This window comes from Tasmannia lanceolata, unplaced genomic scaffold (genome assembly GCF_043159265.1).
Source record: "Tasmannia lanceolata isolate RefF3 unplaced genomic scaffold, GAP_Taslan_0.1 ptg000007l, whole genome shotgun sequence".
NCBI lineage: Eukaryota > Viridiplantae > Streptophyta > Magnoliopsida > Canellales > Winteraceae > Tasmannia > Tasmannia lanceolata.
This window is the reverse complement of record NW_027518684.1, coordinates 19,695,556-19,839,734: the sequence shown is the minus strand read 5'-3', so window position 1 is coordinate 19,839,734 and position 144,179 is coordinate 19,695,556. Positions and strand designations below refer to the sequence as shown.

The window sequence follows — 144,179 nt, the reverse complement described above, 5'->3', positions numbered from 1 at the left end:
ACAATAACTTTTTTAATGTCCGGGTTCTTACAGTAAACCCCCTTTCTCTTTATTATATACTAGTGGGACCAATCGTGCGCGAATGCACAATGCAGAGAGAAAAGTAGAGTAGAAAAGACAGGCTAAAAAATTAGTTTAGGATAACGGTAGTTATCATCAAGAGTAGCATTATAGAAAAATTAAATAAACAAAGATGCATTAATGTGATGCCAAAATAAAAGGGATTTGTTCATCGTAGAAAGCATTTCACAGATTTGTTGCATATGCCATCAACAACCTCGTTAATTAATACAAAATCAGCTGAAAAGTGAGTCTCTGTGGCTGCTTTCAAATGCAACAGACCATCCGCGAAAACTGCCCAACCAGCTTCACTAACGAAATCCATGGCAGCACGCTAGGTAAATTGATAATCAGGCCTGCAGTAACCTTACAACTACACTTCACTACTATAAAAAACTGCCCAACCAGCTTCACTAACGAAATCCAAAAATATGGAAATGGAAATCAAGAACCCCCAACATCAAATCCACACTCATACCTCTTGTGAACTCTCCAACCTATTAGATGCCTGTGAAAACCCCTCGAAGCCCTAAAATTATGAAAATCTGAAATGAAATATATCAGAACAGTAGGGATATTTTACAACAAAAAGTGATTGTGTGTGATAGTAAATAAAGATTTTTAGGAGATTATTAGTGGGAATAAGTTGCTTGAATAAGGCAAGACAGGCTTCTTGTGGTGTGTATTCGGTCATGATGGAAAGAATAGTGTAAGGCATCCCTGCATCCCTGTTGGAAACTATGGACCTCCCAAAGTCTTGAATTTTGCACTATAGTGTAATAATCATGGTAAAAAAAAACAGGGAAGAGTAGCATAACCCTTGGAAAAATCATATAAGCCACAGTAAAAGGCAAATAAAACAAAACAAAACAGTAAAAGGCAAATAAAACAAAACAAAAAAAACACATGAAGAATTCAACATTCCCAATAAGTAGGCACATAAGCATTTGAACATAAAATCCAAAATCGAGAATTATAAATGGCAATAACACAAACAAATTTTATTTATAAAGCAAACTATTCCACAATAGAAGCACCTGTTTACTGCTTCCTAAATTGAAAGAGACTTGCCATATTTGGGAGTTATCGAGTCCCGATTGAAAGAGCCTTTAATTATGCAATAATTAGCCACGTAGACTCAAGGAGGAAGGGGAGGGCTGCCACATCAGCGGTGAACAGTAAACTGAATTGCACTCGGTTGAATAACAAACCCATGACCATTAATACAAACATCTTGTCTTTTTAGCATAACTAGCTACCAATCATGGAGATTCCAATAATCTGAGGCATATTGAAGCCGTGATTCCAAACCCATAATTCCAATTTGGCCGAGTCTTTTGTTTTTTGATGAGGAAGTGTGTGTGGAAAGGCTTTATATGCCGAGGGCTTTGGAAGATGGGGCGTCGAGGAATAGACGGTTTTTAATTTGAAAGGAATCCATTAACATCATGTGGATGATATTCATTAATATTTCAAACGTTTTTTAGCAATTTTAGGAGTAGTTATCGCGAGAAATGTCAAGTATATGGGTGGTCTAATCTATCTATACTATCTATATAAAGCTGGATGTGGTACGCTGAGGGTGTGCCACGTGGCACCCCCTGCAAACCGCATTCAGCCCATTTTTTTTAACACAAAAAACCCAAACCGTTGTGGCTATTCAACAACGTCACATCTTTTTTTCATTTTTCAAAAAGTATCATGTGGTACGCTGAGGGTGTGCCACGTGGCACCCCTCTCCAAACCACATTCAGCCCTTTTTTTTTAACGTATAAAACCCAAACCGTTGGGGCTATTCGACAACGTCACATCTTTTTTTCATTTTTCAAAAAGGGTGTGGCTTTTCAGAAACATTTTATAACTTCTCTGTTGTGGCTATTCTCACTTCTACAGAAAAACCCTAACCCTAACGGTTCCTCTGGAGAAAAACGCTAACCCTATTCTAACGGTTACCCAACTCTGCCTCCGACTTTCTTTCCGTTTCAGGTACGAGAACCCCCTCCTCCTTTTTATTTGGTAAAAAAAACATTTAAGTAGCATTTTTCAAAGGAATGAAGAAATTTATCCTGAAAATTGGGTTTTTTGAACACAGAGAATGACTAAACCTTATCAATCACGTTGAGAACAGATTTGGGTTTGTAACAGAAACCTAAATTTTTACCTGAGAATAGACATAATTAAAGCAGCATAACCTATCTTTACACATCGACATCCCCTCGATTCCTCCCACTAAATTCTCAACATCTACAAAACCCAAATCAAAATTTCACAAAAACCCACCTCAGAAAACTGATATTCCTTCACAAATTCTACGAAACTAAACAGAACCCAACATAAGAAACAACACAAAACCCAGCAAATAGATAAATTTCCAATCTGGGTTTTTCAGAATTTGTCTTACCGATCCTTCAATCTTCTCTTCTTTGTTTTCTTCCACTTATAATAGATAATAGAGAGAGAGAGAGCTTCGTCTTCAAGTGTAATGCAAGAGAAAGTAAAACAAAAGAAAGAAAAAGCAGGAGTTAAACCTTTCTGCTAAAATATGATAAAATAAAGAGGAATCACCAATGTTATGTTTTTTCCGACTTTGTAACCGTTTTGGGTTGGTCTTTGAAGTGCAGTGAAAAGAGACTTGCTCCCATTGAATTCGAGTCTGTACTTATTTTTAAAAGGGTTTATATTGGCACTACCATGTTTTAATAATTGTATTAACTTATATTGTCTTTGATCATTGAAGCATGTATCAAAAGTTTTCAAAAAAACTCTAGGAAGCGAATTTATCCTTGAGAAACAAACAATCAGCATGTGCCATGTTGTTGCGTCTTATTCTTTTATTTCCTTTTTTATTTTTAAATTAAAATTCAGACATAGAAATGAAAACTGAAAAAAATGGAGGGTGGTTATCCATGGCCAGATGGTGAGCAAGGATTTCAACAAGGGTCCGTAGCTCGGCCATAGTCTCGGTTTCACTAGAAGGACCCTTTTAAAATTACAACAAACCATGTAGAACCAATAAGATTTTAAGGACCCTTTTAACAATACAAAAAACCATGTACAACCAATAAAATTTTGTCATTATGCCATAAAAAATGGGAATCATCTATCAATTAACCAAAAGCATGTCAAAAAAATTCCCTGCTTTTTAAAGTTTCATCCCTATCTGACCTTAGATTTTTTTGTTTAGAATATGTTTTCCATGGAAAAATTTCCTTAATTTGTGTGTCCCTAGATACAAACAGTCCATCCTTATGGTCGTAGACCTATGTACATTCTAGAAACCCTATAAATTAATCTAATTAATTGCAATGAAATTCAATTTAAAATTTTTAATTAATATATTTAAAATATTCATTTCATATGTTATTGAGCATTTTATATACCATGGATTGTCATGTTCATATCTTGCAACATGGATTTTTTTTCTCACTAATCTTTAATGGAAAGATCTGTCTCTACTTATTGATTACCCATATCAACTTTTGATTTTTTTAACCAGATTTAATCTGGATATAATGAGTGAGTAGTTTTGTTGATTTTATTGCTGCCTCGATATCATTTCTAAAAATGCTTCGCAAGGAAGCATTTGAACAGAGTAAGTAGTTTTGTTCATTTTTGCCAATGTGGTGCCTCATGGATTATTGAAAACCCCCCTACGTTGCGGCTATTCGCATTGAAACGCCTTATTTTCTTAAAAGTCCATTTGTGACTTCTCATAAATACCTCCCAAAAGATATGACTTTTTACACATACCTCCTCACCCCAAACGATTTAAATACAATTCAGCGCTGCATTTTTTTTTTAAACGTCCTTCCCATATCTGCTTCTTCTCATTTCTTCTGATCTGAATCTAGCATTAATATCAGACACATGTACGCTTTTATCGTGCTACGTTTTTTTTTAATGACTAAATCGAGTATAAGATTCAAACTCGAGTCTTTTTCACGACACAAACTCTCAATTTTAGCCCATGGGACGATCACAACCATACATTTTTTTTTAAATATTAATCTCTCCATCCTACACAAGGCCCCGGTCTATTAACAATTCTTCTGAAGTAAGCTTTCCCACAAACCCCTAAAAAAAAAAAAAAAACAACCCTGGATTCCTCACAACGACAATCACCCATCATAAAAAAGAAACTTAAAATTTTTTTTCATTGCCAATTCCCCAATCTTAACCTATAAAATTCTAAAACTTCCTTATAATATATAGATACCATATATTTCCAAAGCCCCAAATCAGGTACGTCACTAATGAGATAACAATTTTAGGATCTTTAGAAAATTGGGCCAGATTCGACGAATCTTCAACTTAAATTCATTACATACACTTTGATAATTTAAAAAACTCAATTACTATAAAAAATTAAATAAAACCAAAATTCTCATAATAATGAAGCTGACCACTGTTCACGTTATAAAGGGAGCAAATGATTACTGCAGATTCTGTGAAAATATCAAATCCCTTTTCCAAATCTCAGAAATGATCCTTGATAACAGAGAAATGACACCCTGTTATTTGAATTATATTTTAACCTTAATCAAAGAATATTTTCGTAATCTGAATGTATGTTTATGTTCTCTCTTTTGGCGTGCAGGGATCGTTGGAATCCGGGTTGATTGTGGCACTCACAACGTTGTGTATTCGTCATACCATATTCTGGTTTGTTCATCATCATCTTTCACTTGCATAAACAATCGTTATTGTTTCTACTGTGAATTTTTTCCTATACAATATTGTGAATTAGAATGCAAAGATTTATAATAGATTTTTTATTTATAATTTCTTTTTAAAAATTAACTAACATCATGAAGTAGCATGTTTAATTTGTTGTTGCAGATAAAATGGAAAGAAAATTTTATACAATCTCTTTCAAAGATTTGTTAAATGATATATTACAAATCAAAAGATTACCACCAGCAATTTATACATTTGAACAAAGTGCAGAAACATGATATTATCGAGCTTTTGTTGGTATAACTAACACACTTGAAAAAGATTCGATAGTGACATTAATTGGAAACCCTTTCAAGATTAAGAGTGACGCGGAGGAATATGTCGCAAACCTTGGAATTGGACACATAAAGTTAATTATGAAGAACTACAACTATTAAAATTCAATTATGAGCTTCTCGAACATATGTATGAAGAATTATTAAAAGACTACAAACACCTGAAGAAATAGCTCAACAAGGGTGCTTCATCATCTTCTAATCGTAGTGACAATTAGTTTTATAATTTATTGATTTTGTAATATCGTAATAGAGCACAGTAGTGAAGTTTGTTTATAAGTTAGTTGATTGTAATGAACAAATTCAATTGTTGATTAATGCATATCTACTCGCTTTAGTTTTTTATCCAAATATTAAATCTTTAGTATTCCTTTTAAACTGAACATCAACAACTTATAATTTTATCATCAAATTTTTACAACCCAAAAAACAAATAAATACAATATGATAATTTAAAAAAAAAGCTTATTATATTTATTGGCTAAAATAGAAAAATAAGAATATTCATTTTATGTTGATGTCACCATTCCATTTAAAAAAATTAAATGAGATATGTCATAAATGAAATCTTTGCTTAAATTTTTTTAGCCCGTTGATTTTATTACCCCATTGTCTTGAACTTTTTTTTATTTAAAGAACTTTTATAAGAGTTTGGTATTTACTATTATCGTATGGTTGTGCTATTTTACTTTGTGTTTTATCCATCTGGGTTTTAGATGGACTTTAACCCAGATGGACTTTCTTTGCATTCAATTTCTTCTTCCTGGACAATCGATATTATTTACCCCATTTTTCCATCCTTATCTGCTGGCACAACTCAGCCATCTTTTCACCCACATCCATCTAGGTTTTAGATGCTCTCTGCAATCAATTTATTTCTGCACACTCAGCCATTTTTTTACAATATTGCTTTGGATTTTTTTACAATACTGCTAAAAGAGTGATAGATGAAATAAAATTTAATTACTTTTTTCTCATTAGGCATTATATTTGTAATGAATTAATTCTTCAATTGTATTTACATATCATATCGAAGTTGAAAAAAAATTAACTAAGATTATTTTGGTTCTCTAAAAAAAAAAATTTGTTGCATATTTCATGTATATTTTTTATCTGCCGTATTGTCTTCTATACTTTAAAATTTTGAATCAATTTTTCCTTATTACGTAAGATAATTAAATTTAATATTTTCTTTCAATTTAACTACAACAATCAAGATTTAATAAAAAATTACTAAGAATTTTTAGCTCTAAAAAAAATTAAATCATATTTCGTGTTTAATATTTTAATGTAAAAAATCATCCGTTTTGATGAAACATTATTTTTTATGCAATATAAGATTCATTTTTTACTATAGACTTAAGTTACATATGATTAGAAATTTGTTTGAACTTTATAATTCCTACTTACTTAATATAGAATAATCAGATATTTTAAAATTAGATGATACAATTTTGTTCATTTGTTAGATTTCATTAATCGACTTCTTTAGTTTTTTATTATTTTTAATAGATTGAGAATGACGATGGATAGAATGGAAAGATGTAGAGCTGCACGAATGCATCGAAGATTAATTATTAATGCACGGAGAATAAGAGGCGGCACTAGGAATGTTGAAATTCATTCTACACAAAACATTGCACACGCAAATACTAGAACGAACAATTTAATAAATATTGTGTCACACTCTGTTGTCAATGCGGATGGTAGTATCCAAACATCAACAATTGTTCATAGAATGAATATAATTACCAACGATGGATATATTCTTCAACCACCATGTGTTAATACTAGAGGTAAGATACTAAATTATTAAGTTTCAATTTGGAAAACAGGTGTCGATAAAAAAACTTTGGATTAATTTTTATGCTATTAAGTAGATTATGTAACGGTTAGAGCTAGCAAAAACAAAAGACGCAAAAGATGTCCCAATAGTCCAGAATTAAGCTTAGGTTCATGCTCTAGAGGGCTTCAAGTTGGACGGATGCGGGAAAGAAGCATAATAAATGAAGGTAATAGTTATAGTACCTAAATTTCTCTATATCTTATGCTAATATATAATGACAATACTAGGCAAGAGTGATTGTTAGGGTACATAAGAAATAGTTACAAATTTTCATTTCATATATTTTAAGTAGAAAACCAAAGCACTTATGAAGATGGAGATATATTGATGGAGGATGAAAATACAAACTTTGTTGAAGAAGTCGACCAAAGTAAGAGTTCTGTGTATGATTAGGTAGAAATTTATTTTAAAAATAAATTAAAAAAACCCTATAACTTAGAGAGTTTGACTATTTATTGACGTAGGAAAATTCTACAAGGCATGGAACTTTGGAAGTCCAGGTTATGTGTGTCCACACTGTATGGCAATACTATGGTACGAGAAACGAGTTCATAAATGTAACAGGACAACAAATCCAAAATTCTCAATTTGTTGCAACCAAGGAATGGTTGACTTACCTGTTATGCACCAGCCTCCTGAATTTCTGGCAGAGCTTTTGAATAATAACAAAGAAAATCGTGCTGCAAAATTTTGAGACAACATAAGAAGTTACAATTCTATATTTGCATTTACATTGATGGGCGGTAACATTGATAAATGTATCAACAATGGAAGGGGTCGATATGTGTTTCGAAAAAATGGATAAAACCATCATCTAATTGGATTGTTGTTACCGGAGACAGGAAAAAAACCTAAATTTGCTCAGCTCTATATATATGACATGGAGAACAAGGTTTCCAATAGAACAAGAGCAATTAGTAAGGACAATAGGTATGGCATCTTAGATGCTACAATTGTTGAAGGATTGTTAAATATGTTCAATACTTACAATCAACTTACAAAGGTTTTTCGTATGGCAAGAGACCGTTTTAAGGAATCCGACTTACATGATGTTCATATAAGGCTTATTGGGAATCGTGGCAGAGATGCAAAACAATATAATATGCCAAATACTTCTGAAGTAGCTACACTAATTGTTGGCGACTTGTGTAAGACAAATGTTGAAAGAGATGTTATAGTAGAGCATATAGGTGATGGCCTGCAGCGTATCAGTGATTTGAATCCAAGTTTTATGGCAATGCAGTACCCAATCTGTTTCCTTATGGAGAAGATGGCTACCATCTAGGAATACCATATAAATGTAACGAGGGAAGAAGGCAAACGAAGAGACATTGTGTGACTATGAGAGAATATTATGCATACATAATTCAATAAAGAGAAAATGAGAGCCAAACAATTATTCGTGGTGGGCGTCTATTCCAACAATTTTAGTCGATGCTTATACAGCTACTGAAGAGGAACGATTGTGCTGGATCCACAATAACCAACCACAATTAAGAGCAGAACTGTATAAAGGTTTACAAGATGCAGTCGTGAGAGGTGACACGACTCCAGCTTCAGTAGGAAGAAGAATTGTTTTGCCATCATCATTTACAGGAGGCCCAAGATATATGGTACAGAATTATCAAGATGCAATGGCTATTTGTAGATGGGCGGGAAATCCTGATCTATTTATAACATTCACAGCAAATCCAAAGTGGCCTGAAATTCAGAAGTTTGTTGATTAAATTCCTGGACAAAAACCAAATGATAGACCGACATTGAATGCAGAGTTTTCAAGATTAAACTCGATCAATTAATGAGAGATCTTATAAAATTACAACATTTTGGAAGAGTCATAGCAGGTATTTATTTATAAGTTTATTGCAATTTTTTTAAACAAAATTTTACAGATAATAACAAAATATATTAGATACTTTTTCAACTTCCAGCTGTCTACACTATTGAGTTCCAGAAAAGAGAACTGCCACACGCGCATCAATCAGATAAGTATCCAACACCATCTGAAATTGACAAGATCATATCAGTAGATATACCAGATGAGACAAGTGATTATACCGCATATGCAGCAGTAGCAGAATTTATGATGCATGGACCATGTGGAGCAGCAAACAGCAAAGCACCTTGTATGATCGGGGGAAATTATTGTAGAAAAAAATTCCTGAAATTTTTTTACAATGACACAACACTATTTGAAGATGGGCTTTCAGTTTACAGAAGAAGGGATAATGATCGATTTGTTCAAAAGGGAGATATCAAACTAGACAACAGATACATAGTACCACACAATGTTGATTTGATTATAAAATATCAAGCTCACATAAATGTTGAGTGGTGCAACAGGTCAAGAGCGATAAAATAACTTTTCAAGTACATCAATAAAGGACCTGACAGGACAACAATTATAGTTGAAGAGGACATTTCAAGCAATCGTGGAAATGATAATATAGAAATTAAAAAAATTGATGAAATAAAAAGTTATCTAGACTGTCGTTATGTCTTAGCATGTGAAGCTTGCTGGAGAATATTTCAATTTGATATTCAACATCGAACGCCTGCAGTTGAAAGGATGGTGTTTCACCTTCCTGATGAGCAATGCATTACTTTTAGAGATTCTGAACCCATCAACCAGGTTCTAAACAAGGAAGATGTTGAAACAACAATGTTCACTCAATGGATACATACAAATAGTGTTGGGGAAGATGCTCGAAATCTGACCTTTGCTGAATTCCCCACAAAATTTGTATGGAATAAAAAGACAAGATGTGGCAACAAAGGAAAAAAGGGAAATGCATATTGAGGATAGTTTATGCACATCCGAGTTTTGGAGAAAGGTTCTATTTGAGGATGTTCTATTTAAAGTACAAGCATGCTAGTTGCAGTCATAAAGTACAGGTTACATTCCTATAGCACAATGGGAAGCTATAGGAATGTAATAATGCCCCCAACTAAACCATAATAGTTAGAGGCCATATCAAAATGAATATAATGGATAACATGCTCATGTTTTTAACATCTTGTCTTTCAACTATGATAATTGAGTTGTCAAGTTGTAAATGAAATTACAATTACCATGGTGAAACCTTGACGAACAACAAACACTCAATACATCAATTTTAAAGCTACTGCCAAATGGAAATGCAAGAGCATGTGGTTTTCTTTTCTCGACAATAAGAAAACAACAACATTAACCATAACAATCCTTATAAACAATAGAAAAAATAATAGATTAGTTTTGTTATTTGAACCTTCTTGTTGCATATCTCGGGCCACCGTTTGCGCTTTTTCTGTTGATATTTTCTTCATTCCATTTTCTTCTCCTCTTTTTTTTTTTTTTATGGAGATTCCGACTCTATTCTCCCACTGATTTCAGCATCGACTGGGGCTTTTTTTTAAAAAGGCTTACAAGCGATGCCAATTTCACAGCCACAAGCTTCTTTGGGGTCTCTTGAAGCGCTTCAGAAATCAGGTTTTGTGAAGCGCTTCTCCGACCACATTACTACCGGAAAACTTAGCTCCCAATGTTGTGACGGAGAAGCCTTTCGTCAATATTAGAGAAGATGTGTTGGAGGGCATTTTTGGGATTTGAAAAATTATTAAGTAAGCCGGTTGTAAAACTGGGTAGAGGCGGTAGCGAGGGTGTTCCCGTGAATGGAGAGGGGCAGATATATCAGCTCCCTTTTTAAATTGTCCATTGTTTTTTAATTTATTCCTCGGCCATTTGCTTTGCATATCATAATTATGTTTTTTTCAACCTAAATTATTTAACTCTCAATCTGTTCGTCGCGGTTGGTCCCACTAGGATCTAATCTAATATAATAAAGAAGAAGGGGGTTTACTGTTCACCGCTGATGTGGCAGCCCTCCCCTTCCTATCTTGAATCTACATGGTGCAAAGATTATCCATCGTGGCAATTTTTTTCTTATTGAACCTTGAAAAACGCTATTAATACGCTATTACAATTTACGTGTCATCAAAATTTCGTACGGGGTTTTTTTCAAAGAGTATTCCAAAACTCCTAATTCTGAAATTTCTCCTTTCCTTTCACTCCTTGTTTCCAAACGAAACAACCTTTAACTTCCTTATTAACGTAGACCTCTCCAAACCGAAATATCTCCTCCCGTTTCATGCCTCTTTGTTTCCTAACAAGACAACCTTTGCCTTCTTTTTCCATACACATATTCATTTTTCAAAATACCTCTCCAAACCGATAGATTTGTGAAGGTTTATGCACATCCATTTTACCTCCATAAATCATAGGGTTGGGATGATCCTATGAAGCTGATTTTTTGTGGACACCCAATCTATATGAGGGCCAATCAAATGAATGGTTTGAATCACCCAAACAATATGCCCTCCACTGTATTTTAAGGTAGTGTATAGATAACTTGTCTACACATGTGTGTAGAAACCGTTTTCTCTCTCTCTCTCTCTCTCTCTCTCTCTCTCTCTCTCTCTCTCTCTATATATATATATATATATATATATATATATATATATATATATATATATATATATATATATATATATATATTCACTGTATTTTAAGGTAGTGTATAGATAACTTGTCTACACGTGTGTAGAAACCGTTCTCTCTCTCTCTCTCTCTCTCTATATATATATATATATATATATATATATATATATATATATATATATATATATATATATATATATATATATATATATGAGGAATAAGAGTGTGCGCTCGACCGCACCAAGCTTAGGTGCGGTCGAGGGCCAAAAACTCATGTGGGCCCACATTATTAGGATGGCCCAAAGCATTCATTTGCAAGACCCCATCATAGATAGGGTGTGTACAAAAAATCAGCTCCATAGGATCATCCTAACCCATCCAAAAGTGGAGGGCAAAATAGACAGACACCGTTTGCCACAAATCTGCCCATTTTTTCCCTCCACTTTTGGATGGGTTAGGATGATCCGATGGAGCTGATTTTTTGAACACACCCTATCTATGATGGGGCCTTGCAAATGAATGGTTTTGATCACCACAAAAAATGTGGGACCCATATGTTTGGGCCCTCGACCACATATAACCTTATATGCGGTCGACCGCACACTCCTTTTTCTCTATATATATGAGGAAAGTGTTTCTAGTCCGGCCGACTAGAGATCATTCTCTAGTCTGCCACCCAAAAACACATGGGTCCCACATATTTGGGTGATGCAAAGCATTCATTTGATGGGCCCTGACATAGAGACGGTGTCCACAAGAAATTAGCTTCATAGGATCATCCCAACCCTATGATTTGTGGAGCTTAAAATGGACGGCTATAAACCGCCACAAATCTGTCCATTTTTTAACTCCACAAATCGAAGGGTTAAGAAGATCCTATGAAGCTGAATTTTTGTGGACATCCTATCTATGATGAGGCCTATCAAATGAATGCTTTAGATCACCACAAAATATGTGGGACCCATGTGTTTTTGGGTGGCGGACTAGAGAATGATCTCTAGTCGGCCGGACTAGAAACACTTCTCTCTCTCTCTCTCTCTCTCTCTCTATATATATATATATATATATATATATATAGAGAGAGAGAGAGAGAGAGAGAGAGAAAGAGAAGTGTAGCCACACATACGTGTAGTTGACTTAGCTACACCTAAGCCTTAAAATACAGTGTGCCCCACATTGTTTCGGTGATGCAAACCATTCATTTGATGGGCCTTCACATAGATAGGGAGTGCCCAAAAAATCAGCTCCACTCATTTGACTGCTTTTTCCTTCCAAATCTTATTGTATTAGAAGATAACTTCATCTTTTATTTCCCTTTAATGTAGGTAGCTTGTGCTATTTGCCACGAACAGTGGCATGTTGATCATGCTCTTCCAATACCATAGGAGCCTCATGTTGGAGGAGGTGGTGGCGCTGCCATGGGTCAACTGGCAGACCCTGATCATGGAGGAAATGGTGGTGCAGCCGAGGCTCACTCATTTTCGACTCTGTTTTATATATGTGTTGGTGCGCTTGAGCGCACCAATCAAATGGTGCGCTTGAATGCACCAATCACATGGGTCCCACAATTTCTGTGAGGATCCAAACCATTCATTTGCAAGGCTCTATCATAGATAGGGTGTGTACCAAAAATCAGCTCCATTGAATCATCCTAACCCTTCCAAAAGTGGAGGGAAAAAATGGGCAGATTAGTGGTCTGTCCATTTTGACCTCCACAAATGGATGGGTTAGGATGATCCTATGGAGCTGAATTTTTCTACACACCCTATCTATGTAAGGACCTTTCAAATGAATTTTTGGATCATCCTAACAATGTGGGCCACATGGGTTTGAGAGCGCTCAACCGCCCCATAAGGATGGTGCACTCAAGCTCACAATCCTTTCCCCTCTCTCTCTCTCTCTCTCTCTCTCTCTCTCTCTATATATATATATATATATATATATATATATATATATATATATATATATATATATATATAGTTTACTGCTTTTTACTCTTGATGGATGGGTGGATTTATCTGTTTTATTACATGAAACATATGTATATAGTTTACTACTTATTACTCTTGATGTATGGATGGATGGATTGTTGTAACTTAAAGTGGTTTAATGGCTCATGTCCATTATTTCCTGACAGTTACAAATTCTCCATTTATTTCTTAACAGTTGCAAATTCTCCATTCATTTCCTAACAGTTACAAATTCCAACTGTTTTTTGGTAAAAAAAGACATGCCCATTCGCTTTCTATAAATAGCAAACGAATTTCTCATCTACGACACAGTTTTCTTCTGCAGAAAGAGTTATTCTTTGAAAGAAAATTATCTTTTGATCATCCTTTTGATATCAAATCAAATTTTTCCAAGTGTTTTCTCCGAGTGTGTTGATCCAAGTAAATTTTGATCGCGTCCAAGTTTGATAGTGCTAATCAAGCCTGGTTGGAAGTGTTGTATCTTGGGAAACATTGCTCACTATTTGCAAAGCACCATAGGCAGGAACAAATCGCTATAAGGAGATTCGATAAACTGTACCTCACTTCCTTATTTGATTTCTTTCAAGTTTGTTACTTTGTTTATATACACAGTACTCTTACTCTTTTGTTCCGAGTTGTGGAACAAGTTTCAGCTTCATTAATCATACTTATATCTCACTAACAATTCTTCTATACATTCCAATTCTATTATTGGTTTACAACAAATAGTATGATTACAACATTCTTAAAGCGATTTGTTCTAATTGTTTGTTGGGTTTATAGGAGAATTGAAATGGCGGGAATCTTTGATGACTTGCCCGATATCCAGAACTTGAACGTCGGAGAGGACATTGCAAATGATGGAAGTGTTCCAGTTGTGAATACGACCAACAACAATGGAGCGCCTAGTAACAATGCAACTAATGCTGCGGGTCTTCGTACCGAGACCACAAATGGTGGCGCGGGTTCAAGCCGCACAACTTTTGAACCCGGAATTGGTTTTACCAATACAGGCTTTATGCCTTTTGGTTCTGCCGTTGGAGGTATGGTTCCACAAACCATTCCTCGTGTGGTGATGCCAAATCCACCAAATGAGAAGCCAAAAAAATTTACTGGCATTGGGTTCAAACAGTGGCAACAGAAAATGTACTTCTATCTGACCACTCTGAACCTTGTGAAGTTTTTATCGGAGGTGTGCCCGATATTGTCTCCTAATGAGCATGATGTCACAACGCTTGCAGCGTTGGAGGCTTGGAAACATGGTGATTTCCTTTGCCGTAACTACATTCTCAATTGTTTAGCTAACAATTTATGTGTTGTTTATAGCTGTTTGAAACAGCCAAGAAATTGTGGGAGTTCTAGGAGAAGAAATACAAAATCGAGGATGCTGGCACAAAGAAGCATATCGTTGCCAAATTCTGGACTTCAAGATGGTTGATTCAAAATCAGTCATTAGTCAAGTTCAAGATTTGCAAATCATTTTGCATGACATCCATGCTAAGAAAATGACTTTGAGTGAGTCATTTCAAGTGGCGGTTGTGATTGAGAAGCTGCCACCTGCTTGTTTAGACTTCAAGAATTACTTGAAGCACAAGCGCAAGGAGATGAATCTAGAAGATCTCATTCTTCGGTTGAGAATCGAAGAAGACAACAGGAGGGCAACAAACCCTTATAAAGAACCAAAGGTAAACATTGTTGAATCTTCCAAACCCAAAAATGATGGGAAGAGAAAGAGGCTTGACCAAGAGAAAGGCAAACAAAAGGAACAGAAGAAGAAGTTCCAAGGCAATTGTTACGTCTACAACAAGCCTGGCCACCGGGCTAAAGGTTGCAAAAAGCGCCCGAAGCAAGGCAAGGACAAAGAAGCCAAACAAGCAAATATGACTGAGCAAGAAGATGATGAGAAGTTTGCTGCTATGGTGATGTCAGAAGTATGCTTGGTGTCTAACACCAAAGACTGGTTTGTCGATACCGGTGCCACAAATCACATTTGTGTAGATAAACACTTGTTCTCATTCTATGAAGAGGCTAAAGAAGGAGAGAAGCTTTACATGGCGAACTCTGCTTCAGCAAACATTGTTGGAAAGGGAAGAGTGGTCCTGAAGTTTACTTCTGGAAAGGAGCTTATCTTGAAGAATGTGTTGCATGTTCTAGAAATAAAGAAGAATCTAATTTCTGGCCCCATACTTGTCAAGAAGGGGTTCAAAATTGTATTTGAATCTGACAAATTTGTACTCTCTAAGGGGGGGATGCACATGGGTAAGGGGTACTTATGTGATTTGTTCAAAGCCAATGTGGCTGTTATTGATGTAAAGAACAAGTTTATGTACCCAAATTCTATTATCAATATAAAAAAATTCAATTTACATGGTTGTATCTCCTTTTCTATGGCATGGTAGATTGGGACATGTAAATTATGGAACTATGAAAAAGATAGCCAACTTAGGGCTAATTCCAAGTTTTGATTTGAATGCCGGATACAAGTGTGAGACTTGTGTTGAAGCTAAGTTTGCTAATAAACCTTTCAACTCAATTGAAGGAAATCTGAACCTCTACAACTAATCCATAGTGATCTATGTGATTTAAAGTTTGTACAAAGTAGAGGTGGAAAGAAGTACTCCATCACGTTTGTAGATGATTGTACTCGATTTTGCTACGTTTATTTATTAACTAGCAAAGATGAGCCTTTAAGCACGTTTATCAAGTATAGAGATGAGGTTGAGGCTCAACTTCATAAAAAGATCAAGGTGCTTAGGTCTGATAGAGGAGGAGAATATGAGTCTTCCGAATTTGAGAAAGTATGTACAAATTTGAGAATAATTCACCAAACTACTGCACCATACACTCCGCAACAAAATGGTGTTGCTGAACGGAAGAACCGAACATTAAAAGAGATGGTCAATGCCATGCTTATAAGTTCAAGTTTACCTCAGAACTTGTGGGGGGGAAGCGGTACTAACTGCAAATTGTATTCTTAATAGAGTGCTCACAGGAAGACAGGTAAAATTCCATATGAGTTATGGAAAGGTAGGACTCCATCCCTTAACTTTTTAAAAGTGTGGGGGTGTCTTGCAAAAGTAGCAGTCCCTCCTCCAAAACAGATTCGTCTGGGTCCTAAGACTGTTGATTGTATTTTCATCGGCTATGCTCAAAATAGCAGTGCTTACAGATTTTTTGTTCACAAATCTGAAATAAGCAATATCCATGTTAATACAATCATGGAAACAAGAGGTGCTGAATTCTTTGAGGATATATATCCTGCAAAGAGAGATCAAGGTCAACATTCTCAGAAAAGATCAAGAGAATCTAATTCTGAGAATGAGAAAGTCGAGGCAAATGAGCCCAAACTTCGAAGGAGCAAGAGATCAAGAACTGAAAAGTCCTTTGGTCCTGAATTTCTAACAGACATGTTGGAAAGTGAACCTCAAACATTTAAAGAGGCTATGTCAACTCTAGATGCTCCTTTATGGAAAGAAGCTGTAGACAGCGAAATAGATTCTATCCTAAGTAATCATACTTGGGAATTGGTTGATCTTCCCCCGGGAATAAACCAATTTGTTGTAAATGGATCTTCAGGAGAAAGCGTAAAGCTGATGGTTCTATTGATAAGTACAAAGCAAGGCTAGTAGCCAAAGGGTTTAGACAAAAAGAAGGTCTAGACTACTTTGATACTTATTCACAGGTAACAAGAATAACATCAGTGGGGATGTTAATTGCTATAGCTTCGCTATACAATTTGCAGATACGTCAAATGGATGTAAAAACTGCATTCTTGAATGGTGATCTTGACGAGGAGATATATATGGAACAACCTGAAGGTTTCAAAGTCAAGGGACAAGAACACAGAGTGTGTAAATTTGTCAAATCATTGTATGGACTTAAACAAGCTCTTAAACAATGGCATGAGAAATTTGACCGAGTCATGATACAAAATGACTAGAGAATTAATGAGTGTGACAAATGTGTATACATTAAATCCAATTCGGATGGTTGTGTACTCATTTGTCTATATGTCGATGACATGTTGAATCTTGTTAATAACTTGAAGGTTATTGAACAAATCAAGAAAATCCTCGAAAGAACTTCGAGATGAAAGATTTAGGTGTTGCTGATGTTATACTTGGCATAAAAATTATAAGGAATTTTGATGGCCTAAGTTTAACACAATCTCATTACATTGAAAAGGTAATTGAGAGGTTTAAAAGGTTTGGCATTAAATATGCGAATAATCCTCTTCTTCCATACCTAACTCTAAGAAAGAATACTGGAAACAGTATTAAGCAACTGGAGTACTCTCAAGTAATTGGTAGCATCATGTACATCATGAATTGCACTAGACCAGATATTGCGTATTCAGTTGGTAAACTGAGTAGATACACAAGTAATCCTGGTTATGATCATTGGAATGCTTTGTTAAGAGTGTTGGGTTATCTTAAAAGAACTAAAGATTATGTCTGCAATATAGCAGATATCCGACTGTTCTGGAAGGCTATAGTGATGCCAATTGGATTTCGGATTCTGATGAATAGAAATCGACTAGCGGATATGTATTCACGCTAGGTGGAGCTGCGGTTTCGTGGAAATCCTCTAAACAAACTTTGATAGCGCGCTCAACGATGGAATCTGAATTCATCACCTTAGACAAAGCTGGGGAAGAAGCAAAGTGGCTTCGACACTTTCTGGAGGATATTCCATTATGGCCAAAACCTATGCCTGCAACTTGCATACACTGTGACAATCAAGCAGCAATTGCAAGGGCATAGAATGTAATATACAATGGTAAGTCTAGACATATTCGTCGTAGACACAATACCGTGAGGCAGTTGCTCTCGAATGGTATAATTTTCATAGACTTTGTGAAGTCCAAGGAAAATATTGCGGATTCGTTGACAAAAGGTTTGTCGAGAGAGCAAGTGAACTGCACATCGAGGGGAATGGGGCTAAAAGCCTTAACCCAATAAAGAGATTCCAGGGTGGAAACCTAACCTAGTTATCAGAGATCCCGAGGACTAGGTTCTATAGGAAAACGTAAATTTTGGAAACTCTAATGTGAGCACTGTTTCTTATTCCTATGATGCACCAGTGCTACCTACAACGTTTTAAGGATGCACAAAGCGTTTAATGATTCATATATCTTGGAAAACTAATATTTTGGTACACCAAGTGAGGTATAGAATGATACCTTTGATAGGAATGCACCTATATGCGTGGAGCTGGCTGACTCAATGAAATTCTTTAAAGGCAAGAATTTCTAAAGCACGCATGAATCCCGAGAGGTTCAGGGCCGAAATAATGAACACAATCGAGAACCAATCTTGGATTGGAGGGGCTCTGTGTGAGGTCTCTTGTCTGGACTTATACAAACAACTAGCGATTCAAGGCATAGTCCATCGACTAGTTAAGTAAGTCCGATAGGCTATCACTAAAGAAGGTTCAAAGCGAAAGCTACCTATCTTGATGCAGTGTCCTTCCAAAGACACACTCAGAATTCCTCAAGTCAAAATGTTTTATCTTGTTGATCCATTAAATGTGAGGGATTGTTGTAACTTAAAGTGGTTTAATGGCTCATGTCCATTATTTCCTGACAGTTACAAATTCTCAAATTTTGACTTTTGTAACTTAAAGTGGTTTAATGGCTCATGTCCATTATTTCCTGACAGTTACAAATTCTTCATTTATTTCTTGACAGTTACAAATTCTCCATTCATTTCCTAACAGTTACAAATTCCAATAGTTTTTTGGTGAAAAGACATGTCCCTTCGTTTTCTATAAATAGCAAACGAATTTCTCATCCACGACACAGTTTTTCTTCTGCAGAAAGAGTTATTCTCTGAAAGAAAATTATCTTTTGATCATCCTTTTGATATCAAATCAAATTTTTTCAAGTGTTTTCTCCGAGTGTGTTGATCCAAGTAAATTTCGATCGCGTCTAAGTTTGATAGTGCTAATCAAGCCTGGTTGGAAGTGTTGTATCTTGGGAAGCATTGTTCATTATCTGCAAAGCATCATAGGCAGGAACAAATCGCTTTAATGAGATTCGGTAAACTGTACCTCACTTCCTTATTTGATTTCTTTCAAGTTTGTTACTTTATTTATATACACAATACTCTTACTCTTTTGTTCCGGGTTGTGAAACAAGTTTCAGCTTTATTAATCAGACTTATATCTCACTAACAATTCTTCTATACATTCCAATTCTATTATTGGTTTACAACAAATAGTGTGATTACAACATGGATTTCTTTGTTTTATGACATGAAACATATATATAGTTTACTGCTTTTTACTCTTGATTTATGGATGGGTGGATTTCATTTTATATGCCTGACCATGACTGCTCAGATTCTTACTCTTCATGGATGGATGGATGGTTGGATGTCCCTTCATTTCATTTTATATGCCCAACCATGATTGCTCATAAATTCTTGGACAGCTTCCTTGATAGCCAGATTTGGCACCAGTTGGTGTGGCTAACCTGTTGTTACTGGGTCAAACTTGCCCTCTCGTATGTGATTCCACTTGGAGCGATGACAGGATTCTGAAATCTTGTTTCTTATAACATTAGAAATCCAAATTTCTCTACTATTTCATCTCTTTTTGACATAAATACCAAGAAAAAACCCATATATTTTTCGGCGAAACCCTAGTTTCTGAAATCTTGTTTCTTGAATCCCTGGAAATTCCAATTTCTTTGCCTTTTCCTCTCCTTTTGCCAGAATCATCAAAAAACCTGATTTTCTTGCGGTATTCGATGACAAGAACTGTAATCCGCTCAATTTTCAAGAAATCCATACCTAAATCCTCTCTAAGAAAGAAAGAGGGCTCAAATTATATCATAGACTGTTAGGTACCTTACCAACATGCCAAAAGCTGCGAATCTAATGGAATGCGTTAGGCTCAAGCAATTTAGTGCTGGATGGGCAAGATTCTCATCCCTACCAAGTGGCATACTCAATAAGCAAGTTCTTCCATTTCCTTAGTATTCCTCATTACCCTGCTCCTTTGCTCTCTTTTTTTCTTCTTTTGAATGGTCTCATTACCCTGTTCCTGAACCTCCCTCTCTATAGTATCTATGACATTTTAGGGTTCCAAAATCAGTTTGCCTTCATCATAAGGGGGGGAATGGACTCGATGGGCCTACAGGACTGCAACCACAAGCAAACCAAGTTTCACACTTCAAAATGGCGTTCAACCATATGTTGATCTGCATACTTCTGTTTGATTTTGTGGGAGCCGGATGTTGTCCTTCAATGCCTACATCATATTTTGATTTTTCTGCACAAAATCCTTGGCTCTTGGTACTATGCTATCCCCAAATAGCAAATCGATGAAGTGAGGTGCTTCATTCATATCCGTATAAGGCCATGAAAGGAGACAAGTGGTACACTCTCCTATCATGTTGCCGAATCCACAGGTACAACCACCCAAGAAATAATGACCCAAGAGAAAAGCTCCACACAAGAGCAAGGCTAGGGATAATCTCCCTCCCTCCCTCATGCAACTTCAAGATAAACCCCAAATTAAATTCCCAAACTTCCTCACTTACTACACTTAAAATCTATTTATTCCTTTGAGGAAAACACAAATACTCCTACAAGTAGCAAGAAGGATGCCCCACTATTCTAACCCACATTTGATGGACCACAAATTAAATAGGTTGTGTCCTAAAGATCATTACTAGTGGCAGCTCGCCAGATAGTAATTTCGGATTCAGGAATAATTCGGGGAGACAAATATTCAAAAAATTTGCGAATATATTTGGAAAAGAAAGGGAAATGTTAAAAAAAAAAAAAAAAAAAAAAAAAAAAAAAAAAACCTGATTATCTGGTTATACCTCCAGTGTATCCACAGCTAGAATTGCCCATAGGTTGCAACATGAATGCACCTTCCAAGTCGAGCACACTAATCAATGAATTTTTCAGCCATCAAGGTCAGGTCAAGTTCTTAACCCTTCTCGGCAGGGCTTCCGCACTAATCTTCACTGCGAAAAGTGAAGAAAAAAAAATTCACTTGTAACCCAGCATTTTTCCTCTTTAAAGCATCAACTTTCCCTTGTAACCACCGTGAGTGCACTGTCGTGGCATCAAGTCCATGACGCGGACAGTGAGATCATAGTTAGCAAAACTCAATTTTAAACAAAAAAAACATTTTTTTATTGGTGTGCCGTTTAAAACTTTAACAACAAATAAAACTCCATTTTTTTAGGCAAATATTTTAAACAAGTTTTTTTTTCGGCGAACTTTAAAATTTTACCCCTACAATATTTTGTAAATGACAAAATTCTAAAGTCATTTACTTGTGTTTCCGTTTATTTACGTTTTTTGAACCAATGCCATATTAAACTCGAATTTTTGCTGTCCCTTTTTGTTTTTACATAAGCACGTTTTGCTAACTATGGCCCACACCCGCATTTTATAATGGGCATCAGCATTGCCTCGGTCTTCAGACAAAGTATGAGTATTTACACAAAAAACATCAGACCCGGTAGAATGCGACAACTTGCATTGTAATCTTATTACAACCTTCTCTTCTAGGAAGCTCTCCAAAGACAGATCTTCTTGCTAGATTTTTCAAGAGCTGGAAAGCAAGCTACCCATAAATCGAGGAGTTGAGGGATTCCACCTGGGGCTGTTCACTATACGGTTAAAACCGAAATAACTGACCGAACCGAATTCAGTCAGTTATTTCGGTTCGGTTAAATGGTAATTCGGTTCGGTTTCGGTTTCTATTTCTAATAAATTTCCGTTTTCGGCTTCGGTGTCGGTTTTTTTTAAAACAACTCTGTTAGAACTGAAAAACCGAATGGAGAGCATATGCTATTTTGTATTTTTGTTTGTCCTCATCTGTTCCCTGCCTATGGTCATTTCTTTTTAACTACGAGGGGTGGTCTGGGTAGAAAATGGGGGGGTAACATTTAGCTCTTATTTGTTCGACTTCAGGGCTTGGATTTCGGGATTTATTCAAAACTTTTTGGGAAATTGGGGCTAGGTCAAAATGGGGTGTCTACACGGAGGTGTGCCCGATATTGTCTCCTAATGAGCATGATGTCACAACGCTTGCAGCGTTGGAGGCTTGGAAACATGATGATTTCCTTTGCCGTAACTACATTCTCAATTGTTTAGCTAACAATTTATGTGCTGTTTATAGCAGTTTTGAAACAGCCAAGCAATTGTGGGAGTCCTTGGAGAAGAAATACAAAACCGAGGATGCTGGCACAAAGAAGCATATCGTTGCCAAATTTCTGGACTTCAAGATGGTTGATTCAAAATCAGTCATTAGTCAAGTTCAAGATTTGCAAATCATTTTGCATGACCTCCATGCTAAGAAAATGACTTTGAGTGAGTCATTTCAAGTGGCGGTTGTGATTGAGAAGCTGCCACCTGCTTGGTTAGACTTCAAGAATTACTTGAAGCACAAGCGCAAGGAGATGAATCTAGAAGATCTCATTCTTCGGTTGAGAATCGAAGAAGACAACAGGAGGGCAACAAACCCATATAAAGAACCAAAGGTAAACATTGTTGAATCTTCCAAACCCAAAAATGATGGGAAGAGGAAGAGGCTTGACCAAGAGAAAGGCAAACAAAAGGAACAGAAGAAGAAGTTCCAAGGCAATTGTTACGTCTACAACAAGCCTAGCCACCGGGCTAAAGGTTGCAAAAAGCGCCCGAAGCAAGGCAAGGACAAAGAAGCCAAACAAGCAAATATGACTGAGCAAGAAGATGATGAGAAGTTTGCTGCTATGGTGATGTCAGAAGTATGCTTGGTGTCTAACACCAAAGACTGGTTTGTCGATACCGGTGCCACAAATCACATTTGTGTAGATAAACACTTGTTCTCATTCTAAGAAGAGGCTAAAGAAGGAGAGAAGCTTTACATGGCGAACTCTGTTTCAGCAAACATTGTTGGAAAGGGAAGCGTGGTCCTAAAGTTTACTTCTGGAAAGGAGCTTATCTTGAAGAATGTGTTGCATGTTCCAGAAATAAAGAAGAATCTAATTTCTAGCCCCATACTTGTCAAGAAGGGGTTCAAAATTGTATTTGAATCTGACAAATTTGTACTCTCTAAGGGAGGATGCACATGGGTAAGGGGTACTTATGTGGTGATTTGTTCAAAGCCAATGTAGCTGTTATTGATGTAAAGAACAAGTTTATGTACCCAAATTCTATTATGAATAAAGAAAAAAAATTCAATTTACATGGTTGTATCTCCTTTTCTATGGCATGGTAGTTTGGGACATGTAAATTATGGAACTATGAAAAAGATAGCCAACTTAGGGCTAATTCCAAGATTTGATTTGAATGCCGGATACAATTGTGAGACTTGTGTTGAAGCTAAGTTTGCTAATAAACCTTTCAACTCAATTGAAGGAAATCTGAACCTCTACAACTAATCCATAGTGATCTATGTGATTTACAGTTTGTGCAAAGTAGAGGTGGAAAGAAGTACTTCATCACGTTTGTAGATGATTGTACTCGATTTTGCTACGTTTATTTGTTAACTAGCAAAGATGAGGCTTTAAGCACATTTATCAAGTATAGAAATGAGGTTGAGGCTCAACTTCATAAAAAGATCAAGGTGCTTAGGTCTGATAGAGGAGGAGAATATGAGTCTTCCGAATTTGAGAAAGTATGTACAAATTTGGGAATAATTCACCAAACTACTGCACCATACACTCTGCAACAAAATGGTGTTGCTGAACGGAAGAACCGAACATTAAAAGAGATGGTCAATGACATGCTTATAAGTTCAGGTTTACCTCAGAACTTGTGGGGGGGAAGCAGTACTAACTGCAAACTGTATTCTTAATAGAGTGCCCACAGGAAGACAGGTAAAATTCCATATGAGTTATGGAAAGGTAGGGCTCCATCCCTTAACTTTTTAAAAGTGTGGGGGTGTCTTGCAAAAGTAGCAGTCCCTCCTCCAAAACAGATTCGTCTGGGTCCTAAGACTGTTTATTGTATTTTCATCGGCTATGCTCAAAATAGCAGTGCTTACAGATTTTTTGTTCACAAATCTGAAATAAGCAATATCCATGTTAATACAATCATGGAAACAAGAGGTGCTGAATTCTTTGAGGATATATATCCTGCAAAGAGAGATCAAGGTCAACATTCTCAGAAAAGATCAAGAGAATCTAATTCTGAGAATGAGAAAGTCGAGGCAAATGAGCCCAACTTCGAAGGAGCAAGAGATCAAGAACTGAAAAGTCCTTTGGTCCTGAATTTCTAACAGACATGTTGGAAAGTGAACCTCAAACATTTAAAGAGGCTATGTCAACTCCAGATGCTCCTTTATGGAAAGAAGCTGTAGACAGCGAAATAGATTCTATCCTAAGTAATCATACTTGGGAATTGGTTAATCTTCCCTCGGGAATAAACCAATTGGTTGTAAATGGATCTTCATGAGAAAGCGTAAAGCTGATGGTTCCATTGATAAGTACAAAGCAAGGCTAGTAGCCAAAGGGTTTAGACAAAAAGAAGGTCTAGACTACTTTGATACTTATTCACAGGTAACAAGAATAACATCAGTGGGGATGTTAATTGCTATAGCTTCGCTATACAATTTGCAGATACATCAAATGGATGTAAAAACTGCATTCTTGAATAGTGATCTTGACGAGGAGATATATATGGAACAACCTGAAGGTTTCAAAGTCAAAGGACAATAACACAAAGTGTGCAAACTTGTCAAATCATTGTATGGACTTAAACAATCTCTTAAACAATGGCATGAGAAATTTGACCGAGTCATGATACAAAATGACTATAGAATTAATGAGTGTGACAAATGTGTATACATTAAATCCAATTCGGATGGTTGTGTACTCATTTATCTATATGTTGATGACATGTTGATTCTTGTTAATAACTTGAAGGTTATTGAACAAACCAAGAAAATCCTCGAAAGAACTTCGAGATGAAAGATTTAGGTGTTGCTGATGTTATACTTGTCATAAAAATTATAAAGAATTTTGATGGCCTAAGTTTAACACAATCTCATTACATTGAAAAGGTAATTGAGAGGTTTAAAAGGTTTGGCATAAAATATGCGAATAATCCTCTTCTTCCATACCTAACTTTGAGAAAGAATACTGGAAACAGTATTAAGCAGCTGGAGTACTCAACTAATTGGTAGCATCATGTACATTATGAATTGCACTAGACCAGATATTGCGTATTCAGTTGGTAAACTGAGTAGATACACAAGTAATCCTGGTCATGATCATTGGAATGCTTTGTTGAGAGTGTTGGGTTATCTTAAAAGAACTAAAGACTATGTTCTGCAATATAGTAGATATTCGACTGTTCTGGAAGGCAATAGTGATGCCAATTGGATTTCGGATTCTGATGAATCGAAATCGACTAGCGGATATGTATTCACGCTAGGTGGAGCTGCGGTTTCGTGGAAATCCTCTAAACAAACTTTGATAGCGCGCTCAACGATGGAATCTGAATTCATCACCTTAGACAAAGCTGGTGAAGAAGGATATTCTATTATGGCCAAAACCTATGCCTGCAACTTGCATACACTGTGACAATCAAACAGCAATTGCAAGGGCACAGAATGTAATATACAACGGTAAGTCTAGACATATTCGTCGTAGACACAATACCGTGAGGCAGTTGCTCTCTAATGGTATAATTTTCATAGACTTTGTGAAGTCTAAGGAAAATATCGTGGATCCGTTGACAAAAGGTTTGTCGAGAGAGCAAGTGAATTGCACATCGAGGGGAATGGGGTTAAAAGCCTTAACCCAATAAAGAGATTCCAAGGTGGAAACTTAACCTAGTTATCGGAGATCCCGTGGACTAGGTTCAATAGGAAAACGTAAATTTTGGAAACTCTAATGTGAGCACTGTTTCCTATTCCTATGATGCACCAGTGCTACCTACAGCATTTTAAGGATACGCAAAGCGTTTAATGATTCATATATCTTGGAAAACTAATATTTTGGTACACCAAGTGAGGTATAGTAGGATACCTTTAATAGGAATGCACCTATATGCGTGGAGCTGGCTGACTCAATGAAATTCTTTAAAGGCAAGAATTTCTAAAGCACGCATGAATCCCGAGAGGTTTAGGGCCGAAATAATGAACACAACCGAGAACCAATCTTGGATTGGAGGGGCTCTGTGTGAGGTCTCATGTCTGGGCTTATACAAACAACCAGCGATTCAAGGCATAGTCCATCGACTAGTTAAGTAAGTCCGATAGGCTATCACTAAAGAAGGTTCAAAGCCAAAGCTACCTATCTTGATGTAGTGTCCATGCAAAGACACACTCAGAATTCCTCAAGTCAAAATGTTTTATCTTGTTGATCCATTAAATGTGGGGGATTGTTGTAACTTAAAGTGGTTTAATGGCTCATGTCCATTATTTCCTGACAGTTACAAATTCTCCATTTCTTTCTTAACAGTTACAAATTCTCCTGCAAACGAATTTCTCATCCACGACACAATTTTTCTTCTGCAGAAAGAGTTATTCTCTGAAAGAAAATTATCTTTTGATCATCCTTTTGATATAAAATCAAATTTTTTCAAGTGTTTTCTCCGAGTGTGTTGATCCAAATAAATTTCGATTGCGTCCAAGTTTGATAGTGCTAATCAAGCCTGGTTGGAAGTGTTGTATCTTGGGAAGCATTGTTCATTATCTGCAAAGCACCACAGGCAGGAACAAATCGCTTTAAGGAGATTCGGTAAACTGTACCTCACTTCCTTATTTGATTTCTTTCAAGTTTGTTACTTTATTTATATACACAGTACTCTTACTCTTTTGTTCCGGGTTGTGAAACAAGTTTCAGCTTTATTAATCAGACTTATATCTCACTGACAATTCTTCTATACATTCCAATTCTATTATTGGTTTACAACAAATAGTGTGATTACAACATGGATTTCTTTGTTTTTTGACATGAAACATATGTATAGTTTACTGCTTTTTACTCTTAATTTATGGATGGGTGGATTTCATTTTATATGTCCCACCATGATTGCTCAGATTCCTTGATAGCCAGATTTGGCACCAGTTGGTGTGGCTAACCTGTTGTTACTGGGTCAAACTTGCCCTCTCGTATGTGATTCCACTTGGAGCGATGACAGGATTCTGAAATCTTGTTTCTTATAACATTAGAAATCCAAACTTCTCTACTATTTCATCTCTTTTTGACATAAATACCAAGAAAAACCCATATATTTTTCTGCGACACCCTAGTTTCTGAAATCTTGTTTCTTGAATCCCTGGAAATTCCAATTTCTTTTCCTTTTCCTCTCCTTTTGCTAGAATCATCAAGAAAACCCGATTTTCTTGCGGTATTCAATGACAAGAACTGTAATCCGCTGAATTTTCAAGAAATCCATACCCTAAATCCTCTCTAAGAAAGAAAGAGGGCTCAAATTATATCATAGAATGTTAGGTACCTTACCAACATGCCAAAAGCTGCGAATCTAATGGAATGCGTTAGGCTCAAGCAATTTAGTGCTGGATGGGCAAGATTCTCATCCCTACCAAGTGGCATACTCAATAAGCAAGTTCTTCCATTTCCTTAGTATTCCTCATTACCCTGCTCCTTTGCTCTCTTTTTTTTTTCTTTTGAATGGTCTCATTACCCTGTTCCTGAACCTCCCTCTCTATAGTATCTATGACATTTTAGGGTTCCAAAATCAGTTTGCCTTCATCATAAGGGGGGGAATGGACTCGATGGGCCTACAGGACTGCAACCACAAGCAAACCAAGTTTCACACTTCAAAATGGCGTTCAACCATATGTTGATCTGCATACTTCTGTTTGATTTTGTGGGAGCCGGATGTTGTCCTTCAATGCCTACATCATATTTTGATTTTTCTGCACAAAATCCTTGGCTCTTGGTACTATGCTATCCCCAAATAGCAAATCGATGAAGTGAGGTGCTTCATTCATATCCGTATAAGGCCATGAAAGGAGACAAGTGGTACACTCTCCTATCATGTTGCCGAATCCACAGGTACAACCACCCAAGAAATAATGACCCAAGAGAAAAGCTCCACACAAGAGCAAGGCTAGGGATAATCTCCCTCCATCCCTCATGCAACTTCAAGATAACCCCAAATTAAATTCCCAAACTTCCTCACTTACTACACTTAAAAACTATTTATTCCTTTGAGGAAAACACAAATACTCCTAACAAAAATACTCCTACAAGTAGCAAGAAGGATGCCCCACTATTCTAGCCCACATTTGATGGACCACAAATTAAGGGAAATGATATTTACGCCCCTTTTGATCACCGGGGACACCCATTGCCGGTGTTCTTTGCAATCAAAGCCACTGGATTTTTCTGACATCAAGTACATAAGCCCTCTTTTTCTCATTGATACATTGACGCGGGTGTCCCTGGTGATCAAAAGGGCGTAAATATCACTTCCCCAAATTAAATAGGTTGTGTCCTAAAAATAATTACTAGTGGCAGCTCGCCAGATAGTAATTTCGGATTCAGGAATAATTTGGGGAGACAAATATTCAAAAAATTTGGGAATATATTTGGAAGAGAAAGGGAAATATTAAAAAAAAAAAAAAAAAAAAAAAACAAACCGATTATCTAGTTATACCTCCAGTGTATCCACAGCTAGAATTGCCCATAGGTTGCAACATGAATGCACCTTCCAAATCGAGCGCACTAATCAATGAATTTTTCAGCCATCAATGTCAGGTCAAGTTCTTAACCCTTCTCGGCAGGGCTTCCGCACTAATCTTCACTGCGAAAAGTGAAGAAAAAAAAAATTCACTTGTAACCCAGCATTTTTCCTCTTTAAAGCATCAACTTTCCCTTGTAACCACCGTGAGTGCACTGTCGTGGCATCAGGTCCATGACGCGGACAGTCAGATCATAGTTAGCAAAACTCAATTTTAAACAAAAAAAACATTTTTTTATTGGTGTGCCGTTTAAAACTTTAACAACAAATAAAACTCCATTTTTTTAGGCAAACATTTTAAACAAGTTTTTTTTTTTTTTGGCAAACTTTAAAATTTTACCCCTACAATATTTTGTAAATGACAAAATTCTAAAGTCAATTTACTTGTGTTTCCGTTTATTTCACTACGTTTTTTGAACCAATGGCGTATTAAACTCGAATTTTTGCCGTTTTTTTTTACGGAATCACGTTTTGCTAACTATGGCCCACACCCGCATTTTATAATGGGCATCAGCATTGCCTCAGTCTTCAGACAAGGTATGAGTATTTACACAAAAAACATCAGACCCGGTAGAATGCGACAACTTGCATTGTAATCTAATTACAACCTTCTCTTCTAGGAAGCTCTCCAAAGACATATCTTCTTGCTAGATTTTTCAAGAGCCGGAAAGCAAGCTACCCATAAATCGAGGAGTTGAGGGATTCCACCTAGGGCTGTTCACTATACGGTTAAAACCAAAATAACTGACCGAACCGAATTCAGTCAGTTATTTCGGTTCGGTTAAATGGTAATTCGGTTCGGTTTCGGTTTCTAATAAATTTCCGTTTTCGGCTTCGGTGTCGGTTTTTTTTAAAACAACTCTGCTAGAACTGAAAAACCGAATGGAGAGCATATGCTGTTTTGTATTTTTGTTTGTCCTCATCTGTTCCCTGCCTATGGTCATTTGTTTTTTAGTGAATTAAAAAATGCATCAATCATCATTGCCTTCTAACAGCTTTTGACTACTTTTAACCAAAACCACATGGTTTCCTCAAAACCATGGGCTGGTTTTTATTAAAACCATGGCTTGTCATTTTCAAGTTCGTATGAAAGGGGATGGAAACATCAGCTTTTCTAGTTTTCTTTGGGCATTTGCTTTCTAGGGTTTTGAGGTTTTCCACTTTTATTTCCGCCCTTGAGCTTGAGAAGAGAACAGCGCTTTCGTAGTTCCGTCCGACGACTCCGACTCTCCTCACGGGATCACCGATCTCCTCCTCCTTCTCCGGCGTGATCTCCTCCATGGCTCCACCTCCTCTTCTCCGGCGGGATCTCCTCCTCCTTCTCCGGCGTGATCTCCTCCATGGCTCAACCTCCTCTTCTCCGGCGGGATCTCCTCCTCCTCTTCTCCGGCTCCCAGTAGTAGGACTCCGAAAACCCTCTCCTCCTTCTGCAGTTCTCCTCTTCTTTTTTTACAGATTTAATCGATTTTACAGATTTAATGACGAAATGCATTTCGGTTATAGCCGAAGTAACCGAACAACCGAATTCTTATTTCGGTTTCGGTTCGGTTGGTGTATATTTCGGTTACGGTTACCTTTTTTAGATAACCGAAATTATTTTGTTCGGTTATAACCGAATGCACAGCCCTAAATTTCCACCAAAGGGGGCTTTACCCGGGGATGGGAGTCCTTCATATGAGGATTCACCTCTGAAACTCCACAGAGTCAGAATAAAGAGAAAAAGAGTTCGACAGGAAAATCGTTTTCTTAGGGTCCGATAAAGACAAAGGATATGTCAGTGACCTAGCATGACAAAGCACTCTCCCAAGGGCATGGAATGTCTCATCATTTTTCAGTCTGATAGATACATAATGCATCAAATAAGTCCATAATTTAAAAAACAACTGACCTGATATTAAAAAAAAACTATCATTTGAGCACATGAAAAAATCTTCTTGCCTCAAGGAGCGCTCTCCTCATCCCTGTTGCTTAACTGTGGCGTGTATTGACTTGTAGATGATGGGGAGTACCCTGGCGCAGTTGGCGAGTAGCCAGCACTTGGACTGACAGGAAGAAATGGTCAGTTAGTTTATTGCTGATTAAGAAGAAAACTTTGGACACTAATAAATGAAAGAAATAGAGATGACCCAAACCTGTACTGTGGAGAAGTCGGGCTGTAATCTAGGCTCGCCCCAGAATTAAATGGGCTGTAAAAGAAAAAGGTCAATCGCTGATATCAGGATCTGTCTCCACATGCAATATCCCATTCAACTTACATAGTTATACCAACTTTTGCAATACAATCACAGTAATGTTAAGTGGACATGCCATCAAAAATTAAAAGATAAAACAAAAAGGGATTCAAGCGCACAAGTTGGAATCCTTTTCAGCAATCACTTTTCAACAACTCCTCAAGTCAATCCACGAATCGCGACTCCATATGTGTCTTTCTCCTCTGCGTTAGAGAGAGAAAGAGGAGAGAGATAGACACATAGGGGTAGATTTAAGGTTAATAGAAATTTGACCAGGTTAATCATTTACCAACCTGAGTCAACTCCTCATTACCTTGGCCGAATTCTAGTTCATTTCCTCATTTCCAAAAACTGTTTACAATATCAATTCTGAAGTGGCATGAATTTTAAAGGTAATAGGGAATCATTTTTGAAGAAGTAACAGATCAAGCCCACTCATCACTTGTTTCAACATGTATTCCACTCGTATGATTTTCTGATGTAGGTCTTTGAAGGAGAAAGAATACCAAGAGACAAACAAATAAACTCAAACCTTGCAGATATGAAGTTAACCCATAAAAGCTATTTGCATATCCATAACATACTGAAAACATTACAGCTGTGGTGGCGAAATCAACTACGTAGACCAAATCCAAATCTGCAAATTACTCATGATATTAAATTACGTAGAAATCCTAGTAAGCAAACAAGGGGCCCACACGTGAATCAAATACAATTTACTATGACATTCATAAATACGTGCTGGCATACCATATGCACAAACCGCATGCAAACATGCGCATAAACAACCACAAGGGCACAATCACTCAAAAAGATGGCAAATAACAGCTTACAAGCGACATAGCAAAGGCTCAGCTTATAATAGCTAAAAAAAATTACCTGCCGGGACTGTATGTGGGACTTGGAGGAGAATATGATGGAGATGTTGGTGAATAGGATGGTGAAGTTGGGCTACAACATATAAGTAAATAGAGGTTAGCAAAGTATATAGCACTGACAAAAATCAGACCCACAACCGTGGCAAAGTTTAAATGTCATAACTATGCCTGCAGCTTGCCCACAGGAAAAAGAGCTGACTCAAACAAACCAACTAGGCATAGTCAAGCAGAAATAAAGAAACAAAAGCATGGGGAAAAAAGAACAGACGAGGTTAAGTCATAGAGAGACAAGAAAAAAAAAAAAAGTGGTTGACGAGTTGGTAATGTTTGAGCCAGCTCAACTCGTACTTAGAGTGGTGATAAAACCAAGTTGAGCAAGTCCTGGATATGCAACCGACTTTTAAACTTTTACCCACCATTTGCCGAACTTTACCTGTAATTAGGAGATGTTTGACCGCAAGGACTGAATGATGACAGTCTGGGACTGCTGGGACTATATTTTGCCGAAGGATGATTGTAACTCGGAGATGTCGGGCTGTAGCTGGGAGATGTCGGGCTGTAGCTTGGAGATGTCGGGCTATAGCCAGGAAAAGTTGGGCTATATGCAGGTGATGTAAGGCCATATGAAGGAGAAGTTGGGCTGTAGGAAGGCGACGTTGGGCTGTAAGAAGGTGAAGTAGGACTGTAAGAAGGTGAAGTGGGACTGTATGCAGGAGATGTAGGACTATATATTGGAGAAGTAGGGCTGTAGCTTGGAGAAGTAGGGCTGTAACTGGGAGAGGTGGGACTGTAACTAGGAGAAGTTGGGCTGTAACTCGGTGATGTTGGAGTATAGCTGGGTGAAGTGGGGGAGTAAGATGGACTTGTAGGAGAATATGCAGGACTAGTTGGACTATAGCTGGGAGAGCTGGGGCTGTATGTGGGGGAAGTAGGGCTGTAACCTGGTGATGTAGGACTGTATCCTGGAGAGGTAGGGCTATAACCAGGAGATGTGGGACTATATCCAGGGGAGGATGGACTATAACCGGGAGATGATGGGCTGTATCCTGGCGATGAAGTAGGAGAGAAGGCAACCCCAGCAACATAAGGAGAAAACTGAGCATCCGTAATAGGTGAAGACCTTGGGCTAAGCAAATAATTTGGTGACATGATTCCATCATGATATGGTGTTCCTGAGATGGGTGAGCAAGAAGGTGTCATGCCAAAATCCAAGCCTTCCATGTAACTAGGAAGCTGGAGTTCAATTGCTTGCTGCAACATCTGATCATTCAAATATAAGGAACAGGCCCCTGTGCCAATGGATGCAAGCTGACCAAGCATAATATTTTCAGTAACACCGTTAAGCTCATCAGCTTCACCGAACAAAGCAGCGTCCAGAAGAATGTCCACAGTTTCCTCGAATGAGCATCTCATCATAGGCCCCGTGTCGTTACGATTAATACCATGACGGGTAATGGCCATTAAGTGACCACGGTACGTCATAGTATCACATAGAATAGCCAAGTGCCTATAATTCACATAAGATCCATCAAAAGATATAACCGCCCGCAACTCATCCAGCAGAGCCCGACGTACGGCTTCAATTCCAAGAACTTCAATCACTTCAATCAAGTGGTTGCTAGTTGTTCTCGTTGCATCAACATCTTCCTGACAAATAACAGCCAATAGATTTACACCTTCTGTGTCCAGCAGCCACTCTGTTACTTGTTTAAATCCTTCATTTTCTTCAAACCTGTCTATTTTTAAGGATTTAATGAACACTTTATTGATATCAGGAATGCCTCGAAGGGCCATTTCTGTCAACATGTTGCTCTCAATCTTTTTGAGAAAGACGTCATCTTCTGAAGATTCTTCACCTTGCAATTCCGCCTTAGGAGCCACATCATTCATAATACGTATACGAAGAATTAGTTTATCGGCATTGTCATCAGTGACTATACAAGTCAAATCATCATCAAACTCGTGGTTAATTTTCTCAGCAATGTCTGCCATGGTCAACCTCTTGTCCACCATCATTTCCCGATTTAACTCTATGCGAAGCAACCAAGGTGAAATTCTTTCGTGGTCAACCTCTTCATCTGGCATTTCATAATAAGACTGAACAAAATCAGCATCCTCTTCAATAATGGTGCTCATTGGATCTGGATCATACCATACTTCTGTTGCCTGTGTTACACTACGCAAAGTAGTGTATTCCAAAGCACATTGAACATTCTTGGCACTTTCTTTGGTCTTGTTGGCGTAAGGCTTAAGGTACACAGAAAGTGAAGGTGTTTTAATTTTCTTAGCAACATTTATAATTTCCCTCAACCTGGGAACACCTAACGTAACATTCTTGGCACTCACACCAGCATAGTGAAAGGTATTAAGGGTCATCTGAGTAGCCGGCTCACCTATGGACTGCGCAGCCACACAGCCAATCATTTCACCTGGTGCTACTAACGATTGTAAAAAGCGGGATTCTATCTCACCAATAACCCATTCAAATGCTTCACGAGTAAGCCTGTATTCCTTCAGCACACGCTTGCTGGCAAATGTGCTGCGAAGCAGGATGTTGAAGAAGAGGGTGGCATTTTTCTGAGCTTCCATGCTAATTGGATCATCGCCAGGAACGACTTTCAACCTTTCCTGAAGCTTATCAACTGCTTCAACAATCTCCATTGGATGCATGCCAGATGGCCTTCTCAAGTCAACCTTAAATGTCTTTTGAGCATTCGAGATAAGTCTCTTGAGATTCACAGGCATAGGCCAGGAATTGGCGTATGTAGTAGCAATCTCCGTACCAAGCTGATATCGATCTGCTTCTAGTTTCTGAACTTCGGCATCAAACACATTCCGAAATTCCCTGATGGTTTTCAAATCCTCGACATGCTCAGGTAACATATAACTTGGATTCCAGTTATCATTGTCAATCTCATACCTGAAAACGTTATAGAACTCTGCTTTTTTCATTTTCAAGCAGTCCAACTTCTGTGATTCAATCCGAACAGCATCCATGCCGTCTTCTCCATACAGAAATTGAATAACATCACCTAAAGAGTTCCTAACAGTACCATCATACTTGACCATAATGTCCTCCATAGCCTTCACAAGACGCCTCTGAATATAACCTGTTTCAGAAGTTTTCACAGCAGTATCAATCAGACCTTCCCTACCACCCATAGCATGGAAGAAAAATTCCTGAGGAGTTAGCCCACTCAGATATGAGTTCTGCACGAAACCACGACTTTCGGGCCCATAGTCATCTTTGATGAAATGAGGTAATGTCCGATCAGTGAACCCATAAGGAATTCGTTTACCCTCTACGTTTTGCTGTCCCACACAAGCAGTCATCTGTGAAATGTTGATAAAAGTTCCTTTGGATCCTGCTGTAACCATGGCCTTCAAATTGTTACTCTCCGATAAGCTATTTTGTGCACTAGCACCAGCATCATCACGAGCCTTATTCAACACCTGTGAGGGAGAGACTGTGTTAGGAAACCCAAGACGAAGTGTCTAAATTCAAGTAAGCCACTGAAAGATTATGCACCTTATTCACCCTGTCCTCGAATGACTCCAACATAGTTCGCCCAGGTTCTGCCTCTAACGTCTTTTCTTGGGCAGCCTTGATAAGTTCTCTCACTTTGTTCTTTGCCCCATCTATTGTTTCACTAATTTTATCCATTGTTGCAACATCAGCAATTGTGTCCCCAATTCCAATACTAAAACCATTCTGTAAAAGCCAATAGTTAACTAGCCACTGTGTATGTCCCAAGAACTTCCGTGCTGCATCAGGGCCAACCTCTTCCCTGCAAACCAAGATAAACATTTCAGCAATAGGAGAGATCACATCCAAATAGGTTACATTATATATATATATATATATATATAGAGAGAGAGAGAGAGAGAGAGAGAGAGGAAAACGTTGGTGCACTTAAACTCACCATTTTTTTGGTGCGCTTAAGTGGTTATAACGCCTCCCATTGGTTCTTGTATGTGGGACCCAAACATTTAAACGAATGGGAGCCGTTATAACCACTTAAGTGCACCAAAAAAATGGTGCGCTCAACACTTCTCTCATAATATATATATATATATATATATATATATATATATATATATATATATATATATATATGAGGAATCTCATATAAGCTTATCTAAGCAGAGCTCACAAACATGGGAGGGGGGAGGAGAGGGCAATGTTTGGATGATCCAAAGCATTCATTTGATAGGCCCTCATATAGATAGAGTGTGCCCAAAATATCAGCTCCATGGGATCATCACAAGCCTATGATTTGTGGAGTTAAAAATGGACGTGTATAAACCTTCACAAATTTGTCCATATTTTGCCTCCACAGTATAAAAATGGACGAGTATAAACCTTCACAAATTTGTCCATATTTTGCCTTCGTAGTTTGAAGGGTTAGGATGATCCCATGGAGCTGATATGTTGGGCCCACCCTATCTATATGGGGGCCTATCAAATGAATGCTTTGGATCATCCAAATAATGTGCCCCCCCCCAAAAAAAAAAAGTTTGCGAGCTCTGCTCAGATAAGCTTATCTGAGCAGCTGCTCACAAACCATTTCCTATATATATATATATAATCTTGAGAAAACAAAGTATCTACAGGTAGCATACCAGATAACATGAATAAGACTTCCAGTAGATGTTCCAAGGGTCTTCTTGCATAGAGTGCCCGAAAGAAGCTCCCCTCTCTCTATTCTAACTTGGGTATCTCCCGGAGTAATAAATCCAGTTTCAGAATCTAAGTGCCACGAAGATAATCTTATCAGATTAATCTGCTTCGGAATAATGAGATTAAAAACTTGTTTTCCTGTCCAAAGGGGTCTAGGCTTCAAAATAGCAGGAGCAGGTATTTTCCCATCAAAATCCTCCCACCACATCAAGATGTTCATAAAGACATCCTGCCACAATCCGAAAAAATTAATTACAAAGAATTAAGCTAATGAGTCATACCATGAAGCATTGAGAGAGGGTAATTGAGCATGGACTAAAAAAAGAGACTAAGGTGTCAAAGAATAAGTTTGGATTCATGCCCGGACGATCGATTATGGAAGCTATCTTCTTGATTAGGCGGTTAATGGAGAGATTTAGAGAAAATAAAAAGGACCTTCATATGGTTTTCAGTGATTTGGAGAAAACGTATGATAGCGTTCCCAGGAGTGTTATGTGGTGGGTCCTTGAAAGGAAAAAAGTGCCTAATAAATATGTTGATGCGATTAAGGATATGTACGGTGGAGCAGTAATTAGTGTCGGAACTACGGATGGCATGTCTAGTGAGTTTCCAATTACAATAGGATTGCACCAAGTATCAGCTCTAAGCCCTTATCTTTTTACGCTAGTTGTGGATGAACTTATGGAGGGTATCCAGGATGAGGTCACATGTTGTATGTTATTTGCAAATGACATAGTATTAATTGACGAAACCAAAGCAGGAGTTAATGCTACCTTAGAGTTATGGAGAACTAGTTTGGAATCCAAAGGTTTTAGGCTGAGTATGACTAAGACAGGCTATATGGAGTGCAACTTTAGCAATGTAAGGAGGTGGGGGCGAGGATGTAGTAAAAATGACTGGACAGGAGGTACCAAAAAGGATATCTTTCACTATCTTGGTTCAATTCTACATAAGGAAAGATTGAAGAGGATGTTAACCACATAACAAGAGCAGGTTGGTTGAAGTGAAAACATGCCTCAGGAGTTCTGTGTGACCGTAAAATACTTATCAAGTTGAAGGGAAAGTTTATACGACAGTTGTGAGGCCAGCCATGCTGTACGGCTCAGAATGTTGGTCCACCAAGAAGCAGTATGTGCATAAGATGAGTGTAGCGGAGATGCGAGCGTTTAGATGGATGTGCGGCCACACAAGGTTAGAAAGAATTAAAAATGAAGACATCGTAGAAAGGTGGGGGTGGCACCAATTGAGGAGAAGATGAGAGAGCACCGCTTAAGATGGTTTGGGCATATCCAATGTAGGCCTTTGGATGCTCCAGTGAGAAAAAGTGACTCGAAGAAAAGAAATTTCACTTCCAGTATGGTAATGACTCCACTGATTGAGTTCTCTCTTACAAAGAGTAGTCGAACCCTTATCCCTTGTAGGCAGGATCATCCCATCCTGTCATCTAGAGTGAGGGAATCCGTGACCCAAGACCATGTTTTTATCTAGAAATTGGAGGAGAGCTGCATATTCATGGCCCGATGCAAGAGCAGGCCCTCCCAGATTCAATCTCGCCTGATCAGAGTACTACACGACAATCAGAGGTTCCTGTAGAAGCTATATTTCAGAGAATAGGGGAATCGCTTTTGAGTTCATCCAAAAAGCAAATACCGTGCCCCTATAACCCATATAGTCATGATATAGGGGACTATACAAATCGGGTCAATGGCAAGTTACCACTGCTGGAGTTGTAGGCTTGCAGCCCCCACGATCTGTCAGAAGAAGGTACGAACAATTTCAATTTGGTTTTGGGTAATGCGAATTTTTCCTCTTATGTTGATGTGCAGGTTACAGCATTAGGCAACAAAGATTCTATTAGTCCGTTTGGCAATCTGATAAATGAAGACCCTGGTCCATATTCTAGTATTCTTGCACTGAGATCCTATGTTGTTACATCTGATGAGGAGCAATTGATTCGGGATAATAATTATGACTTTATCAGTAATGATATTCCTATCTTTGAGATTGAGTATTCCAATTTATTGAGGGCGAAGGATAGGGAGGAGGTTATAGATAGGTCAGTCAATCATACAGTTGGGATAAGCCAAAAACTTGGAGTGATATATCATGGATCGATGGAGGAGTTTTGTGATATAATCAGATGTTCTGAGATTAGGGATTATGAAGGGAATAATAATATTAGGCGGTGTTCTTCTGACACTTCTAAGAAAAAACTGAGGGAGGTTGCTAGATTAAAATCTGAAGTGAATTACGGTGAGCCTCCTGTTGATGTGGAGGCATTGAACTCTTTATCCAATAGGAAAAAGAGTGCGAGGAAGGGGAGGAAATCTGTCAAATTTGTTTCCCTACGAAGATGCTATCCTGGAATGTAAATGGATTGGGGTCTTTAGCTAAAAGGGCTCAAGTAAAAGGGTTAGTCAAGAAAATTAAACTGGAGCTCATTTGGATTCAAGAGACAAAGTTAGGGGTAATTGATAGGAATGTTATTAATAGTCTTGGCGTTAGCTCGGAATGGGGTTTTTCTTTTGTTGGAGCTATTGAGGCCTCTGGTGGTATCTTAATAGCTTTGGATGAATCTAGTTGGGTTTTGTCGGAGGAATGGAAGGGTAGATTTTCAATTTCTATTGTTCTCCGGAGGGTTGTGGATGCAGCTCTGGTGTTGTTCTCTTGTGCTTATGGTCCCTCTCTATGGGCTGATAAGGGATTGTTATGGGGGCTTGGGAGAATTGAATAGAGTTAGGGATAGATGGGCCTACCCTTGGTGTATTGGGGGGGATTTCAATGAAATTAGATATATAGGCGAAAGATTTGGATGGCGGAGATCTAACCAGAATATGGTCGCTTTCGCCGACTTCATCTCAAACCATGATTTAATTGATTTACCCATGACTGGTGGAAGGTTTACTTGGAACAGAGGAGATAGTCATAGTAGGATTGATCGATTCCTCATTTGTCCTAGTTGGATGAATTTGGCTCCTGAGGTTTACCAAAAGGCCCTTATTCATTCGGTCTCCGATCATTGTCCGCTATTTTTGGATCCAAGATTGGAATCCTGGGGACCACCTCCTTTTAGGTTCGAGATTGCGTCGATTCAGCTACCCCATATGGAGAAAAGATTGGGGGAGTGGTGGGAATTTGTTCAGTTTGCTGGGCCTGCAGATGTGGTTATAGGGCAAAAACTTAGACATGTAAAGAAAAATTGAAGGAATGGGTAGCGAAGAGGAGATTAGTTGATTCGAGTAGAAGGTATGGTTGGAGAGTAGAATTGAGGAGCTAGCCACTTTGGAGGAAATCGGATTAGGGAATGTCAACTCAAGGGCGGAATTGGGGAGAGTGAAAGAAGAACATAGTGGTTTGTTGCTTCATGAGGAAATTACTCGGAGATAAAAATCAAGAGTGAGGTGGTTAAAGGAAGGGGATAAGAATTCGGCTTATTTTCACTCATTGGCTAGTGCCAGAAGGCGGAAAAACAGGATTGAGTCTTTGGAGGGTAACAAAATTAAAGTGTCAGGGAAGGATGAGGTTACCAATGTGATCTTAAACTTCTATACATCTTTGTATTCATCTGAGGGCATTACTAGACCACTTTCCGAGGATTTGTTATTTAGTGAGTTGAGCATGAATGAAAGAATTGGATTGGAGAAACCTTTTGAGGAAGAGGAGATTGAAAAAGGAGTTTTCTCTATTTGTAGGGATAAGGCCCCTGGACACGACGGTTTCTGCGTAGCTTTTTTTCAATCTTGTTGGGTGTATGTTAAAGGGGATATCTTGAGATTTTTTGAAGAATTCTACAATGGATTGAATCTGGACAAAGGCACTGGGGCAACTTTTATCACCCTTATTCCGAAAGTCGTTGGTGCATCTAAAATATCTGAGTACCGTCCTATAAGCCTTGTGGGATGCTTGTACAAGGTGCTGGCAAATATTTTAGCGGATCGGCTGACGGTGGTTCTTTCATCTATTATATCTGATTGTGAAAGTGCTTTTGTTGCCAAGAGGCAGATTTTAGATTTTTCTTTGGTTGCTAACGAGGCAATTGACTCATATATTAGGTTTGGCATGGGAAGTATTGTGCGCAAGCTGGACATGAAAAAGGCTTATGATAGGATGGAATGTGATTGTTTGGATTATCTGCTTGGCAGAATGGGGTTTGGTGGCAGATGGAGAGGCTGGATGAGGGTTTGTGTTTCTTCTGCATGGTTCTCGATTCTGATTAATGGGTCCCCAAAAGGTTTCTTTAAGTCATCTTATGGTATTAGGCAGGGAGATCCATTATCCCCTTTTTTGTTTCTCATTGTGGCTAAGACTCCTAGTAGGTTGATAACCAAAGGAACTGGGATGGGTTTATTTAATGATTTCAGAACAGGTAATGAGATGGTGGAGGTGTCTCATCTTCAATTCGCTGATGATACTCTCCTCTTTTATGAACCGGATAGGTCTAAAGTGTGGAACTTGAATCTTCCCTACGATGTTATGAGCATATTACTGGACAGAGAACAATTTCCACAAGTCTAAATTGTATGCTCTAAACATTCCGCAGGAAAAGGCTCTTGTGTTGGCAAAAGTTCTGAGATGTCAGCTAGATTATTTGCCATCTTCGTATCTGGGTCTCCTGTTGGGGGTAAGTAGACCTAATAGACTTTTGTGGGAACCTATTGTTGAAAGAATTGAAAAGAGGTTGGACACATGGAAAAGGAATCTTGTCTCTAGAGGGGGAAGGCTTGTGTTGGTCAAGGCAGTGTTGGCCAATATCCCTATTTATTTTCTGTCCTTGTTTAAGTGTCCAATTAGTGTTGTATTGAGAATTGAACAAATACAACGAAGATTCTAATGGGAAGGAAATGATGTGAAAAAAGGTATCACTTTAGTTAGCTAGGAAAAAGTGAGCTTACCCATTAAGAAAAGTGGTTTGGGTATTAGAAGAATCAGGGAATTTAATCATGCTTTACTGAGTAAATGGTTATGGAGGTTTGGAGAAGAACACTCTCAAATGTGGGTTAAAGTTATTAACAGTAAATATGGTTGTCTGTCGGGGTTGTGGGCATCTGACAATCGCTTGAAGAACAAAGGATTGTCTGTTTGGAGCGACATTTTGAAAATGTCTCATTCCTTTAATTTGAACATTAGGTTCAGAGTCTACTCGAGGGATAGGATTAAATTTTGGAGTGATGTATGGTGTGCGGAGAAGCCACTCTTGGAATTGTTCCCGGATCTTTTATAGAGCAGCTTCTGATAAAGAGGCTTTTGTTTGTGATTGTTTTGACCGCATTAGGGGTGTTCTTGTATGGTCCCCGATCTTCAGGAGGAATTGCTTTGATAGGGAGTTAGAGTCGGTACCCCGTTTTCTTGAGCTTCTTGATGGGTGTCAGATTAAGAGGAATGGTGTGGATAAAAGAATATGGACTGCAGAATCATCAGGTAACTTCTGTGTCAAATCTTTCTATTTTATCTTGGTGCCTGGTGGTGTATCCTCTATCTCAGCCAAGGTATGGAATTTTCATTGCCCGCCCGGAGTTTGTATCTTCGGTTGGGCAGTATGTCGTGATCGGATTCAAACGATTAACTTTCTACGAAAGCATGGTATGTTGCTCATTGACCATTGCCCCCTATGCTTGAATGATGGGGAATCCGTGGGTCATCTTTTCATGCATTGCTTCTTCACTCGTCAACTATGGAGTTTCATATTTTCGACGTTTGGTATAGCTTGGGTCTTTCCATCATCTATTCCGAATTTGGTAGGATCAATGGGATTTTGTGCCTTGGAGAAAGAAAGGAAAAATATTATGGAATATTTGTTTGCTTGCGATGTGGTGGGTGATTTGGAAAGAGAGAAACTCTAGAGTTTTTGAGGGGATAGCCAAATCTCCGTATTGGCTTTACATAAAGATTATTGCACTATCAATATCTTGGGCGAGATGCCATTCGTCTTTCCGTTTTGTATCAGCCTTTGACCAATGGGAGGGGTGGAGGGAAGTTTGTTTTAGTAGGGATTATAGGCCTTGGATTGCTCAACGGTGGGAGCCTCCTCCTTGTGGAATGCTTAAAATGAATTTTGATGGTTCGAGTCTTGGAAATCAGGGACCGGCCGGGGTTGGAGGTGTGTTTCGTAATGATTTTGGTGGAGTTGTATGGGCATATTTTGGCCCTCTGGGGATATGTGATGCTTCAGAGGCCGAAGTGAAGGCGGCTTATCAAGGTATCAAAAGGATTGATAGAGAGAGCATGGATAAAACTATTGTGGACGGTGATTCACTCAATGTGATTCGGTGGTTAATTAGGGCGATGTTGCCTCCATGGAGATTCTTTTCTATTTTTTAAGAAATAGAAGATTTAATCTCGGGTTCGAGTATTGTGTTTAATCATGTGCGTAGGTCCGCTAATGGGGAGGCGGATGGTTTGGCTAGGGGTGGAGTTAGTCGTTCGGAGTTGGAGTGGTTTGATTTTCTCCCTCCATGAGTATTATTTTGTAAGTTTTCTTTCTTTTTCTTGATTCCTGTATATTCGGGTGTGGTCCATCTTGGTCCCCCCTTTTCTTTTTATGATATATTTTTGCCATTTCAGAAAAAAAGGAGTAAGGGGCGGACCGAAAACAACTTGGGTAGAAACCATGAGGAAAGACTTAGATGGCTAGGAACATAAGAGAGAACATGACCTTGGATAGGAGAGAATGGAAGAAAATGATCCACGTGACAAACCCAACTAGTGTCAGGATTAGACTTAGTCAATTTGAGCCGGGTAGACTCTTTCACCTTCTTCATGAAAATTTTCTAAAGGATTCATTAGCCGACCCCAACTAGTATGGACAAAGGCTTAGTTGAGTCGAGTTGAGTTGAGAGGTCCTCCTAGAATGAAACACCGCATCAAAAAAGCAGGATATGAAAAACACAATTGAAATAAGACTGTTTGTTGCTTTCACCTTCTCTATGAAGGTATCTCTTTGGGAAATCTTCCGGCATCCTAAGAGTGTATCCTGGACAATGCCCATAACAGGGCGATTAGATTGAGGAGAAACTATGCATTTCGGCACCATCATCAGCTCTAAGACTTCAGCCCTAGTTTCAAACGACTGAGGAACATGCATGTTCATTTCATCTCCATCAAAATCAGCATTATAAGGAGAAGTAACAGACAAATTCAAGCGAAAAGTTGAGTAAGGCATAATTTTGATTCTATGTCCCATGATAGACATTTTATGAAGACTAGGTTGCCGATTAAAAAGAACATAGTCACCATCATTCAAGTGCCTCTCCACCTGCACGCAAAATTGAATAAATAAAGACAAGGTGGAAGATTCAAGACTGAATGAAGAACCATGACTTCTAAGATGGGAGGAACCTGCCTTATATCCTAGCTCCAGATGATGATCACTACTTTTCTTCAAGTACCGGAGATCAAGCCTCTGCCCATCTTCCCTTATAATGTACTTGGCACCTGTTTTACCAGGGGGAGGATGAGGCCCATATTCTACCAACTCCTTCAACCTGAAAAATACAAATTATTTTATTTTAAAATAGGAGTATGTGTTTAGTGTCTAGCAGTATAAGAAAAGGAAGAACAACCACATTTAGAAGATAACTAGATAAGCAGATATGACACCTCTCAATGTTATATGGTGTCACAGTCTCCGGGTATGTTAAGTTTAAAGCAATACTCCATGGTACTCCCAGTTCATCAATGTTAATTGTTGGGTCTGGTGTGATTACAGTCCGTGCAGAAAAATCCACACGTTTTCCCATCAGATTACCTCTAATCCGACCTTCTTTAGCCTTAAGCCTACTGCATATAGATTTGATAGGCCGCCCTGAACGTTGTGTAGCCTGAACAGTAAAGCAGTAATCACTTGATCAAATTTGTTATCAATAACTAATTAATGTATAAGATGCATACCCTCGGCTGACCCGGCAGTTCATTATCAAAATATGTAGCAATGTGAAACTGCAATAATTGAGCAAATTCTGATATGATGTGGGCAGGAGCTCCATTTCTCTCCTGCCTTCTGAGATTCTCGTTGTGTCTAATAATCATTGCCAATTGATGAGTTAAATCATCCTGCTCCAGTAAAGAATACACACATGATCAATATATTGCAAGTCAAAATTAAATAAATACCCTTTCAAATGCCATGATTTTATAAATTAAGTAAATCAAACTCGCATAATAGTGGAAGTAGCTTGCCTCACTCCTAGAAGATGTATCCATCATCACAGAAGGTCTCACGGGGGGAGGAGGAATTGGCAAGACTTGTAAAATCATCCAATCTGGACGGGCATACTTTGGGTCCAACCCTAACAACTGGCAGTCCTCATCACTTATCCTCTTCAGAATACTAAGAACCTGGAACGCAAGCAAAAAACCATATAATGAAAAAGATTATATTTTTTTTACAAGGAATTTTAAAAAGCATGAAGAAGCATGAGATGAAGAACAAGAAGCATGTTGCATGGGGGTTACCCTATCCGCAGAAATCTGTTGCTTCCTTTCTACAGGTTCAGGAAGCTGTTCTTGGTCATCATTTTTCTTCTTCGTAGCCTTGTATTCAGCAATTATTTTCATACCTTCAACAGTTAATTTTGGTTGTTGGGCACCACAACCCCCTCTAGGCTTCTTTAATGGTTCTTCGGAATCTTGACCTTGCACATCCATTTCATCACCATCATCGCATTTTGTTTTGTTTTTGCATGCATCCAAGACCCTTCTTAGTCTATGCTTTGGATTTCTAACTTTCAAAGCTTGCTTGAATTTGTGGTCCTCCTGTAAGAAGTCATAATAGATCAGAATTTCAATAGGGCAATGATATCAGCATAACCATGTTTCTATAATTGTAAAACCCACCTTGTCGTTTATTATTTAAAGAGCTGTCAAGGGATATTAAAGTTCCCTAAATAGATCTTACAAACCAATTAAAAAGGAAAAGACAAGCAGTGTTTGTGTAATTATTAAAGAATGGTTGTGCTGATATCGTTTCCCTTTCAACATTAGTAGTAGCCAATATTAGCAGCCAAGTCAGATACTCAGCTCAACTCAACAAAACCTTTGTCCCAAACTAGTTGGGGTCGGCTAAATGAAGCCCTTAGAAAAATTTCATGAAGTAGGTGAAAGAAAAATGTCCAAACAAGATAAAACTTTCCTCCTTACATTAGCAGCCAAATCAGATAAACAAACAAAAAAAAGATAAAAAAAAACAAATGCTCATATAAGCGGAGAGGGAGTTTAGCACAGGAGAGAACATGTATTATTAGTTATTCAGTGGTGCAAGCAAGCGTCAAAGTTAATTATCGTTAACAAATATAACCAGCCAGCATTTCCAATTTGATAACAGCAGATAAAAGAAATCATTTCTGATAATTTCAAAATTCCAAAACCATTGCATGAAAAATAATCCCAATGATTTCCCATAAGAAAGGGGCATGCTAAGCCATACAACAACAAAAAACACACTTAAGCCTGGATTTAAATAATACAAATCATCGTTTTTCAAATGGTGGGAAAACTTTATTAAGAAAATGAGGCACGACCAAGCCAGTCAATACAAATGGCTCCTTCGCTCCCTAACCTATCCGCCTCATTGATGGCTGATCTTCTTACGTGGTGGAAGGATATAGATGCTCCTATCAACCGATTTTGTATCTCATCGAACCAATTAGCAAATCTCCATGGGATGGGAAGATTCTTCGGTAGCCATTTGACGACATTTAGGGAATCTTCATCAATTATCAAACAATCCATGAATTCCGCTCCATGCTCATGAAGCCCTGGTGAATCGCATAGGTAGAATCCGCTATACCAAGTGGACCTAAGAAGGCCCATAGGGTCGCTCCACATGCTCATCTCTTAGGAGGCCTGAGGCCTCCTATACCCACCAGCCTTAGATTGCTCATACCTGTCGACCCTAGATCGCTCATACTGGATCCATCAAAATCCGCTCCATGCTCATCTCTTAGAAGGCCTCCTATACCCACCAATCTTGGATTGCTCATACCCGCCCGCCGGCCCTAGATTGCTCATACTGGATCCATCAAAATCGAGCTTCTTTCAAACCGGTTCCGGAGGATCCCACCAAGGCGAAGGGGGTCGCCATCTGCTAGCTACTCAAGCAACCTCTTTCCAACCGTGCCACTGGTAAGGTGCTGAGACGAACCTAAAGCTTGGGATAAACCCAGGTTATGGACAGGGCTATTACCTTCCTGAATACAGAGTGAGCTCTCTTGACAAACTTCTTGAGTACCCTCGTGTTTTGCTCCTTCTATAGAACCTAAATTGTAGCTATGAGCACTACCTTCCAGAGAATCTTGCCTTTTTTTCCTCCAAGGTACAAAGAACCAACATTCAAGAAGGTCATAGAGCCTTGAGGAAAACACCCACGCTATACCAAATTTGTCAAGCATCATACTGCATACCTCTCTGCATGGTTTTAAATTTTGGCCGGAAAAAAAACGAAACGGACGAAATGTTTCGCTTTTGGCCAAGGCCGAAACGAAATTTACATGAAATCGTTTTTACAAAATTTCTCCAGCGATGGGTCAGCCTCACGTGGCTCTACCACAATATCTGCCTCGACTGTGGAAGTGCCAAGCTCGCTATCTAGATGTTCAGCAGTAAGCCTTGAGGAAATCTTGGAATCATCAAGCTCATCAACATCCAGCCTCATCAACAATATCATCAGACGAACCACTGAAAATACACGTGTCTAGCTCTAAGACAATGGCCTCTTGTAGACCACTAGCATCATCTGTGTCTGGCATGCCATGGGAATAGTTCATATTGGTCGCGGCATCTTCCTCCCCTTCTTGAGATGTAGCCTCATCATCAGGGGAAGGAGGCGTAGGCTGAGCATGAATTCCTGACAGTCGTGGCCTCCCTGGAAGCCTTAAGCCCAAGATGCTTGTTAATGTGATTCAAGGTTGTTTTCATATCAGCTATCATGTTTGAGTACTAATCCAAAGTAGCTTGAGTGCATTGTTCCCATGCTCCGTGTGGCTGAACTTGTCCTTGCCTCTGATGATATTAATAATAAGCCTTTCGAGCATAGACTTTCGCGAACTCATCACGGACATCTTGCCATCGACTAAAACAAGGCATGCCTAAGTCACTACGCTCTCTCAAGAAGTATCTCTATTTCACCTCGACATCTTTGCACATTGTATCATTGACTCGACTAGTGGTCATTTGATGATGATCATAATCATAGTACTTATGGTATGCATCAAGAGCCTTGATCCAAATCAGACACGCAGCATTGTAATCCCCATATTGATATTAGTAATCATTGTAAGCATATAAATGTGGAACATGTGGTGCAATAAATATCGATCCTCGTACCATCAAAATAAAGAATTGCTGATGGAGCCATTGTAGGGTGAATCAACATCGCATGGCTCAATATGGAATCTATGGAAATTAGCCGTCAGATCTGTTCATGGTGTCGAAAGGAACATGATCCCTTTCACGGATCTCAGATCGGATTTTCGGATGGCTCGGATCAACATTCAGACCAAAACGGACGAACAATGAAATTTGCTCGAAATAGTACTCGTGCTCGCTCTTGGCCGTTGAAAGTGGGTTGGATAGACTCTTCGAGTCGTCACGAAAAACTTTCGTGTTGACGGCAAGGTCAAATTTTGAGCGGAAACGGCCCGTGTGAGGAGAGAGAACCTAGGATGGAAAGAGGAGAGAGAAAGATCTGTAGAGAGAGAGAGAGTAGGAAACTAGAGAGAGAGAGAGAGAATTAATCACTCTTTATAGGGGAGGGAGAGATCTGATGCAAAGAAAGGAGAGTGAGATGAGCGAGACTGTAGAGAAAGAGAGATGTAAGATATGTGATGTGATAAGAAAGATGTAGAGAAACACTATGTGAGAGAAGGTTGAGAAAGAGAGATGTGAGATATGTGATTTCATTTTTATTTTTTTGAATGATAGTCATTATATTACTGAAAGGACCGAAATGGTCAAAATACAACGGAGAGAAACAACCGAAATATAATTGAGAAACAACAAGGAAAAAAATATGAACTCAAGGGCGCAGATGGTCAAACAAAGTTAGCTCAATACTATTCACTCTCTGTCTAGCTAGACCATCTGCCACTTGATTAGCCGAACTACAAACATGATTCAAGGCTAGACAAGAAAAGCCTTCCCATTCAAGCACCTCATCAAAAAGGCTATCAAATCTCCATGGATGAGAGTAGATGTGAGATATGTGACGTGATAAGAAAGGGTAGAGAAAGACTATGTGGGAGATATGATGTGACAAGAGAGAGGGTGGGGGGAGAGAAAACCCAAACTGGACACACATCACAAGTAAAACCCGAACTAACTATTTTTAGTATAGACTTACTATTTTTAGTAAGCGCGGACTTACTACTTTTAGTAAGCGCGGACTTACTATTTACAATGAGCACGAACTTACTATTTATAGTAAACGCAGACTTACTATTCATAGTAAGCGCGAAATTATTTATGGCAAATCCGAACAGAAACACTAGGACACCGAAAACCCTGACAAAAGCGTATTTGCGCGAAGATTAAACCTAACAAGGGAATGAAAAACGGCGTTGGGAACAAAGATGGAAATGGTAGGGAGAAAGTATGGTCGGTGTCTAAAATCGAAATGGAGGGAGAGAGAGAGGGGGGGAGAGAGAGAGAGAAGAAAACAAGGAGAAAGGAGAGAGGAGAGAAAAAATTTAGGGAGAAAGAGAATCACCAGGGATCTTTTGCTTTGATACGAAACTGATGTGGCCCGAGGGATGAGAAGTAGCAGAAAGAGGGGAAAAGAGAAGGGGAAGAGAAGAAAAATAGAAGAAGGGAAGGGGGAAGAGATTAGAAGAAAGAAGAGAGAAGATGAAAAATTAGATGAGAGAAATAGAGGAAATAGGCTCGCAAAGACAAAAAGGATTGGATACGGGAAACCTATGGGATTTTTAACATCAATTAATATAACCATTTTCTTTTTACCAATTTTTTTTAGAGAAGATGAAAAATTAGATGGGAGAAATAGAGGAAATAGGCTCGCAAAGACAAAAAGGATTGGATCCGGGAAACCTATGGGATTTTTAACGTCAAATAATATAACCATTTTCTTTTTACTAATTTTTTTTCCTTCTTGATAATATATTTTAGCTCAACATGAATATATCAAAAAGATGATACATTCCACATAAATCACGAGGAAAACATAAATTTTAACATAAGCAATCCCACAATCGGTGCAGTTGACCCACTCGATGCCCCCAAAGTTTTAATGAATGCTCATCTAAGTAATGATCCATCCAAACACACTTCTTTTAATTGCATTTACACTCTCCACTATACCTAAAAAAATTTGTAGTTGCATTTCTTCCAAACAGCCAAAAGAGTAGAAATTAATCTCAATTACGGAAGAATTTATCCCCTTTTTAAAAGTAGAGAAAAGGTAAAGAATCTACTAATAAACACATTCAGCAAGGCTAGATGTCTCAGCAAAGATAGATATGTCTCATGTATGATCAAAAAATTCAAAATTTGCTCAAATATACTTTGTTTTTAATTGGGAATTGTTGAAAAATGGGCTACGTCGAATTCCAATGTTTAAATTCGGTTACCATACACTACCCCAAAATTCATCAAAAATCTTTATATCTAATCGTTGTAAATTTCATTTCGGTTGCTATTTCATTTTGGCGACCAGAACATAACGTTTCGGAAATTCCGGTCATTTCGTTCTGATTTCGTTCGAAACTTTTCGTTCATAACTTTTCATTCCGATTTCATTCAAAACTTTTCACTCCTCTAGGAAGAGGGAAATTTTTTTAATAGTTAAAAATAAGAAAAAATTCAAAGAAATTCAAAATTTGTTTGAAAAATATGACAAACAATTAAATGACCCAAATATGTAAAACATCCAACATTCAATTAAATGAAAATCACTATCAACTGAATTGCCTGTGATGACCAGACCAAATTATGAGATTTTTTTACCGGACTTTCGGGATTTAACAATGTTTGGACTTGATAGAATTTTTGAATTATTAAAATTGGAAAAATACCCCATCATTTAGAAGTTGGGATTTTGACCCGGCCCGATTTTTTCGAATTTAGTACTACAACCAGAAAGTTGACCTTCTATCCCTTTAGAATTGGGTTTTAAAACTATTTTTAATGAATCCAAATGGGAGGTATTCTCTTATTTACATGTAAATCTTAAGTAATGGACATTAAAAATAGTAAATTCATAGTAAGAAACGGAATAATGCCCCATTTCGTTCCGGTTTTCAGTTGAAACTGAAAAGTTTCGCCCATTTCGAGCGAAATGAAACGAAATTTACAACTAAGATCTCTGCATTTCCAAACGCACAATTCAAGAGAGTATCGGTAAATTACCTCGTCCGCGAGGATTTTCGAGCAATTGAAGCAGACACAGCGCATGATACTGAGTACGGTCTTGAGAAACCCAATGTGGAACATGGGCTTGGCAAGCTCAAGATGCCCAAAATGGCCAGGGCACTCAGCCATGTTAGCGATACACGTTTCGCACTTCATTTTACGGTCGATCGTCCCGAGCCGAGGATCGCTGAGACCGCCGGGCTTCGGCTTCCCCCTCTCCATCGTCTCGCTGTGCTCGATCTGCACTACCGACATTTGCCTCTGCGAAAATTTGCAAAAAAAAAAGAAGCTAAAGATCAAAACCCTCAACAGAAACAGCAAAAAACCCTAGGAATCTGTAATGAGGAGAAATTGGAAACACTACAGACACCCTCCAGACACTCTCCGTAAAATATTGCAAAATAGAACAGAGCCAAAGATCAAAACCCTCAACATAAACAGCAAAAAAAAAACCCAGAAATCCATAGTGAGGAGAAATTGGTTACACTGCAGACATTTGCCTCTGCGAAATTTGCAAAAAGAACAGAACCGACGATCAAAACCCTCGACATAAACAGCAAAAAAACCAAGAAATCAGTAGCGACAAGAAATTGGAGACACTGAAACATTTACCTCTGCAAAAATTTACAAAAAGAACAGAGGTAAAGATCAAAACACTAGACAGAAACAGCAAAAAAACAGTAATGATGAGAAATTGGAGACACTGCAGACATTTTTCAAAAAGAAGAGAGCTAAAGATCAAAACCCTAAACAGAAACAGCAAAAAAAAACCCTACAAACCAAGAAATCAGGAGCGACAAGAAACAGACATTTGAATCTGCAAAAAAAATTCAAAAAGAAGAGAGCTAAAGATCAAAACCCCTACAAACCCGTAACGAGATGAAATTGGAGACACTGCAGACATTTGCCTCTGCGAAATTTTTCAAAAAGAAGAGAGCTAAAGATCAAAACCCTAGACAGAAACAGCAAAAAAAACCCTACAAACAGTAACCAGGAGAAATTGGAGACACTACAGACATTTGCCTCTGTGAAAATTTGCAAAAAGAAGAGAACTAAATATCAAAACCCTAGACAGAAACAGCAAAAAACCCTAGAAATCCGTAACTCGGAGAAATCGGAGACACTACAGACATTTGCCTAATTTGCAAAAAAAAAAAGAGCTAAAGACCAAAACCCTCAACAGAAACAGCAAAAAAAACCCTGAAATTCCGTAAGAAGGAGAAATAGGAGACACTACAGACATTTGCCTCTGAAAATTTGCAAAAGGAACAGAACTAAAGATCAAAACCCTCAACAGAAATAGCAAACAAAAAAAAAACAAGAAACAGGAAAAAAAACCCTGGAAATCAGTAACGTGGAGGAATTGGAGATACTACAGACATTTGGCTCTGCGAAAAATTGCAAAAGGAAGAGAGTCCAAGATCAAAACCCTGAAGCAAAAAGCCGGAGAAACTGGAGACACTACGAACATTTGCCTCACTAAAGATCAAAACCCTAGACAGAAACAGCAAAACACCCGAAGAAATCCATATAACCCTAGACAGAAACAGAAAAAAACACTAGAAATCCGTTAACGAGGAGAACTTGGAGACGCTACAGAAATTTGCCTCTGCAAAAAAGAAGAGAGGAAAAGATCAAAACCCTAGACAGCAAGAAAAACCTAGAAAACCCCAGAGAGGAAAAAAACGAAGAGGATTACAATCTCATCGGGGCTGAGGATGCCGAACTGGACTACTTTCACTTTGGCGACCTCAGCCGGAGAGTAGGGGAATCTCATATCCATGGAGAACGATCTTCTTCAGAGATTTCTGACCTCAAACTAGGAGGATTAGGGTTAGGTTTTTTCCGAAGAGAAGGGGAATCTCATATCCATGGCGTTTCTGACCTGAAACCTCGTTTTTTTTAGAGAGAGAGAGAGAGAGGAGGAGGAGGAAAACCAACTGGGATAAGCTAACATACGCCGGATGCGTACATAATATAATTAGCAAAACGGGCAGGGTATTGGTTAAAGGGTGCACTGGGAACGTGTTTTTACACACGTTTTTAGAATGTTTTTGGATTTTTATAAACCATACCTTTTGGAGAATGTTTTTCGATTATTTATAATAAGTATGACATCCGACAGTTGGCAATTTTTATAAACCATTCGAGATTTCTTAGGTAGCAAAAAGTTGTTGTCTCCATCCACGATGTGACTAGTTTGACATGTGATAGACTGGCCCTTCTGCAATGGACCCCACCAAATCCCTTCCTAAAGTAGTAAAGTGTCTCTCCAATCTCCAACAATAAAGACAACATTACTCAGAATCACTCCCTTTCTACCCTATACGATTCTCACCTCTTTTTTGGTAAAACATATATAGATAGTAGGATTGGAAGTCACAGGTCCCAATTCATCTTAACAGCTACCCAATTTATCTTAACAGCTCATTTTTTAATTGCAACAATCGAAGGTCAACAAGCCACTCCCTATATTTTAAGGGATTTGCTACGTTCCGTTGCAAAAGGCAATTCGCATATGCTCTGTTTCGATGCCGGTAATTCGTTGGGAGATCTATATCTCAGCGGTCAAAGGGGAGATTAAAGGGGAGATCTAAAGCAGATTAGTCAACGGGGAGATTAAGGGTGGAAGAAAGAAACATTGTTTGGTTTGTCTTGCAAATATTGGGGGGGTTTGGGATAAGGGCAAAAAGATCTCCCCAAGATCTTCTCCACAAATTTCTTTGATTTGAAGAAATTTGGAGAGAAGATCTCGAGCGCGCCACATCACCCGACCGTGGCCCGACAGTGCTAGTGGTCAAAGACCTTAAAAGGCAACCAAACAATCTCAAGAAGATCTCAAGAAGATGCTCTCCCCTCAATCTCCTTAAAAATAGCCAACCAAACATAGCAATATGGTCTGTTGCGTGTCAGACCGGCCACCTCGTGAATGGAGACAACAGCTTTTGTCTCCATTCACGAGGTGGGTGGTCTGACATGCAACGGACCAGCCAGCCTCGAAATGCTTTTTGCGACGGACACTAGCAATTCCCATATTTTAATCAATGTTAGTGTCTCCCCTTTTGGGATCTTGAGGTCTCAAAGGATCCACTTATGTCCAGTTCCAGCATGTACGTCGCGGCTCAGAGTGGCGCTGATCGATTAGCAAGGTATGAGCGTGAATTGGGCATCTCTTGAGATATAAATGATTTCCTCCAGCCGTGATCTGTTTTTTTTCTTTGACATCGTTCTTGTTTCTATAATGGTTTGTATTTCTGCCCTATATCTTTTAGTTCTAGGGGTTTGTTTCTCCTTTAATACGATCTTATTATTCAGATCCGCTGTTGGTCGCAGTGCTTTTCGGATCATACCAGGATCATCCTATCCTTTCCGACTCTGGGTATTTTCAAATCTGGTCAGGTTGGGTTCGTGTTGACCAGGGCAATAGACTAGAAGAAAATAACAACAAGGGAAAAATACAGATAGGCCTCTCCAACTATATGACATTTTCACTTCTAACCCTATAGTGATAATGAATGGTATTTTTGGAAATACCCCTCAACAATGACAAAAATGAACTAAAATATGATGGGTATTTTTGTACATTTGTGATAGTGACAGAAATAAACTAAAAAATGAAGGGTATTTTCATACATCGGTGCCCTCCATTTGGATCTACGACACTCCATCAGATTTTGTGATAGCATAGCCTTGTCCACGCAGAATTTTCAAATCGGGTTAGGTTGAGTTCGTGTTTACCAGGGCAATAGACCACGAGAAAATAAAAATAATTGAAAAATACAGATAGACCTCTCCAACTATATGACATTTTCACTTCTAACCATTTGCAAAGGGAAAAATACAAATAGACCTCTCTAACTATATAGTTTTGAAGTCACCAACCGCACCCCTTGAACTTTATGACACATTTAAGTAGACCTCCTCCGTTGACGGTCCGTCACTTTAACCTAACGGAATGACTCTAACTAACCTGGGTTAATATCGTGAGGACAGAAATACCCTCCTCACTGGTTTTAAGCCATTTGCAAAGGGATTAGGGTTACGCTATTTCCTTCCAAGCTTGTTTCTTCCTAGTTGAAAGTTCCTCCTCCTCAATGGCATCAAGAGGCTCTTCTTCAAGACATCCCCCACCACAGACAACGAAACCCCACTCCATGGCTACATCAAACCCCACATTTCAAGGAAAAAAGATTGATAAGACATAAAAGCCCTAAAATATTAGGGTTTATATGCAAAGCATGATAATGATGAAAGTGAAGACAAATAGTACCCCTACGTCGAGGGTTTGTGCTTATAAATAAATGAGGGTTTAAATCAAACCCTGATTTTCAATTTTCAAGTATGAAAACCCTAATTTATAGTTGGAGAAGACGAAGGCGTTATAGTCATTTCCTGCTCTCCACTTCGTCACGTTAAAAAAACCCAACGAAACCTTGGGGTGTCCCCAATGTTTTGTTGGTGACTTCGAAACTATATAGGGTTAGAAGTGAAAATGTCAAACAGTTGAGGGGTTCTATCTGTATGTTTACCTAAAAACAAAAAACAAAACAACAATACCCTTAAGATTTTGAAAATCACAGCATTGATATCCCACCTTCCTAGATAAAATCCCCCTTCTAGTTTACAACTGGTACAACTACTCCAAACTGGTCTCTCTCTCTAACATGAACAGTTGATGGACCCAACAATTAATTTGTTTAAATCTTTGAGCAAGGTAGGCTCCACCCAGTTTTTAGAATGTTTTTGGATTTTTATAAACCATACCTTTTGGAGAATGTTTTTGGATTTTTTATAATAAGTATGACATGCGACAGTTGGCAATTTTTATAAACCATTCGAGACTTCCTAGGTAGCAAAAAATTGTTGTCTCCATCCACGATGTGACTAGTTTGACATGTGATAGACTGGCCGCGAAATGCCTTTTGCAATGGACCCCACCAAATCCCTTCCTAAAGTCTCTCTCCATCAATAAAGACAACATTACTCAGAATCACTGTCTTTCTACCCTATACGATTCTCACCTCTTTTTTGGTAACTCTATCTCACTCTCTTTTAATTGAAAATCATTTGCATACGATGATCCAAGCCCTCCAATATATAGATGAACGCATATGATGGAAACATATATATATATATATATATATATGAGAGAACGGTTCCTACACATATGTGTAGATAAGTTATCTACACACTAGCTTAAAATACAGTGGGGGCCACATTATTTGGGTGATCCAAACCATTCATTTTTAAGGCCCTCACATAGATAGGGTGTCCACAAAAAATCAGATTCATAGGATCATCCTAACCATTCGAACTGTGGAGGCAAAAAATGGACTAATTTGTGAAGGTTTAAAGACATCCATTTTACCTCCACAAATCGTAGGGTTGGGATGATCCTATGGATCTGATTTTTTGTAGACACCCTATCTATGTGAGGGCCTTTAAAATGGATGGCACACTCATTTGTCGGGCCATAATCTAAATAGGTTGTGCCCCAAAAATCATTTTCATAGGATGATCCAGAACCCTATAGAGGAACTGCACATTAAGAAAACCTCTATAGAAGAGTCGTAACAAGGAAATGCAATGACATGGTGTGTGCGCGAAAAAAAAAAGTAACCATTATTATTAGTTGAAAGTTGTCTACAACTAAAAGCAAGGTGGGGAGCAGACCATAATAGGTTTTAGTCTCACGGACAACCTGTTATGGTGAATGCTCCCGTGAAGTCCAATGTTTTTTCTAGAAGTACAGTGGGGCCAACTTGAAAGGGTTCTCCAAGGTGTTGATTTGTTGGGCCGCAATGTAAATTGGCTGTGCCCTATTAAATCATCTCCATAGGATGACACTAAGCCTCCAATCTGTATGGGTTTCACGTGCTCACACTGTACTTTTGGAAAAATTACTAGTCATCATGCGCATATAACATATAATTTATCCGGACATCCCATCTCAGTGTACAGTCAACCACAAAAACAAGCGAGGGAGCGTGTTGAAGCCATGGTTTTAAATTTCGGTTCGGTACCGGTTTTGGACCCCACCGAAATTGAAATTTCGACCGCAATCTGCAGAAACAATAAAAACATTATTTTACTCGATACCAAATTTTGGTCAAAATTTCGATAAAATATTAAATTAATTTTTTAAAAACAGGTTTTTGGGTGAAATTTCAGAATTTCGGACGAAATAAAATACATTTTTGGGTATGTGACATTTCGGTGTCAGCCCCGACCGAAACCCGAAATTTCGGATTTTGGTCGAAATTTAAACCATGGTTGAAGTATAGATGATAATTTCTTTTTATCTGTAAGCTGGGGTTAGACGGGCTCCTACCAGTGTATTAGTTAAAGAAAAATGATACAATAGAAAAGAGGAAAGAGAAAATGATACAATAGACGGGCCCCAACCAGGGTCATGATACCCTTGAAAACAAATTCAAAACAACCAATAGAAAAGAGGAAAGAGAATACACGAGCTGATTTTATGCCCTTTAGGGAGGCATGTGATCTCTAGAGCCGGTTCCGCACTCACGTGAATTTAAGCCCCAATGATCCAGGAGGTTTTATCATCTTTTGGCTAAACTTCCTTACTCTCTGGCTCTTCCTCAACTTCTGAACCATTGGGGATTATGTTTTTCTTTGATCATGGACGAATTCTATTTTCTTTTGTCAAGGTCATCAATAAATGGTTTTGGACTCACAATAGGTTGGCATAATCTTCAATTACAAAGCCTTAGATATGAGTCCAAATCATGAAAGAATTGGCCTTAAATATGGAGAGCAAAGTGCATGGGTTCAAAACTCCTTGATATTAAAAATTCACATGTAATGGCGGCCAACCCAAAAGATAAGGGTCACATGTACCACGTGTAGGCAAACCCTAAAAAGAGGGGCCACACGTAAGGGGCAGTGTTCAAGACTAAATATCGCCATCTCCAATAGCTTAAGCTTTTGGAGTAATTGGTTGTTCACATACTCTTTAAGGGGCAGCGTTTTGATTCTGGAGCACCGGGTTGGTGAACGTTAAATCTGCCGGTCCTCTATTTCTCCTTCCGTCGCCGACCGCTACATTGGAGTTCAGCAATGGGCTTCTCACCGAGGCGAGGGACGGACGAGGTTTCTCCGGCTCCTTGAATTCCATCCCTCGAGAGATTCGTCCTCTTGTTCAATGATGGAGGAATCGTGAACGTCGGTGATCATGGGAATCACGTCTACCACCGGATTCCCTGATTGTGGCGGCAATCGTCTCAACAATTCTTGGAGGACACTGATGATGTCTCCAAACTGCCGGGTGAGTTGATTGAACATATCCATGGTCACCGGAGCTTCATCGGCCACCGGGAGTTGATCTCCCTCCGTCGGCGATGGTAACGGGTTGGAGGTAGTGGCAGGGTTGACGTGGCTCCTCGTCACTACCCTCTCGCCTTGCTGAGGCCGTGATGTGATTTTGAAGTTGCCATGGTCCCACGGCTGATGCCAATCTGATGATGCCGAAATCTTGTTTTAGGATCAACAATTGGTAGAGCTCTAATATATGATCAACCTGCGCTCATAGAGAAAGTGTTAGGGGTCCCGGAGTTGTGGCTCCGGGAGACCACTCCGACGCCCAAGTCAAAAATCGGCACAATAGGAGAACAAAGCTAGAGGTTGAAGACGAATTGTAATTCTTAATAGAAATTCTAGAATGCCTACCTTCGAGCATGTGGGTCTTATTTATAGAGGAGTCCAAAATTGTTTGGGGAACTTACCCCAATAGGAGTCTTTCCTTATTGGGAGGTTTCGTTGGGAAATGAGTACCAAGTTTCCTTAAAGGACTCAGTTTCTTTCTTGGGCGAGAGATATTGTTGGAGAGTTTCCGTCCCTGAGTGGGACTTTCCTTTGAAGCTGCTTTCCATCTTGAAGACGTTACTATTCCAGAGATATGGGGGAATCCTCATGGGATTCTAATTCCTAGAGGATATATTCATTTCCCGAATACAGAGGGGGAATCGTGTTGGCTTCTCTTAGCATTGTCCCCAACTGTTACGAATTCCAACTCATGTTGGGTTCTCTAACTCTTAGGCCTCTCGAGTTACCGTCTTACCTTTGATGCTCACATTGATGGCAAAGGTTCTAGAGAAGGAGCCCATTGAGTTCTATCCAAGATAGAATGCACCATATTAGCATAAGTGTCCACATACAAAACCCAACTCTGACAAAAATCGTACGGATTCAATGATCATTTATCAATAGTAGTGATTGATCACAAGGATAGGCCATTGGACTGAAGCACACCATAACTGCTTGACCTTTTCTCTAGTCCACCTTGTACCAGATTCAATACAGGGTAGTGGGTGCATCATTACAAGGTAGTGAGTGATATGCCAATGTAAGCTTCGGGACCAAAAAGCCCAAACCATGCAAGAACTGGCTATATATAAAAGTGACGATGGGGGGGGGGGGGGGCGGGGGGTGGGTGTGGATCATTCCAAGAAAACAAAAATGCAAATTAATATTCAATCAATAGAAAAAAAATCATCGAAAAAAAAAAGAAAAAATCATACCTTGATGCTGTCAACAGAGGGAGAAGCAGACAGCGAGGGAGGAGAGAGCGAACCTTCTGGCCGACAGAGATTCCTTTAAAGAACCATAGATCATTTTATGATCCAAAAACACTATATTTATCATTGAGAGATTCCTTTAAAGAGCCTAAGATCATTTTATGATCCAAAAACCTTATATTTATCATTGATAAAATGAAGGTTTTGCCGTCATAGTGCTCAATTAGATCTTCTGAATCAGTGAGACAGCACTGTATTAATGGGGTGCAACTCGGGCGGGTTCAACCCTGGAAAAACTCGGGTGGGTTGAGTTCAAGTCGGGTTCGGGTTGGGTTTTCTCAACCAGGGTTCAGTTCGGGTTGGCAAAAAGGGGAACTCAGGTCGGGTCGGGTTGAACCTCGTTGGGTTGGACCTCAGGTCGGGTCGGGTTGGGTTCGGGTTGGCCACAACCCCAACCCGACCCGCCCGAGTTGCACCCCTTACTATTATAATGGTCACTGAAAGAGGAGTGGCGAACTCAAGATTCTCTGAGACAGAAGCACTTGAATTGCTTCTCTTTACGGTGAATGCAATGCATTTCACAGGTACACAAGTGAAAATTCGGAAGAGCTATTTGAAATCCTATGAAACACTTGATTTATTATCTCAAAGGATCAATGAATTGGGATTTTCATATTGGGGCAAGTCATTTCAGGGCAAGCGGATCGTATAGGATGGGCTTTAAGAGAATGATTCAAAGTTCTTGCATGTCCTACCCAAGTACCCATATTCTGCCTCACTAAATGAACAGTGTATCACAAAATATCATATTTTTATCCCACAATATTCATTACCGTGATAAAGTGGGAGATAAACAGGACGAAACTCATAAGAAAAGGTGATTACAATTCATTTGTATATATGAACTGGAAATAAATATTTAAAAATTTAGGAGAATAAAATCTCCCACTTTTCACTTGTTGCCTTCCAATTTTAGTGTTTTTTTTTTTTTTTTTGAAAGTTTAATCCACACCATTTGGGAATCAAACCATTGCTTGGTCTATATTGTGTAATGGGTTGTCTTGGAATTCATTTTGAATGAACGATGAATTTTCCAGATTTTTTCTAAAGTAAAAAATTGTCTGTGTTTTCAAGGAAACCCATTTCTAGTCTAAAACTCATTTCTACATAACCCCTTCTAGTCTAAAACTCATTTCTACAGATTTTTTTCCAAAGTAAAAAATTGTCTGTGTTTTCAAGGAAAATAGCAACCATACTAGACCTTGGAATTCATTTTTCCATTTTTTTTGTTTTGTGTTTTGCTGTGGACTTCCCATTCATCCATATGCTCCACCCTGCACATGTATTATCACATTTAAGCTGATCTTAATTTTGCCCATTTGGTGGTCCATCATAGAGGTCCTAGAGATTACACCATTTCCAGTAAGAATATTTCAAGTTAATCTCATATATGTAAATTAAGGCCTCCTTGAAGCCATTAACTGCATCATTTCCAAAACTACTATATCCGTTATTTACAAGTGATCATGTTTAACATAAAAAAACCATTTGCATATAAAATTATCTGATAAGAAATCTCAGAGGTATCCAAAGAGACCCTTAACGTTGTTATTCTATTAAACGTGAAGAGATGGAATTTATGGAATGAAGCTGTTTGGAATAAGAAACAAAAACAGGAGAAAAAACCAACTCCATATCTCAGATCATACCCAAACCACCTTAAGACAAATTCCATAAATTAAAGGCAGAAAAAAAAGTAAAGGATATTCTTCTTACCAAACATTTGGTGTAACCCAAATATCTCTAAACTCGAATGGAATACAAAACTTAGGGAAGAAAACCAACTGAATTAAAAGGGATACTCTGCTTACCAAAGATTTGGTGTAATCCAAATGCCGGTAACCCCGTATGGAAGGCAAAATTTCGATGAGTGATGATCGCTTGGATTATATGGCTTGATACTCCTGTTCTCCAAACTGAAAATACAGTGATCAACACTAAAACGTGCAGGACAATTCTTGTCACTAAATCAGATGCAGTTCCCTTCAAACCCCAGGTCAGTAGCCCTCACTGATTGGGCAAATCCAAAGCCCATAAAGAACATATGATCTCCCAAGCTTTCTACAAACACCCAATGAGAAACACTTGAATCTAGCTTGAAAACTTGGAAAACAGTTGTTCGAGAACAATTGGGCTGATTATAAAATCTTAAAACCATCAACAGCTCCCCACATGATTCTACCAAATGGTGCGTATAAATATGTCCAGTTTCTACAGGTGGAAGGACATTTCGAGTTTTAGGAATGGGGCTTAAAGTGCAATACTTGAGTTCCCCTCTACGGCTTATGGCATACAACAGTCCCTTGTGAAATATGGCATCCTCAAAATATTCTTGTTCTCCAAAGGGAGTCCATGTTTTATCTCCAGGTCTACAGAAAATCAAGTTATTACTATTAGTAATGACAACAACTACACAATCAGTGATCGCTGTGTTACAATCTGAAGTAGGAGCCGACGATAGAATAGCCTTCCAAATGAAGAATCGTTCGCCTTGCAAATTTCAAGTGGGTCTTCTTCGTTTGTGAGATGGAATGCAAATCCGGGATGGAAGTTGGATTTGTGCTCCTGTCAATGGATTTAAGAGGAAGTTATTTTCCGTCCCATCCAGCATTATCATCCAGCCCATAAAAGATCCAAAACAAAATACCCCACAAGTCACTGGTAAGTTTAACTTGTAAACTCTTCCCGCAGAAAGACTGTAGAAACTCCGTGTCTTGTTAAATTGATGGTCGGTGAGCATTATCCATGGAAGTTGAGGGGCAGGTGGATGGCGTTTCTCTCTCGAAAACGATCTCCATGAGATGCAGACAGCGCCGAATCGGATGTAATCAGCTAGACCCAGACATTTTAAGATAAGCTCCATGATATCCTTTGGAATTTTAGACCACCTATTATCTTTTGTATCCATGATTTTCCTTTCTTTTGTCTGTAATAAGAAAAACTTTATTTTTGTCTGTGTGGGCTTGTGGCTCATTTATTGTTGTATAGAGGTTCCACCTCTATAAAAGGACCATAAACCTCAATGAAGAGCATCCCACTTTGAGTTATAGTTTCTTTCTTTTGGAGAAGAGTCTCATTTTATCTTGTTCTCTTAAGAAGAAGAAGAGGTGCATAGGTTTTCTTAATGAAAACTTATCATTCTCTTTGTGTTCTTTTCATTCCTGTAGTATGCAGGTTACCTCTTGTTTTGATGCAAGTTTAACCATTCAAGCAGCCCCTTCTCTGTTTCGCCATTATACCTCCGCCTCAACACCATCTCCAAGTTAGCACAAACTGCCACCCTTACTATCCTCCATCTTCTCCCTCTTGAAAATTCCTACCAAAGCCTTTAGTTCCTTCTCCCTTTTCCAAGCCAAATCTAACTACTACCCTTCTCACTACATCCTTGTACCGAGCCCTCACCAAACCCAAACCCAAGCCCAACCCTTTCCTTCTCCCTTTTCCAAGCCAAATCTAACTACTACCCTTCTCACTACATCCTTGTACCGAGCCCTCACCAAACCCAAACCCAAGCCCAACCCTTTCCAATACCTCCTTAAACCACCATTTATTCCCCCCTACTTAAACCGTCATCCTAGTCTCACCAATACCACCACCTTCAATCCTAGCCTGCCACCCATCAGTTGCCCAATGACTACTACACGCGTTTTTGCCAAGCTCTGGGCAGATTGTCGATATTCTTACCAAGCCTCTCAGTTCCAAGCAATCTCTCTTTTTACGTAACAAACTGACACTGACCTGCTGTTCAGTTTGTGGGGGACGTTAAAGATAGCAACACATCATAAATTGGCGAGATTCTCTAATCTCCAATTGCCATTCTTGTGTAATTAACAATTAGCATTGTTACTTTATTTGGCCATTTGCCTAAATCAGTATTTTCTCTCTCTAGGCCAATTTTTCATCCAACATTCACACACACAAATCTTACATAATAAATAGCCTACAGACAAAAAGAGATGTTTTCAAATTTTCACACATACAAGTCTTACCTAACTTCCTTTTTTTTTTTGAAAATTAACAGTGAAGTTTATTAAAATAATAAAAGGGACAAGGTGTCCCAGTACATCAGTAAAAGGGGGAAAAACCGATATAGGCCTATTCGGGGCCTATAGATCTATACAAATTACATTTGTTCCCGTTTGAAGAACCCCTTCTTTTGCCAAAACGTCCGCCGAACAATTTGCAGTTCTTCTACGATGGACTAATTGTGGACGAATGCTCCGAGCAAGGTCGCGTATCTCATCAAGAATATACTGCAATCTCCATGGCCCACCTCCTTGATTGCCTGCCCAAGCTATCACATTTGACGAATCACCTTCCACAATTAATGGACCTAAATTGTGACAGGTGTACCACTAGAGACCAAACAGCAACCCCCTAGCCTCGGCTTCATTTCCGTCACATGTTCCTGCAGATCCGGAGTAGGACATTATCGTTCTACTAGATGAATCTCGAATCAAACCTCCAAAACCGGCTGGTCCAGGGTTGCCTAGTGAGCTTCCATCAAAATTAAGCTTTAACCACCCCTCTTCCGGAGCCACCCATGCTGGAGTAATAGCCACCCAAGGTCTTCTTTCCTTTATAATCACCTTCCAGTTTCTCAACGCCATCCCAGTGGAGTATGGAATTTTACCTTTCGCCTTCGCCCAGGATATGAGTGACAAATTTTTTTCCAGAGCTAATTGCTTCGACTGCCTGCTTTTTTCCAAGAAAATTCTACTGTTCCGTTCCTTCCAGATGTACCAGATAATTGCAAAAGGTAGGGGGCTCCACAAGGCTTCGTCTAAACAATCGTAAAATGCCACTCGCCAATTTAGAATGATTTCGGATATTTGTCCCTGCATTACCCATTGAACTCCGAACGATCTAAACATTATATTCCATATTCTGCTTGCATACGAGCAATGGATGAAGAGTGATTCACAGTTTCCTCCACAGCCCCGCATAATGTACATTTACTTGTAAGATGAAGGCTACGCTGTTTCAATCGATCATCAGTATTTATGCAATTATGCGATACTGTCCAAGCAAACGCCGATACTGTCCAAACAAACGCCAAAGTCTTACCTAACTTTGGTTGTTCACATTGGATCTACTTTCTTTATTTCCATCTTTCACACTTGAACACTTCATGTTCACTGCTGGAAAGATGCCTTATTTCCCACCCGGATGGGTTGCTTGGGTGGGAAGGCAAAACAAAAATGACAAGTTTTGTTTTTTTGGATTTTGCAAAATCTAAGTGGTAAACCTTTGTATAAAAGAGAATGGGTTTTTGGGAGTGAGTTTTTTTTCAAGGGGTGTGTCGGCTGCCTCTTGAAATTTTGGGATAAGCGAAATTTTGATCGAAATAAACTACCATTTCGAGTATAGTGCATTTCGATTTCGGTCTCAACCGAAACCCAAAATTTCAGATTTCGGCTGAAATTTAAAACCTTGCTTGTAATCAGGCAACGGACAAAATCTTTGGGAACGTAGGCCAAGTCACAAAGTCACTTAAGGGTCCTAGGCCCAAATCATAGGTGGCGACTCTACATCATTCACCATCAGACCTCAGTTCGTGTGGGTATATGTAGTGCAATTTAATTTCTGATCTTCGGATTAGAAAATGGATTACACTACAGAATAAAAAAGAAAGAAAAGACATGCCAAAAACACACTTAAAGAAGAAAGAGTGAAAAAAACCCATGTAGTGGGGCCGGTCCCACAACTATGGATGACATGAGAAGATGGATGGTCAAGGCATCTATGTCAAATATCCATGGAGACACATTCTCCGAGCAAAGAGTAGCCGTTGGATTTATTAGAAGACTAAAGTGGTGGAAGGCAATGGAGACCTCCATTAGCCGTGCCTTGAGTAGGACAACGACAATCCCCATTTATCAATTGTTGTTAACGCACGTCGGGATGGAATTCAAAAAATACGTCATTATCACAACTTGGCTGACAAACATAAATGAGATTTTGGGAGATATAGGGAACATATAAGAGATTTGACAATTGAAGATTTTTAGTCAGGGTATGTAAGATAGAAGAGCCAACATGAGAGAGAAACCTTGGTAATTTCCAATATGAAGCTTATTGGAGCCGTGATACTTGGACGGAGAATGAAGGTTGGAGAATTCGGAAGTTAGGTGGTTGGTTGATCCAGTGTCAGTGAATCAAGTTGGGTCGCATGTAGATGATTGACCGACATACATTGCTGCAAATGGGTGTCGTGATTTAGGCAGAGCGTGCAGAGCAGAGTTTGTGTAACGATAGCAGGTTAGGTCTGCATGACCCAGGCGACTACGTAACTGGCATTTAATGTGATTTGGTGAATAAGCAGGTCGTGGAGGGGATCCAGCATGATTGTATGATGGACCCCTACCATGAAATTTGAGTCGCTTATTATTGCGCTTGTATTGTGAGGTAGATGACGATGAGCCCTAAGAGGCAAAGTTGACTTCTGGTGGATTCGTGTCAGCGATAGAGAGGGACCGCATTTCAAACCGGACATCATGACTATACAGTAAACCATAAAGATCATCAATAGGAATATATCTGAACAACTAAGAACAATGGTAACAACGTTCTTGTAATCTGGTCGCAAACCGACTAGAATGCTCATAGCCACATCAGATTCAAGAGTCAGATGGCCAGATAAGGCAAGTTGATCAACTAGCATCTTAGCATGTTAAAGGTAGTCTGTCATAAACTTAGTTTCTTTCCGCTGGTTCGTCCATTGATGACGAAGAGGCATGAGTCGAACTCTAGACGACGAAGCATACATCTACTCCAAGACAAGCCACACCGCACGAGGTGTCTAGACCAGCAACGTGCACAAGGAGCCCAGTGGAGAGCAAGGAGATGAGCCAGCTCAGAATGAGCTGATCTTGTCGGCGTCACACTTAAAAGCAGGGATTCACGATTAGCGGATCCTCAGATTTTTGATGTGACAGATACATGGGAGGAGGTGCTGCCTCACCCGAGACGAAGCTAAGGAGATAGTGGGCACAGAGCAATGGAAGGAACTGTGATATTCATAATAGATAATTTGGTTCATCAAGCTTGCTGGAAAGAACATAGTGGACATTGCCAAACAATTGAAGAGATGAGCATCAAGCGTGGATGAAGTCATCGTGGAAGGAAAATCAGCCATGGAAGAACAATCATGGCTTGTAGAAAGCTTGGGAGATCATACATGGAAGAGCAAAATAAGCTTTCCTTATGTTAATACTTTCTTTGTTAGGTAAGCAAGAGATATTAAGTAGAAAATGTAAAACAACACGAGCTAGAAGAAGAACGGCCCTCATTGAAAGAAGTATGAGAAAAAATTGCAAAGGAAAGGCCAGCCATACATGGAACCCAAGAAAAAATAAATTACAATGTAACCAGCTAGAACCAGATGTCTTAAGATGAGCTCCATGATATCCTTCGAAATTTTAGATCACGTATTATCTGCTATATCTATGATTTTCCTTTCTTTTTTCTGTAGTTTTTGGGTGAAAATTGGTCTAGAGAGAAAGCTAAAACTGATTCAAAAAACCCATTACAGTAAGAATGAAAACAACTGAAGATTAATGATTTCATGTTTGAGAGATCAAACCCTAACCACCTTCCGCTTTTCATTGTGTTTGCAAAGTATGAAGAAAAATAGCACGCTAAGAGCTAGATGAAGAAGAGAGATCATCACCAATACAGGCCAATAGAAGGAAACCTAAGAAAGAAATTACCTCGGTTTCTTTTCTCCTCTCTGCTTCTCCCCTTCTATTGTTAAGTCTCCCTAATTATCTTGTTTTTTTATTTTTATTTGCCCTTTCTGTTTCCTTAGCTTCATGCCAAATCGCCCAAGGCAACTAGGGAAAGGCAAGTATGGTAGGAGAAGTGTATCTGAGCTATATCTCAGAAAACACTATCTCCTCCCATCGTTTTTTTTTTTTTTTTTTTTGAGTTCTCCTTTCCCTAGTTGTTTGACTCATCCAACTAGGGCTGCAACTCGAGCCGGGTTTTACCCGACCCGCATCAACCTGACCCGAAAATAGCTTGGGTTGGGTTCAGGTTTCATGGGTTTCGGGTCGAGCCGGGTTGAGCATTCAAAAGCCCGCATGAATCTCGGGTCGAGCCGGGTTTGAAGGGGCCCAACCCGACCCGACCCGACCCGAGTTACATAAGTTATAGTATGTACATTTTTTTCTATTGTTAGTTAAAAGTTAAAAGTGAAAACACACGCACCCACTGTTATTGTATGTGAGTGTAATTTCTGCTTCTATGAGTTGAGTTGATTCAAGTGTTTGATTCAGCATTGTTTGATTGTAATTACAACATTGTTTGATTACAACATTGTTTGATTCAAGTGTAATGTGAGTGTAATTACATCATTGTTTGATTCAAGTGTAATGTGAGTGTAATTTCTGCTTCTATGAGCTGAGTTGCCTTGCCAAACAAGAATTTTCCTTAAAAATTTGCTTCAACATGAAAAAACCCGACCCGACCCGACCCAAGATATTTCTTGGGTAGGGTTGGGTTCTCCAAAACCCGACCCGCCCGACCCAAGTTGCAACCCTACATCCAACCCATTCATTCTATGGGTTTATGACTACGATTATGTTTTGTGGTTATGGTTAGGATTATTGGTTATGGTTAAGGTGATGATTTGTGGAGTTTTAAAATGGATGGACAAAAAATGAGCTTCTGTAAATCAAATGGTTAGGATTAGGGCTGCAACTCGGGTCGGGCAAGTCGGGTTTTGGAGAACCCAACCCTACCCGAGAAATATCTCAGGTCGGGCCGGGTTTTTTTTCGGAAAATCCACGATTCCCAAACTCGGCCCTACCCATGATAAATCTCGGGTCAGGTCGGGTTTTTTCACGTTGACGCAATTTTTTAAGGAAAACTCTTGTTTGGCAAGGCAACTCAATTCATAGAAGCATAAATTACACTCACATTACACTTGAATCAAACAATGATGTAATTACACTCACATTACACTTGAATCAAACAATGCTGTAATCAAACAATGTTGTAATTACAATCAAACACTTGAATCAACTCAACTCATAAAAGCAGAAATTACACTCACATACTATAACAGTGGGTGCGTGGGTTTTCACTTTTAACTTTTAACTAACAATAGAAAAAAAAGTACGTACTATAACTTATGTAACTCGGGTCGGGTCGGGTCGGGCCGGGCCCCTTCAAACCCGGCTCGACCCGAAACCCATGAAACCTGAACCCAACCCAGGCTATTTTCGGGTCGGGTCAATGCAGGTCGGGTAAAACCCGGCTCGAGTTGCAGCCCTAGTTAGGATTATGGTATGGAGATGGTTTATTAGGAACATGTTATCCATGTGAGGTGCTATAGAATGAATGGGTTGGATGAGTCAAACAACATGGAGATTGTGTATTCTGAGCTATAGATCAGCCGCCCTCTTTTTGAAAAACAAGTTTTTATATGGAGGTGTGAAATTGAAGTTTAGTATTTTTTAAAAAGTACAGTGGGGCCCACTGTTATAGGATGACCCAAACCACTCATTTGTTGGGCCACATCGTTAATAGGTTATACCCCATAGATCATTTCCATAGGATGATCTTAACCCTCAGAACATCTATAGATCACAGGATTAGGATCATCCCATGGAGATTATGGCGTATAGGCCATTTACATTGTGACCCAACAAATGAACAGTTTGGATCATCCTATGTAGTGGGCCACATTCTTCCTTTTGAAAGATAATGGACTTCCACGCACAAACACACTGTAAACCTCACCCAAAAGAAAAGAAAAAAAAAAACCTTGAACTTGCCTACCAAAAACAACCCTTTGGCTTAGGATTCATATGGTTGAAAGAGAAAAAAAACCTTTAGCTTGTGGAACCCTAAACAGCTTAGCATATTGATCAAGGGACTAGCATCATTGAACCAAGACGGGCAATGACTAGCTAGAGACACCTCATTTTGCCCTGAAGCAGAAGCGGGGCCAATGCCGACGGGTGTTGATGATGGGTGAAAGTGTATGATTTTGAAATACGAAATTTTGAAATACCCGGAGTTTTTAAAATCCTAGGGGCCGTTTGGATGCAGACTCAAAATCCAAGAAATGATGTCAGGACAGTATAGAGCAGCTTGCTCATGAACCCTCTTTTATATTTCAAACTAGAACCTGGATTCTAAAATCGACATATCCAAACAGCCCCCTAGAAATTCCTAGCTAGAAACCCTAAAAACCATTGAAGCCACTAGAAAATTGTAGAAACCTTGCAAAGCTTGAAGGCAGGATCCATCTGACCGATCAGACCAATCTGTCACATAATGACTGATTAGTCAAGAAAATTGACGGTTTGGATGTCTTTCTCCTTTTATGCATCCTTTGATGAAACTTATTTTTAGTTATTATCTATAATCCCAACACCCAACTGGTTTGGGACAAAGGCTTAGTTGAGTTGAGTTGAGAATCCCAACACCCAACTTTCAATCTCAACCATTGATCTTAGCCAAAAGAGATTTTTTAGCCTAGCACTCACTCAAACCAAAGTTTTTATTTTGATTTATGGGAGCTTAGGGATGCCTCCATATCAATTGATTTACCTTCTCTTAAAACACGTGGTTCCCTTCAATCAATGAAGGTTACGTGGTTAAACAAAAGAATTGGTAAACATACAGCTAGAATATAGCTTATATGAGCTATATTCTAGCTTGTAATTAGTATTTGCTATAGCCTGTAATTAGTAGTTATTTTCAGTTTAAGGAAGCATTTCAAATATAGCTATATGAGCTCGAGCTCAGAAACTGTTTTCCTTTCAAATATTAATTATATATATATATATATATATATAGGTGAAATTATATGGTGCCCAGGCGTGAAGTCGAGTGCATGAGGTACGACAGAAGTACCCCCTTGATATTTGATCCAAGGGCAGCCTCTTAAAAAGTGGGCTCCTGTTGGATCAAATATCAAAATGCTTTAAATAGGGGAAATGTTAGGTTGATCCTAACCCTCCGATCTATAGAGGGTTAGGATCAACTCTCTAACATCCAGATCGGATGGTTAGGATCAACCTATGGAAATGATTTTTGGGGCACAACCTATTTAGAATGTGGCCCAACTAACGGACGGTTTGGATCATCCTAAGGTGCGGGTCATAACGTACTTTTAATAAAGTGAGGCGTGCCCTCATCAAAATATAGTAGTACTCATAACATTTCCAATCTCAATTTCTCAAGAACCAGATCGGTCTTGGCGATGCATTTTCGTTGCACATGTATTCCCTCATGTAAGCGGATCTTAATTGCCCATTTGGTGGCCCCACATAGAGGTCCCAAAGATTACAACATTTCCAATCAGATTATTTGAAGTTAATCTTATTTAGAAATGTAAACTAAGGCCTCTTTGAAGCCATAACTGAAATTACCGAGGTATCCAAAGAGGCACTTAATTGGGTTTTCCATTAAACGTGAAGAGATGGAGCTTATGGATTGAAGGTGTGTGGAATAATAAACAAAAGCAGAAGAAAACCAACTGAATCCATATCTCAGATCATACCCAAACCACCTTAAGACAAATCCCATTATAAAATTGAAAGGCAGAAAAACAGAAAAGGGATATGCTACAAAACTTAGAGAAGAAAACCAACTGAAGTCATATCTTAGATTATACCCAAACCACCTTAAAACAAAGCCCGTCATTCAAAGGCAGAAAAACAGAAAAGGGATATTCCACTTACCAAAGATTTGGTGTGATCCAAACGACTGAAAACTCGAATGGAAGACAAAACTTAGATGAGTGATGATGGCTTAGATGATATCGCACGATACTCTTGTTCTCCAAACAGAAAATACAGTGATCAAGACAGCCACATACAGCACCCTCCTTGTCACTAAAAAAAATGCAGTTCCCTACAAACCCCAAGACAGAAGCCCTCAATGATTTGGCCCATTTAAAGCCCATAATCAGCATATGATCTCCCAAGCTTTCTACAGACACCCAATGAGAAACACTTGAATCTAGCTTGAAAACTTGGAAACCAGTTGTTCGACGATTACAAGCACTGGCATGATTATAAAATCTTGAAACCATCAACAGCTCCCCACATGATTCTACCAAATGGAGTGAAAGAATATGTTCGTTTTCTACAGGTGGAAGGACATTTCGAGTTTTAAGAATGGGGCTTAAAGTGCATTCCTTCAGTTCTCCACTAAGGCTTATGGCATACAATAGTCCCTTATGAATTATGACATCCGCAAAACCATCTTCTTCTTCATCAGGAAAAAAAGTCCATGTTTCATCTCCAGGTCTACAGAAAACCATGTTATCACCATGGGCAATGGCAACAACTACCCAATCGATGATCTCTGTGTTACAATCTGAAATAGGGGCCGACGATAGAATAGCCTTACGAATGTAGAATGGTTCACGTTTCAAAGTTTTAGTGGGAAGTTGGATTTGGGATCTTGAAAATGGATTTAAGAGGAAGGTCCTTTTCAAATCATCTGTCATTATCATCCAACCCATAAAAGATCCACACCAAGAGACCCCATAAGCCTCTGGTAAGTTTAACTTGTAAACTCTTCCCTCAGAAAGACTGTAGAAACTCCGAGTCTTCCTAAAATCATGTTCAGAAAGCATTATCCATGGAAGTTCAGGCACAGGTGGATAGCGTTTCTCTCTCATGAACGATCTCCATGAGACACAGACAGCGCCGGATCGGATGTAATCAGCTAGACCCAGACGTTTTAAGATAAGCTCCATGATATCCTTTGGAATGTTAGACCACCTATTGTCTTCTATATCCATGATTTTCCTTTCTTCCGTCCGTAATCCTTGGGTGAAAATTGGCCTACAAAGAAAGTAAAGACTGATTCAGAATACCCATTACAGTATGAAAAAAATGAAATTAAAGAATACACAGTTTATGCTTTAGAGACCAGACTCTAATCATTTTCCTTATTTTGCTAATTCTTTTGTTTTGTTAGATAATCAAGAGATACTAAGCAGAAAATGTAAAACGATAAGAGCAAGAAGAAGAACGAACCTCACCAAAAGAAATAGAATAAAAAATTGCAAAGGACAGGCGAGCCATACGAGAGAACCCACGAAAAAAATTACAGATTGAATATAGTGCCGAATGAGATGTAACCAGCTAGAACCAGAAGTCTTGAGATGAGCTCCATGATGTCCTTGGAAATTTTAGATCACCTACTATATGCTATATCCATTATTTTCCTTTCCTTTTAATCTTATATGTAATCTTTGGGTGAAAATTAGTATAGTGTTACGTGCCTTGATGGGGTGGAATAAATTAGTTAGATTTTGTAAGTTTTTTGGAATTTGCTTTCTTAGTCCTTTGGTATGGGCAGGATTCTTAGAGATAAGGGTTAGAGTTAGAGTTTCTAGATTAGCTTGGCATGAGTTTTAGTGGAATTTGCCAAGTGGGATTTGCATTTCGTATAAATAACATGTAAGTGACTACTTACATGTTATTTATACGAGATGGAAAGTTTAGGAAGAGAGCCAGAGAGCAAGAAAGTTTAGCCAGAAGTAGGGACTTAAATTCAAAATTCCAATGAGTATGGGGATTGTCGCTAGAGATCATGTGTGTTCTCTCTTCTCCTGCTTGTTTTGAGTTTCAACATCAAGGGAATTTTGTCTTTGGTTGTTCTGCCCCTTCCTTGGCTAATTTTCTAAAGATTGGGGAGTGGTCTAGTTTCTTTTATTTTATCATCTTTATTTAATTAATATACTGGCAGGGGTCTCAAAAAAAAAACTTGTAAGCAGTCTTTTTTTCTTCTTCTTCAAATCAATGAAGAATTTCAAACTCGAAACTGTGTTTTTTCACACAGAGGAGGGCTGAGCTTTCCCTCAATGTGGGTCTAGAGGCTGATCTTCCCTTTCAGAAAATCAATCACATTGCAAACCAATTTTGGGTCCGTAATATATAGAAAGAAAGCTAAATAATGATTCATAAAATCCATTACAGTAAGAAAAAAGAAAATTAAAGACTAAACATTTTATGTTTGAGAGATCAAACCCAACCATCTTCTTTTTTCATTGCGTTTGCTAATCAAGAATCAAAATGAAAGAAAAATAATAATACAACAAGAGCTAAATGAAAAAAGAGAGATCCTCACCAAGCCAGGGTTTGATAGAAAGGAAAATAAAATGCTAATTTCTTTCTGGGTTTGATTTGGTTATAATCCAAATATCAATAAACAGACGATCACAATCCATCAAAGAAAAGAAATTCCAAGGGGGATGGGGATAAAATTACCTCTGTTTCTTGTTCTCCTCTCTGTTTCTCTTCTTCTATTGTTATGTTTTTTCTTTGCCCGTCTGCCTTAGATAAAGGGAAATGATATATTCTTTCCCCTTTTGTTACATCAGACAGACCCTCTAGTGTAAAAGAGTATTCATAAATAGACTCGAGGGGGCTGTATCGAGCAAGTAAAGGGGGAAGAATATATGACTTTAAATTTTAATATTCAAATTTGAGTTCTAACGTCTGCCAAAAAAGAAAGTTTTATATGTATGGCGGGTGGGCCTGAAGTATAGTATTTTTCAAAAAGTACAATGGGGCTCACTGCATAGGATGATCCAAACCGTTCATTTGTTGGGCATAACGATCCTAACCCTCAGAACCTCTATAGATCCAAGGGTTAAGATCATCCTCCACTCTACTACGGTTATGGTATTCTGGCATAATCTTAAATGACATGGCCTTATATTTGAGTCCAAACCATGAAAGAATTGGCCTTGTGGACTTAGAACCAAGTGCACAGGTTCAAAACTCCTTGATATTAAAAATTCACTTGTAACGGCCAAGCAAAAAATAAGGGCCACATGTGTCACATGTAGGGCAATCCTAAAAAGAGGGGCAACACGTAAGGGAGAGTGTTAAAGACTAAATAATTTTTTTTGAAAAGGAGTTAAAGACTAAATAATGCCATCTCCAATAGCTTAAACTTTTGGAAGTAATTGGTTGTTCACATATTCCTTTAAGCTTAGGTGACCAAAAAGCCCAAACCATGAAAGAATTGGCTATCTATAAATGGGACGATGAAAAATAAAATAAAATAATCATTGCAAAAATTCCAAAATATTGAATCCGCAAAATAGAAAAGAATCACACCAGAGAGAGAGAGAGAGAGGTGTCCATATCAACTCCCAATAGTAATCCTCTTGGTTTAGAAAAGAAAGTAGAAGGATGTGATTTAGCTTACATTAGCAATTAGTCCCTAAAATTTGAAATGTGAAATGAATCTCATCACTGTAGGGGTCAGATTAAGATGGGAGGTGGGGCCCACCAAAATTAAGCACCAGAAGAAGACCCATCTGCTGCAGTATAATGTTGGGCCATGATGGAGGGCTTGCCTTTCTTCTCTACATTTTTTCAAGGGAAAAATGCATTTACACCCCTTCTAGTTTCTGACACACACGCTTCTACCCTTGTGGTTCTAAACATGACAACTACATCCCCTGTGGTTTCATTGGGTTTTTTTAACTGAACTAGACGGCGAGGTGGAAATGATCAAAATGCCCTCGTCTTCCCCAACTGAAAATTAGGGTTTTCAGACTTGAAAACTAAAAATTAGGGTTTGATTCAGACCCTTGTATATTTATCAACATAAACCCTCGATTTCGGAGTTTTATTTGTCTTCATCCACACCATTATCATGATTTGCATGTAAACCCTAATATTTTAGGGCTTTTTTTTTTGTTTTTATCAATGTTTTTCTTGATGTGTGAGTTTGATGTAGCCATGGGGTAGTGTTTTATCGTCTGTAGTGGAAGTGACGGTGGTGGCTGGAGATGGTGACGGCGGTGGTCGGAGAAGGCGACGGTAGTGGTGGCCGAAGGTGGCGACGGTGGCGGTGGCCGGAGGTGTGACGGTGGTAGTTGGAAATGGCATAACCATAATCCCTTTTCAAATGACGGTATATATGTCCTAAAAATATTAACCATGGTTAGTTTCAGTCTTTCCGTCAGGTTAAACTGGACCATTGACGGAGGGGGTGTACTTGTCACGTTTTGAAACCTCAAGGGTGTACTTGTCACGTTTAGAACCACAAGGATAGAAGTGTATGTGACAGAACTAGAAGGGGTGTAAATGTAATTTTCCCTTTTTTCAAACAAAAAAGTTCTCTAAGAGGAACGCTGTCTTCTTCACTGGGTTACAACAAATTCAGAGGATCGAGGATAAGTTTGTCTCTATATAACTATATTCCTAGTTGAAAAACTTCCGGTCTTTGTTTGAGTATGATCTTGATCTGAAGTCATTTTGCTCTCTTATTGTGCTTTCGTACTTCTTCTAAGACTGTTCTGTACCTTTGATCTGTCTTCCCATTCTGGTTTATTTTGTTATTGTTCTGAAATGGTTCAATCCTTGTTATTTTTCAGAAGAATGCTTCAACTAGTAGGAAGTAATGGAAAAACAGAGCCTCTATTACCATACAAAATTACAAGGACAACACAGCCAAGAAACCCATGTTATGAGATAGAGATCATACCCAACCAGCTCAATATATATTACTATTCAAAAACGTCTCCAAAGTCTACAAACAAACGAATTATTACAGAGTGAGAAGAGGTGGTCCTCCTAGAAAATTAAACATTTATTCAGTAGCTGCACAAACATGGTGCTTAAGAGACTCCCAACAGCTTCTTTATTTTCGAGGCCTTCTTCAGTTATGTAGATTTTTCTTTTCTTTTTTATTTAATCTTTTTGTGCATATGAGATCTCCTTCTCCTAATAACTCCATCATTTTTCTCCTCATTCCTTCTCCCAAGATCTCCATTCCCTATTTTATTTTTTTTATTTTTTCTGATTTTAGGTTTTCCGTTCGCTTCATTTGATTCTTTGTTTGCACAGGCCTGCAACTAGTGAACAAATAAAGGCACAATGCTAAAAGGAAAGATTTTCCAATCTCTCTTACTGCTTTTGTTGCTTGATTGCCATATGGGGAGAGAGTGGGGAACATGTGCTGCAATTGTTCTAAGATAAGACAAAGTCCCCAGTTTATATTCCCCCTCACGCCACGTAGGGGGGGGGGGGGGGGGGGGGGGGGGCGGCGCAGGGCGCCGCAAAAGAAGGTTAATGTTAGTTTGTGCAGTAAAAAGAGGAATTGCGTGTAACCGCTGGGCTTGGTAGAAATACTGGCAATATGCTCAGAGTTTGACAAAAAACGCTTGTGTAGAAGTCATGGGCAACCAGTTCGCAAACAAAATGAAAATCAATCTCGATATGTTTGGTTCGTACATGAAAGATAGGGGTAGTGGTAGGGGTGCAACTCGGGTCTGGTTGAGTTTTCCTGGCCCGGATTGAGTTCGTGTTGGGTTCATGTTGAGGGTTTGGGCAATCCGACCCAAGTGAAACCCGTCATTTTTATCAATTTTGTTTTTCTAAGCTTAAAAACTCAGGTTGGGTCGGGGTCGGGTTGGAAAAAAGGGTTCCTTAGGTCGGGTCGGGTTGGACCTGGTTGGGTTGAACTTTTCGGGTTGGAAATCGGGTCGAATTCGGGTTGGGAAAAAAGGTTCCTCTGGTGGGGTCGGGTTTGCCTCAACCCGACCCAAGTTGCAGCCCTAGTTAGCTATGAGATGAATGGTGTTGATTAGGGTTGCAACTTGGGTCGGGTTTTACCCGACCCGACCCGAACCGAAAATAACATGAGTCGGGTTTAGAAATCATGGGGTTGGGGTTGGGGTTGGGTAGGGTTTCGGGTTGAAAAATCCAACCCAAGGAAATGAAAGAATCGATTACATTTTTCATATGCTCTCCACTAATGAAAAAGGCTTAGCATATTGATCACGAGACTAATATCATTGAATCAAGACGGACAATGACCAGCTATAGACACCTTGATTGCCTGATGTTTGTCACCCTAATGATTGGTCGCATTGTGAAATACCAATTCTACAAAGGAAAATGATATCAGCATTACCATGTTTTGATATTTTCGTGGAAGCTTCTAGTCTTTTAAGTAGTGTTTGTTTGTCCATTCTCTCCTGGAGAGTATTGGAAAAGGTATGGGTGCCATTACTAAAACAAAATAGAGAGTGAACAGATATAGTGAAGAGAGACAAGGAGAGAGATAGAAAATCAAAAATTAAACATTTTGGTAGAATTGGGCTGAGATGAGTAGAGGGAACATTAGTGCCACATGGGTGCCACATGTGCAAAAAGCAATAATGATGTCTAAAAGATTTTAAGGAGTAAAATGGAACTTCAATGCAATATTGGCAGCCAAACAAGGAATTGGCCTTGTTGGGTTGTTCAAATGCTCAGCATTCATTGAAATTTCAAATGCAAATGAACCTCCAATGAATGTCGATTCCATGTTTGGTTGCCAATATAAAATTGAAACTCCATTTGACTCCCAGACATGTTTGGGACATCATCATTACTTTTTTTCCCTAATGTAGCGCTAATATTCCCTCATTTCATCTTCCAACCAAATTTTACCAAAATGTGTTTTTTGAGCAGAAGAAGAGTGGAAAAGGTCTTGTCTTATTCTCTTTCTCTCTCTTCCCTTTCTCTCTACCAAACTCTATATGGATAACAACAGCCCTACATTTTCCCCTACTCTCCCCGCAACAAAACACTACTTACCACTGTTCTCAGAGTAGAAATTCCAAACATCTTCTATACTTGTCTACTCCCTTTTGACTTTTTCTTCCACCATTCTCAGTATTTAAAAGGCTGTCAAAAGATTATTATAGTTCCCAAAACGCTATGGCAATCCAATTAAAAAAGAAAAGACCAGCTAGGATCGCGGAAATCTCAAAACATCACCCTTTTTCAAAATAACCAAAGTTTCTAAAACCCAAGAAATTCTTAGAAACCCTAAAAACCATAGAAGCCACTAGAAAATTGTAGCAACATGGTAAAGCTTGAAGGCAGGATCCATCCGACCGATCACAGGATTCTTCAACCGATCTGTCAAATAATGACTGATTAGTCGAGAAAATTGAGGATTTGGATGTCTTTCTCCTTTTACACATCAATCGATAAAACTTATTTTTAATTATTATCTATAATCAAAACACCAAACTTTCAATCTCAACCATTGATCTTAACCAAAAAAAGAGATTTTTGAGCCCAACAGTCACTCGAACCAAAGTTCTTCTTTTGATTTATGGGAGATTAGGTATGCCCAAATATCAATAGATTTACCTTCTTTGAAAACATGCGGCTCCCTTTAATCTATGAAGACGAGATACCTGGTTAATTGAAAGAATTGGAAAACACATAGCTAGAATTTATTTGTTCTAGCTTGTAATTAGTAGTTATTTCATTTGTTTCGGAATAAGTTTTCATGTTTTACCTTCTTCGCAGATGGCCTGTTGCATTTCAGAGCAGCCACCTCATTAATGAAGACAAAATCTGCTTGAAAGTGAGCCCATGTGACTGCTCTGAAATGCAACAGGCCATCGCGAAATGCCTTTTGTGATAGACGCTAGCAAATCCCTTATCATATATATAAGTAGGTGAAATTAAATGGTGATCTCAATTTTCAACCACCACTCGATTGGTCTAGGTATTTTCAATGAGTTCGGTATAATAAGTGATATGATGAATAAGAGGTGCATTCAGTGTACTTTGGCCTTGTTGCATCAAACTCAAAAGAACAAGAGGTCATTCATCATCCATATGCTCATCATAGAGGTCCCAAAGATTACACCATTTCCAATCAGATTATTTAAAGTTAATCTTATTTATAAATGTAAATTAAGGCTTCTTTGAAGCCATTAACAGCATCATTTCTAAACCCACTATAGCCTATAGTCGCAAATAATCGTGTTTAATTTAAAAACCATTTGCATATAAGATTATCAACTAAGAAAATTCAGAGGTATCCAAAGAGGTCATTAATGGAGTTTTACATTAAACGCGAAGAGATGGGGCTTCTGGATTGAAGCTGTTTGGAATAAGAAACAAAAGCAGAAGAAAACCACCTGAATTCATATCTTAAATCATACCCAAACCACCTTAAGACAAATTCAATTATAATATTGAAAGGCAGAAAAACCGTTAACGGATATTCTCCTTACCAAAGATTTGGTGTAACCAAAATGTCTATAAACTCGAATGGAAGACAAAACTTACAGAAGAAAACCAACTGAAGTCATATCTTATTCATACCCAAACCACCTTCTTAAAACAAAGCCCATCATTGGAAGGCAGAAAAACAGAAAAGGGATATTCCACTTACCAAAGATTTGGTGTAATCCAAACGTCTGTAAACTCGAATGGAAGACAAAACTTAGATGAGTGATGATCGCTTGGATGATATCGCACGATACTCCTGTTCTCCAAATAGAAAATACAGTAACCAATACTCCCACATTCAGCAACATCCTTGTCACTATAACAAATGCAATTCCCTACAAACCCCAAGACAGATGCCCTCAATGATTTGGCCCATGTAAATCCCATATACAGCATATGATCTCCCAAGCTTTCTACAAACACCCAATGAGAAACACTTGAATTCAACTTGAAAACTTGGAAACCAGTTGTTCGACGACGATAAACACTTGCATGATTATAAAATCTTGAAACCATCAACAGCTCCCCACATGATTCTACCAGATGGCGTATGTAAACATGTTCGTTTTCTACAGGTGGAAGGACATTTCGAGTTTTAGGAATGGGGCTTAAAGTGCAAGCCTTCAGTTCCCCACTAAGGCTTATAGCATACAACAGTCCCTTATGAAATATGACATCCGCAAAACCACCTTCTTCAAAAAAAAAAAGTCCATGTTTCATCTCCAAGTCTACAGAAAGCCAAGTTATCACCAAGGGTAATGGCAACAACTACACAATCGGTGATCTGTGTGTTACAATTCGAAATAGGGGCCGACAATAGAATAGCCTTGTGAATGTAGAATGGTTCAAGTTTCAAAATTCTAGTGGGAAGTTGGATTTGGGCTCTTGAAATTGGATTTAAGAGAAAGTTCATTTTCAAAGGATCTGTCATTATCAACCAACCCATAGAAGATCCACGACAAGATGCCCCATAAGCCTCTGGCAAGTTTAACTTGTAAACTCTTCCCTCAGAAAGACTGTAGAAACTCCGATACTCCCTAAGTTGATGCTTGGAAAGCATTATCCATGGAAGTTCAGGCACAGGTGGACAGCGTTTCTCTCTCATGAACGATCTCCATGAGACACAGACAGCGCCGGATCGGATGTAATCAGCTAGACCCAGACGTTTTAAGATAAGCTCCATGATATCCTTTGGAATGTTAGACCACCTATTGTCTTCTATATCCATGATTTTCCTTTCTTCCGTCGGTAATCCTTGGGTGAAAATTGGCCTAGAAAGAAAGTAAAGACTGATTCAGAAAACCCATTACAGTATGAAAAAAATGAAATTAAAGAATAATCAGTTTATGCTTGAGAGACCAAACTTTAATCATTTTCCTTATTTTGTTAATTCCTTCTTTTGTTAGATAAGCAAGAGATATTAAGCAAAAAATGTAAAATGACAAGAGCAAGAAGAAGAACGAACCACACCAAGAGAAATAGAAGAAAAAATTGCAAAGGACAGGCGAGCCATACGAGAGAACCCACGAAAAAAATTACAGATTGAATATAGTGCCGAATGAGATGTAACCAGCTAGAACCAGAAGTCTTAAGATGAGCCCCATGATGTCCTTGGAAAGTTTAGATCACCTACTATATGCTATATCCATGATTTTCCTTTCCTTTTAATCTTTTATGTAATCTTTGGGTGAAAATTAGTATAGTGTTGCGTGCCTTGATGGGGTGGAATAAATTAGTTTAGATTTTGTAAGTTTTTTTTGGAATTTGCTTTCTTAGTCCTTTTGTATGGGCAGGATTCTTAGAGATAAGGGTTAGAGTTAGGGTTTCTAGATTAGCTTGGCATGAGTTGTAGAGGAAGTTGTCAAGTGGCTGCCAAGTGGGTTTTCCATTTCGTATAAATAACATGTAAGTAGTCACTTACATGTTATTTATACGAAATGGAAAGTTTAGCGAAAGAGCCAGAGAGCAAGAAAGTTTAGCCAGAAGATGAAAGACCTCTTGGATCGATAGAAACTTCAATTCCAATGAGGATGGGGATTGTCTCTAGAGATGATGTGTACTCTCTCTTCTCCTGCTTGTTTTGAGTTTCGATATCAAGGGTATCATGTCCTTAGTTTCGATATCAAGGATATCATATCCTTGGTTGTTCTTCCCCTTCTTTAGACATTATTCTAAAGATTGGGGAGTATCATATCCTTGGTTGTTCTTCCCCTTCTTTAGACATTGTTCTAAAGATTGGGGAGTGGTCTAGTTTCTTTTATTGTATCATCTTTCTTTAATTAATATACTTGTAGGGGTCTCAAAAAGAAAGAAAAAAATCATGTAAGCAGTCTTTTTTTTTCTTTTCAAATCAATGAAGAATTTCAAATTCGACACACAGAGGAGGACTGACCTTTCCCTCAATGTGGGTCTAGAGGCTTATCTACCCTCTCAGAAGATCAATCACATTGCATACCAATTTGGGTCCGTAATATATAGAAAGAAAACTAAAAAATGATTCAAAAAATCCATTACAGCAAGAAAAAAGAAAATTAAAGACTAAACATTTTGTGTTTGAGAGATCAAACCCTAACCATCTTCTTTTTTCCATTGTGTTTGCTAGGTAAGAATCAAAATGAAAGAAAAACAAATAACACAACAAGAGCTAGATGAAAAGAGAGAGATGCTCACCAAGACAGAGTAATATAAGAGAACCCAAGAAAGAAATTACAGATATAAAGGAAAATAAAATGCTAATTTCTTTCTGGGTTTGATTTGGGTTTAATCGAAATATCAATAAACAGACGATCAAAACCCATCAAAGAAAAGAAATTCCAAGGGGGATGGGGATAAAATCACCTCTGTTTCTTGTTCTCCTCTCTGTTTCTCTTCTTCTATTGTTTTGTTTGTTCTTTGCCCGTTCTGCTTTAGAATCAGATAAAGGGAAATAATATGTTCGTTCCCTTTATTACATCAGAGAGCCTCTCTTCTGTAAAAGAGTAGTCATAAATAAGAGGGGTGTAAACGGATCGAATTTGGAGCGGATATGGCTATATCCGAATTTGATTACAGTATATTCGACGGATATTTAATATCTATTACTGAATTCGTATCCGTCGGATATTGTTCGAATTCGGATATTATCCGTATCCGTTTGTCCTGTAAATTCGAACATTTTATTGCAACACTTTATCTTCTTTATCCTACTTACTCGAATGAATTTTCCAAACCTTAAAACTAGACATCTACATTCTCTTCACAAAATTAACTCTCAAACCCTAAAATATATGAGATCATCTTCTTCCTTTTAAAACAAAGGCAGAGAGAGAGGGAGGCGTCGTGTTGGTAGTGGTCTTTGGGTTTTTCCTTCTTTTTTTTTGTATATGATGGAATGCGTTTGGGCTATTTTGATAGAATGGGCTTGGGCTATTTTTGTTTTTATATTTTTTTCCTAAAAAGAATATTCACTTTTCTTATAGAAACAAAATATAGTGTGTTATTACTAAAAATAAATATTAATGATATTATTAATAATAAATAAAAAGGATTTACTTCTCGGATTCGGATGTTAAACGGATCGGATATACCATTTACCAGATTCGCATCCGCTAAGAGCCGGATATCTCATAAACAGATTCGGATAATATCCGCTTGAAACGGATTCAGATAATATTCTCTTTAAACGGATTCGGATGCGGACGGTAATCGAATTTCCGAATATCCATTTACACCCCTAATAAATAGACTCTAAGTGGCTGTCCCGAGCAAGAAAAGAGGGAGAATATATCACTTTAAATCTTAATGATTCAAATTTGAGTCCATAACGTTTACCAAAAAACAAGTTTTATATGGCAGGTGGGCCTGAAGTATAGTATTTTTCAAAAAGTACAGTAGGGCTCACTGCATAGGATGATCCAAACCGTTCATTTGTTGGGCATAACGATCCTAACCCTCAGAACCTCTATAGATCCTAGGGTTAAGATCATCCTCCGCTCTACTTCTCTTATGGTATTTTGGCATAATCTTAAATGACACAGCCTTAGATATGAGTCCAAACCATGAAAGAATTGGCCTTAAATATGGACTTAGAGCAAAGTTCATGGGTTCAAAACTCCTTGATATTAAAAATTCACATGTAATGGCCAACCCAAAAATAAGGGCCACATTTGCCACGCGTAGGCCAACCCTAAAAACGAGAGGCCAAACCATGAAAGAATTGGCTATCTATAAATGGGATGATGAAAAATAAAATAAAATAATCATTCCAAAAAAGCAAAAATGCCAAAATATTGAATCAGCCAAAATAGAAAAGAACCATACCGGGGAGAGAGAGAGAGGTGTCCATATCAACTCCCAATAGTAATACTCCTGGTTTAGAAAAGAAAGGTGATGGATGTGATTTAAACCCGGAAGGGTGTGGTTCTTTGGCGTAAAGTCATGGGTTTGCTCCCCAGTTATGAGCGTTCGAATACCCCCTTACTTACCCGATGCGCGTGGTTTCCGGGTGATTGCGCGCATCCGTAGGGAAATAGTCCTACCCCGAAAGGGGGTGGGGACACCCTTCGTTACCAAAAAAAAAAAAAAAAAAAAGGATGTGATTTAGCTTACTTTAGCAATTAGTCCCTAAAATTTGAAATGTGAAATGAATCTCATCACTGTAGGGGTCGGATTAAGATGGGAGGTGGGGCCCACCAAAAATAAACACCAGAAGAAGACCCATCTGTTCTTCATTTTTTCAAACAAAAAAGTTATGTAAGAGGAACGCTGTCCTTCCTCACTGGGTTACAACAAATTCAGTGGAGAGGATAATTTTGTCTCAATATTCCATATTTAGTAGAAAAACTTCCGGTCTTTGTTCGAGTATGATCTTGATCTGAAGTCATTTTGCTCTCTTATTGAGCTCTTGTACTTCTCCTAAGATTGTGCTTTTGTACTTCAACTAGTAGGACTAGGACGTAATGGAAAAACAGAACCTCTATTTACCATACAAAATTACAAGGGCAACACAGCCAAGAAACCCATGTTATGAGATAGAGATCATACCCAACCAGATCAATATATATTACTATTAAAAAACATCTCCAAAGTCAATAAACAAAAACATTATTACAGAGTGAGAAGAGGTGGTCCTCCTAGAAAATTAAACATTTATTCAGTAGCTGCACAAACATGGTGCTTAAGAGACTCCCAACAGCTTCTTTATTTTCTTCTGCAAAGACAAACATAACCAGAGATAGATGTTTAGGTGACTGTTCAGAATCATACTAAATGAAGGTATAAAAGAAGGCAAAAGAGTACAAGTCACTAGGGGTGCAATTTGGATCGGGTCGGATCGAGCTATTGCTAAGAAAATGAATTGGAATCAACCCGGACCTCACCCAATTTTATAGTAAAAGCTCAACTTGAAGTCTCAAAAATCAACCCAAGTTGCACCCCAACCAGTCACCACATATTAGTAGCTCAATCAAAATCTCCCATGCCTCTAGGACACAGTTAGTGTGGGTTTGTTACCTCAATACTGAGAGGAGAAGTGGTGGGGGCATATCGGTCAACCACGTGACCGTCCTTGTCAACCAAAAACTTGGAGAAGTTCCATTTGATGCCATCTCCGAATATGCCGCCTTTGCTCGACTTCAAGAACTTGTACACAGGAGCAGCATTGGAGCCATTCACTTCCACCTAAATACAACAGAAACAATGGATTTCTCAGTGGTCTTGTGATGGGTTTTTGGACTCTAATTGTATTCTAAGCTAAACAATCAAGATAACTCAATCCCACTATCATTTCTTCACCCAAATCTTCAACTTTAGATCAACTAGTTCACTTGTGAGAGTTGGATAGTTTTCCAACACAACTCTAATTTCGGAGGGCCATTCTAGTTTTTAATTTCCAATCAATGATGACCAAGTTGGATGATTTTCAAAATTTCGATTGCATGAACTGAACATGAGATCATATCTGCTTTACCTAGTTTGATATTGGTGCATCTTTCTTTGTTTTGAAGGATTTTTTGTTGTTGCTTGATAGCGTTTGGGAATTACAGCATCTACTGAGAGTAAGCATAATAACTCTAAAGCATAGAGAGGAGAGCAGATATCAAAAAAGAGGACGAGACAGGGGGGGAGGGGGGTGGTTGGGGAGCTGATATCATCTCCCTAGATTAAATAGTATGTGCAGTATACCAAATATATCGAGGCCAGAATTAGATTTTTCTGGATATCCATCTCAAAAGTGTGGTTTTGAACTGATGGGAAACGCAATTAATATCAATCAGCATTTGAATTAGATGAGACCTTGGCCAAGGTAAAAAGGAGTCGACTAGGGCAAGTTAATGGTTGATGCGGTCCATTTTGGCTAACTCACCCAAGTCAAAGGAAACTTCGACTCTGATAAAAACTCATTGAAGGTTAAACCAAGTCGACTCAGACAAGTCGTCGATTGAGTCAAGATGCTTTTAAAAAGTGATCTCAATTCTCAACACTAGATTAGTCAAGGCGATGCATTTTGAATGAGGGAGTTCAGTATCGTAAGTGAAATTATGATAAGAGGTGTATTCATTGTTCTTTGGCCACGTCGCATCAAATTCAATTCGAGGGATAATTTACTTTTTGGCCGAAGGAGAGGTGATAGGAGTGAGTTATAAATGGAACAATTATCAGAAAATTTTTAAAAAGTGATTTCAATTCTCAACCACTAGATTATTCTAGGTGATGCATTTCGAGAGTTCAGTCAGTCTCAACAGTCATAAGTTGATAAGATGTGTATTCTTTGTTCTTTCACCTTCTTGCATCAAACTAAATTCAATGTATAATTTCCGTTTTAGCCAAGACAAAAATAATAGGAGAGTTATGGGAACAATAATCGGACTTCTTGAATTGTTTCGTATCTTCTCTTTCACCCACAAGGTGTCTAATGTTTGTTTCCATAACCATTTTAATCTACTAAGATTAAAAGCTATAATTGTGTGAAGATGAAATTTTAGCATAAGACTATTGTCAGAAGTTTCTCAGAAAACAAAGAATTTATTACCTTGTCAAAGATGGGGAACTCTGCTTTGAAGCGGGTGCAAGCAAACTCCACGATCTGCTCATTGTTTCCTGGCTCCTGACTGCCAAACTGATTGCATGGAAAAGCCAGTATTTCCAAACCTGTAATGATCACGAAAGAAGTTTGTTATTTTGTTTAATGTCAAATTAAAAGGAACAGAACTATAGTTAAATCCGGTCCATCAAATTAAAACTAACTGGAGTTCCCTTTTCCTTTTCTTAGAGCACAAACCCAGAAGTTCTTATTGAGGTTAAGAATGCCACAAGAAGGAAACACGGAAACTTAAAATGAAATTTAGATAAGAAGAATGGTCTAGATTCAAACCTTGATCTTTGTACTTCTCGTACAGCTTAGTCAACTCTGTATAATTTGAATTGGTCAATCCACTGCAACAATCAATGGTGTCTAATTAAAAAAATGACCAATATAAAACAAACCTGAATTCAAGAAATAACTGAATTCAAGGAAGAAAAACGGCTTTAGTAAAATAGGAGCACAAACAAGAAATTATATGATCCGACTCGCAAAAAAGATATGCAATGAGACAATTAATGAGGTTTTACGCCAGTGTATACCAAACCATAGTCTAGAATTTAAGAGATAAGGATAAGCAGATGTGATTTACCATTGAGATGCAACATTTACAACCAACAGAACTTTCCCCTTGTAAATGCTAAGATCCACATCATTTCCCTTGGCATCCTGCAAGGAAACCCAACAAATTATTTTAAAAAAATATATCCCCTTCCAAAAGGACTAACATAATAAAATAGAACCAATACCAACAACCCAGTTCCGTAAAAGTTAAAAAAGCTTTGTTCTATGAGAAGAAAAGAAAATCCTCAAACACCTCATTTTTCAAAATCACCAAACCTGTAAAGGACTAAAAAGCCCATTGACTCATCATGAGATGCCATTATTCCATTAGAAGAAAACAAAATCAGACAAGCTACGCTAAAAAACCATCTTTTCTACATCAAAGGATTGATCTGAAAGCCCAATCAAAAAAAAAAAAAAAGAAGGCGGGCATAGAAAGCTGTAAATAAAGTGATGTCAGAAGAAGATGAAAACAAACATCAAAAACCATCTCAAAGAATGACAAATCGTTACCATTCAAAAAATCTCGAAGAAACACTCTACTCTATCAAAAAAAATCATGAAATCTCATTAACCTCTAATAAAAAATAGAAACCAAAATACAATTAAGCTCTTTTCAGAAAACCCTCCAGCTGCAAAAAGTACAGAACAAAATGCTTAAGACCCCCTTAGACCCAGTTTATAATTGCACATTTCCAATTTCCAAAACTCTTCATTTTCTCAGTGAATAGAAAACAGTAACACGCACATCCATTTATTCATCGGACGAAGATTACAAGATCTCGCAGATCCATTTCAGAGGGCCCAATTTCAGTCAGAAGAATATAAGAAAGACTCACAAGATAATTTCGATGCATTGATTTTATCAATTCCCTATAGAGAAAAGAAAGGTAAACTATCAAAACCAAATCAAAAGCTCTCAAACGGGTCCCAAAGACTACCAAATCTATGAAAATTTTATAGATATATCCCAGCAATTCCCATGGAAAAAGAAAACTGAACCTCGGAAATGAATTCAAGAAAATTATTAGTACAACTGAAATAGTACATAAAGTACACAAATCATTTTTTTATATTGAAGCGAAGAAAACAATATCTCACAAAACCATCTCAAATTTCCCTTGTACTTGATTCGAGATCTGCCAAAATCCCACAGCTAAAACCATGAAAAACTTTACCTTTACGAGAAAAATCCATATCGAAATCCCTGACGGCTCTCAAAATCATTGAGAAAATTTTCACATCTCCATCAAAGATTCGTGAATAATGCCCAATGATTTAGAGGAAGATAATTAAAGCACACAAATGAACCATAAATAAATCACAGACAACATTAATTTCATCAATGAAAGAACAATTTCTCTCTTACAAACCAATTGTGAAAAAATCTAACTCAATCAAACCAAATCTGAAACCCCAATTAATGCAAACTTATGCAAATGATGAAATTTTAAGATGAAACTTTGGGAAATGCTAGAATAAGCACAAATACATACTTAGAAACCGTCACATAAGCAAGAAAGCCATCCATAATGGCTTAATCTCATCTGTTCAAGTATAAAAGATAAATAACCCCTTTCTCCAACAGCTTTAGCTTTTGAAGAAGTTCTTAAGTTAACATGGTATCAGAGCTAAAGGTCTCGAGGTCAAACCTCCCGGATAGCAAAAATCCACATGCGACGGTCGGCCAAAAGTGGGACCACATGTGCCACGTGTTTGCCAAGTGGGCCACACGTGCCGTGATGTGTTAAAGTATAAAAGATAAATAACGCTTTTCTCCAACAGCTTAAGCTTTTGGAGAAGTTGGTAAGTTAACATCATCAAACACCTAGGGTACGTTTGGCTACCATGAATTTATTTTCATGATAAATTAGCTTCTTCATGTGGTGGGGAAGCTGGGAGAGGGATTTGTTTTCGAGAATATGAGAGGGGCTCAATGAGGAAATGGCAAGAAAAGCCTAAAAAATCAGGAAAAAAAAAACTTCACTCCATATGCAATCGACTTTCTCTTGATATTTTAGCCACTTACTCACCCTCAACTCATTCCTGCCCTCTTAAATCTCTCCTCCCACCCGCCCAACCCCTCTCACACCACTTGGAAACACTGATTTATCATGGAAAAAAAATCAAAATGATAGGGAAAAATTCCCCATCTCATTAAAGATTCATGAATAATATTCAACAACAAATAGGAAGATAATTAATTACACCACACAAATGACCCATAAATAAATTGCAAACAACATTAATTCAATCAATCAAAGAACACCTACTCTCTTACAAACCAAACCCAAAACTCTAGTTCATGAAAAAAAAAAAAAAATAACCCAAAAACTCCAAAATCCAAAACAACAAAGGAAAAGAAAAATAAAAACCCAAAATTCAAAATTCACTAACCTTGACAGTGAAGTCATGGATTGACCCTTCAGGCTTTGAAGATTTGCTTGCCATTCCGAAATAGGGTTTCAAAGGATTAAACAGAAAATGAAGAACAGAGGATAGAAAATAAGAGAAGGGTTTTTCCAATTATAGAGATTTTAAAATTAGAAAGAGAGGGTGTAAAGGATCCAAAAACAGGGGGTAGAAACTAACGAAAATCTCGATAGCATTTTTCTATATATGAGATTGAAGGACACGTAAGATGAATCTTACGTTCCCACGCAATCGATTATTCTGCAATAAAACAATAAAGCTGCGTTCCCACGTTTTGACCAACTTGTTTGTGGTCACACCGACTCACACGAGAATTCAAATTGAATTTTCAGAAGAAATGATATCAACAGCCGCTTGTTTTGATAATGGCACTCCTCACCTTAATGAACACCTTTTCATTGGGGAGTAATAACTAATGAATAAACACTCTCCCATCTATAGATCGGAGGGTTGGGATCATCCTATGTAAATTATTTTTTGGGCACAAACTAATTACATTGTCGCCGATCAAATGGACGGTTTGGATCATCCTATGGTGTGGGCCGTACAATACTTTTTTAAACATACTGGACTATACGGGCTTAAACCATATGAAACTTCTGGTATAGTCCAGAATTTTTCAAAAAGTACTGTATGGCCCACACCATAGGATGATCCAAACCATCCATTTGATAGACTATGGAGGAACTGCATATTATGGAAATCTCTATGGATTGGAGGGTTGGGATCATCTATCGAAATGATTTTTGGGATCTCATTAAATTTATAATTTTTCCCCTAGAGCCAAACAACCTAGGGGTTGGAATCTTAAGAAGACTAGAGATAATAGAGAATGAACTTTCACACATGTGAATTGGGTCATGCATTGAATAAGGCTTGAGTGTGTCCAAGACCAATGTATTTTTTATTTGTATTCCTCTCTTATTGTTTTTGGTATTTGGTCTCAGTCAAAAACAGGAATTTGTGACTGCAAATATTATATATTTGCGATCCCATACGATTCTTTGTTAGCTGTTTGCAATTAATTTATTTGTATATCTGCAATCAATTTTATTTTATTTTTTTACTTCAGCCTCAACTAAAGGGCTTGTTCATTTTAAATTTTGAGTCTAAAATTGATCATTGGATTCAAAATTGCACTTAAATTCCACCTGATTCTTGCATTTGGTTCATAACAGTGTATAGAATTAGGAGGTTTTGTTTCTTTTCAATAAAATTTCAGGTGCCGCCGCCCCAGGTTGTTAGATAAATTCCGGGTTAAAAAAAAAAAGAATAGAATTAGGGGGCGGAAATGACACAGGCTCGCAATCAGAGGGAAAATGCCAAAGCCTATTTCCTGCCCCAAGAGGTGGTATTCTAATTCCGCGCATCGGGATTATTTTTATTGTAATTTTTTTTAATTAGATTTTTACTTAGAAAATTTCCATTACATTTCTTGAAGAATCAGAATAAGATGGGCATTCCAATTCCTGAGTCCAGCAATCCAAACGCAGGCAAAAGATATTGCAAGTGAATAATCATATTCATAACTCATTAAGAAAATTACAACTGATGGTCGAAAATAGAAGTAGAGATTGAAATGGCTACTTAATTAGAAATTTCAAAAGCTTGAGGGTTAGGATTCATCTTTTGTCTGAACTGTATACAGTGCCGAGGTGACATCAAAATATTGAAGGAAAATTTTCCTACACCATGTACTATGATGCAAGTCAAACAATTAAAACCATTACTTAATTCTAACTTTAAGGTCATGTTTTGACTGGCAACCTTGGAAAATTAAAAGTACTTAAAATATGTTTTTCCCTATTTTTTCAGGGGCTTGTCATTCTCCTTTCACTCCCACCCTCTCAAATCTCTCTCACCCATGTTCAACAAGCCAGAACTGACCCAACTAAAATTCCATGAAATACTTTTTCATGGTCATCAAACATGCCATGAATTTCCTAATTTGCACTTTTCCTAGAGGAATTAAAACTTAAGGAAACATGCAAACCTCATACTGTTTACAATACCCATTTAGTCTGCACTATGCATATCAGATGTTCTTCCTTAAAACAACAAAATTATAAACAGGCAAAGCTCATGAATGGAGGAGCCCTTTCTCCAAATCTCACAAGAGTACTGAGACAAAGGTTCATTTTTCAATTACCTACTAGAGAGATCTCTCAGCTAGGACGTTTCGCCGCGAGGGGAAATGATACCCTCTGTGGGGGTTGTTGCTGCTCTGTCTTTTGATCTTGGGAAGGATTTGGATTTGCCATTTCTTCATCTTCCTCTGTTTCTTCAACTGCTTGGGCAGATTGCTTCTTCGGGATAACGAGTTGGTAATTTGGGCTTATCAATGTATCCTGTTCAGGGGGAAGAGGAATTCCAGGCCCTGATATGGATTTTGGCAGCGGAATTTTGTTCCTACTCCTAGCCAGCTCAAGTAGGACCTGGACAGAGTTTTGCACAATAGCTTTAGTTAGTAATTATGCATTTTTTTAGGTGTTAAAAACAGTAGAGATTGACAGTGTTGAAGAGTAGATCATAAAGTAATAAGCAGAACCCATGTCATGGATCTGAATTTCTTGTAACATAGCTGCTGGGTATGTTCAAGTGTTTAAGAATTACAAATTGGGGTCATATTGACGTAGAACAATCACATAGAACATTTTGCGCCAAAACCAGATCAGCACAACCATGACTTGGCTTCGATTCTCTGATGTCAAAGATGCCAAAGATTCTACGGAGCGAATGGCTTGCGTTGAGGACTACTGTCCCTTCAATGGCATAGGTTTTCTCCTTTGAGAACCAACATGTGGTTAATCCCTTGTACGGTCATTGAGTAGGGTGCCAGTTGTGTTTTGAGCAGGGGCATCATCATTCTCATTCACAATGTTCAAATATTACAACAACCCCTTGAGCTTGTTAGGCTCTGAACATTTACAGAAAAACAGCGGTGGAGAAAAGAACTGCTAATTATCATTCAAAAAAGGCAAAGAACTGCTAATTACCTTTTGCTTTGGACTAAAACAAAGAAAAGCTTCTCAAACTAGAACAAAAGGCACAAGGATTAGCTCAAGTACAGAAGCAACAAGAAGAGCACTACCCAAAACAGCTAATGTCATCTAGGATTATCAAAAATAAAAGCAAAAGCAAATGCAGCAGAAAATTTGCAGGGAGGCAACAAACACAAGATCAATATCCTTCCCTCCCTCCCCCTCTCCCTCTCTACATTACACCGAAAATGGTCTTCTGATCTTTCAACTTTTCTGCTGAAATTGGCAGAAAATTCAGCTGTGGAGCAAAAAAGGTGAAAGAACCACTCATTAAATCTGGTTTGGAAGAAACTGACTAAAAGCTACTCAAGGTAGACAAAAATACACAAGTATTTGCTAGCAGAAAGGAATCAGAAACAGCATTTCCAAACCAATCTTAAGACAGAAAGTACAATAAAAACCAGGCAGAACAACCCAGAAAGTGGTTGACAAAGTCAACCGCCAATCAAAAAGGCTTCTAGAAGTAGTATCTATTTCAAATGTTTAGTATAATTGTCAATTTTGTTTTGTTAGGTGTTTCGTTTTAATCAATGGGATGGGACGTTTCGGTGTTTGGTTTCGGAAAAGACGCTATGACTAAAGATTTTTTATATAGTTGAAAATTAAACAATTAGAAAAATATTAGTATATCAACCAAATTTATCAAAGACATTTTATTATATTATCTACCTTAGGCAGAAATTTGGCTCTTGATGGGCCTAATTAAAATCAAATTTAGTGCAAAATATCAACAAAACTGCGTACAAAAATGAAAACTATAACATTATAAATAAAAATAAAAATACAACAAAAGAAAGCTTTAAAAGACAAATAAAACCCAAAATATGGTACCTCTTTTGAATGCAACACTTTGATGAATGCAAAGACTCCTTCCCTTAGTGTGGAATGCTTCGGAAGTAGAAGCAGCAGAAAAAAAAAATTATATATGGAGTTTTGCAAAAGACAGCCTCAAGTTTAAAGAAATTATAAACCACAAATTCCGGGGTTTCTTTCATCTCCCTTTCTCTCTTCGATATTTCCTGAAAATGACTTGAGAGAGAATTGATTGTAGAAACCAACAAGCCCTAATGAAATGCTTGCGATGTGAAAGAAGCACCAATATGGCGTGAAAGAATCAGCATCTCAAGGAGGCATATGGTCCAAACATGGAGGACAGAGAGAAACCATAAAAGGAGATAGAAGCACATATGAATCCAAGGAAGGGAGAAGAAGGAAACTGGGAAAAGGTTTCTTCACGCAGAAGGGAAGACCAGCACACAAGAAATGCAACAGTGCGCCTAGACCCCTGGCAGAGAGGAAATCCATTGCCTTTCTGGTGACTGGAGGTGCGCGAAATGCGAATACCACAATTTCAAGCAGAGATTGGAATATCACAGCAAGGAGTCTTCTAGGTGATTAAATTCATAAATTTAGGGCTAACAGCAAAATCTAAAAGAAAAATAAAAGTGAAATCCAAAAGGTGGAAATGTGCAGTTTTTAGCTGAAAATTGAGGATGAGAGAATATAGAGCACAAAAAATGGCGGATTCTTATCAATCTTAGTTACAGGGGAGGAAATTCAAGAAAGAGACGCAATTTAAAACTATGCTTGATCGAAAGGGTATAGGACAACTATCACCACTAGACTATGGAGACATTACCACTATTCTATGGAGACAGTGAAAACCTGGGCACAAAAGAAATGGAGAGTTCATTTGAGTTCCTCCCAAGAGGATAAAGGAGGAATGCAGTTATATTCCACCTCGACTCAAAAGAGGTGCTCTGACCCACAAAATCAACCGATCAGGAGAATACGCACATGGGGGGCCAATCGAGATACTCTATCCCTGGAATTTTGTGGTAATGGAGGGAGAAAGAGAGATCTAGGTTAGATTATATAGCATACCACCACTCCAAGCCTGGCCTATAGATATACAGTAAAAGATCTGGGGAAGCTGTTCAGTTGAGTAACGAAGATGGAAATGAAGGGAGATGATGAGGACAATGTAGAGATTGCTCGAGCCATAATTGTATCATTGGATTGGAGATTTCTTCACGCATCAGTGAGATTGACTGAGATGGATTGGTGGTGCCTCATAGGTGTGAGTGGGAAGTTCGATATGGATCTCAAAACATCGATGAAAGCTATCAAAGAGAAGCTGAGGTTCTGGCCTTTTGAAAAACCAGAAAAGAATCCACCTGAGAAGATGACAAGGATGTCCAGCGAAAGTTGCAACAGAAGACCAAGTGGGGTTGGGCCGACGTGTGGATCCATCCCCTTCATCCAACAAAAAGGCCAATAGGTAGTGGGCCCGGCCCCAGCAGACTCTTACCTCCTCGGGTATGGACTGCACCGGGCCTTAGAGGTGACCTATCCCCAGCATACGTGTGGCTGCTCCATCCCCACATGGCTCACGGACATCCAACCACTCACGTTGCAACCATCGAAACACCTACATCAAAATCACATCGGGGTACATATCGTCATTCTGATTTTGAATTTCAAAAATCTAATGGAGGGCTAATTGGGCTTCAGGGACACGTGGTCCATTAACTTAACTAACGTCCAGTGATGGGCACAACAACTGAACAAGCAGCATCGTTTCAATCGAAACATGTGTTCCAAGTGATTGTGCCCTGGATCAGGCTAAAATCTGTCCAGATTCATTGTCCCTACTTGAAGAAAACTTAAGTAGACTCAAGACTGATGATTTAGCGCTAAGACTAACACACAGAGAAAAAATAATGACTGAATTAGAAGCAGAAATAATTGGGGACTTACTATGGGAAAGAGCTTTGGAAGAGGCAAAAGTCAGCCAGATTAAACAGGGTGTTAAGACTAAAACTAAGGTGGTGCCACTGGGCACGACTCGAGCTCGAAATCAGTCTAAGAATCGAAGATCACGATTCGGTCGATCCGTCTACAGTCGGACAACATTATCGGATGATAAAATGGACCAACTGGTGCTTCATCTCCTCAAGAAGGCTAGTAAACAATGTTCGCCAAGCTTGATCAATCCTAGTTCCAAATGCGACTCATGAAGTTGGCCACTCGACTGCAGCAGGTGGTTGATTGGCAACGCAAGGTGAGTCGGAATAGCCCTCTTTGTCGGTCCATCCTGGCAAGACAGGGTATCGAGAGCGAGCACACACGCCCCACCCCAACCCACCCCACCCCAAAAAAAAAGAAAAAAGAAAAATCACTTTTGACTGCTAGACCTGGTGAGTCCAACAGACCGGATGTTTCAGGTGAGAATCCCTGCCCTCTGGCCCTGATTCCTTACTGACCAAAACCTATTGGTGTATCATCCTCATCGAGGGTCGAGGATCTGATGGAGGAAGAACTTCAAGAAAGACTATTTTTCCTTACCAATTAAGAGGAAGACACATAATTTGAATATAACAAAAGTGAATCAGTATCTGATAAATTGGACAACATATCGCATACGATTCTCTATGGTGAGTCAGGTGAAGATAGTGAGGAACGTAAAAGAATCACTCTGAGCTTTGGGCATGAATTGGGGATCAAAGTAATTGGAGAGGAAGATAAGGCCTGGGAAATGATGAACAGAAGCAAACACTGTGATAAAGAGGCACCCACGACCGGCAAGCCAAATGTGCAAAGAACAAGACAAAAAAGGAAATGGGCAAAGAGAGTTGCAGGGATTACTCACGAATTTATCTCCAGACTCAAGGAGGAGATGTGGACAATATGGGGATGAGAAGTCTAAGATCGGTGTCATCACACTGTTCTCCCTGACAGCTATAATAGAGAGGAATGTGAAAGGCCTGGGAACGGGAAAAAAATGCAAGGTTGCGAATGATTTGATAAATAGAAGAAATCTGAATCTTATTGATATATAGGAATCTAAGTTACAAGGTGTTTCAGAGAATGTAATTAATCAGATATGCAGCAAAGATGCCAGGCTATGGACAATTGGACACACCTTCAACCAATTGTGTCAACAGTTTGTATCTTGGTGATGTGGTAAGAGTTGGCTATTGTTGTAGGCACAACAAAATAGGGTATATACTCAATATCTATGGAATGTACTCATAGACGGCATGTCAATCAGTGGTTTTTCTCAAGAGTATATGGCCCAACGAATCCTAGACAATGGAAATTTCTATGGGAAGAGTTGAATAGCATCAAGAGATACTGGCAAGGATCATGGGTGCTGGTAGGTGATTTGAATATCGTTTGATTCACTCATGAATAAAACTGCCAAGGTCGAATCAACACTAGTATGAGAAAATTCAAAGAGTCCATTCAATCTAATGAATTGATTGATTTAAACATGTCGGGAATCTAGTACACCGAGACAAACAACCACGTACCAATCATTGCATATAGATTGGATTAGTTTCTTGTATCCAAGGAATGGGAGGACATGCATGATAAACTAATACAGACGGCATTAAACAATACCGATTCTGGAGGCTGGACCATCCCTCCTCATGCTGGAAATAAAAAAGTGGAATAAAAAACCTCCTTATAGATTAGACTTGGCATGGCTCAAATCACAAGAGCTCACCTCCAAGTTCAAGAGTTGGAGGGTATAGAGAAAGGTGAGGGAAAAGGATTCTCTTTTTTAGTAAATTAAGGTATGTTACGGGCAAGATAAAAGGGTGAAAGAACTCTTGTCATATCAATCTATGTGGAAATTGGAAACAATCAAGTGAATAGAAGAGATTAATAGAGAAGAGGAAGAGAATGACAATGACACGCCCTCCAATTCTTTGAAGCAAAACCCAACCCTACAGGCATTGGAAGGAATTTTTACGGATTGTGAGAGTCGTGTACTCAAGTGTTTTTTGAGCCCATGTGGAATAGTGGACTTTAATGAGGAGGTTAGAGCATTAATCGTCCGTCTCTGCATATTTAGGGACTGGTTTGAGGGTGGATTTATTTTGGAAGGGGACTCAAAAGCATAGTTTTCAAATCGGGAAGCAAGTGAGAGAAACGATGCGGGAAGCAGAAGTGGGAAGTGAGGGGCCAGTCTAGAAAAGAAAAAAAATACATGAAGCGAATATCACTAAAGAAAGTAAAGAGAAAACAAATAGAAAACGTCACTGAAAGTCAACATGAAGCATGTAATAAGCATCATTGGAAGCAAACAAGAAGCGCATATAAAGAGATAGGATTATAGTAGGTTTAAGAGGTAGGGTTGATGTAGTAGGCTGGGGTTACAAGTAGCAAAGAGGAGTTCACAACTGATTAGAATTTCGCATTGTATTAATGTAGATTTAATATTTAGTTTTTTGTTAAAGATCTGCACAAGTTATATTTGAAACTTCAGAATAGTTTTAAGTTTCCAATAGACTCATTCAGCTTATCAGAAGGGGAAATAAAAAACTCTTTTATGAAAAATAATCTCGAAAACTCACTTCAATGTAAAAATAATCACCCAAATAGGAAGCATACTCTAATTAAGAGAAGTGTGTGGGAAGTGCGGTTCCCCTAAATTTGGGAAGTGAGAAGAATTTAGCTTTCGAAGCTTCCAAGCCAACTAGGAAGCTTTTGGTATTTATGAACAAAGTGGTCATTGTGTGGGCCAAAAGGACGACAGTAGCTCCATGGATGCAGGCACTTATAATCATGGAGATTTCTGATCTATGCAAGCAAAGCAGTACACATCTACATCACCATTGGAGATCAGCCAATTCAAAAGTGGATAGCTTCGTTAAACAAGGAGTTGACCAGAGCGAGCTTATCAGTAGCGATGTCTTTCCTATTGTGTAGATAATTCTCTCTGTAGTTGGGGTTTTTTGTTATTTTTTCCTGTTTTCTGCTTTTGGGACAGCTCGTCCTCATGTACATGGTTTTATTTGCAATGCAATTACCTTATTAAAAAAATATTAAACCCCTGCCATAAAATCCATTTTCAACTTTTCATTGTTTCTCTGCAACTCGAAATTATCTGTGTTTCTACTCAGTTCTTCGATCTGTCTATGTCTCTCTATGTAATTCCAAAGAAATTTATTTTGTTGCGAAGAATCTCGATTTTTTTGTGCATAAAAAATCCTTTGGATAGATCTGACATATGTCGCTCTCTCATTGTTTCTCTCCTCGTATGGTGTTCTATGGTTGATCAAGATTTCTTAAAGAGAGAAGCGTTGACAACTGATGCTGATCAAGATGTGGGTTTCTACACTTTTCTTGTTAAATGTATAAGGAATGAAAAAATCCAATCTCAAATTTTATTATGATCATGTGCTTCTTGCGTTCATTATTGTGACTTGATTTGGAATTTGAATTTAATGGTACGAGAACAACTACGTAGAAAGTCATTTTTACTACCAGCAGTAAAATGCAACTTTTGGTCCTTGCAAGAGAGCACAGGGGGCATGTATGTATGATCAAGACATCTTGTAGAACATCATGAGGTGACCTAGTTCATTACGGTCCATCAAGAACGGAGATCCTATGCATGAAACAAAAGACTACAAAAAAGAAAAGATTTAGCTTACTTGGTGAAAACCTAAACGAGGCATGATCAAGGCTTGATGGATCAGTGGACTATTAGAGAAGACAACAAAAAAGAGTGAAACCGAAATTTTTGACACTTTACTTTCTAAATTTTAGATTTTTGACACTTTACTTACTAAATTTTAGTTTAGTACAATTGACTTACATTTTTTTCTTTAAACGGGGCAGAGATAACCAAACTACCAAAGTACAAAACTGAGCAACAGATTAAGTAGCTGAAGAAAATCATTTGTTGTTGCAGCTTTCTCATTGCATCAGCACTCTGATCTAGTTTATAATGAATTGCAACCTCCAATTATTGTACCAACCTAAAAGCAATACAACTTTCTTGAATACCCTGTTCTCCGAAAATCTCCACAGAAACAAGAAATGTATATCAAGCAAGAGCCATAAGGAGCATCTAAAAAATGGTAATCCTATAGTCATCCTAGTCGTATCCTACTGGTCAAGAAAAAAAAAATCCAACAGGAAAAACAGAAAACATGCCAGCTTAGGACCTCCACCACAAGAAAAGCAACCACAGCAATCTATCATCTTGTCTTCGCTAGCCAAGCTGGAGATGGTTAATGCCGACTCATATTGCACTATGGTGTTTAATGGCTTATCTAGGCAACAGATGAACAGCCCATAGGTACCAAAGAAAAGCCTACCCTCCCAAAGAAGTCCTTCATGCACCCAGACAATAGGAAATGCAGTGTCAATGGGCAAATCCTCGCATATCTGACGAACCAACCATTGAAGCTTGAAATCCTATTAAGCTTTGCCAAGAACAAAAGCTCCCAAATTTACAGCGGTACAAAAAGGAATGAGTTGTCAAGCCTAAGTGTTCACTGTGCAATATCCTATATTTGAAAGACCTCAGAGGAAGATTGCCATTCTCAATCAAACCACCCTTGCAACAAAAAGAATCCTTTGCAGCTCGTGCACAAGAATACTAATCATATGAACAAACAGAGCTCCTACTCAAATAGACATAATGAATTCCAAAATATTTGAAGTCAGGATCCAAATAGGCAAGTCCCTGATCATCATTACCCCCAAGAAGTAAGTCTACCAAAAATCTATTTAGACATGGAATCGTGAGGAGAAACGAGCTTTATAACATATCAGTGAAATAGTAGACATGATAGACCCTGAACTACCAGATTAGGTAGTCTTAGACCCTTTAGATATGTCCTTTGTAAGGTGATTGGAACCAATCATCTTATGCGGCCCAATGTGAATTTGGACAACTACAAATATTGCACCAATGAACTGACCAATCTGGCAATCACCATTTCCAACACAAAAAATTCCATTGCAGTTCATGCAAGAATGCTAATCCTATGAACAAACATAACGTCTAATCAAATACGCATCATGAAATCGATAATACTTGAAATCAGAAGTGAATAACCAAACACTGAAGGTTGACACAATACGAAGCAGAAATAGCATCCTTGACCGTCATTATCTGCATGAGGCAAGCCTACTAAAAACATGAAAACCCTAAGCATAAACAAACTCCGGCATTAATCAAATATCCGTGAAAGGGTAAAGGGATGATAAGCTTCCCATCTCAAGAAAGGCTATGTGTAAGGTAGCTGGATTCAATCATATGATGGGGGCAAAATATGAATTTGGGCCATTCACAGATATTTCACCAATCCGACAAACCTAATCATCTAAACAATTGTCCAATCAAAGAAGCTCTTTCTGCTGAATGTGAATCATTAGCTACTCCGTTTGACCATCTGTTTTGGCTGCCACTATGGCTAAGGTCATCTTGTTAGCAAGATTCTTGGACAAGCCTCATCAGATGATATGCTCCAAATTTCCAATCAACAACACACTTCCTACATGTAGATCGTGTAAAGAATGAGGTGGACCAATAACTTTAGCAATCAGTCGAGTGGTAAACCGGCCTCATCATAAAAAATAACTACTTCGACATCTAGGTAAAGAAATTAATCATTTGCTCCATAAATCCCTCCAATTTCCCCATTTTATGGCCAATAATCCAAGAGAAAGCAATATAACTGGTTAGAACATATTGCCAGATTAGCATTACCTTCTGTGATATTGCGATAGATCCAGGTTTTAGGACAACAAAACGGAGATAGAAACTTAAGGTGTTTTACTTAGGAAGATTCCAAGTTGCAAACTTCTGTTTTTTTTTTTTTTTTAATTGCATTTTGTCTATAAATTGCAACCCAAAGGTTTCCAAGTTGCAAACTTGGGTTTTTTTTTTTTAAATTGCATTTTGTCGATAAATTGCAACCCAAAATGACCAAAACTGATATACCAAGGTTGCAATTAGAGGTGTAATTCCATTCAATTGCATCCTAGAGTTTTTTTTATTCGGGGAAAAGAAAAAAGAGGTTTATTAGTGATAGTATTTGACCTCGCGAGGCGGGGGTTGTGAGAAGCTGATGTTAACTTTGGTTTGGATGGCGAGCTTGACGTCATCACAGTCCATGACAGGCTTTCCGGCGTGTTCAGAGTAGATCTGGGCATCGGTAAGGACGTCGACGACATAGCGGTACCACAGCTCCAGAAACTGATGGACCACACGGGGTTCATACTCACTCACACCCATCGATTTCAGCAGCGACTTCACGATCTTCGCATCCCTCGGCAACTCCTCTCCTTCTTTCTCACCCATCTTTCTTGTGCTGTCTGTCTCTATTTTCTATCCCTTAGGGGGGTCTAGTCGCAAGGGATTTTGAAGGTCTCGTGGACTGTTGATTACTTTTGGGGACTTGGACTTTGAATGAGCAGATGCCTGGGACTCTCGTGGATTTTTTGGGACTCACAACAACCGCGGCTTCCCCTTGGCCTAGTTGTCGTTTCTGCATATGTAAATGAACCTTTTAGTATTGCAAATGACATGAATAAGCTTATATGACATACTGAATTAGCACAGTCACACAAATTAAGGTCTAAGAAAGCAGCTCCTAAGCAATAGCATGCCACAGAAAATAGCAACATAAAATATTGAAAGCAGAAATTTCTTAGATGCAAAGTTATGTATTTGATTGTAATGGCAGGGAAAAGGAAATGCAAATTATTTTCTTCGTCAAACTGAGGACTCAAACAACAAGTTTTTACTAGTAAAAAGTAAAAACTCTCTCCAATCAACACAAGCTTCTTCAAAGAGGTTCGCAAAACCTGTGGTGCCAGACACCACAACAGATCGAAGTTGTTGTTGTTGTTATGTGATCACTGTTCCTAGCAGTTTGGGAAACAAGTTATGTGATGACTATAGAGTATAGACTCAATGATGAAGGAAAATCTTCATAGAATCACAGCAGAATGCATCTAAGTAAGAAGAGCAGAAAAAAATAAGAATAAAACTTCATCCAAACCCCATAAATGAATTGGACATCAGTAATGAAATTAACCAATATAAAAAACAAAGCCCAAAAGGGCCAAAACATAGCTTCCTAAAAAATCCAATAATGAAGAAAAACTGAGCTTCACTTCAAGAAACAAGAAGAAACTGAATTTGAACCAGACACATGAGGAATTTAAGATAATCTTAAATGAGTATTGAGTAATAATACATTAGACCTAAAAAAACGCAGCTTAGTCTATATTCGAAAGCAATAAAGCCAATATCAAAGAGAATGAAAAATAAACTTAACTGGGTAGGTAATAAAAAAAAATCAATGAAACTAGTGCCTTCGAGTGGTGAGAAGTTGAAAAAAAATAAGGAAACAAAAAATTATACTCATAATCCGATGAATTTTTTCCTGATTTGTTGCCGCTATCAGCCTATCACCCTCATCTCAATCGGCCCTCCCAAATCTCTCTCCTTCTCCCTCTTAAATAATGAAATGAAGAGAAGAGAAAAGAACCCTAGAAAACACAGAAGCATAAACCCTAGAAAAAAACAATGAAATAAAAAGAAAAGAGAAAAACCTGAAACCCTAGAAATACAGGAAGAAGAGAAGAAAAGAAAAGAATTAACCTTTTCTCCTTCTTCTTCTTCTTCGGCGACCGAGATGGAAGCAATCGAGCAAGCAAGCTTTTTTCGCATAACCACTTTTTGCGTAGGAAAAATTGGAGGTGAACTGAACAGTGAAGAGTTCCTCAAAAACAATATCGACGCCCCACTAAAAATTCTATTGGAAAAAGAGGAGAAATGTTAGCAGCACTACTGTATTTTGATAATCGCACTCCTCACTTTATTAAAAGTAAGGTATGACCCACCATAGGAATATAGGATGATCCAAACCGTCCATTAGATGGGCCACATCCTAAATAGATTGTGCCCCAAAAATCATTTCCATAGGTTGATCCTAACCCTCCCTCCGATCTGACCCTCTAACATTCAGATCGGAGGGAGGGTTAGGATCCACCTATGGAAATGATTTTTGGGGCACAACCTATTTAGGCTGTGGCCCATCTAATGGACAGTTTGGATCATCCTATGATGCTGGCCATACCGTACTTTTAATAAAGTGAGGAGTGTGATCATCAAAATACAGTAGTTCTGATAACATTTCCATTTAAGAAGATCCCTATTTTATCGCAATAAAATCGTGATTTTTTAAGGGAATTGCAGCGTCCATCACAAAAGCATTTCGTGTCTAGTTTGTCGCATATCAGACTAGCCATCTCATGAATGAAGACGGCGGCTTTTGTCCTCATTCGCAAGATGGCTGCTGTGAAATGCCTTTTGCGATGGACCCTAGCAAATCCTATTTTAAATTCTGATGATAAATTGGAAAATAACGAGTTTTAGAGGGATTTAAACTTAAAGCTTAATACAAAAAACCAATAATATAAGACATAAGAGAGTAGCTTCTTAGGAACATACATGTGAACATTCATAATCCATATTGTATGTGGAATTGTGGATGCATAAGAAAGGTTCTTTAGTCTCTTCTGTGGATTTCATTGTGGTGATTGCAACAACCATGGACTTTGGCATGGCAATAACATCAATGATAGAAGGAGGCAGAACATTAGCACTTGGCTCTCGCTTGGTAGTAGTAGTAGGAGCTTGCCATGTTTTTTCTTGCCGGACAAACAGGTGAAGAACCTAGTATATGAGAAATGTGTGTACGATAAGGGGCGACGGGTTGAATTTTTTTTAAGTGTCATGGGAAGGAGACACAAACTTGTCTGATAATTAATACTCTCTTATAGCTCATGTAGCAATATTAATTATTAGAGCCCAACCACACTTTTTGTTTTCTCCATACTATATTTTACCCCTAACCAAAAGTCAATAAAGCAAAAAGAGCGTCACTCAGTTCAGTTCGTCTTCGGTTTTCCCTTTTCTAGATTATCCCTATTGCAGCCTCTATTGGTTCCTTCCCTCCTATTCATGCTGCCTCCTGCAGTTTTGCCTATGAAAGACGTCTCTCTCTTCTATAAAATCATGACCAGATGCTTTCTTTAACCATATGAGCTCCGAAGCTGCTAAACTTTCACAAGAGGTAATATTGATTTGAAATTCATTAGGCCCTATTCGTTTACGATTATCACAACTGAATGCGAGTTTCAAACCGATTACTGGACTCAAAATTATGTTTAGGGCACGTTTGGATACCATGATTTTTTTTTTTCATGATAACTAGTGTCTCCAAGTGGTGAGAGAGGGGTAGGGCGGGTGAAGTGGGTAAAAATCTGAAAACAAAAATCAGGAAACTAGTGTCTCCAGGTAGTGAGAAGTGGCTAAAACTCAGGAAACAAAAACTCTACTCAAATAGCATCAACTTTTTCCTGATTTTTAGCCCCTTCTCACCCTCATCTCAATCGTGCCCTCTCAAATCTCTCTCCTCCCACTCGCCCTAACCCTCTCTCACCCTTGGAGACACTAATTTAACATTAGGAAAAAAAGTTCCTAACTGCCGACATGGCCTTAAATTTAAGTCCAATAATCGGTTTAGCACTCACAATCGGTTGTGATAATCTTAAACGGAAGGGCCTGGGAAATGTTATTTTCACCCACACTTCCATCCTTTTCATCTCTTCTGTTTGTCTTTTCCTAAAAATGGCATCCTTTTCATCTCTTCTGTTGTCTTTTATTGAAAATGAAATCATTTTCAAGAAAAAAACAAAAAACAGGTTGAAAGGTTGGGAAAGGGGATGAAATATCATCAGGCTACTCAGTAAGAAAATAATATTTTGGTTTTTTTCCTGGTAACTAAGTTGTAATTTTTAAGTAGTCTTGCAGTTGGCAGTTGGTATCTCCGCGTAGCAAGATTATGGTGAATGGGACCAGTCATTCATAGCGAAAAGAATGGATAATCCTAGCCATTCAATCAGTGGATTACTGATCAGGAACTATGACAAAATTAGCCCACGTTCCACATTCAAATAGGAAAAACTACATTCCAGTCAAAGGCATACAATGAGGCCAGTCGTCAAATTTATGTTCCCATAAACCAATTCCATGGGATACTTCTAACATACAGTTGCTATTTTGATTTCCTTGAGATATATTAATTTATGTGTGAATCGTTCATCTATTTCACTATTACTGTAGTTTCAATACTCTTCGGCCATGTTTGGCGGCCATGAAATTTTTTTTTCATAGAATATTAGCTTCCCAACTTGGGTAGAAAATCAAAATAGCAGATCTTGGATAAAAAGAGGTAGGGACAGACCGAAAATAACTTAGATAGAAACAGTGAATAAAGACTTGATAGCTACGAACATACTCGATGGCTACGAACATAACAGAAAACATGACATGATCCATGTAGATGAACCCAACTAGTGTTATGATTAGACTTAGTCAATTTGAGACGGGTAGATTCTTTCACCCTCATGAAAATTTTCTAAAGGATTCATTAGCCGACCACAACTAGTTTGGGACAAAGGCTTCGTTGAGTTGAGCATATTAGCTTATCAAGTGTTGAGAGAGCGGTAGAGGGAGCTGGAGAGTGAGAGAATTGGGAGGGCATGATTGAGGAGAGAGAATCTGGAGGGAATGAATGAGGAATGGGGATCTGACGATAAGGTGGGAACTGGCTGAAAAAACATGGAAAAAACAGAAACTCTATTATGAATAGAGTTTTTCTTCCCTATTTTTAGCCCTTCTCACACTCTCCTCAATCATGCCCTCTCATTTCTCTCCCTCCCCCACTCTCCTTGCCCCTCTCCCATCATTTGATAAACTAATATTCCATGCGAAAAAACTATCATTTGGCCTTCATCTTCTTAATTTGTTAATGACTGCTTTCTCTGCATTTTCTTTCTAATATTTCATTATTTTACTACAGGCCTCTTCCTCTGCATTTTCTTCTTGATATTACATTATTTTACTACAGGTGGAGGCTTCTTTCTTTCTAATATTCCATTATAGAAATAAAATTTTAAAACCTGATTTTTTGCATAATATTTCATTTTCAATGACTGATTGAAAGATAGTTTTACAAGTTATAGTCATATTGGCAAAAAACCCTATAAAAATAGATGAAAGGGAAAGTCCATTCATCAAAAATAGTTATGAATCCATTCCAAAAAAAAAAGTTATGGAATTAAGATTATCCATTTGAGACCAATCATAGTCAAACCAGCTCAATATATACTACTATTCAAAAACATCTCCAAAGTCAACAAGCAACAACATTAATAATATAAACAAGAAGAGGTCTTCCTCATAGAAATTAACTAATTATTCAGCAGCTACACAAACATGGGTACTTAAGAGACTCCCACCAACTTCTTTATGTCCTCCTGCAGAAATCAACAGAACCAGATATGTGATTAGATGATGACTGTTCCATATGTCACTAGGCCCTACTTGGATTGCAGGAATTTTATGGAAAAGTTAAGAAAAGAAAAGAAAAATCAAAATATCTTACTTTTCCATTGTTTGATTCCAAATGAAAAAAAGTAGTTTGAACCACAGCCCGTCAAGTTTTATTTAGAGGGACCTTCAATTTATAATGATATCCCTCTAAATTATGGAGACAAAAAAATTACAAGGAAAATATTTTCCCTCTTGAGAAATGTTTTTCCTGCTATCCAAACAGGGCCTTAAAGGGGATAAAAGAGAAGAAAACAGAAGATCAGTCTGTCCATTCTACTATCTCAATCAAATCTCCCATGCTTCTATGACTCACAGATAGTGTGGGTTTTTTCTTCCTTACCTCAAAGCTGAGAGGAGAAGTGGTGGGGGCATATTGGTCGACCACATGGCCGTCCTTGTCAACCAAGAACTTGGCGAAGTTCCATTCGATGTCGACTTCGGACGTACCGCCTTTGCTCAACTTCAAGAACTTGTACACCGGAGCAGCATTGCTACCATTCACTTCGATCTAATAAAACATAAAAACAAGAATTTGTCAATAATCCTAATATGGGTTTAGAACGTGTAATTCTATTTTACGCTAATCAATCAGGATAATTTCATCCTTTTGATCAACTAGTTTCACTTGTGAGAGTTGGGTAGTTTTCTAAGGCACATAATGATGTAGGACAGGGAAAAGAAATAGAAAAAAAGGGGATAATAGAGAAGAAGAAGAGAATAGATGAGAAAAAAAGAGAAGAATAGAAGAAGAATAGGGAAGAAATCTGTAGAGGGGAGAAATATCAATTCGATTCAATAATCCAAAGTTATTATTCCTAAATGAGGCCTATATATAGGCAATGTGATGGAAATAAAATTCCATGGAAAATAAAAGTCCTAACAACTAAAAACATGGAAATAAATATCCTAGAATCTAAATAACATGAAAATAAATTCCTAGAATAACATGAAAATATAAATCCTAATGGGCAAATATGCCACTTATGGGCCTATTATCTGCATAACATAACTCTAATATGAGAGGCTCATTGTAATTGAGAGGTGATTAGTGGTGACCAGGTTGGATGGCTTTCTACTACATAAACTGAACATGAGATGATATCTGCTCTCCCTCGTTTTTTTTTTGGCTGAACTTTCTTTTTTTTTTTGAATATTTCAGGTTGGTAGTTGATAACTGTAGGAAATCATAGCATATAAAGAGAGTACAAACTATAAAGCGTAGAGAAGAGAGCAGATACCAAAATTAGGGGAAGCTGATATCATCTCCCAGGGCTAAATAGTATGTGCATGATATCAAGTGCATTAAATCCAATTCATTCGTTCTTTCCTAATATCCATCTCAAAAGTACAGTTTTCCAGTAATGGGAATGTCCGTGTTAGATATTACAAACAGTTCTAGTGAGTTATTAGAGTTGCCATGAACAATTAAGCGCAGTCAGTGTTTAAAAACTCATGACTCAAACAATAACTCGGCTAAGGTAAAAAAAGGAGGTGACTGGCAAGTCAATGGTTGATGCGGTCACTATTTTATTAACTTAGACAAGTCAAAAGAGTTTTTGATTGACTTGGTAGGGCACAACTTAGACAAGAACTTGTAAAGGTAAAACCAGTCATTAATCTATATCATTAGATTAGTCTGGCTGAGGCATTTACATTGAGAAAGTTCAGTCAGTCCTATTCTTGTTATTGGGCATTGCTACATCAAGCTTGATTCAAGGTATAACTTTTGAGTTTTGACTGAAGAACAGGAGATAGGAATGAGTGTTATTTTCTTTTTCTTTCTTTCTTTCTTTTTTTTTTTTGAAATGGTGAGATAGGAAATAGGAATGAGTTGTAATGGAAACAGAGATCAAATCCTAGAATTATTTGCTATCTTCTTTTTTCACTCACAAGGTATCTAATGTTTTTTTTTCATAACCACTGTAATATTGTATTATGATAAAAGGTCATAATTCGACGTTGTGAGGATGGAAATTCACCACCTTATCGAAGATGGGGAACTCTGCTTTGAATCGGGTGCAGGCGAACTCCAAGATCTGCTCATTGGTTCCTGGCTCCTCCTCACTAAACTGATTACATGGAAAAGCCAATATTTCTAAACCTGCAACAATTACAAACAAGTCAGATCTTTTCTCTAATGTCGAATTAAAAGATATAGAATTCTAATTAAATCAGATTCAACAAATTAAAACCAACAAGGGTTTCCTTTTCCTTTTCATGGAACACAAATCCAGTAGTTCTTATTGCAGTAATGACTGCAACAAGAAGGAAATCAGGAAACTTAAATGAATTTAGCAAAGAAAAAATGGCCTAGATTCGAACCTTGATCTTTGTACTTCCCATACAGCTTACTCAACTCCGTATAATTCGAAGTGGTCAATCCACTGCGATGACCAATCATGGCAAATGATAAAATGTCCAATATAAATAAAACAAAATTCTGGAAATTAACCATAGGTAGAAAAACAGCACTAGAAAATACGAGCACAATCAAGGAATAATATAATTTTACTCAAGAAAAATTGTAATGAGAAGATTGCTAAGTTTAACTCAGGTGAATACCAAAACATATTGTCGATCTCCTTGATGAGATAAACAAACAAAAATCTAAAATCCAAGAGTGAGGGAGAAATGATGTGAATTACCATTTAGATGCAACATTTACAACCAACAGCACTTTCCCCTTGTAAGTGCTAAGATCCACATTATTTCCCTTACCATCCTGAAAGGAAATTCAACAAGTTATTAAAAAATGAGAAAAATTCTCTCATCTATCAAAAGATCATGAAATCTGATCAACCCATAATAAAAAATAGAAATCGAAATACAATTAAACCCTTCCAAGAAAATCCTGCAACTACCAAAAGTACAGAACAAAATGCTTAGAACCTTAGACCCAGCTTATAATTACCCACTTCCAATTTTCAAACAACCTTCATTTTTTTAGGAAATAAAAAAAAACAGTAACAAGACATCCTTTTATTCATAGTGAGAAGATTAAAATCTGACAAGCTACACTAAAAGACTACTTTCTAAAGGGAAGGATTGATCTAAAACCCAAAACATGAAATAAAAGCCATGGAAAACTGTTTCTCCAATAATTTTAGCAGAAGATCAATATAACGCTAAAAAAATCATGAAATCTAATGAACCCAAAATGAAAACAATAGAAATCAAAATCCAATTAAATCCGTCTCAAAAATCCCCCAGTTACCAGAAGTACAGAACAAACTGCTTTGAACCTTAGACCAGCTTATAACTATCAATTTCTATTCGTCATCATCCCAGAGACACTTAGCAGGATGCTAGATAATGCAAGAAGGGGTGGACTTACTCAAGGATTCTCCATTGGTGCTCGGGGGGTGGAAGTCTCTCACCTTCAATTCGCAAATGATATGTAGTGGCGTTGATGAAGACAAGGTATTAAAGCTCAAAGATTTAATCAGATGTTACGAAGTGGCTATAGGTCAAAGGACCAACTTCAGGAAATCCAAGCTCATGGGTATCCATCTGGAGGATGAGGAAGGAGATAGGATGGCCGGTCTACTTGGGTGCTCATTGGAATCATTTCCGTCTTCTAATCTGGGTCCCGTGTTGATAGAAGTAAGACCGAAGAAAAGAGCTTGGGATCCCATAGACCGAAGACAGAGTAAGGTTTTGACATGATAAGTGGTGCTCGGAGTTGGCTCTCCAAGATGCTTTTCTGGACCTATTTCAAGTGATCAAAAACAAAGATGCATGGGTCCAAGACTGTTGTGAAAGAGAAGAGGGTCGCCTTTTTTGAAAAATTGATTTCACGCCCAATTTCTTTGATAAGGAGATAGAGAGAGTGGCAATCTTGTTGGCTATTTTGGAATCCATGTATATTGGGAATAACAAGAGGGCTAAAGTGATAAGTAATGGGTAGAAGGGTAATCAGTGCATCTCATCCCTAATGAGACGTGGATGGTTAGTGTAGCCTAATTCAATTACATCAGCTAAGTTTAGATATTGTAGTTGGTTAAATAGATTACGCCAAATACAATATTATTGTGGGTGGAACTCTATGAGGTATTTTTCTATAAATAAGGGGTTGGTCTTTTCATCCATCTCGCCAGATAGATGAGGCAGACCAGAGAAGTAGTAGAAGATCCAGCCATGGCAGATCAAAGTAAGTTTTCTAACCCTACTTCGCATTCTAGTGATTTTGCACAGTTAGATTTGCACAGTTCTTTTAGATTTAAGGTTTAACAGAATAACCCACAAATCAGAAGAAGATAATAAAAGCACACAAATGACCCATAAATCCATAACAACTAAAATTAATTCCATCCATCAAATAACACATCCTCTCCTACAAACCAATCACCCAAACCCTAACTCAACCAAAAAAAAAAAACCCAAAACCCACATTAGTAAAGACAGAGACGCAAAAACCCATCACCCAAATTTCAAAAGGCAAAACCCAAAGGATTAGGAAAAAATGCCCAACCTTGACAGTGAATTCGTGGATTGATCCATGGTCATTAGAAGATTGGTTCGCCATTGTGATGGATAAAACGGATGTTTTGGAAAGGAAAGGATAAAGAGAATATGAAGAACAATGGACCCTTGATTTAGCAGAAGAAAAGTAATAAAAAAACAAGGAGAAAATTCCAAAGAAGGTTTTTTTTTTTTTTTCCAGAGGCAAAGATGATGAAATTGCAGGGATTAGAAAATTTTATTCAACTAAAGGAGAAAAACTTGAGTGCAGACAGATGAATAAAGTAACAAGAAGTGGAAGAATCCCAATGGACGGATTCTGACCCCTCTATTTTATAAATTATAACTCACCTACTTTTCAGAGTAAAAAAACTACAGTTCTTCTAAAAGCCTCTCTCTCTCTCTCTCTCTCTCTCTCTCTCTCTCTCTCTCTCTCTCTCTCTCTCTCTCTGCCTTTTGTCTCGTCTCCTTCAGTACAGTTGAGTTTTTTGGCAAGTAAAGTCCGTGGAGGGGGGAGCAGAATTTTGGATACAATTAAAACCCTTGTAAGCCATGTGCTTTATTCATTTTGGATGCAAGTAACCAAGAGAGGGAGGGGAGGATTACCTAGAAATTTCTTCTTTTTTTGGGTTAGTTCATAAGGGAATCCAAGTTATGCCACGTCTTGTCTGGTAATCTCCAAAGATTTTGATGCTACATCGGCAACCAAGCACCATAAAGTCGTAAAAAAGTGCATTTTTTTTTTTGGGAAATGATATTTTCCCCCCTTAGACCGATAAAATCCCCCCTTAATGGTTTCTATGAGAATGGCTCACTTCTTGAGGATAAATTCATTTCAATGTTTTTCTTTGCCATTAAAACTTAACGAATAACATTAAAGGGGGGGATTTTATCCGTTAGAGGGGGGGAAATATCATTCCCCTTTTTTGCTTAGGGATTGCTTGAGAATGCATTGGATGTGGCTTCCAAACAAAGAGTTTTTCAGGGATTTCAATGCTATATTGGCAACCAAACAAGGAGTTTTGCTGACCAGAATGCCAAGTAAAATCTAAGTCATCTTGGCTTTTGAGCAACCAAACACACCAAAGAAAAGCTAAAACATTAATCTTTTGTGATTCTTTTGTAAAATATAGATCTATTAATTGAACATGAACATTACTAGAATACAAAGAAGATTAGAAAACTTATCTCGATCGGCCATGATATGCACAGTATTATAATACAAAGAAGATTAGAAAACTTATTTTGATAGGCCATGATAGATGACCAATATTCTTCTGCCTCTCTAGATGGCATCTCGATGAGGAAGATCGCATTATATCTAACCAGACAATAAAGACCAACCCCGTATTTATATAAAAAAGCCTATTAGGGTTCCACGCATAATAAAACTCTAATTAGTTTAATCAGCTTAATTAACGACTAGTTAACTTAGGATTATACTAATCATTCATGTTTTACAAGATTAATGATCCCAATTGGAGATGCAGGACTAAAAATTCCCCTTTACCATTGATCCGAAGAGCCATTACCCTCCCAGTCCTAAAAAAATCAAATGGTACAAACAAGGCTGCAGATATTGAAATTTTTGTTAGGACCCAGGTTGGACTGACCCTTAAAAGCTAGCCGTAAAGGGGAGGGTGCACGAGCCCTTATAAGCCCATCCACAATCACATCCATTCACTTTTGCGATGTGGGATCTTTGCTTTTGCGTAGAACCCCTAATGATCTCCACATCCATTCACTTTTCCGATGTGGGATCTTTGCTTTTTCGTGGAATCCCTAATGATATCCCCCTCCACACGGAAGCAATGTGAGTCTCCAACTTGAGGGATTTCTTCCGTCTTCAAGGCTACATAGGAGTTACAGGGATCTTCCCCAAGAGATTTTCTTCATTCTCAAGGGCACACAAAAGTTACTACGCCCCATCTCTAATACCACTTGTTGGGACCCGGGTTGAACTCACACTTAAAAGCTAGCTGTTAAAGGGAGGATGCCCACGCCCTTACAAGCCCATCCACATTTATTCACTTTTTCGACGTGGGATCCTTGCTTTCGCGTGGAACCCCCAACAATTTCTTTGGGGTAACTCCGAGAGCATTTTTCGTTTTCGAATCATTAATTCCAATCTTTCTCAATTTGAAAAATATGTCCAAAATTCTTGTATACAAAAAGGGGGGCTAGCATCTATGCTAGCATATTTTCATATTGGCACCACTCACTTTGTTTTTGTTTTGCACTTTTTTAATTAGCTCTTCCTACAATACCAAGTTGCTATCAACATCTGATTAGAGAAGTATAAAATAAAGTCTGTAGTGTGGATTCAGTTCCCTAAAAATCATTGTCAACAAAAGTTTGGTTTACAAATTTAGCCAGTGTACGATCTTCCCTTGAAAGCACTATTTTTTCGTGACAAATGGGAGTTGCTCCTCATAATTCCAATCTACCTGTTTTACCCACTACGGAGAAAGATGAATGAGAGGCATTGAAGAACGCAGCCTCAAGGTCTTGTTGGGAATATTTTTCATTACCTTTTTTCCATTTTCTAGTTTTGAATTAGTAGTTTTTGCCTCTGAAAGTTTTTTCTTGATATTTTCTTCCTTTGAAATTGATTTTTCCAAGGCATGCCTTCTTCGTTAGGTACCTTACCAATACGCCAAAAGCTCTAGAGCTGATGGAACGTGTTAGGTAAGGCCCACCTGGCTCATACTAGGTTGGGTCCTACCCAGTCCCATACCTAGGCGGGCCCACTCAGGACCGTAACATTCTTTCTCATCTCTCGATTCCCATGGAGCATATTGGTGATAATTTCCAAAACCTCCATTCGTTATAAAACTAGAAAATAATAAGAGCCGTTCCCAACAGAATAGGGCTGCCAATATCAACTCCCAATCACTTACTGCTCCCTCATTTGCTTCAAAAATGATCACAATGAATCTGATTTTCTCAAGCCAATTTCAATCTTCTGTGCTCCCAAACACACCCTCTACACTTTCATTTTTCAAAGAAATAGTAACTTTCATAAATACTATTCTCCAAAACATCATAAGAAACAATACAATTATCAGTGTTTCTACTACCATATAGAACTTGCAACAACCAAATTCACATAACAAAGTGAAACCAAATGCAAGTTCCCTAAACATACTAACCGGAATTTCACACTGCCTCCGGGAGCGACTCCACCGGAAAACATCCAATGCCTATTTACAACATACTGTCCGTCCTCGCCGGCAATCGCCGGAAAAAATTCACTGGCACCGATGGGAGCCTGTGCCGGAACCTCGGATGCCTCATCTGATAGAAACCCGCCAAGGCCACCACCACCTGGAACGGCGTCACATACAAAACCATTGCGGCCACAACGCAGAATATCACAAAAATGGTTGTGGCCCGCGGGTCCCGCCAACTCAGCAATGCCTGGACCCTTTCCCCTTGGGTTGCCACATCACCCACCACAGTTTGAATTCTCCCCGCCACACTCCTCAGCCGATCATACCTATAGTTAGCAAAATGCCGTTTTAAAATATCATTTTTTTAAAAAAATAATTTTATCGGTTTGTTGATTAATACTTCTTTTTTTTCATGATAAATTAGTATCTCCAACTGGTGAGAGAGCGGGGTGGAGTGGGTGAAATGGCTAAAAATCAGGAAACTAGTGTTCCGAGTGATGAGAAGCGGCTAAAAATCATGAACCAAAAAACTCTACCCAAAATAAGATCAATTTTTTCCTGATTTTTAGCCACTTCTCACCCTCATCTAAATTGTGCCCTCTCAAATCTCTCTCCATCCACGCACCCACCCTACGCCCTCTCGTCACTTGGAGACGCTTGACGCTATTCATACCTCATACGAATGAGCTCTGGACTACGCGTAGTCGGAAAAGTGTCAAATTCCTCATCAAGTTCATCAGGGTGCACCGCATCCGCGTGTGAGATCTTCATGTTCATATGAGGAGGGTACCGGGGCCGATACCGATAATTCCATACTCCGATCAAAAACATATATAAGAACACCGTCGGAAGTATCAATTCCGGGAAGCACACGAGCATGAGAAAGAGCACATGGACAAGAACGGTCGTGATCGGATTCTTCCACCCGCACACTTCTCCGAACCATTTTCCGACTGCGAACACGCCGGAGAACACCGTCATTAGCCGAAAAAAGTTTGCCTTGCTCCGGCGCATGCTCCATAAGTGGGAGTGAACATCAGTCATATACTCAACAACCTGTAGTTGGTAGTGTATGTAAATCAGTACTTTTGGGATCCAGAACATACCATAAGATTATCGTGCTTGCAGAATATGAAACCCTAAAATATTAAAGAAGAAAAGTTGACACGACCTCCTTACGCAGTGGGGGCTCCGACCGGCTTAGCCGGGCTGCCACAATATTGACGGCATGGAACCGGAGGTGGTCTAACTGACCCATGGTCAATGGCCGTATATAATGCATTTTGGGCAACAGTGGCCGAGAGTATATGTACATCATGTTCACCAATGACGTACACGAGAACCGTATTGCCAAATGCAACTCCCCCATCTTCTTAACGCCCGACGGGTGAAGAACTAACAATGGATAAGAATGTGTATACACACGGCCTGTTTCGAGTGTTGAGAGACGGATTCGAACCTTTCCAATCTTTACGTCTTTGTTACTACCTGAAAACACAAAAATGGAAATATAATATTTTTCGTGTATAAGTGTGAATATATTTAAATAAATGCATGTAACAAAATGAGTAAGCATGAAAATAACAAAAGAAATGCGTGTATGATGATCTACTTGAAATAGAATAAAAAATATTAGGTGTTCACACTACTATTATTACCCTTTTCGCCGATCTGACAGTTATCAAATACGCCGACAGTTAGGACCGTAGCTGGATCGTAGACCTCCCATGTATACTGCTCATTGTACTTGGGTGTTAGGCTGTTTATGATCGTCCGGGTTCGTATCCATTTATGGCCGTATTTTGCTACACAATATGTATCAGAAGTACCCTTACCGTCTCTGGTTTTCATTGGGTGTAGACCCTCTGCACTTAGAATACCAAGTTCTAAGATCCCAATAGAAGGCTTCCAGAGTTGCTTTGCCGTGGGGCGTAGATCACTACTGTAGTGTGTGGACTCATCAAGGACGTGATAACCTCCGTCTAGACAGAGGCGGAGATGTAGCCGGCTAGAGAACTTATCTTTCTTCAACTGATCAACATCAATGGCAACTGGCTTTTCAAGGTGGAACCAGCGTGTATCAATCATCCTGTCATCAGCTCGTTTCTCTACGTGAATCAACGGTATAATCACCCTCCCGATCACCTCATCTTTGTTGGGTCCCACACGGTCCACGACTGAGAGAATCAGATGGTCTTCAAAGGGTTCTGCGGCAACCAATAACAGATCTTCGTTCCATAGAGGGCTCAGTGTACGGGACTGAACCGGCCTCGTCTTCACATCCTGTTGAAATATAAATGATTAAATAACACCAACTGTAACAGCTTAAGCTTTTGGAGGAATTGGTTGTTTCACATGGTATCAGAGCAAGGCCCTAGTTTCAAAACTCCTTGATATTAAAAATCCGCATGCGATGGCCAACCCAAAAGAGGGGCCTCACGTGTAGGCCAACCCTAAAAAGAGGGACCACACCTGAGGGGGAGTGTTAAAATATAAAGGATTAAATAACGCCATCTCCAACTCCTTGATATTAAAAATCCACGTGTACAGCCAAACCCCAAAAGGAGGGACCACACATGAAGAGTGTTGAAGTATAAATGATTAAATAACACCAACTCTAACAGCTTAAGCTTTTGGAGGAATTGGTTGTTTAGCAGTACCTGGCTACCAATTTGCACCTTCACATACACGTCTGGGAATCGGGTCTTATCACTTATAACCAAGTCTTGTGCCTCTATGACATTGACGCGTACATACCATAGCCGTGGAGCATGGTAGACCTTCGAACGAATATGGGTGATGGAAGCAGCGGAGGCATCATGAGGCATAGCTGCATCTGAATGCCAAGCATCCGGGAACGCCTCATCAGCTTGTGTGCCAATCCAAACAGCCAACATCAATTCTCCTTTAGTCTTATCTCCCTTCTTGCTTTCAAGCCTGTACCATTCTGGAGCCAGAGGACTATCCGGTGGAACACGGGTTGGAACCTCATTGAGATCAAACCTGTTGGAGTATAAAAGATTAAATAACACCATCTCTAACGACTTTAGTTTTTGGAGTAATTGGTGGTCTCACATGATATCAGAGCAAAAGGTCCTGGGTTCAAGATTCCTTGATATTAAAAATCCACATGTAATGGCCAACCCAAAAGAGGGGCCACCACATGTGCCACGTTTAGTCCAACCCTAAAAAGAGGGGCCACGCGTGAGGGGGAGTGTTCAAAGTATAAAAGACTAAATAACACCATCTCTAACGGTTAAGTTTTTGGAGTAACTGGTTGTTTCACAAAACCTGACAATGCCGACGAAATCATCTTTGACAAGATCTTTGTCCTTGATCAAAACTTCAAGGACTGAAGACTGCATTCGTTCCCTTGAGAAGGCGAACACCTCGTTCCACACGGGATCTTGCTTCTTCTCGAAATGCCTTGTAACACCTTTGTAGTTCCCAACCTTCACCTCAACGTATGGATCAAGACTCCCTGTAATGTCCATGGCAGGGAGCTCACGGGCCTTCACAACTCGTACAAAAAGGAACTGCATTTGCTCCACGAGGTCGTAAGTACTAGCAGGTTTGTCTGCACGTATGACACGCCCCCCCACAATCTGTCCACCTCCAAGGAATGGGCTCGTCTCTTTAAGTGCATAAGCGGCCGGTTGTTGTGACGATGATGAAGAATACATGCGGACAATATTTGGTGGCGGCTCGGGTTTCATTTCATCAGCTGAGAATTTTATTGGTTGCTCACTCATCATTGTCGAAAAATGAGGTTGTTGTTGCTGGTGCTGGTTCTGGTTCTGGTTGGGAAGGGTAAAGAACGTGTGTCTTGACTCTGCCTTTTTGTCAGTTTGAGTCTGATTCTGGACTTGGGCTTGTGATTGAGATTGGGTTTGGAGTGGATCAGGTCTCAGAAAGGAATCCATTGCGGGAAGTGGATTGGAGGAGGATTTCAATGAGGGATCGTCGGTGAGATATACTTTAAGGCCGAGTTCTCCTTTTACGCGGGAGAAGATGCTGCGCTTTTCTACAGGGTAATGCAAAACAACAGCGTCAGCATAGTGAACAAATGAGGTCCCAGAGAGGCGGACCTTCCCAAGGAAGGATTTGGAATGGGTGGCTTTGATGTTGCTGTAGACGTAGGCATCGAGGGTGAGGTTAGGGAGGGAGTTAGGGTCAGAGATGTTGAAGAAGAAGTGTTCATTCCAGACGGGGTTGAGATCTTTCTCTTTGATGGTGGTGCGGTATTTCTGGCCATCGAAGTGTAGCTCAACGAAGGAGCTGGAAGAGCCCTGGCCATCTTTAGGCATGAGGTTGTGGGCACTCACCACCTCCACACCTAGCTTAAGGTTGCTCATGGTTGGGTGTTTTCTTTTTCCTGCTGGTTGGTGGTTTTCTTTTTCCTGATGGTTGGTGGTTTTGGTGAATGGATTTTAACTACCTGAAAGAATAACAGCAAAGGGAAAACAGAGCACTGTAAGTGGATTAATGAGCCAACATGCATTATACAAGATAATAAAAGAATTAAGTAGTTAAGAGTACAATTAATGGGTTTTCCTCTCATATACATGAACACTTTCCAGGAAAGACAAAAATCAGATCAAGCTTGGATTTACTACTTACATGAAAGAAACTATATCTTATTAGATCTCATGATGGGGTAGTTCAAGACAAGGTTTTAAATTTCGGTTTCGGTACCGGTTTCGGTCCCCACAAAAATCAAATTTTCGAAATCCGACGGAAAATTAAAAAGAATATTTTATTAGTTATCGAAATCCCTGAAATTTCGGTCGAAAAATTTCGGTAATTTCGGTCGAAAAATTTCGGTAATTTCGGTTGAAATTTCGGGATAATTATTAAATAATTAAAAAATCGAAAAAAATGGTGGAAATCCAATAACAAAATTTCGACCGAAATTTCGGTCGAAATAATGACACGTTTCGGTTATGTGCTATTTCGAAGATTTCGGTCGAAATTTAAAACCATGGTTCAAGAAAACCCACAATGAGAGATACAAAAAGTGATGGAAAGTACAATACATTTAGCTGATGAATTTCTTAATGGACCAATTCTCAAGATGCCATGGCAGTTTTGCATGTCCATAAAAATATCAATTAGTACTAATGAAGCCATGTAGAACGGCCATGAGCCTGTGATTAGGAAAGAGAAGAACATCAATGAATGCCTCGTTAGAAGTCCAATGCAGCAGTGTCCAACAACAAGCAGTTCTGTGAATTAACAGACTCTAATTCAGATATAAGAGAATAAAGAAGAAATGACACATATGTGCTATGGAGTGCAGGTGTGATAGAAGATTTAACACCGGAAAATAAGAACATAGTCATGTGAGCAAGAAACAGGGAATCATTACACTTCAAGATCACAATCAACATGCGGCCAATACATTTGGGCAAATATTTATAAAGAATGTATAATTGAAAACTTCTAATAGACACCTTTTCAAAAATCTAGACCAACAAATAGAGCAACCCTAACAGTATCAATTTAGAATACGTCCAACTTACAGACCAGTGCAGAAACTGTTTCTTTATTAGTTTTATAATAATTAACAAGACCACTGCATTTTTTCAAAAATGTCGAAAAGTTAAGACAAATGTTGGAGATGCATCGTATTATCCTCTTACTAACTATATGATGTACTTCTATTTGTCTTAAACTTTTTTTATATTTTTAAAATTTGACGTTAATACCAATATATTATATATCGATATAATAGTACGGGTATGTTGGTGTATCGGTTTGGCAGTGTCAACATATCTTACAGAAACATAGCCTTATCCGACACTACCAAACACGACCATGTCTAAGTGGCATAGCTATTGACAAGTAATACGGATGATAAGTCACATTCCAAACTGCATAGAGCCAAAAAAATGGCTTCTGCTTGTCATCTTGTTATTTTTTTTAAAGTTCTCTGCTTGTCATCTTTCAACATCTCTAAATGCTGCATCGCATCAAGGGTGGTATTGGGGCAGTTGAGTTGCTAGGCTCCCTTGTCTTTCTTTAACACTTTGTCCATTCAAGCTTCTCCTATAAGGTTTTGGTATGGGTTGGACAATCGGCAATGCATTCACTTTATACTTCATGGTAAATATAGAACGTTTGAATTTTCCCCAATTTTAATTCATAGTGTTGGGTTATTATCTCCTCTGGTTTAGTACCTTGGGTGTGCTAGACTGGAGACCTGAAAGTGTTTTTTAAAAACCCTAAAGACCATCTGCCACAAACACCACTGGACCTAAAAACCAAGAAAATCCAAAAGAGACAGCAGAAACAGAACGGATGAGATGCGTATGCAAGCCCTAACACAAAACTCAGAGAGACATCTCATTGATTCCGTTTTTGCTGTCTTCTGGATTTTCTTGATTTTTATCACGAGGTATTGTGGCAGATGGTATTTTGTTTGGTTCTTTTTTTCTTTTCTTTTTGTAATCTTACTTATTCTGTTTCTGCTATGTTTTTTATTGTTTTTTTTTTCGGTTCCCCGCAATGGCGGGAGCCTCGTGAACTGGGCAGCCCTTTTTATTCTTCTCGCGTGGTGTTTTGTGGAAGCTGGTCTTTCGTTTTCATTGCTTTTTTTTTTTTGGTGCCTGGCAGGGGTTTTAAGAGGGTCCATATGTTTTTTCTAGAAATCAATCTTGATATAGATTTACATTCGTAATGGATAAAGAATCCCACAGATAAGCCATAGTCATAACTCATCATGTCATACAAAGTTTTCAATAGATAAATACAAAAAATATATCAAGCACTCTATAATAAAAAAATACCTCTGGAATTACACAGCAAATGACTGCTCAGCTTAAAATTTTCCAAAATAAAATTTGGGTTTTTCTAGAGCAGCTATTTGGTGTATTAGTTTGTCATTTCTTATAAAATGGATTATTGAACTACTACAGCACAACAAAGAGAAATAAGAAAGAAAAGCTTAAACATAAGCTCAAGCTTGAATCTTCTCTGATAAGAACATGAAAAGACATCATTGACCATTCCAGAAACAGTTACTTTTGAGACAGAAATGGAGGAGAAATTTGCTTCAAAAGGAATCATTATTATAGCATGAAAACAAAAATCGCATCATTAGAACTTTGAAGACCAATCTTTTCAAAATGCTGCAGTTTTCTACACATAATGAAATAATGAATAATTTAGCAAGTATTTAGCAATTATTCCAAAAGAAAGAGTGTTTCTAACATTTCCCAAAACTTATTTGATGCTTCTGCGGCCTCCTAAGCAGTGAACAAATTAGGTAACTTTTTTAATAACTCAAATAACATTACCATTTTGGGAAGCTGAATGCCATTCAAAAGAACAGAGGGGAGCTGGATGTAGATCACTTTATTTCATGTAATTTGCAGAAAATCCTTGAATATAATATAAAATTACCCTGGTTAGTGGTGCATTTAGAACCAGAAAAGAAGGGAACAGCACATTGTAAGACATATTTCTCTTCACACCCAACAAGTTTCAAGAAAATGGAAGACATGGGACACATTACAGCTACTGGAGTAAACCCTTAGAATATATTTTTTTGAATCATAAAACTTATAATATATTTTCTAGGTAAATTCCCAACAACGAGTTTTGAGGTGAATTGTTCTTGATAATAAATATTTTTGTAACTTATGAACAGAAATGTGTACTTGTGATGGATGCATAGGCGTCAGATAGTAACGCTAGCAAACAAGACAAAACTAGGTAAGACTATATGAAATGTTCTAAAAATCGGAATCGAATAGTAAATCGTAACAGGGTTCGAATCGTATCGAATCGTAAATTGGATCGTAAATCGTAAGATTTTTTCAGATTCACATATAAAAATGAGAAAAAAAAATATAAAAAGGTTAAAAAAAACAGAATAAAATGAGTAATTATCTATTTTCCATTTGAAACTGTTAAATTAAATATAAAATCCCATGATTAGTAATCCGAAGCATAAACCATATTCATCGTACAATAAATCACTAAACAAAGCACAAACTATATTTCATCATACAATAAATCATTATATAATTTATCACAATAGTAAACAAAGCACATACTCAAATCTATAATAATCATCATACAAAGAAATGTCAACAATAAACAAAGCATATTGAAATGATCTTCATTTTGAAATCACAATCAATTCTCAAAATCCAAAACAGACAGAATCGTAAAAATCATAAAAATTGCATGATTCAAAGTTGAATCATACTTGAATCGTACGATTTTTACGAAAAACAATTCCTCTTCGATTTGAATCGTTCAACCCACAATTCCATTTGAATCGTAGGATTCAAATCGTAAATCGTACGATTTCAACAACAGTGGCTATATCTATTACATAGTATTGGAAAAACATGTGAGTAGACATTAAGGGTTTCCACTTACATTCATGTCAATTTGTGTCCTTCATGGGTTTCCAATGTGGCAAGGTTTTGGAAAATATTGTCACAACGTCTTTTTTCCGAATGGTAAGTACATTAAAACCAAACAAATGAATAAAGCCAAAGATTGATGTGGTCCGGAAGGGAAAGTAGAAACAAAAGAACAAAACAAAGGGGGGAAAAGGAAGACTACATGGATTTTGTCCTTGTTACATGGCTAGACTAGATACTAATGGACAGAGATCCTCGGATGCCAAGGGCATCGATAAGCCCAAGGAAAATTTCCAGAACACTGATGAATTTGTTGGAAATGGCTAAGATGAACAAGGGCCTGAGTTATAGCTTTGAACTTCCAAACACAATTCACATCAATTTAGTGATTAAAAAATTTATTCCCTTGCTTTTGCAAATATAAAACTTTCTTTCAGAGTCAAACAAAAATTTACCCATTGTTAGAGCAAAGGTTGTATCTAGGATGCGCTTCTGCACCTTATAGACCACAGGAGAGAGAAGATGGATACACAAACAAAAGCAACCCAAGGGAGACTGGGAGAAGAGAAAGTCAAATTTGCAAAACCATTAGCAAGCAAAAACCAAAAATTATTCTTCTTTACTTCAATTCTGTTATATGTTCTCAACTCATGACGTCATATAAAGATCAAAGACACCACCACTTCAACAAAAAAACCTAAATAGCTTTCCAAAACCCAAACCAAATCCAATAGAAAATTATCACAATGACCCAAAACTAACCCCTGTTTGAGTCTATAGTCCAACTTACTAAACCCAAAGAACAACTAATTCATCTCCAAACCCTAAAGAACTGAGTTTCTAATAAAGGAAAAAGACACAAAAAGTGTATACAAAAAATAAAACAACGACAGAGATCATTGAAGAGAAGGGAAAAGGGGAGGAGCCTTAAAAAGAAAAAATGCATGCCTTCCGGCCACACTTACCTTTCTTAGAGCAAAAAGGGGAAGAAAAGAGTAACAAAGTTGAATTTCACATTTTCTTTTAGGAAGATGATATCCACTCCCTTGTTTGATATTGGCATCCCTTTCTTTATTTTAGATTTTTTTCCATTGGCCGTTACAATTGTCAAAAGGATTCCAGTGGCCAGTCAGAGAAGTCTAAAATAAAGAGAAAACAAGGGAGTGCAGATACCATCCTTCTTTGTTTAATTGCTAAAACTATATTACAGAGATTAGATGCATAGTATCCCATCAAAGGCTAGTAATCCACATCAAACAAACAAAAAATATATATCAAACAAGTATGATGGCCACAAACCATCTCCAACATAGAAACTACCAATTATTTCACATTTACAGTCAATGCTCCTTAAACTGATCGTAAACAATGCAGAAACCAGGTAGGAAATGCAGAAACAAGGATAACAGACAGAGATCTCATTTCTAACAAATAGGGAAGCAGAAAGAAAAAACATCTATCTATAGAACAATTTCACCTTTCTTAACTGCAGCAATGAAATTTCACAGAATGAGAAAGTAAATCATTGAATGTACAAAAATTTCAGATTTCTCAGATGAGCCATCAACTGTTTTTAACATAATTTCCTATAGGAAATCAAAATCAGATTGCAAACAGAGAATGTTAATACAAAAAATGCATCCTAGGACTTCACAGCTAAAACAAAAATAGTCAGAAAAAAAACATCAAGAGAAACCCCCTCTGAGAAATTTAAACTTTCTCAGATGAACCCTCAAGTGTCTTTAACATAATTTCCTACTGGAAAACAAAAGCAGATAATTTTGCCATTTTTTTCTCTAATCTGCAAATATATCATGTCGCAAACATAGAATCGTAATGCAAAAAGTGCATCCTTGGACTTCACAGCTAAAACAAAACATGTCAGAAAAAAAAATCCAGAGAAGCCCCACTTGCTTTTGAATATAGCTTGACACTTGAAGAATAAATAAATAACTACAAAAAAGAACACATGCAGACTCAGGAATCTCACTTATACCATTGAAGAAGGGAAAAAGAAATGAACAGAAACAGCTAAGCTTTTGTTTCATCAAATTTAATAAATATCACATGAAATAAAAAAAAGAGAAAATCAATGGCATAAAAATGCACATACAATTCATTTAATTAAACAGAATTGAAACGCTAAAACAGAGATAAAACTAAAAGAAATAATACATTGTTCCATGTTTAACAAAAAAATTAAAAATAAATAAATCAAACAACAGAAGCCAACAAAGATCTCATTCCTAGCTACCGAGGAGGTTAAAAAAATAAAGGAAAAAATGAAATCTAGAAAGAAAAAAGAAAAAACAGAGTCAGGAAAAAAAAAAAAAAAAAAAACTAAAAGAAGCATCTTAGAGACCTCATTATTCCTTCAAATCAAAAGCTCAAAAAAATAAAAATTTCTCACTACAACATCCTTAGATATTAAAAAAAAAAAAAAAAAAAAAAAGGGAAAAGAACAAAATAGAAGAAGAGAAAGAGAAAAATCGTAACCTTGTTTCAACTAATTTCTCTGAGACTTCTCATTTCCTCTTTGCATCGATTTGTACTCTATTGTAGCAAAAATCTGTCTTTGAGATGACAACATAAACTGATTTTCAGATACTTTCTACAGTATTAGCTTCTTCTTTCAGATCAAAACCTCATAAAAATAAAAATCTCTCACTACAATATCCTCAGAACTCAAAAAATAGGGAAAAACAAAACAGAAGAAGAGAGAAAGAGAAAAAGAAAAATCGTAACCTTGTTTCAGCTAATATTCCTCATTTCATTGGATTTCGAGCTCGATAAACTTCTCTTTGCATAGATTTCTCTTCTGTGGACAAAAATATCTGTCTTGGAGATGAAAAGCTCGTAGATTTAAGACAAAAAAGACAGGGTTTGTAGGGAGAAATGACAAAGAAACCCTAGAAATGCTTCTGAGAGGATTCGTAGAGAAACCGTGTTGGGACGAGAAAGAGAGAGAGAAAATCCGTTTTTAACGTCGTTTTTCTCCGTAGGGAAACGAGTCTTCGCAATTTTTAAATACTTAAAAAATAAAGAAAAACCGAAACTTCCTTAGCTTCTTCTAACGTTACAGAAAAAAAAACTAAATACGACCTCGAAATTGTCAAGAGGTCAGTAGCTGAAATTACGAAAATACCACTATTCAATTTTATAGTGTGGGACCCACAAGGAGGGGATCTCAACTGCTGGATTTCATGTGATTGTTTTTGTTGGTCAATAATGAATGGCTAGGATTTAAACTATGGTGGTTTGGGACTACTAAACAATGTTTGGAGAGTTTTTTTAGCAGTCGAAATTATATTGGGGCCCACATAATTGGATGAGCAAACGATCCTGATCGTTTAAAATTGTGGGCCCATGTTAAATTCCCAAGTTGGACGGTCATGATCGGTGTTTCAATGGACGTGTACGGTGAAGATGCAGCTAGACATCTGGCCTATACATCTTATTCGTTACGACAATTCTATGGTTGTTGAGGGCAGAAATGTCTTTTTGTGGGCAATTTTGTTCATTGGAAAGAATTGATTTTTTCGCCCCCTGTGGGATAATACGCCCCACTGTTAACGTGAATTGTGGACAGACTTTAAAGCATTTTGACGTCAAATCACTTTACCAGGGACCGCATTATCCTACAGCGGGGGCGAAAAAATCATCGCCCAAAAATTTTAGTTAATTGGGTTAACTTTGTTTGAGGTTTGGTAGTAATTTGCCCACGAGGAATCTCTCAGTCTCCCGATTTTGACTTAAGCCGAAGTGAGAAACTTCAGTTTTTTCAGTTGAAAAACGTGTGTATTTTCATTTGACCATATTACCCTTCGTTGCATGGTATTATAGTAATTCTCATATATCTGAGGCCTTTGGTATCTTCAGGCGATGAATTGACAAAAATAACCTTCAAATTTACCAAAATACACTACGTCGGAAATCTAAGCCGTCCAAATGTGTTCCTCACTTTGGACGGTCTAGATTTGTCATGCTGTGGCAAATTGTACGGTGAACACGTGATCTAAGTATCAATGTACTATTCCATGCAAAGACTTTGATTTCCGTGAAAAAACCGCCATAAATTTTGATACTTCCACCCACGTTAGTTTGCAGGATCCATGAAATAAGCGTGCAGATGCAAATTTGAAAGGTTGAAATACCAATTAAAGAGGTTTAAACCGTAATTTACATCAATTGACAAAGCTACCGCTTTACAAGCACGAATACAAGGGAAAGAAGTCAGAGAACAGTAGTACCACACGTAAAGAGCGATCTCGTCAACAGAAAGGCTCTGGCACCCTCGTTTTCATACTGGCACTCCTCTTCTTATTCTGCCAACAAACAAGTTCAAGAATCAAGAATGAAGGAAGGAGTGCCACTATCAAACTCATTGTCATAAGGCTTTTTACCCCAACAAAGAGAGCTCTATCTTAAGGCTCCGTTTCTTTCACCGTAAAAATGGTCGTAAAATTTGTTCCATGGTAAAATATAAAGGGAATTGCGAGCGTTCATTAACCAGCCACCTCGTTAATGAAGACAACAGCTTTTGTCTCCATTCACGAGGTGGCTGGTCTGACCTGCAACAGACCAGCTGCGAAAAGCCGGCGTTTTGCAATGGAGCTTACCAAATCCCAAATATAAAACAAATTTTACGCATTTTCTTATGTCAAAAGAAATTGAGCCTACACATCAATTTTTCGATGACCAAAACACCCTTGCTAGAGTAAAACCCTTTAAAATTAAAAAGGAAAAGGAAAATTAGATCATGAGAGCTAGAACTATTAATTCCAAATTTTTTTAGGGCATTGATAAATCGACCCCCATATATCTTAAATCAACCCTCATATATCTTAAATTGACCCCATATTGGGCAGTGCTTAGAGAGAGAGATATAGAGATAGAGGATGAGGAATGCTTAACTGAAGGGTTCCCTTGAAAAAAACCGATTAGCAAGGGCGATCCATTGGAGCAACGTCACTCAACCTCATTTAATATTTCTTTGTACTTCGGTGATTTTATAAATGTAGCTCGGTGTCATGGCTCCAATGGGACACCCTTGCAAGCGCTCCCTTCAGCTAGGCATTCCTCGTATAAAATAATACCTTCATATTATTTAAGATACCTTTTCCTTTCAAGTAAATGAAGTATGCGTACCCATTGATAATAAATACTAAAACTAGATAGAGAAGTCACCTTCCTATCTTCCTTAAGTTAAATATTAAAACTATCTTCCTTAAATATTAAAGGACCATGGAAAGGTCGAAAGGTCTTCTCTATATGTATCTTTTGTACTGTCACTTTCTCTACCAATTTATATTGACAACAACATTTCATCTCTCTCTCTCTCTCTCAAACTTTCATTGGGCCCCCGGTGCCACGTGGATGTGATATGATCCTTTGATCTAATCCACGACCACAGGTCTAGCCAAAATGTTGTTTAGAGGTCCTTGATTGGGTGATCATATGCCCTTTACCTATAAAGGTACATTAGATTTCGTGTATTAGGGTTTCACTAAATTATTCTGAATCGTTGATTTTCGTAGTCATTAATCTTACACGCGATAAGTTTGGTAAGAGTCTATCTTCAAGTTTGAATTGTCCCTACAGTTGTAATCCTTGATCAGAGATTTATTTTTGTTGTAATATTATTCTTTTAGCGCTCCCATTGACTCTTAATTTTTTTTTCTTTCTATTATAATTTGCATAATATTTAGTATCAATCATAGATTTATTCTATATTATTTGATTTCACAGTGTCAATCAAAAATTTATTCTACATTATTCAGTATTAGTGGTAAGATGTATGTTAAAAAGGTAGTCGGTCGAGAAATCAAGAAGCTTGGGAGGTTAAGGAATTAATTTAATAACAAAGAAAAATTTACTCCACAACAATAGGAGAAGCATAACCAAGAAATAAAAACTTTAAAAGATCATTTTACACAAAAAAGTGAGCCTACTTGATCGAGTAGATAAGCTTATCTACTCGGTCGGCTAAAAACAGTGGGGGCCCACATTTTTTGGGTGATCCAAACCATTCATTTGAAACGTCCTTACCTAGATAGGGTGTAAACAAAAATCCAACCCCACAGGATCATCCAACAATGGAGGGGAAAATGGGCAGATTTGTGGACAAACTGTGTCTGTTGATTTTCCCTCCACATTTAGATGGGTTAGGATGATCCTATGGATCTGATTTTTTGTGGACACCCTATGTAGGTAAGGACCTTTCAAATGAATGGTTTGGATCACCCAAAAAATGTAGGCCTCCACTGTTTTTAGCTCGACCGAGTAGATAAGCTAATCTACTTGACCGAGTACGATCGCTTTTCCGATTTTAATAATGCTTTTAGCTTATAAAATCCAAGTTTAAGCTTGTAAAATCCAAGATTTTACAATTCTGGGTTCTAAAACCCTTAAGCATCCCAACGTCTTGTAAGAACCAAGAACCACTTGAGAGACTGCACCCTGTAAATCATCTCCATAAGATGATCCCAATCCTCCGAGTAGAGTTTTCTATAATGTACGATCCCTTTTTAGATCGGAGGGTTATGATCTTCCTATGGAGATGATATACGTGGTGGCCTATCAAATGAACAGTTTGGATCATCGCGACCCATCAAATAAACGGTTTAGATCATCCTAAGAAGTAGGCCCACTGTACTTTCTAAAAATAATCCTCCCTGAAAATAAACAAACAGTCTCCTTTTCTTCCCCAAGCCACCCCCTCTGATGTAACACTACAGCGGGCTGGAAGTGGAAGCAATGGGGGCGAATTTATCACTGAAATCTAAACCCCGACCAGGGGTAATTTCGGGATTTACGTCCATATAAGGAGTGTTCAATTTTTCATCATATTTCTAGGTAAGAAACGAAGCGCAAGATTAATACCTCGTCTACGACCGGCGATTAATTGCGTATCGCCGAGGAAAGGAGAGAAAATCATGTGATCGAAATCTGACTATATAACTTGACACGTGGCGGGTAGTAACATGGTCCGCGTGGGGACCACCTGCTCAACCTAGGCAAAAAGCATGTGCTTTCCAGGTGGATCGGGTCAGGAATCCGACAAGATATCATCTACTCGGATCGGCACTTCGATCAACAACGATGCCACGTGTAAAAAGATATGTCGTCCACGTCATCGCTTCCGGGTTCTTTTAACACGACCTTTTAATACTATGGACCCCAAAAAGTCCATGAACTTTCCTACTTTCTCGTTTTGATGATGACACGAACCCACCTTGTCTTTTATTCTTCAACCCCCGTTTAAAAACTATTACAACTGCCAAAAAAGGGAAATGATATCAGCACGGCCTTGTTTTAATAATTTCACAAACCTAGCTCTTCTTTTCTCTTTTAATTGACTGGGACTGTAATGACCTTTGAAAGTTCTTTAAACAGTAAAAGATAAGATAGATTATTGCAAATATCAAAACATGGTTGTGCTGATATCATCTCCTTATAAAAAAATAAAAAAAACCTAACAGCAGCCCGTTAGAAAGGAAAAGAGAAGGTGATTTTGTGTCATTATCAAGTTTATTATCGAAAGAGTCAGGTCGCGATCAATGGTAACGATCAATTTTTTTGAGCCCAAATGAAAACATAACTACAATCTCCACCATTGATCTTGAAGAACATCAGGAGGGGGACCCATATAGTCTTGGTCGCATGCCAAATGAACTTCCCACTGTTGTCCCACTATACTATCATTTTCTATAGTTTAATGCCTCTGTATTCAACTTCTTTCAAAATAATTTTTTTAATTAGGATGAATTTGGATTTGGTAGCTTATGTTGAGTCATATAGAATTTTCTGAAATGTTTGGTAAAGAAATTTGTTTTTAAAATTCCCTACTTTTCAAGCGTTAGGTTACACATAGAAAAATGATGAATTTTACCAGAATGGTTCAAGTTTTAGTCAGTTCGACTCTCAATTTATGATGATATTCCTCTAAATAAACCATAATTATATTAATTTTCCTCTGTTAGAAAAAAATAAATAAATAAATTGCAGCAATCCGTTTGGCTATGGGAAATTTTTTTTCTTGAAATGAATTTTCTCAGGAAAATTTCTGGGAAAATTTTTCTCAATAAAAAAAATATCCCTGAAAAGCGATTCTGCAAACATCTGGCTAACTGATTTTCAGTGTAAACTTTTTTTAAGAATCCAATTTTCTTCTTGTTTTCTTGGAAAGTTTCATTCATGTTGGACCCTTTAATTTCCTTTTTCAATAGAATTTTTTTTTATGAATTTTTATTACGAATAAATTTTCCCCTAATCCAAACAGTCGCGTAAAACAAATTTACCAAGGCTTTTGTTTCTTTCGACGTAAAATGGGCATAAAATAAATTTTACATCTAAGTGAAAAAAAAAAAATAGTGCTATTATTTGCTCGGTTTGTTTTGGCTCTTTTTATTTCACAACCGATTGAGAATCCCAAACCGATTACTGGACTTAAAATTAACATGTCAACCGATTGTGAGTCCAGATCCTATTATCAGACTCAAAATTAACCTAATTTCGAGTCCAATAATAGGTTTTGGACTCACAATCAGTTGAGATAATCTAAAACAAACAAGGCCTTAACATAATTTTGAGTCCAATAATCGGTTTGAGGCTCTCTCGATAGGTTGTCACAATCTAAAACGGATAGGGCCTTTGGATTTTGAGAAACGAATATGAATCCAAAACTGGTTATTGGATTCAAATTTACGTTTAAATCACAAATAAAGAACATAACTTATAGTTCTTAGATTGTCAAAATTGCTTCAGCAAGAAAGGAAAAAATCCGAAAGATGAGAGATGAGTGTTTTAGCCCTTTGAAGGTGAGATTTAGACTTAAAGGCTAGGATGGTTTAGGGGTTCCCTCCTGGCTAATAATTGCATGTCTGGTGATGTGTCACCCTTGTCCCCTCCCTGTAATATCAAAGCCAAAATCCACAAAAAGGTGGAATTTTGCTTGGATTTCTTGGGAATGATGATTCGCCCCCAACTCTCTCTCTCTCTCTCTCTCTCTCTCTCTCTCTCTCTCTCTATTGGTAATGAGACCCCTATCACTACTCTAAGAGGTTGACAAACTACTTGCCACTGCTCTCCGAGGGATGTTTCAGGCAAATCCAATGCTTGTCTCCTCCCTGTTGACTACTTATTCCACTACTCTATGCCACGCAACCATTGCTTGTGCCACATCTATGTGATATGATCTGTTGGTCCAACCAAGGATCACGAGTTCAACAAAAATGCCATTGAGAATACCTTGATATCCTAGCTCCTTAATCCATTAAACTTCTTTAAGGGTTTCACCCAAAAGAACAAAAAAAAACTAATTCACATGGGAATCTTTCAGGTACCATGAGAATTTTTGAAGAACCCAAACTAAATTACTAAAACATACAGGGCATAAATTAGAAAACCTAGACAGAAGGGCATGAGAATCTTTCATGAGACATGAGAATTTTTTTAAATTCCACACAAACTCTCTCCCAAGAAGCTTTAAAGTATTTAAAATACTAAAATTTGACAATTTTTTTGAGGGGCCTTTATCTCCTGAAATTTGTTAGGAAATTCTTATAAAAAACAGAAAGTAATTATTTTTAGAATTTTCTTGTCGCAGTATCAATTCCAAAAACAAAAACAAAATAATTTATTTTCAAATAATTTTGATTATGCATAAACATAATCTTCATCAACATCATAATCATCATACCCATGTGCCAAATGAGCTCGAACAAACCATTCAAGTATTTTTCCCATTTCATAACAAGAAAACAGATGAGCTACAAAAAAATAGGATAAAATTGCATAAAAAACAAAGATCAATCAAACTTACAAACAAATCTATTCTGTACAACAAGCCTAAATCTTTTTATCTAGACCTTGCCCGGAAAATGGAATGGGTTGGTTTCCGGCAAGGTTTCCGGCGAGCCGAAATCTTAGAACAATATTTACAATCAATCTAAAAACCTCACTCTACTTTGATCCCTCTCATCTGAAGGGTATCCAACTTCTTGGGTCTTCTATAATTCTTCAACAAGAGAGAGCAACAAACAACACTAACTGAAGAGGCAGCCATGGCAGCTCCAGCCAGCCACGGCGGAAGCCGGAAGCCGGTGGCCGGAAAAAGCACTCCGGCGGCAATTGGGATGCCAAGTATGTTGTAACCAAGGGCCCAAATGTAGTTCAGACGGATCCGAGAGAACGTTTTACGAGAGAGATCAATGGCAGTTATAACATCTTCTAAGTTGCTCTTCATGAGAACGATGTCTGCTGCCTCGATCGCTATGTCGGTTCCGGCGCCAATAGCCATCCCGACATCGGCGGCCACGAGCGCCGGCGAGTCGTTGATCCCATCTCCAACCATTGCCACACTTAGACCTGACATCTAGAGATGTGAAAGTAATAGTGCAATTATTAGCAAACTTAATCAGTGGTTTGAATCTGCAAAGCAACTTAGTTAAAACTTCTTCTCCAGGATAAAACAAAAAAAATGGAAAACAATAATAATTCAGGTTTATGGAATTTTAATTTTTTTATTTTTTTATTTTCCATTATTTTCTAGTGATTTTCATTGAGCAGATCACAAGTATTTGCCTTATTTGCCTCAGAAAAATATCTCAGTAGATTTTTTTTAAAAACTGTTACTGTAGCTGTTACATCATGAAAAATTGGAAGAAAAATAAATATTTAAAAATAGGGATTTACTAGGGAATTTTGCAGAAAGGCATTTCACAGCTTACTTTTTGCATGACAGAAAAGCCAACTCAGATGAATTAAATAAATAAGACAATCTGCTGAAAAGTAAGCCCGTGTGCCCGTTTTCTCACTCAAAAGTCAGCCATGAAATGCCTTTCGGTGAAATTACCTAGCAAATCCCTTACAAATATATAAACATGTATAATTTAAGAAAAAATATAATGTAAAGAATATTTTTAGAATATTATAAAGTAAAGAATATTGTTAGATTATAGCGATATCTTTCATGATAAGTTATAAAAAGAAAATGTAGCAATATTTTTTAAAATCTCGGAATTATTTTGTGGTTTTTTGTTTTATCAAGATATATTTAAAAAAATCGGTGATATTTGTGACTATGTTAGGTCGGCCCTCGAAAACAGGATATGATCACAGGAGATCCTAACTTTAATGTGTGTGCCTATATGTAATACACAAAAAAAGTGAACAAAAATAACACATGTGGTGCATGGAAATAAATATTACCTGTAATTCCTTTACTTTCTCTGCTTTCTGGTCGGGTTTCGCTTCTGCGATGACAGTATCAATCCCAACTTCCTTGGCGATGGACTTCGCAGTACCCCAATTATCACCAGTCACCATAATACTCCGGACGTTCATGGACTTGAGAATGGATATGACATCTTGTGCACCAGGCTTTAACGGATCAGATATGGCTATTATTCCGACCACCTCACCATTGATAGATACAATAATCCCTGTTTGGGCCATCTCTTCGGTCTCTATTAGGATTTCATCAGCGTCAACTGGAATGGGAATGCCACAATCGGACATCAAGCTCTTGTTTCCTACAATGATTTCTTTGTTTTGGACTGTGGCTTTCACCCCATGGCCCGTGATTGAGTGGAAGTCCCGCGCTTCTGGCCAGATATTATTTTCATCATCTTCTCTGAATTTCTTCGCATACTCGACAATGGCTTTTGCAAGAGGGTGCTCGCTGTTTACCTAATCAGAAGAAAGGGATGCCAATATTGTTAACACTTTACACCAAGGGTAAAAGAATTTCCAGTCAAATTGAGAATTGTCTAACACAGATCCCCCAACTTGCCATTGAAAGAAGATTGCATTAAATGATTCTTAAATAGCGATATCAAGAGTTCCAAGATGGTGGGTTGTAGTAAAACTCAGGGCAATTGCTCAGCAACGAAAGAATAATCAGTTGCAGTTAATCTAGTGGAAATGTAGACTGTCTGACTTATCTGTCTCTTTCTCTACTTTCTTTGGATTTCCTTTTTTCCTTTTTTCTTGTTTAGATTTTCTTGACAATTTACGTATTTATTATGGGAAATTTCTTTGTCACCCTTCATTGTTATATTGTCGTCATTGGTTCATTCATCCACTTTCTCTGGCCTTCTATCTTTTTTTCTGTTTATAAGATTTTCTTGACACTTAATGAATTTATTAAGGGAAATTTCATACAACCATCTCTGTTATTTATATTTTCTCCATTGGTTCATTCATCCACCTTCTTTGCCTGTCTTTTTTTTTTTTTGTTTATAAGATTTTCTTGACACTTTATGAATTTATTAAGGGAAATTTCATTGCACCCTTCTCTGTTATTTATATTTTCTCCATTGGTTCATTCATTTACTTTCTTTGGCTTTCATCTTTTTTCCGTTTATAAGATTTCTTGACATTTTATGAAATTAGTAAGGGAAATTTCGTTGCCACTCTTCTCTGTTATTTATATTTTCTTCAATTTCATTGCCACCCTTCTATGTTATTTATATTTTTTTCATTGGTTCATTCATCTACTATCTTTGGCTTTCCCTTTTATTCCTGTTTATAAGATTTTCTTGAAATTTTATGAATTCACTAAAGGAAATTTCATTGGCACCCTTCTCCGTTATTTATATTTTCTTCGTTGGTTCATTCAGCGTTTCAACTCGTTGTAAGATGTAAGAAACAATGTAAATAATTCTACATAAAAGTGATGGGCGCAGCAAAGACCAGAACAAGTGGATGGCGGTACCAGCTCCCTTTGTCAATTGTAAAACAGCTTATTCAAAGAACATGACTAGTATGGATCACTGATTCAACTCAGTCGAGTGATATTTTCAAGATGAATAAGTTGAGTCCAAGTCAAGATTTTTTTTTTAATGGTATCCAAGTCAAGAGGTTTGAATGCATATCATGACATTTAGCTCATGATAACTTTCATCTCATGATAACAGAACAGAACAAAGAGAAAGCATTGCATACCTCAGTAGCAGCAACCAGTTCATAGAAATCACACAACACCATAGTTTTCAATAGCCTTGTGCTAACAACTACGGGCTTCCCAACAGTGAGCGTCCCCGTTTTGTCGAATACAATGCAGTCCACCTACAAAAGGTTCATATTTAAGTTCCATTAAATGTATCCATACCAACTACTAAACAGTACAATTCTACCTATTAGCCTCCGAAAAACAGAACTGACAAACATTATAAAATTGGTATGCAATAGCATTTGAAAGAAAGAAGGGGCGAAGGGGAAATGCTAACCAAATGTCGGAAGTTTTCAGCTTTGCTTGAGGGCCTTTCTGCCCAACATTTGCAATTCTATTTAGCCCATGGATTTTTAAACTTCAAAACGAGTTTTGAAATAGATTCATTTCAGAACTAGCCCAAATCAATGTAGAAGCATAGTTTTAAATTTCGGCCGAAATATTTCTGTTTCGGTCACATTGGATCGGTTTTTTACAGGATTTCAGCAAAATTTTGCCAAAATCTAAAATTTTGCCGAAAATTTTACATGATTTCAGCCTAAATTTCGGTGGTGGCCGAAACTGACACCAAAACCGACATCTAAAACCCCATGTAGAAGACCTATATCCAAATGGAGTCCAAATTTTGAACATTGATTTAAAAATTAATTTGGAAAGAAGTAGCAAAACTAAGGAATAGAGATGAACTTGAAACAGACCTTATGCGCTCTCTCTAATGCTTGCCCCCCTTTGATGAGTACACCTTGAGAAGCACCAACTCCAGTACCAACCATGACAGCAGTGGGTGTTGCCAAGCCCAGAGCACACGGGCAAGCTATGACCATGACAGAGATGCCAAATTGAAGAGCTAACTGAAAGCTATCCATGGAAGATGGAATCCAAGATTTTGGGTATCCATGGAACTTTCCAGCCAAAAACCAGGCAAGCCAAGTGGAAACTGAAAGAATAATAACCTACAAAAGTGAAAAAAGGAGCAGTTAAAACATGGAACAAAGGACAAACATTTATTCATGGGTTCGCCCAATGTTCAAAAAATAGAGTTGATTCAGAAGGTTGATATCCTTGACTTCTGAATTTGACAAGGCCAAATCAACGTTGAATAAAAATGAACAAGTCAACTATCAGCTTGTTTTTTTTTTTAAGAAAATAATAGTTTGAACTTGGTTCTATAAGTATCATTAAAAGAGAGAAAAAAGACTCAGTCCTCAAAGTCCAACCAAATCTTGTCATCTTGGCCAAGTTCCAAAGCAGTTGATTTTTTGGATATTGATGTATCCATTATCACTTCCTCTTATTTATTCCTACTTTTAATACTAAAATATGTGAATACGGTCCACCATGTGCGGGATTGCTAAGCTAGCATGATTATAATGGCCATCTTGATAATTTTCACTAAATAAGGGGTCAAAGATATTTGAAGTAATGAACAGCTTGTTTCTTCCAACAAAAGGAAAATAAAGGAGATTTTCTGAAGAAGCATGTGCAAGAATGCCCATGAAATAAAACATATCCACCTGTTATAATCCAATGAAAGAAACCACCACTACTCTTATTATTTCTTAGGGGGTTGATTGAGGACCAGTCAACTCAAGGAGGATCTAGATAGGATGATGCCGCCCGTCATTAATATTAGGGTTTTAATTGTGTCTTTTATAAAGTTTTAAGTCGTAAGGCATAATAGGTATTTTCTTTAAGTTTTACTTGAGACACTTAAGTGAATTAGAATAAAAGAGGGCCTACTCTATTTCCACGATACTCAGCCCAACACTATCCATGTCACTATTCATGGCACTATTCATGTCACTGTCTACGACACTTCATTTCACTGTTCGCAGGGTTCTTAGAAATTTTACACAAGTTTAAGACCGACTTGGACTTCCTCTATGAATCCTACTGAGAAATTTTACACAAGATCGACTTGGACTTCCTCCATGAATCCTACAACAGGGGTGAATCTTTTGATATTTTGAAATTCATGGAGAGTTTTTTTTTTTAATTTGTTGTGAAATAATTACATTCTACAAATCAATTAAAGCCATTATTTACAAATTCTTCAATCAAATTCCCACCTTTGACCATTGAGAAATAAATGCAGTACACATGAAGAATATAAAAATCATGAGAAAAAGTATATCTACTTACCAAAGGCACAAAATACTTGGAGATATGGTCAGCAAACTTCTGCACAGGAGCTTTCGCCATCTGTGCCGATTCAACAAGGAGAACAATTTGCGAAAGAGCACTTTCTGAGCCGACATATGTTGCCTGAATGTGCAACACTCCATTCTCATTCAAGGTGCCCCCTATCACACTATCACCCTTCCTCTTTGCAACGGGACGTGCTTCTCCAGTTATCATGCTCTCATTTACATGGCTCTGCCCCCATATAACAAACCCATCCGACGCCACTTTTTCACCAGGGATGACTTTAATCACATCATTCTTTTGAATCAATCGGCTATCAATCTCTCGTTCATTAGTCACATGGCCTTCACTGTCAAGAGCTAATAGTGTAGCTGTCTCAGGTGCCAAGTCCATAAGCTTGGCAATGGCCTCGGAAGTTTTTCCCTTTGCCAAGACTTCCAAATACTTCCCAAGTAGAATAAAGGAAATAAGCATCGAGCTTGTCTCAAAAAAATCCATTGCCATAAAGTTAGGCGAAGTTGCGGCTCTAAGCACAGAGTAGACTGAATAAAAGTAAGCCGCATTGGTTCCCAAGGCAATCAAAACATCCATATTTGGAGACCCATGGCGCAAGGCCTTGTAAGAACCAATATAAAAACGACGGCCTATGATAAATTGGACAGGAGTAGATAATATCCATCTCAAAAGCTCGCCAATAGTTAACATGTTTACAACTTTGGTGTCCAATCCATGCTTAATTACTGGAATATACATAAATATCATTGAGGTCAGGAACACTGGGATTGTGAAAACCAAACTCCAAAGGAAGGATTTATAATACTGCTTAATCTCATCATGCCTGTGAGGCTCCCTTCCCCCATCGTCAGATAATATAGAGGCTTTGAAACGCCCGGACCCGGTCGATTCAATCACTTCTATGAAATTTCTAGGACCTGTTTGATCTGGCTTGTAAGAAATGGAAACTGTGTTAAGCATAGGATCCATGTCTATACATTCAATCCCGGGGAGTGCTTGTAGGGAACTTTCAATCATTCGTATTGATTTCTCCGTGCTTATTCCATCTATTTTTAGCTGTATTTTGCTCCTATCTTCCCCTGTACTAATAAGTATAGCTTCGAAACCCGTATTTTCGATTGCCTCAATCAATTGGATGTGGCTTACAAGCTTTGGATCATGTCGGATTTCCGCTTCTTCGGTTGCTAAGGCAACTTGAGCTTTCTGTACACCTTGAACACCTTGCAAAGCAGATTCAACAGTTGTTGAGCACGAAGTACAAGTCATTCCTTTTATGTGTATTCGGCATATGAGTGTGGATCTCTCATTCTCCTCCTCATTAATTAGTGTGGCCTGAAACCCAACATCTTCTATGGTTTCTCGAATTGTATCCTCCTATAAAATGCAATCATGAATAGCAATAACAAATTCTTAATAATGGTTTGGTACACAAAGCTATAAATCAAAGTTACATATAAGGCATAATCTTGCATATGTACCACTATTTACTTATCAAGTTATCATGAGCATGATATTGCAATCAATTTTCAAGGAGAATAAAAAGGAGATAACATGTTGCTTCAGTGTGATACAAATTATGATATAAAAAATTTCTTCAAGAACTACCAATCTGATGGATGAGCTGAAAATATGCATGCTTAAATAGAGCATGAAGGTCAAGTAACCATGCACTTTAGTAACCACATTCTATGTTTTGAGGTATTTACCAGGAAAGAGAGCAATACACAGAAGCATGAACAATATGTGATGTGATTGACTATCACTTTACTTAAAAAAAAAAAAAAACTTCTCTTCGTTAAGGCATGCTCTAGCCCCTATGTCAACCCATGAAGAGTAGAACAACTTCAGACACAGATAATATAATATATGTATCAATACCCCGAAATAATCCTCACAGTATGAGTAACTGGATAGCTACACTATTGGAGTGTCAGTACATAAAATAGTCCTAGACTTGCATGGATGATGCAATTCACCACAACCCAAAAGTAAGGGTGCAATTCATGATGTTCTCCAAGAAACTAGGTGATATTATTTTTTTCATTTTTTAGGAAAGAGTTCCTACGGTACATTTTTGTCCAGTAATGACTTTATGTTACTTTGCATTTCACTGCTAACCTGCAAGAAATCGGCAGTCTAGTATAGAATTCTTTAATCATGGTAGTGTATAATTTCATCAACTCAACTAACCCTTTGTCCCAAACTAGTTGGGGTCGGCGGTAGTGTATAATTTCCTATCAGACTAAATTACAGCAGACAGCCTATGTTCGCTCCTAAAGGAATAATGTGTGTGCAATATAATTATATATCGTATCTAATTTTCTTCGAACCATTTCTTTTTCTTTTTTATCAACTGGAAGTCCAATATAAATGATAATAGAGAATTGGAAAAAAAAAAAAAAGGGTAACAAGGGAATGGTGAGGTAGATTCCTATGTTTTTTTTTATAATTTTCTGAACTCAAGTCTAATCTTTTACTACTTACTTGAACCAGTAAGTTGTTGATTTTACTAGAGATGATACAAAAAAAGAGGTATATGTAACAGATGGGCTGATAAAAATATAATCTTGCATCTCACATGGGAGGAAGGAACAATCTTTTATAAGGGCGTGACTGTGGGTGAATGGTGGTTTAACATTGATTAAAATTTTCTATGGTTTTGAAAACCATAGTAGATATAAGGTGGCGATTAAAGTGTGATCAATTTATGTTTAGATTTGAAAGGGATGCATCTCCTTTTGTACTATCATGATACTGATTTCAAGTTTATAGACAATTCCGGCCTATTAGTAGACCAAAAGTTAACTAATCACCTCTGAAGGAGTCCATGAACTTAATCGAATAATAATAGTTGTGGTAACCTGAGTGTGCTAAATTGGTGTCTTCTCTACAACTGTAGTGGACATTTGACACTATTTTATGTGAATCCAATGGGGACTATTCACTTTATTTTGTGTGTACGTGTGTGTGTGTGTGCCTATGGAACCAATGGAAATGTGCACTTCAAGAAGAAAGCAAAGGAGTTCAGAGCATGGGCTGCAGCATCTTGTGTTTGAAATATTCGGGCTTCTTGTTTAATTAGAATGGGCTTTCTCAGCATCATTGATGTGCTGTTAGTGGTAATAGCAACCCACATAATTCAGGAGCATTTTATAAGATCCTCCTAGACATCAATGCTGTGAGTTTTTTTTTTTTTTGAAAAGTATCAAATGATGTAAGTTATGTAGGGCATCTTGTCCCCGTCTGTTAGAATATATCGGACATCGGGAGATCATATTTGATTTGATTATGGGATATTGTAAGATCCATCATCGATTTGATTGCGTGGTAGATTAAGGTAGGTAGTGTTTATCCCTTTGAGAGGTTTATATAAACACTCTTTGGGCTCTTTGTAATTCATCCGAGAAATCCAAGAATAATAGAAATTCTCTATGGTATCAAAGCGGGTCAATCCGACGTCGCATTGAGCATAAGAATAGAAACGCCGTAATCCGGCGGAAGGCCATTGAGGCTATGATCCATTGGCTTTTATAAGCCCTCTTCACGTCACATCTTACAAGCATCACTTTCCTTCACAATCACTCGCCTTCAACATCTCGGCAACAAGTATTAATCACTAGACATTGTTCGACAAGCGGATTTTTTTTTTTTTTTTTGGAATATTTAATTGTAATTTCTTGGGGAATTTTTCATTGTAATCAAACGTATGTCGATTTTTCAATCCACATACGTTTGAGGGGCATGTTAGAGTATGGAGGTCTCACCGTTGGATCATCTTGTAGAAGATTAGGAAAGTAGGTTAGATGAGGCAACCTAAATAAATTAGGATATTTGATTTGTTTTGGTGGTAGGCTGGATTAAGTAACTAGATAAGATTAGGATTATCTTCCCCAAATCTTCCCATATCTCTTTCTATGTTTATCTTCTTAAGTATTCTATATAAACACCCACTGGTTTTAATTGTAATACATCCAAAGAAATCAAGTTTAGTGGAATTTCTCAAATTTATCACCATCTTTGTAATCTTGATATGGAAATAATATAAGTTACCTTTCAAAATATGCGGAAAGTCATGTAGATCATATGAGCATAATTATAGAGAGGCTTTTTAGCATCTCAAATTGCTACAAGCTATAGAACTTTTGGACCAAGGTATTCGCTTTTTTTTTTTTATCATAACCTGATTGCTAATCTAGTCTGGTTGCCTAATCTATCTAGGTTGGCTAATCTAACCAACTTGCTTAATCTACCACAAAGACGATCCAACGGTGAATCTCAACCCAATCCAACAGTGAGATCTCACATATTCTAGCATGCTCTCTCAAGAAAAAGAAAAAAAACCCAAAAAAAATTATCTACAAACAGATGTGAATGGAAAAAACGATTAGGCGAAACACCAGATATTGTACGATCAAACATACATAAAACAGAAAAACCAGCAAAACCCAAATCAAACAAAGTAAATTTCTTCTACCAAAACAAAGCTCAAAAGAAATATTACTTACACTGATGAAATTTGGATAAAACAGAACCTGGGCTCTGTTGTTTAGAACATCAATAGCAGCATTTTCAATTCCTGGGAGTCTTTTGATTGCCTTCTCAACCGAACCAGCACAAGCAGAACAAGTCATTCCCATCACAGAAAATATAGCTTTTTTCACCTCTGATTCCCCCAAATCCTCACTAACCAAAAACCCTTTTGGGTATTTTGGCATTGAAGGGTAATGAGGTCTAGGCAAGAGATTACGTGAGTTTTCATGGCGAAAACAAGATATTGCAAAGAGACTTCTACTTGCCATTGTCCACCTTTCTTTGCTTCAAAACCTGGGGGTTTTAAAAGAGAAGAAAAGGCCAAAATTTTTGAAGTGTGAGGTAAAGAAAGATTAAGACGTAATTTATAAGCAATTTTAAGGACATTTCCTCCAACAGATAAAAGTGTTTCTACTCGGTTCCCTAGATAAGCTTATCTACTCCTCCCTTTAATAAAATACAGTGGGCCTACGCTGTTTGGATGATCCAAAGCATTCATTTGATAGGTCTTAACATAGATAGGGTGTGCCCAAAAAATCAGCACCAAAGGGTCATCCTAGCCCTTCGTTTTGTTGGGCACACCGTGTCCAAAATGGACGCATATAAACGTGGACGTTTATATGTGTCCATTCTGGGCACCACAAGGCACTACAAAACGAAGGGCTAGGATGACCCTTTGGTGCTGATTTTTTGGGCACACCCTATCTATGTTAAGACCTATCAAATGAATGCTTTGGATCATCCAAACAGCGTAGGCCCACTGTATTTTTTTAAAGGGAGGAGTAGATAAGCTTATCTAGGGGACCGAGTAGAAACACTTTTCTCTGTTGTGTGGAGAATTCGTGGCAGGTGCAAGTTCATTGAGGTGGGACCCACCATGGATAGTGGTGATATCGAATATTCTAACTGTCTTCTGTCCGGATGGGGAACAATTCTTATTTTCAGATAAACGGCTAGGATCATTCCATTGATGTAATTTTCAGATGGTACATCCAAGGTAGGGCCCATCTCTTTGCCCGGTGAAGGTGGGACCCAATAGAGAAATTATATATTTGCCCCTTTTTTCTACCTGGGACAGCCTCCCTCCAGTTTAAAAGAGGTGATAAATACACTAGAGAGGGCTGTCCCATTTCCCTAGTAAAAAGGAAAGGGGTAGGCGACTAGGCGTAGCATTGTTGAACTAGGATCCTATATTAGAGTATCAGTTAGTTTTAGGGTGTTAGTGACTCACATTAACAAGTAAACTTATATCAAATGAAGAGGGAATTTCAACAAAATGACTAAACTAAAGCTGTTGACAGAGTGTCCACTTGGCACAGTGGGCCCAAAAGGTCCTCTTTTTAGCACAGTTTGCTTCAAATCTGATAAAAAGTAAGTCAAACTAAAGGCTCCATCCTATGGCCATGC

The 144,179-nt window shown here is 38.1% G+C and overlaps 7 protein-coding genes, 3 long non-coding RNA genes and 1 pseudogene across 14 annotated transcripts; 1 reads left to right on the top strand and 10 right to left on the bottom strand.

The window, feature by feature from the left end:
* Positions 1 to 215: 215 nt before the first annotated feature.
* On the bottom strand, positions 216 to 21,341 carry LOC143881123 (uncharacterized). Its single transcript, XR_013251860.1, has 4 exons — positions 21,200 to 21,341; positions 7,536 to 7,598; positions 539 to 605; positions 216 to 416 (listed from the first exon to the last, which is right to left on the bottom strand). It is a non-coding gene; the product is annotated as an uncharacterized LOC143881123 (long non-coding RNA).
* An 8,790-nt stretch (positions 21,342 to 30,131) lies between these two features.
* LOC143882233 (uncharacterized) lies at positions 30,132 to 31,251 on the top strand. The gene is made up of 2 exons (XR_013252139.1): positions 30,132 to 30,432; positions 31,029 to 31,251. It is a non-coding gene; the product is annotated as an uncharacterized LOC143882233 (long non-coding RNA).
* On the bottom strand, positions 30,842 to 53,112 carry LOC143882232 (DNA-directed RNA polymerase II subunit RPB1-like). Of its 2 annotated transcripts, XM_077385724.1 has the most exons (14): positions 52,881 to 53,112; positions 51,179 to 51,442; positions 45,275 to 45,574; positions 44,999 to 45,157; positions 44,711 to 44,872; positions 44,420 to 44,640; positions 44,163 to 44,304; positions 43,740 to 44,075; positions 36,766 to 37,052; positions 35,672 to 35,930; positions 32,576 to 35,595; positions 32,144 to 32,215; positions 31,166 to 31,219; positions 30,842 to 31,075 (listed from the first exon to the last, which is right to left on the bottom strand). In XM_077385724.1, exons 1-14 carry the CDS (start codon positions 52,962 to 52,964, stop codon positions 30,973 to 30,975), a joined length of 5,463 nt encoding a protein of 1,820 aa, XP_077241839.1. In that variant the 5' UTR covers positions 52,965 to 53,112; the 3' UTR covers positions 30,842 to 30,972. The 2 variants fall into 2 exon arrangements, with proteins under 2 accessions (XP_077241839.1, XP_077241838.1); XM_077385723.1 differs by having other exon boundaries at positions 43,740 to 44,304.
* A 4,772-nt stretch (positions 53,113 to 57,884) lies between these two features.
* Positions 57,885 to 67,700, bottom strand: LOC143882231 (uncharacterized). The gene is made up of 3 exons (XR_013252138.1): positions 67,491 to 67,700; positions 59,722 to 59,794; positions 57,885 to 59,584 (listed from the first exon to the last, which is right to left on the bottom strand). It is a non-coding gene; the product is annotated as an uncharacterized LOC143882231 (long non-coding RNA).
* LOC143881222 (putative F-box protein At1g44080) lies at positions 61,586 to 67,497 on the bottom strand (annotated as a pseudogene).
* Positions 67,701 to 69,992: 2,292 nt separating the features above from the next.
* On the bottom strand, positions 69,993 to 81,024 carry LOC143880654 (uncharacterized). Its single transcript, XM_077383631.1, has 4 exons — positions 80,739 to 81,024; positions 79,960 to 80,524; positions 71,615 to 72,590; positions 69,993 to 70,055 (listed from the first exon to the last, which is right to left on the bottom strand). The coding sequence occupies exons 1-4, from the start codon at positions 81,022 to 81,024 to the stop codon at positions 69,993 to 69,995; spliced, it is 1,890 nt and encodes a 629-aa protein (XP_077239746.1).
* Positions 81,025 to 84,815: 3,791 nt separating this feature from the next.
* Positions 84,816 to 90,090, bottom strand: LOC143882230 (putative phospholipid hydroperoxide glutathione peroxidase). Its single transcript, XM_077385722.1, has 6 exons — positions 89,818 to 90,090; positions 87,449 to 87,525; positions 87,148 to 87,209; positions 86,806 to 86,924; positions 85,287 to 85,454; positions 84,816 to 84,984 (listed from the first exon to the last, which is right to left on the bottom strand). Exons 1-6 carry the CDS (start codon positions 89,869 to 89,871, stop codon positions 84,952 to 84,954), a joined length of 513 nt encoding a protein of 170 aa, XP_077241837.1. The 5' UTR covers positions 89,872 to 90,090; the 3' UTR covers positions 84,816 to 84,951.
* Positions 90,091 to 91,807: 1,717 nt separating this feature from the next.
* TAFII21 (TATA binding protein associated factor 21kDa subunit) lies at positions 91,808 to 103,472 on the bottom strand. The gene is made up of 3 exons (XM_077385720.1): positions 103,315 to 103,472; positions 101,746 to 102,193; positions 91,808 to 92,288 (listed from the first exon to the last, which is right to left on the bottom strand). The coding sequence occupies exons 2-3, from the start codon at positions 102,004 to 102,006 to the stop codon at positions 92,019 to 92,021; spliced, it is 531 nt and encodes a 176-aa protein (XP_077241835.1). The 5' UTR covers positions 102,007 to 102,193; positions 103,315 to 103,472; the 3' UTR covers positions 91,808 to 92,018.
* Positions 103,473 to 106,873: 3,401 nt separating this feature from the next.
* Positions 106,874 to 112,004, bottom strand: LOC143882228 (putative phospholipid hydroperoxide glutathione peroxidase). Its single transcript, XM_077385719.1, has 6 exons — positions 111,587 to 112,004; positions 109,761 to 109,837; positions 109,438 to 109,499; positions 109,098 to 109,216; positions 107,456 to 107,623; positions 106,874 to 107,039 (listed from the first exon to the last, which is right to left on the bottom strand). The coding sequence occupies exons 1-6, from the start codon at positions 111,638 to 111,640 to the stop codon at positions 107,007 to 107,009; spliced, it is 513 nt and encodes a 170-aa protein (XP_077241834.1). The 5' UTR covers positions 111,641 to 112,004; the 3' UTR covers positions 106,874 to 107,006.
* Positions 112,005 to 114,568: 2,564 nt separating this feature from the next.
* LOC143882226 (C2 calcium/lipid-binding plant phosphoribosyltransferase family protein) lies at positions 114,569 to 126,147 on the bottom strand. Of its 4 annotated transcripts, none has more exons than XM_077385715.1 (8): positions 125,873 to 126,147; positions 125,624 to 125,700; positions 118,041 to 119,187; positions 117,410 to 117,752; positions 116,408 to 117,032; positions 115,921 to 116,237; positions 115,423 to 115,805; positions 114,569 to 115,075 (listed from the first exon to the last, which is right to left on the bottom strand). In XM_077385715.1, exons 3-8 carry the CDS (start codon positions 119,102 to 119,104, stop codon positions 114,784 to 114,786), a joined length of 3,024 nt encoding a protein of 1,007 aa, XP_077241830.1. In that variant the 5' UTR covers positions 119,105 to 119,187; positions 125,624 to 125,700; positions 125,873 to 126,147; the 3' UTR covers positions 114,569 to 114,783. The 4 variants fall into 4 exon arrangements, with proteins under 4 accessions (XP_077241830.1, XP_077241831.1, XP_077241833.1 ...); XM_077385716.1 differs by having other exon boundaries at positions 125,624 to 125,696; XM_077385718.1 differs by lacking the exon at positions 125,624 to 125,700.
* A 6,771-nt stretch (positions 126,148 to 132,918) lies between these two features.
* Positions 132,919 to 143,106, bottom strand: LOC143881122 (putative copper-transporting ATPase HMA5). The gene is made up of 6 exons (XM_077384120.1): positions 142,748 to 143,106; positions 138,225 to 139,616; positions 136,781 to 137,035; positions 136,076 to 136,198; positions 134,339 to 134,818; positions 132,919 to 133,502 (listed from the first exon to the last, which is right to left on the bottom strand). The coding sequence occupies exons 1-6, from the start codon at positions 143,039 to 143,041 to the stop codon at positions 133,086 to 133,088; spliced, it is 2,961 nt and encodes a 986-aa protein (XP_077240235.1). The 5' UTR covers positions 143,042 to 143,106; the 3' UTR covers positions 132,919 to 133,085.
* Positions 143,107 to 144,179: the final 1,073 nt, after the last annotated feature.

What these genes read in the sequence shown, in the direction of transcription:
- LOC143881122 (XM_077384120.1), bottom strand. Translation starts at nt 143,041, where the DNA reads ATGGCAAGTAGAAGTCTCTTTGCAATATCTTGTTTTCGCCATGAAAAC. An exon ending in TTTATCCAAATTTCATCAGT is followed by an intron (nt 139,617 to 142,747) that starts GTAAGTAATATT and finishes TGCATTTTATAG; the next exon opens with GAGGATACAATTCGAGAAAC. An exon ending in AGAAAGTAAAGGAATTACAG is followed by an intron (nt 133,503 to 134,338) that starts GTAATATTTATT and finishes TCACATCTCTAG; the next exon opens with ATGTCAGGTCTAAGTGTGGC.
- LOC143882226 (XM_077385715.1), bottom strand. Translation starts at nt 119,104, where the DNA reads ATGAGCAACCTTAAGCTAGGTGTGGAGGTGGTGAGTGCCCACAACCTC. An exon ending in GATTTCGTCGGCATTGTCAG is followed by an intron (nt 117,753 to 118,040) that starts GTTTTGTGAAAC and finishes ATACTCCAACAG; the next exon opens with GTTTGATCTCAATGAGGTTC. An exon ending in AGGTGCAAATTGGTAGCCAG is followed by an intron (nt 117,033 to 117,409) that starts GTACTGCTAAAC and finishes ATATTTCAACAG; the next exon opens with GATGTGAAGACGAGGCCGGT.
- LOC143882230 (XM_077385722.1), bottom strand. Translation starts at nt 89,871, where the DNA reads ATGGCAAGCAAATCTTCAAAGCCTGAAGGGTCAATCCATGACTTCACT. An exon ending in TCCATGACTTCACTGTCAAG is followed by an intron (nt 87,526 to 89,817) that starts GTTAGTGAATTT and finishes GTTTCCTTGCAG; the next exon opens with GATGCCAAGGGAAATGATGT. An exon ending in CGAGAAGTACAAAGATCAAG is followed by an intron (nt 86,925 to 87,147) that starts GTTTGAATCTAG and finishes TGATCATTACAG; the next exon opens with GTTTGGAAATACTGGCTTTT.
- LOC143882228 (XM_077385719.1), bottom strand. Translation starts at nt 111,640, where the DNA reads ATGGCGAACCAATCTTCTAATGACCATGGATCAATCCACGAATTCACT. An exon ending in TGGGAAGTACAAAGATCAAG is followed by an intron (nt 109,217 to 109,437) that starts GTTCGAATCTAG and finishes TAATTGTTGCAG; the next exon opens with GTTTAGAAATATTGGCTTTT. An exon ending in CTTCTCCTCTCAGCTTTGAG is followed by an intron (nt 107,040 to 107,455) that starts GTAAGGAAGAAA and finishes TGATTTCTGCAG; the next exon opens with GAGGACATAAAGAAGTTGGT.
- LOC143882232 (XM_077385723.1), bottom strand. Translation starts at nt 52,964, where the DNA reads ATGGATATGAGATTCCCCTACTCTCCGGCTGAGGTCGCCAAAGTGAAA. An exon ending in AACAGATTTCTGCGGATAGG is followed by an intron (nt 45,158 to 45,274) that starts GTAACCCCCATG and finishes CTTGCGTTCCAG; the next exon opens with GTTCTTAGTATTCTGAAGAG. An exon ending in CCCACATACAGTCCCGGCAG is followed by an intron (nt 31,220 to 32,143) that starts GTAATTTTTTTT and finishes TTTCTTTTACAG; the next exon opens with CCCATTTAATTCTGGGGCGA.
- TAFII21 (XM_077385720.1), bottom strand. Translation starts at nt 102,006, where the DNA reads ATGGGTGAGAAAGAAGGAGAGGAGTTGCCGAGGGATGCGAAGATCGTG. An exon ending in CACAACCCCCGCCTCGCGAG is followed by an intron (nt 92,289 to 101,745) that starts GTCAAATACTAT and finishes AACTCTGTCCAG; the next exon opens with GTCCTACTTGAGCTGGCTAG.
- LOC143880654 (XM_077383631.1), bottom strand. Translation starts at nt 81,024, where the DNA reads ATGGATATAGAAGACAATAGGTGGTCTAACATTCCAAAGGATATCATG. An exon ending in TGGATTACACCAAATCTTTG is followed by an intron (nt 72,591 to 79,959) that starts GTAAGTGGAATA and finishes CTTTCTTTGTAG; the next exon opens with GCCAATTTTCACCCAAGGAT. An exon ending in TTAGTGACAAGGAGGGTGCT is followed by an intron (nt 70,056 to 71,614) that starts GTATGTGGCTGT and finishes ATTATGTGACAG; the next exon opens with ATTGGTCTGATCGGTCAGAT.